The sequence below is a fragment of the Salvelinus fontinalis genome, chromosome 2 (assembly GCF_029448725.1).
Source record: "Salvelinus fontinalis isolate EN_2023a chromosome 2, ASM2944872v1, whole genome shotgun sequence".
NCBI lineage: Eukaryota > Metazoa > Chordata > Actinopteri > Salmoniformes > Salmonidae > Salvelinus > Salvelinus fontinalis.
Genome location: NC_074666.1, coordinates 54,701,096 through 54,845,274, shown reverse-complemented (window position 1 = coordinate 54,845,274; position 144,179 = coordinate 54,701,096). Strand labels below are relative to the sequence as shown.

Below are 144,179 nucleotides of genomic sequence, written 5' to 3'. Positions count from 1 at the left end.
ATTAATGGTCTCCTCACTGTTGAGAATTACAGGCAGAGACTTATCCATCAAGGAGGCATCTGATTGGCCCCAAATTTATTCTGCAGCATGTCCATGACCCCAAACATACAGTGAAGTCATTAAGAACTATCTTCAGCGTAAAGAAGAACAAGAAATCCTGGAAGTGATGGTATGGCCCCCACAGAGCCCTGATCTCAACATCATCAAGTCTGTCTTCTGTTCACTCACTTTGCATTTTGTTAATTGATAAATATAATCTCTTAACATGTCTATTTTTGAAAGCATTCTTTACAGAATTTTGTCACACCTGCCTAAAACCTTTGCACAGTTCTGTATACGTTCCTTCATTATTTTCCCCTAACCATACCACCCTTCCCCTAATTGGAGTAAACTAATGGACAACACTTACTGTATGTAGGGTTCTACTTCCAGTTTATACTGTATACATTTTACAATGTATTTTACAATAGTTATCTTTTGTTTTTAATCCCATCCTTCAGCTACCTTCAACCCCTCCCATCCATCTCTGTAAACCATCCAGTTTGATTTCTATTTGCCATATATTTTTAACTGTGCTGTTTCACAAAAGTTCTGAACCTATATACATTTTACGATCACAGTATATTTTACATTAGTTATCTTGTTTTTAGTCCCACCCTTCAGCTCCACTCAACCCCTCCAGGTAAATGGTGCAATTCTTCAGCCATTCCTGGACCTGCGACCAAAACCAAGCTACTTATGGACAGTACCAGAACAAATTATCGGATGATTCTGTAGTATCGGAACTGTGAGTCGGGAAGCAGTTGCAGGTGAAATGTTGAATAAAACCACACCAGTAACTAGACAATACTAACTGGTGAGAAAACATAAGGGAGTGACATATAAAGGGGAGGAAATGATAAAGGTAATGAAGTCCAGGTGTGAATCATAATGATTAACAGGTGTGCGCAATGATAAATCCCAGGACCGGTGGTTAGTATTCTGGCGACATCATATGTTGGAGGGGAGGAGCAGATGTGCCAGTAATCCCCCCGACGCACGGCCCCAGCCGCAGGACGACGCCGACCAAAGGGACGACCCCGAGGACGAGGAGTGTGTCGGTCCGGGCGGCAAAGGTGGAAATCACGGATGATGTTGGGGTCCAGAATGTTGTCACGATCGTGTGGAGGAGAGACGGACCAACACGCAGCATGAGGAAAATAAGCCATCTTCATTTATTTGATGACGAAGGCAAAACGAAACAAAAACACTTACACACTAAACAAAACAAGAAAACGATCGTGAAGCTATGAACGAAGTGCACACACAGGCTACAACGTATAACATAGACAATTACCCACATCAAACGAAAGCCCATGGCTACCCTAAATATGGCTCCCAATCAGAGACAACAGAAATCAGCTGTCTCTAATTGGGAACCCATTCAGGTAACCATAGACTCTCCTAGACAACTACACCAACATAGACACAGCTAGACACATGCACTCAACACAAACCCATACACTACACCCAACAAACATTCCCCATGTCACACCCTGACCTAACTAAAATAATAAAGAAAACAAATAATACTAAGGCCAGGGCGTGACAAATGTCCTCCACGGGAACCCAACACTGTACGCTGGAGGGGTGGAGCAGGAGAAGATGTGACAGATTCTATCTCTTCGCAGCCAAATCTGCAGTGCTGGGTTGTAACCTCCATATATATAACATTCTATTGGTTTTAAGAATTTTATATAATTTAAAATATATATATGTTTTGAATCTGGTGTCGTTTTGCTTATCAGTTCATAAATCAAGGTTTATCTATTGATCTTGTTGCACTCAGGTTTCAAATTGGTTTAAAATTATCTAAGTTTAGTCTTCATTTTAAACCTAGATTCATGTTATTAAGCCTGTTGCTCAATTTCTTTAATTGAATATAAACTTAGATTGGAGATTAATTCTGAACAGCCACTTGAGGTGGTTTAACTGATAAAAGGGCAGCATATCTACTACGGAGAGACCAAAACAGCAGAGTTCCTCAGTGAACAATTAGACAGGTTGAATGCTGTTGACTTTTATGATAATGATGAGTTTTCAAGGAGATCGCGCTTCTCAAAGGACTCTGTGATGCAACTGGAAAGAAAGGTTGGACCAACCATTAAGCATGGGAGTGAAATGAATGCGGCTGTACCACCACTACTTCAGGTCCTACGTTTCTACACAACTGGATGTTTCAAGATGGTGAATGTTGAATGTTTCAAGATGACTCCACAACTCAACCATCTGCTGGAGTGTTCAATGCTGGTCTGAAGAATCTGTACATAAGGTTCAATCCTACAGAGGAAACCGCATCTGGATTTTACAGGAAAGCTAGATTCTCAGGTGTACTAGAAGCCATAGACTGTATACATGTTCTTATTCCAAACCTGGTGGAAAGAATGGAGAACTGTTCCATAATCGGAAAGGTTACTGCTCCAGCAACGTGCAGGCTGCCTGTGTTGACAAAGGTCGGCTCACCAACATCGTAGCTATATGGCCAGGATCCACCCATGACAGCAGAATCTTTGACAATTGTCGTCTGTGTGCAATGTTGAAAAGGGGCGTATATGAAGGCCACCTACTAGGTGACAATGGATATGCCTGTCATGGGTACCTTATGACTCCTCTTTTAAACACCCAGATACCTGAAGAGAGAGAATACAACACCTTTCATATCCTGGCAAGAGGTCTCATAGACAGAGTTTCTGGAGTATGGAAAAATAGATTCCTGTGCCTACAGGAGGGGCTCCGAGCGCAAGAAGATGGACACTACACTGACAATCATTATTGCAGTGGCTGTTCTGTATTATGTTGGCAAGAGACAAGGATACAAGTTACCTGAGGAGAATGGAAAAGATGGCCAGGTTCAACATGCTGCCAAAATAAAATGGGAATGCTGTGAGGAAAACCTTAACTGAGAACCATTTTGCAGCCTAAGGTGTGTATACTGTAACATTGGTAACATGTAAAAAGCAATATTATATTTAATAGGCACATGCAATTCCTAATCTGTATTAAAATGTATTATTAAGACATTGTTATTCTCAGTACGTACAGGGTGGATCTGGAGGCACCAGAACACAAGAGTGGGAACATGACTGGGGGACACCAAATTGCTTGGGAAAGCATTGTTTTAATAAATAATTGTTGAAATAAAAAAAAAGATTAGCGTTCTTTACACAGTGAGCTCAGTAGCTCTTTTTGTAAATTCAGGACCTCAATCTCCACTAGATGTTTCTCTCTCTTTCCAGCTCCTAAACATCAATATGAACTAGGTTCATGTCAGTTCCGGGGGCGTTTGCTTGGCCTCTGGTGTTTTTGCTGCTGGTGTCATAGCTGGTGCAAAATGCAGTTACTGCTGTTTCTCCATGGCACAGCTGGGTCGAGTTGTCCGTCGTCATCAAAAGGGGTTAAGGAGAGGGGCAAACTGCTGGGGAATCATCTCGCATATCTTCTGGGAGAGAGGATCAATTCCTTTGGATGGAGGCCTCCTCCGGTCTGAAATAGCCCCCGCTTCTCCTCTGCTGCATCCTTTTTGGCTTTCGCTTTTACGTTTTTCCAGCACACCTTCTGATTTGTGTCCCGCTTCTCTTTACTCCCTGTTGATCCATTAAATTGGTTGCATAAAACAGCCCAAGTGTCTTCATTATTTTTGACTGTGGTGTTGTCTGTCTTTTTATCCTCCAGTACGTTACTTTTATCATCCAGTATGTTTATAATCTAGCAGTTAACGTTTAAATGATCATGCCCGAGAAGCCGGTGTTTGGAAGATATATTGGCACGGGTGTTGTTAGGCCCGAGACGAAGTGCCAATATATCCTCCAAACACCGGCTTTGTTGGCATTATCCCTTTTATATGGGTTATTCTACAAATACACATTGTACAAACACACACACATTCTACACACACACATTCTATACACACACACACACACACACACACACACACACACACACACACACACACACACAACCTACTACTCTGTTTATTATATATCCTGATTGCCTAGTCACTTTTAACCTTACCCACAGGTACATTCAATTACTTCAACTACGTCATACCCCTGCACATTGACTCGATACTCTTTGTACTCTTTGTAAATAGCCTCGTTAATGTTTTTATGGTGTTACTATGTCCTTTTTTAATTTCACAAATATTTGTCTGACTTTTTCACTCTGCACTGTTGGGAATGGGCTCGTATAAGTAAGCATTTCACTGTAAAGTCTACACCTGTTGTATTCGGCGCATGTGACCAATACATTGTATTTGATCCGCATTATTCCGCATAATAGCTCATATCTCTGTTAAGGTCTTATTCAGGATAAGTTGTTTACATGCACCTTTGATAACCCGCTCAAGAGTATCCCTTTAAACATGAATAAACAAAATATTCCTAATTTGGCCAGGGACGGCGGAACTTAGATATTTTTAGATGTTTTTCTGTTTATAATTTCCAACATTTGGTAGCTATTTGTTAGTCAATGTGTCTATAATTAGATACATGCAGCTTCTCTTCTGTCATTACTTGATGCTCTAGAATAATAAATAAAGTCTTCGCTTACCAGAAAATGTCATAAATAGATAGAATGAATGCATAATCAACATCTAGTTGACACCGGTTTTGTCTTTCATTTTTGCTTCTCTCCTGGAGCGAATATGTTTTGGGACCTTCCAAATGACATCAGTTTGTTGATCGATTTTAATAAAATGAAAAGCTGTGAAAACGATCCAACATGTTTCTGATAGTATTTAAGTTAATCTTGGATGTATATTTTATGTGGTTGAAAGTGAAATACTGTCAGCTTTTATGTCGCAGAAAAAAATTGCACGTTTTGGCTACACAACACGGTCCCTAAACGCACATTCTCATTTTCTCAAGATGAAAGAAATAAAACATATTTCTCCACTCCTGTTCTCAAGACAAAATGAACATATGGTCTATCATTTTACTGCGAAGAACATTTACTTCTGCAGGAGTTAATATTATAATAGGCTACAAATGAGGCCTACAGTCAGTGTCCAGACTTCAGTTACTATTCCAACTATTACTGTTCCAATCTGAACGTCAAAGGTCATACTCCGCAAAACTGAGTTTGCGCAGACCGTGAAAAACAGCAAACAGGATAAAATGTTTACCTGACACAGTATTCCTAATAAGATTAGCATATTCAAGCCATTTTATTCAGTTTTTCCAAAACGGGATTGGCGCTTCTTCGTATTATTGTAAAAGGGATATGATGTTTATATACATCAAATCAAAAACAGAATACTTGAGTATTCCGAATAATTAACAGTATATTGGTGTGCATGTAAACAGTGGTCAGTGTCTATACAGGTGTCACAAGACATTATTTTAATACCGATGGGCTAGGTCACGCCATGGTTAGCATCTACATTAAAAAAAGTCACTTGATGCAATATACAGTATACAATGAGAAAGGGCTTTGTAGTTTCTGGAGTACACTTAACTGGGTCCTATTCAAATGTATGATGGTTTAAACTATGTACGACACCAAGCAAGTTTCCCCCTTTTTTCTACATAAAAGTATATCTCCAGTATGTACATTAGAAACATTAGTATAATTTTGGGTTAATTATTGGACATTACTTTAAAAGGTTTAGTGTGTAAAAAATATTAAATTCATGTAAATCAGGTTTTAGAATTGGGTGTGTGGGACCTCTGTTACCTGTACATCCATTACCAAAATTCAACAAAAATGTTGAGTGCAGTCTGAGTGGTGTTGAAAATGAGTGTGGTTATAGGGAGAGGAAGAAAGCCCAGATTGGAGAAAAGGCCTGGAAGATAAAAGATGCAGAGGGGCAAGGCCACAAGTTAACAGAGTCACACTCCCACTATATAAATGGGCATATCAGGGCCAAATCTTAATGCTATATATGTATTTACTGAATGTACTGTAGTTGGAGGACTCCTGATATCTCCAGGAGTGATAAGTATATTTTTTGTCTTTATCGATTGTTGTCTAGCACTGTCTTTTTGCTAGCTAGGGCCATCTACTTTAAGTGCTGCTTGTCTTCCCAGTATCCTACTTGGTATGTGAACTGTTTACTGCTATTAACTTGCAGATGATTGTTGATTTATCAACCAGGATTAAGGGGCAGGGCAATCTGTGACTGTTGTTGTCGTAATCAGTGGCTGTATTGGAGGGGGAGTGGTTTTTCCTCTCTTAGGCCAGTGTTGTTGGCAGGGGGGGTGCGCCGGGCTTTCAACTTACTCTTTCTTTGAAGTTATAATAGCACAAGGCTATTTTGAAATTGGGTAGTGCATCATCAGTATTCATCTTGTCATGACAGTCATTGCATACCTTACAAAGCTAGATGAATCATCCAAGATGGCGTAGCAGTGCAGACGTGGTTTGTCGTCCTCTCGTGTACTTTTTTTTGTATATATTTAAATGTATTTTCAATCTCTTTTCTATTTTTAAATCAAAAATACCTTCCGGTAACCCGCCTCACCCAATGTGACACGTATCCGTTCTATTTTTAGACCTTATAGCCAGAACCTCCATCAGTAGCTAGTCCGCTAATTAGCTACTAGCTATTTAGCCATTGTTAGCCACTGCTAGAGGCCTTTCTATCTGCACAGACACCAGCCGTTTATTTTTATCCTGGATAATACTTGCCAGCATCGGACTGTTTTCTCCACTACATCGCCGGATTCTTGCCGTAAACCCTGGACTATTACTCCTGATCATCACAGCTAGCTAGCTGCCACCGAGTGACCCAGCCCCGAAGCTAGCCCTGAGCCAGGCCCACCTCCCGGCCTACTCTGTGATCACCCGGCTACTCAGCCGATGCCTTCCGGACTCTACCCCAACACGGCTAGAATCCACCACTCCGCCGGATCCTTGCCGTAAGCTCTGGACCTGTGCATCGGATCATTGCTGCTACCGAGTGGCTACGGTGGCTAACGCCCCTGCCCCGAAGCTATCACCAGTTAGCCGCGAGCCAAGCGCATCTCCTGGCTAGCAAACAAAATTACTACAACTACAATTACCTCTTTCGCCATCTGGTCTGAACCCTTTGTCGACACGGCGCCCCGCCCTACCACCACGACTGGTCCGCCGTCTTATCTCCATCTGCTGTGCCCTCAATCGGAGCCGGACATCGGAGCAGAGGCTTCTACTTACCGCGGCCTACTAACTTTAAACGGCGTGTCTCCTGCGCTCTAGCGTAGTAACAACTACTCCGCGGCTTCCCTGTTCCATCTATTGCTGTTCACTGGACCCTATGATCACTTGGCTACATAGCTGATGCCTGCTGGACTGTTCATTAATCATGGTACTGCATTTTGTTTATTTTTTTGGTTATCTGTCGAACCCAACTCAGGCCCTGTGTGTAGTTAACTGACCCTCTTTGCCCATTCATCGCAATTCTACCTGTTGTTGTTGTCTTAGCTGATTAGCTGTTGTTGTCTTACCCGTTGTTGCCTTAGCTAGCTCTCCCAATCAACACCTGTGATTGCTTAATGCTTCGCTTTATGTCTCTCTCAAATGTCAATATGCCTTGCACACTGTTGTTTAGGATAGTTATTATTGTCTTAGTTTACTGCGGAGCCCCTAGTCCCACTCAACATGCCTCAAATACCTCCTTTGTCTCACCTCCCACACATGTGATGATCTCACCCAGCATAACTAGCCCGTCCAGAGATGTAGCCTCTCTTATCATCACTCGGTGCTTGGGTTTACCTCCACTGTACCCGCACCCCACCATACCCCTGTCTGTCCATTATGCCCTGAATCTATTCTACCACGCCCAGAAATCTGCTCCTTTTATTCTCTGTCCCCAACGCACTAGACAACCAGTTTTGATAGCCTTTAGCCATACCCTCATCCTACTCCTCCTCTGTTCCTCGGATGATGTGGTTAATCCAGGTTAACCCAGGCCCTGCGTGTCCCCAGGCACTCTCATTTGTTGACTTCTGTAACCGAAAAAGCCTTGGTTTCATGCCTGTTAACATCAGAAGCCTCCTCCTTAAGTTTGTTTTTACTCACTGCTTTAGTACACTCCGCCAACCCTGATGTCCTTGCCGTGTCTGAATCCTGGCTAAGGAAGGCCACTAAAAATTATGAGATTTCCATCCCCAACTACAACATTTTCCGTCAAGATAGAACTGCCAAAGGGGGAGGCGATGCAATCTACTGTAGAGATAGCCTGCAAATTTCTATCATACTTTCCTTTTCAAACGATCACCCCTCATCACTGTCAAACACTCCCTAAAACACTTCTGCGAGCAGACCTTTCTAATCGACCTGGCCTGGTATCCTGGAAGGACATTGACCTCATCCCGTCAGTCGAGGATGCCTGGTCGTTCTTTAACAGTAATTTTCTCACCATCTTAAATAAGCATGCCCCTTTCAAAAAATGTAGAACTAAGAACAGATATAGCCCTTGGTTCACTCCAGACCTAACTGGCCTCGACCAACACAAAAATATCCTGTGGCGGACTGCACTAGCATCGAATAGTCCCCGCGATATGCAACTTTTCATGGAAATCAGGAACAAGTACAATTAATCAGTCGGGAAAGGAAAGGCTAGCTTTTTCAAACAGAAAATGTGCAATCCGTAGCTCTAACTCCAAAAAGTTTTGGGACACTGTAAAGTCCATGGAGAATAAGAGCACCTCTTCCCAGCTGCCCACTGCACTGAGGCTAGGTAACACTGTCACCACCGATAAATCCACAATAATTGAGAATTCCAATAAGCATTTCTCTACGGCTGGCCATGCTTCCTCCTGGCTACCCCAACCCCGGCCAACAGCACCGCACCCCCCGCAGCTACTTGCCCAAGCCTCCCCAGCTTCTCCTTCACCCAAATCCAGATAGCAGATGTTCTGAAAGAGCTGCAAAACCTGGACCCGTACAAATCAGCTGGGCTAGACAATCTGGACTCTCTCTTTCTAAAATGATCCGCCGCCATTGTTGCAACCCCTATTACCAGTCTGTTCAACCTCTCTTTTGTATCGTCCGAGATCCCTAAAGATTGGAAAGCTGCCGCGGTCATCCCCCTCTTCAAAGGGGGTGACACTCTAGACCCAAACTGTTATAGTACCTTCTCCGCTGTGCAATCCGGTTTCCGAGCTGGTCATGGGTGCACCTCAGCCACACTCAAGGTACTAAACGATATCATAACCAAAAGTACTGTTCGGCCGTCTTCATGGACCTGGACTAGGCTTTAGACTCTGTCAATCACTGTATCCTTATCGGCAGACTCAACAGCCTTGGTTTCTCAAATGACTGCCTTGCCTGGTTTCACCAACTACTTCTCAGACAGAGTTCAGTGTGTCAAATCGGAGGGCCTGTTGTCCGGACCTCTGGCAGTCTCTATGGGGGTACCACAGGGTTAAATTCTCGGGCCGACTCTATTCTCTGTATATATCAACAATGTCACTCTTGCTGCAGGTGATTCCCTGATCCACCTCTACGCAGACGACACCATTCTGTATACATCTGGCCCTTCTTTGGACACTGTGTTAACTAACCTCCAAACGAGTTTCAATGCCATTCAACACGCCTTCTGTTGCCTCCAACTGCTCTTAAATGCTAATAAAACTAAATGCATGCTTTTCGACCATTCGCTGCCCGCACACACCCGCCGGACTAGCATCATTACTCTGGACGGTTCTGACTTAGAATATGTGGACAACTACAACTGGCTAGACTGTAAACTCTCCTTCCAGACTCATATTAAACATCTCCAATCCAAAATTACATCTAGAATCGGCTTCCTATTTTGCAACAAAGCCTCCTTCACTCACGCCGCCAAACATACCCTCGTAAAACTGACTATCCTACCGATCCTCGACTTCGGCGATGTCATCTACAAAATAGCTTCCAATACTCTACTCAGAAAACTGGATGCAGTCTATCACAGTGCCATCCGTTTTGTCACCAAAGCTACTAGTACCACCCGCCACTGCGACCTGTATGCTCTAGTCAGCTGGCCCTCGCTAGACCCACTGGCTCCAAGTCGTCTATAAGTCTATGCTAGGTAATGCTCCGCCCTATCTCAGCTCACTAGTCACGATAACAACACCCACCCGTAGCATGCGCTCCAGCAGGTATATCTCACTGGTCGTCCCCAAAGCCAACACCTCCTTTGGCCGCCTTTCCTTCCAGTTCTCTGCTGCCAATGACTGGAACGAATTGTAAAAATCGCTGAAGCTGGAGACTTATATTTCCCTCACTAACTTTAAACATCAGCTATCTGAGCAGCTAACCGATTGCTGCAGCTGTACATAGCCCATCTGTAAATAGCCCACCCAATCTATCTACCTCATCCCCATATTGTTTTTATTTACTTTTCTACTCTTTTGCACACCAGTATTTCTACTTGCACATCATCATCTGCTCATCTATCACTCGTGTTAATTTGCTAAACTGTAATTACTTCGCGACTATGGCCTATTTATTGCCTCACCTCCTCACGCCATTTGCACACACTGTATATAGACTTTTTTTTTTTATTGTGCTATTGACTGTACGCTTGTTTATTCCATGTGTAACTCTGTGTTGTTTTTTGTGTCGCACTGCTTTGCTTTATCTTGGCCAGGTCGCATGTGTAAATGAGAACTTGTTCTCAACTAGCTTACCTGGTTAAATAACGGTGAAATAAATTAAAATTAAAAAAATTGTCAGAAATGTCCAAAACAACTGGGCCATGTTTTTTAGCTAGGTTATTTAGCCCATATATTTTGTTATAGTCAATCAAATATCACAAGAATACACATTAGACATGGCAAAATGTATAGAATTGCAACATTTTCTCTACACCCCATGACAAAATGTGTAGAATAGCAGGAAATAAGCTTTAAACCTGCAACATTTTCTCTCCGCCAACAATAGGGCTGTGAAACAGTTTGTGTCATGAACAGTGCTTGTGCCCATAGAAAATAGATGTGGCGCGCAGACACATGCAAGGAGGACATGGTGTGTTTCCCAATGCTGGAAGGGGTTCTGAGTAAAAAGTTTGGGAACCCCTGTCCTTGGCAATCAGCAATTAGTACCGGGAGGTGTGCTCTTCACCTTTGCAAGGCAATTATCAATTAGTACCAGTACTTCAGTCTCCCCTGTTTTCTCAGCGGTAGCTGTAAGCAGCAGTCTAGTCATGAAACTAAGACCGTCACCGAAACAAAGTCTGTTCTCCTCGGCCTTCTACCACTCTCATTTGAGTATCTTACCTAGTTATTTTCTGATGATCTCATTTTGCTCTTTGTAGCTTTGGTAACTGCACTATACATACAAAAGTATGTGGGCATGTGTGGGTATGTGGATTCGGCTATTTCAGCCACACCCGTTGCTGACAGGTGTATAAATTCGAGCACACAGTCATGCAATCTTTATAGACAAACTTTGGCAGTAGAACTGCCTTACTGAAAAGCTCAGTGACTTCCGTGTGGCACCATCATAAGATGGCACCTTCCCAACAAGTCAGTTCGTCAAGTTTCTGCCCTGCTAGAGCTTCCAGGGTCAACTGTGAAGTGTAAACGCCTAGGAGCAACAATGCCTCAGCCGCGAAGTGGTAGGCCACACAAGCTCACATAATGGGACTGCCAAGTGCTGAAACTCGCATCACTTAAAAATAATCTGTCCTTGGTTGCAACACTCACTACCGAGTTCCAAATTGCCTCTGGAAGCAACTTCAACACAATAACTGTTTGTCGGGAGCTTCATGAAATGGGTTTCCATGAACGAGCAGCCTAAGATCACCATGCGTAATGCCAAGCGTCGTCTGGAGTGATGTAAAGCTTGCCGACATTGGACTCTGGAGCAATGGAAATGGGTTCTCTGGAGTGTTGAGTCGGGCTTCACCATCTGCTAGTCCGATGGACGAATCTGGGTTTGGCGGATGCCAGGAGAACGCTACCTGCCCCACCAGTTTGGTGGAGGAGGAATAATGGTCTGGGACTGTTTTTCATGTTTCGGCCTAGGCACCTTAGTTCCAGTGAAGAGAAATCTTAATGCTACAGCATACAATGACATTCTAGACGATTATTTGCTTCCAACTTTGTGGCAACAGTTTGGGGAAGGCCCTTTCCTGTTTCAGCATGACAATGCCCCCGTGCACAAAGCGAGGTCCATACAGAATGGTTTGTCTAGATCGATGTGGAAGAACTTGACTGGCCTGCACAGAGCCCTGACCTCAACCCCATCGAACACCTTTGGAATTAATTGGAACGCCAACTGCGAGCCAAGCCTAATTGCCAACATCAGTGCCCGACCTCACTAATGCTCTTGTGGCTGAATGGAAGCAAGTCCCCGCAGCAATGTTCCAACATATAGTGGAAAGCCTTTCCAGAAAAGTGGAGGCTGTTATAGCAGAAAAGGGGGAACCAACTTCCTGTTAATGCCCATGATTTTGGAATGAGATGTTCGACGAGCAGGTGTCCACATACTTTTGGTCATGTAGTGAATCTGTGTGCTTTCTATCCCAGTTTGCTCTTCTCCCTGTTGGCTTTGCAGACGCTTGGCTGCAACCCTTCTAAGTTAGTGTACCCTGCGCTCACAACTCATGTGGAATTCCTGGTGTCTGGCAGCGTTTGGAACTGCCGATATGCTGTCAATAATGTTGAATTTATCTCAGCGTTTGCTGCCCTTCAGTCCCTTGACCTTTTGGCCCCAAAGGAGACATGGATCACCTCAGAGAACACTGCTACTCCAGCCGTTCTCTCTTCATCTGACTACATTTTCTCTCATAGTCCAATAGCATCTGGTCATCGTGGTGGTGGCACTGGGCTAGTCATCTCTCCTAAGTGGAGATTTTCTCTTTTCTCCCTCTCTCACCTGCCCATCTCTTCATTAAAATGTCCATGCTGTCACTGTCACTTGTCCACTCAAGCTTAAAATTGTTGTCATTTATCGCCCACCAGGTGCCCTTAGAGAGTTCCTCAATGAGCTTGACACCGTGTATTTTTTTATTTTTTTTTATTTTACCGTTATTTTACCAGGTAAGTTGACTGAGAACACGTTCTCATTTGCAGCAACGATCTGGGGAATAGTTACAGGGGAGAGGAGGGGGATGAATGAGCCAATTGTAAACTGGGGATTATTAGGTGACCATGATGGTTTGAGGGCCAGATTGGGAATTTAGCCAGGACACCGGGGTTAACACCCCTACTCTTACGATAAGTGCCATGGGATCTTTAATGACCTCAGAGAGTCAGGACACCCGTTTAACGTCCCATCCGAAAGACGGCACCCTACACAGGGCAGTGTCCCCAATCACTGCCCTGGGGCATTGGGATATTTTTTTTAGACCAGAGGAAAGAGTGCCTCCTACTGGCCCTCCAACACCACTTCCAGCAGCATCTGGTCTCCCATCCAGGGACTGACCAGGACCAACCCTGCTTAGCTTCAGAAGCAAGCCAGCAGTGGTATGCAGGGTGGTATGCTGCTGGCTATCACATATTAAGGTTTGACCCAGATGCAGACAGTGTTGAAGAAACAAAAGTGTATTCTTTAAACAGGGGCTGGCAAACGACAGATCACCCCCACCCCACCCCACCCCCACAGGAGGGCAGCTCCTGCTCAGCCCAGTCCAAGCTCTTCTCTGTTCTGGCACTCCAATTGTGGAACCAGCTTTCCCCTGAAGCTAGGACAGCAGAGACCTGCCCATCTTCTGAAAACATCTGAAGCCCTACCTCTTCAAAGACTATTATAAATAATTCCACCCCCCCCCCCCCCCCCCCCCCCCCCCCCCTCCTCATTGTGACACCGTTACTGCGTGACCTTGACCTGATGCGTGTGAGGAATAGTTATAGGAATAGAGACAGGAATAGATAGAGGTGAGAGAGGTAAAAGGTGGGGAACAGGGAAATGATTGCATGGCCGGTTCCCTCCATCTGAATGGAAATCAGAATGAAATCCAGAATGCCAAGGGTTCTTGTGATGCAACAGGTAGGGGAATACATATCTAGTTTGGGCCATAAAGTGACATTTCTTGCAAGTGTTTTTTCTTGCAATGGGACACAGAGGTGAAATCAAGTTGAAAGTATTAATATCATACTTGTCATGTTTGTAAATGAGGGTGACGCGCGTGAGTTAGTGGCAGAACAAGAGGGATATCTCATAGAACGGCAGCAAAAACGTGATGTGACTCTTGGCATTCAGGCCAAAGAGTTCAATCTTGGTTTCATCAGGCCAGAGAATCTTGTTTCTCACGATCTGAGAGTCCTTTAGGTGCCTTTTGGCAAACTCCAAGTGGGCTGTCATTAACAGAAAAAGGCTGTAACGTAATTTTTTGGGGAAAAAGTCAAGGGGTCTGATTACTTTCCGAATGGATTGTATATCAATGAGCATTAGCATTCTAGCTAACAACTGCTGCATCCAAAAGAGTTACTTTGCAAAGATCACAACCAAATATAATCTTAGTGACTGTTCAAGTAAGAATCAAAACATCATTGTAAACGTATGAGAACCCCCAAAAAAGTGATTTTGTTTAGAAGTAATAATAACTTAAATCTAGGCTATGTTGAATGGTCGCAGATGGCAATGGCTTTCTTACTGCCGCCAAGAGTCACGTGCGTGATGTCAGTGTGTCGTGTACTGGAAAAGGGTAGAACAGAGATTCCTTGTCACAGTCACCTCTGCCCAGAGGTGGCAGGTGTTTTGAAACTACAAAGTGGGGACTAACACTGAAATACCTGACCTTTCAATGCAATTTACATCTTTTCAGTTCAGTTTTATGTCCGCATTTGGTCCATAATCTTGTTTTTAAACTGCTTTAGTATCCTTTTCACTCCCCTGGCCTCCAGTCTGGAAGCTAGACATAATTAAATATAGTTATTTTTTTGTCTCTTCACAGATTAATATGAGATCTCTGAATGCCACCTCACAATACCAGTGTATGCCAACTTGAGCCATGGTTCTCTTGATGGAACCTTTCCAACTCAGTAAAACATATCTAGCCAATAATAGAGTAGCAGTTGTAATGAATACAATGGGAGACAGAGAGCTGGTTTAAAGCGCAGGGCGCAGCAGGTGTTTGTTTGTAAAGGACCATAGGAGGAGGCAGGTAGCTGGGTCCAGCGGCAGGCAGAAGGTCATACACAGGGGGTCCAAAAAGGCAACAGTACAGGCAGGGAAAAGGCTAATAACGTAGTCCGGGAGATCAGGCAAGAGGTCGATGACAGGAAATCCAGTAGGCAAAAGTACGGGCAGGGAATAGGCAAAAAGGCGTCGTTAGTGAGGATGGCCAAAACTATTACACACAAGAGGACTAATACAGGGAAAAAACAGAGCTCCGAATAGAAATGTGTATCAAAACAAACAACACCTCACAATGATGGGGTGCAAAGAACTGAACGAAATAGTGTGTGTAAATGACATACAGGTGTGTGAACAACAGGTGATCAGAATTCAGGTGATTGGGATCTGGAGAGTGAGCTGCATTCATGGGATCTATTTGTTTGAGATTGTGAGTTGGAAGCATTTAATTACGTTGGTGACCAGAACTTCTTTGTGATATCTGGCCAATATTATCACGGCTAAAGGCTGTGTCCAGGCACTCCGCTATCACGCCCTGACCTGAGATATCTGTTTTCTTTATATTTTGGTTAGGTCAGGGTGTGACTAGGGTGGATATGCTAGTTTTTGTATTGTCTAGGGGTTTTGTATTGTGTAGGGTCTTTGTATGTCTAGGGTTTTGTAGGTCTAGGTATTTGTATGTTTATGGTGGCCTGATATGGTTCCCAATCAGAGACAGCTGTTTATCGTTGTCTCTGATTGGGGATCATATTTAGGTAGCCATTTCCCTTTGGTGTTTGTGGGTTCTTATTCTATGTTTAGTTGCCTGTCTGCACTATTCATATAGCTTCACGTTTGTGTTGTTGTTTTTGTTAGTTTGTTCAGTGTTCTTTCTTTAATAAAAGAAGAATGTACACATACAACGCTGCACCTTGGTCCGATTCATATAACGAACGTGACATCCGCGTTGCATCGTGCTCATGAACAGCCCTTAGAGTTGGTATATTGGCCATATACCACATCCCCTCGGGCCTTATTACTTAATTATTCAATGTCTCTTTCACTTTGGTATAGATGGGTACACAGCTAATCATTTGATTAACGATTACTCAATTACAGCGTGTCCCCTGTCTTGTGGTCTGCATGTCAGTGTATACGTTGGTACACATTACCAGCTGACACCCGTAATTGAGGAGAGTGGTGGCGGTGAGACGCCCAGGGGTCCGTCTCAGGGAGAGAGGACTTGCTGTCAGTCTGAGTAGAAGTTGCTTTGACCTCTCGTGGGACTCCCTTGAATTAGATAGGAAAAAGTAGCCTGAAATCCATCACAATTTGTCAAATTGAGTCCTTAATGCAATCCTTCCACTCCGATAGAGCGGCCCTCAGGGGTATAGCAGGCTGGACTTTAGCAGGGCTGAGCCTCCGCACAAAACAAGTGAGCAAATTAGCAATGAATAAATCATTTGGCAGTGCCATTTAGAGGAAGGAGAGACGGGCCAAAGATCAGAGGAATCAGTGGTGATTAGTTTCTAGAGTTTAAGATTAGTTTGTATTGCACTAAATGTGCTCATTTGCTTCACCTGTTCAAGATGTTCCTTGGGCCGTTTGGCCGTGACCCCGTGTCACAGCTTCTCTCGTTCTCCGCCGCCAGAGTTGATTTGATTTAGCGCTCCTTCATGAGGGCAATTATTCTTCAGGACAAGTTCAATATTTGACTCCAACCATTGTTGTGTTCGAGACCACCTAAAGCGAGACCGAGTCTAGACCAAAACCAGATTGGGGGGGGGGGGGGGTTGCAAGACTGAGTCAAGACCGAGACCAAAAAAACGAGTCCAATTCAAGACCACAATTGTAATTTTGTCAAATCACCACCATAATAAGAGTTCAAAATGTCCTGTATTGCTGTGTTCATATTTCAGAAGAACATATGGATTCTTTAGACATTCAGAATGGTTAAAAAATCCATGCTGTGGGCAAATAGAGCCCCTCTACAAATTACTACTAACCCAAACACAGTGGGGAACAATGAGGGCCTTCTAGGGTTTATAAAATAATAATATTATTTTTAATGAAATTCTGATTTAATCTCGTCAGTTTTTGTTGGAAAGGAAAAGGTTAGCACTGAAGAGAAAAAAAATGATCCAATCAGGATATTTCGTTGGTGGTCTCTGGGGAGATAAATCTAGCTAGTTAAGTCAACCATTGGCTAAGCCATCAGAAGCTAGACAGAAGGCATCAGCCATTCACTGTATTAGGGCAAGATTTGGAGTGGCAGTGGAATCAACCAATCACATTTTGACTTGTAATGGGTGGGACCGTTATTACAAAAAACTTATGGAAACTGGTTACTGCCCAGTAGTTTTCCCATGGTCTAGCTAGCTATCTTTTGTTGTAGGCTAGCAGGTGTTATTGAAGAGGATGTTGCTAATTTGTTAGCTTCTCCAATTTTAAGAATAACTTTCAACAAGAAGTTAACCTTTTACTACAGTGGGCTAAATCGGGGTCACAGAGTTTCTTGGTAGTCTTAAGTAAATCTACCTTGAAACAAAATATACACCGCATACGCATGGTTATGGGCTTAAAATAAACACACCTGTACCATGTCAGATATAAAGTTGAAATGTATTAAATTTGGAGTTTGCATCCCAATATTACAATTTATAAACAACACAGTAGACTGAATGTTGGTCATTGACTCCAGGAAAGGGTTGTTTCAAATGATCATCATCTGGTGAGTGCAACTGTGTTTTTAATTGGAGCTCGCTTGCTGTTGTTAGACATCTCTTTGAAAATAAGTGTGTGAAACATTGTGGCTTTTAAACTTTAGGTCACCGGTTACTTTGTGTACTAAAGGTGAAATATTTTTTGCAATGGGAAGTAATGGTTTTGATTGGTAAATGCTTAGCCTAATGGTTGTGTTTTTGTATTCTTATGATTGGGACCTACTGGCTTACTATGTCAGAGTGAATGGACTGCTTATCCTTTAACATCATTGTGTGTGTGACTGCTGTCTTTCCATCGTGCCCAGAGAAGCCGATATACTCAAATTCTTCCAGAAATGTTTTCCTATGGTTTTTCTTTCTTTCCCTTTCCTATACATTTTTCAGATTTCACTCTAAAAAAACATGTCTTTCTAGAAAAACAAAAATACATTTAATGATTGGGTGGGACTGGCAGGGCCTGGCTACCCATGCCTATACAATGAGTCATCATAATACTGCATTAAATGAACATTATCCTAGGGGCGTTGGCAGACACAATGTAAGTAACTTCATTTATGTCCCCCCAATTTCCCTGAATACCTTTGTTAATCCTACAGCTATTGGATGCAGTAATCATGAGCCTATGAACCAGTTACACTGTTAGCACTGAGACGGTGTGCCCTAGTAGGAAGACCACTTTGTGCAGCTCACCCTGCACTATCAAGTATTCTTCTGATAAGCTTCCCAGTAAAGCATTAGAAATAATCAAGCAACCCAGAAAAGTGTTAAAATAGCCCATATTAACAAATGCAGCCTGAGAAACAAGATCATGAAATCAATAACTTGCTTGTAACAGATGCCATTGTCACGCACTGACCTGAGATATCTCTGTTTTCTTTATATTTTGGTTAGGTCAGGGTGTGACTAGGGTGGGTACGTTTGTTTTTGTATTGTCTAGGGTTATTGTATGTCTAGGGTTTTTGTAGGTCTAGGTGATTTGTATGTATATGGTGGCCTGATATGGTTCCCAATCAGAGGCAGCTGTTTATCGTTGTCTCTGATTGGGGATCATATTTAGGTAGCCATTTTCCCTTTGGTGTTCGTCGGTTCTTGTCTATGTGTAGTTTCCTGTCAGCACTTGTTTTGTATTGCTTCACGTGTTGTTTTGTTATTTTGGTTAGTTTGTTCAGTGTTCATTCTTATTATAATAAAGAATGTACGTATACCACGCTGCGCCTTGGTCCGATTCATACGACGAACGTGACAGACATTCATATTCTGACACTCTGAAACACACTTAAATAATACCTTTGATGATATAGTGGTAGCAATACATGGTTATAACACTTACAGAAAAGACAGAAATGCCAATGGGGGCGGTGTTGCGGTCTATATAAAGAACCACATTACTGTTAAGCTTAGAGAGGATCTCATACTTTTGAAGTAATATGGCTACAGGTTCATCTGCCTCACCTACGGCCCATTCTAGTTGGAAGCTGCTATAGACCACCAAGTGCTAACAGTCAGTATCTGGATAATATGGGTGAAATGCTTGATAACGTATGTGATATCAGCAGAGAAGTATATTTTCTGGGTGATTTAAATATTGACTGGCTCTCATCAAGCTGCCCACTCAAGAAAAAACTTTCTACCTGGTTCAGGTTGTCAGTCAACCCACCAGGGTATTTACAAACAGCACAGGAATGAAATCATCAACATGTATTGATCACATCTTTACTAACGCTGCAGATATTTGCTTTAAAGCAGTATCCAAATCCATAGGATGTAGTGAACATAATACAATAGCCATGTCTAGGAAAACCTAAGTTCCAAAGGCTGGGCCTAATATAGTGTATAAGAGGTCATACAATACGTTTTGTAGTGATTCATATGTTGATTATGTAAATATTTTCTGGTCTGTGGTGTGTAATCAATCAATCAATCAAATGTATTTATAAAGCCCTTCTTACATCAGCTGATATCTCAAAGTGCTGTACAGAAACCCAGCCTAAAACCCCAAACAGCAAGCAATGTAGATGTAGAAGCATGGTGGCTAGGAAAAACTCCCTAGAAAGGCCAGAACCTAGGAAGAAACCTAAAGAGGAACCAGGCTCTGAGGGGTGGCCTGTCTTCTGGCTGTGCCGGGTGGAGATTATAACAGAACATGGCCAAGATATTTAAACTTTCATAGATGACCAGCAGAGTCAGATAATAATAATCACAGTGGTTGTAGAAGGTGCAGCAGGTCAGCACCTCAGGAGTAAATGTCAGTTGGCTTTTCATAGCCGATTATTCAGAGTTAGAGATAGAAGGTGCCGTAGCAAGATAGTGTCCAAAACAGCAGGTCCAGGAAAAGGAAGCACGTTCAGTGAACAGGTCAGGGTTCCATAGCTACAGGCAGAACAGTTGAAACTGGAGCAGCAGCATGACCAGGTGGACTGGGGACAGCAAGGAGTCATCAGACCAGGTAGTCCTGAGGCATGGTCCTAGGGCTCAGGTCCTCTGAGAGAAGAGAGAGAGAAGGAGAGAGAGAATTAGAGGGAGCATACTTACATGAGAAATACTCCAGATATAACAGACTGACCCTAGCCCCCTGACACAAACTATTGCAGCATAAATACTGGAGGCTGAGACAGGAGGGGTAGGGAGACACTGTGTAATGAGGAGCAACCGGACACTGCACTTGACACATTTATGAAATTGCTTATTCCAGTTACTAATACGCACAAACCCATTAAGAAAATGACTGTAGAAACTGGTAAATTGATGAGGAATTTAAAAAATGTACGGTTGAGAGGGATGCGGCAAAAGGTATGGTAAATAAGTCTGGCAGCCCAACTGATTGGCAACATACTGCAAATTAAGAAATCATGTGACTGAACTAAGTAAAAAGAAACTATACTATGAAACAATGATAAATTATATAATGAATGATAGTAAAAAGCTTTAGAGCACCTTAAATGACATTTTTGGGAAAAAAGCCAACTCGGCTCCATCAGTCATTGAATCAGATGGCTCATTTATCACAAAACCCACTGACATTGCCAACTACTTTAATTACTTTTTCATTGGCAAGAAAAACAAACTTAGGGATGACATGCCAGCAACAGACGCTGACACTACACATCCAAGTATGACCAAATTATGAAAGACAAGAATTGTACTTTTGAATTCCGCAAAGTCAGTGTCGAAGAGGTGCCACCGGGGTCTGACAATCTGGATGGAAAATGACGGAGGATAATAGCAGACGGTATTGCCACTCCTATTTGCCACATCTTCAATTTAAGCATACTAGAAAGTGTGTGCCCTCAGGCCTGGAGGGAAGCAGAAGTCATTCTGCTACCCAAGAACAGTAAAGCCCCCTTTACTGGCTCAAATAGCCGACCAAACAGTCTGTTACCAACCCTTAGTAAACTTCTGGAAGAAATTGTGTTTGACCAGATACAATGCTATTTCACAGAAAACAAATTGACACCAGACTTTCAGCATGCATATAGGGAAGGAATCTCAACAAGCACGGCACTTACACAAATGACTGATGATTGGCTGAGAGAAATTGATGATAAAATGATTGTGTCGGCTGTCTTGTTAGACTTCAGTGAAGCTTTTAACATTATCGATCATAGTCTGCTGCTGGAAAAATGTATGTGTTATGGCTTTACACCCCATGCTATAATGTGGATAAAGAGTTACTTGTCTTTCAGAACACAGACGGTGTTCTTTAATGGAAGCATCTCAAACATAATCCAGGTAGAAGCAGGAATTCCTCAGGGTAGCTGTTTAGACCCCTTGCTTTTTTCAATCTTTACTAACGACATGCCACTGGCTTTGAGTAAGGACAGTGTGTCTATGTATGCGGATGACTCAACACTATACACGTCAACTACTACAGCAACTGAAATGAATGAAACACTTAACAAAGAGCTGCAGTTAGTTTTGGAATGGGTAGCAAGGAATAAGTTAGTCCTAAATATTTGCAAAACTAAAAGCATTGTATTTAGGACTAATCATTCACTAAACCCTAAACCTCAACTACATCTTGTAATGAATAATGTGGAAATTGAGCAAGTTGCGGTGACTAAACTGCTTGGAGTAACCCTGGATTGTAAACTACCATGGTCAAAACATATTGATACAACAGTAGCTAAAATGGGGAGAAGTCTGTCCATAATAAAGCGCTGCTCTGCCTGTTTGGGAAAGGCGTGCGGCTAGCGGGACACCTCAACAACATCCGGGGAAATTGCTGAGCGCCAAATTCAATTGAAATACTATAAATATTTAACTTTCATAAAATCACAAGTGTAATATATCAAAATAAAGCTTAACTTGTTGTTAACCCAGCTGCTGTGTCGGACCTTCAGATGGTAGCGGTCCTGCTGCTGGGTTGTTGCCCTCCTACGGCCTCCTCCACGTCTCCTGATGTACTGGCCTGTTTCCTGGTAGCGCCTCCATGCTCTGGACACTACGCTGACAGACACAGCAAACATTCTTGCCACAGCTCACATTGATGTGCCATCCTAGATGAGCTGCACTACCTGAGCCACTTGTGTGGGTTGTAGACTCCGTCTCATGCTACCACTAGAGTGAAAGCACCGCCAGCATTCAAAAGTGACCAAAACATCAGCCAGGAAGCATAGGAACTGAGAAGTGGTCTGTGGTCACCACCTGCAGAACCACTCCTTTATTGCTAATTGCCTATAATTTCCACCTTTTGTCTATTCCATTTGCACAACAGCATGTGACATTTATTGTCAATCAGTGTTGCTTCCTAAGTGGACAGTTTGATTTCACAGAAGTGTGATTGACTTGGAGTTACATTGTGTTGTTTAAGTGTTCCCTTTATTTTTTTGAGCAGTGTATATAGTACAGTGCAAATTGCAATATGTATTAGACCTAGATATTATGTGTACAGTGCATTCGGAAAGTATTCAGACCCCTTGACTTTTTCCACATTGATACGTTACAGCCTTATTTCTAAATTTGATCAAAATTGTTTTTTCCTCGTCAATCTACACACAATACCCCATAACAACGAAGCAAAAACAGGTTTTTATAAATGTTTGCAAATGTATAAAAAATATCAAACTGAAATATAAGTATATATATAAGTATTCAGACCCTTTACTCAGTACTTTGTTGAAGCACCTTTGGTAGCGATTAGAGCCTTGAGTGTTCTTGGGTATGACGCTACAATCTTAACACATGTATTTGGGGAGTTTTTCCCATTCTTCTCTGCAGATCCTCTCAAGCTCTGTCAGGTTGGCTGGGTAGCGTCGCTGCACAGCTGTTTTCAGGTCTCTCCAGAGAGGTTCGATCGGGTTCAAGTCCGGGCTCTGGCTGGGCCACTCAAGGACATTCAGAGAAGGTGAACCTTCGCCACAGTCTGAGGTCTGAGCGCTCTGCAGCAGATTTTCATCAAGGATCTCTCTGTACTTTGCTCCGTTCATCTTTTCCTCAGTCCTGACTTCTCCCTGTCCCTGAAAAACATCCACACAGAATGATGCTGCCTCCACCATGTTTCATCGTAGGGATGGCGCCAGGTTTTCTCCAGATGTGACTTGGCATTCAGGCCAAATAGTTAAATATTGGTTTCTGTCAGAGTGACCATCGAGTTCTTGGTTACCTCCCTGAACAAGGCCCTTATCCCCCCGATTGCTCAGTTTGGCCGGCCGGCCAGCTCTAGGAAGAATCTTGGTGATTCCAAACTTCTTCCATTTAAAACTTCACTAGGGTTGGGGGCAGCATTCGGAATTTTGGATGAAAAGCGTGCCCAAATTAAACTGCCTCCTACTCAGGCTCAGAAGATAGGATTTGCATATAATTAGTAGATTTGGATAGAAAACACTCTAAAGTTTCCAAAACGGTTAAAATAATGTCTGTGAGTATAACATAACTGATATGGCAGGCGAAAACCCGAGGAAAATCCAACTAGGAAGTACTATTATTTTGAAAGGCTGTTTTTCTATTGAAAGCCTATCCACCATACAAAGATTTAGGACCCAGTTCACGAGCTCTGTGGCTTCCTCTACATGTGGCCAGTCTTTAGGCATTGTTTCAGGCTTTTACTCTTTAAAATGAGGGAGATACAGCACTTTCAATCAGTGGCCAGTGGAAATTTCCATTCAGCAGCCATGCGCCCTGATCGGGAACGTGCCTTTCTTGATTCTCCTTTCCTATTGACAAAGCTTTTGTCCGGTTGAAATATTATTGATTATTTATGACAAAAACAACCGGAGGATTGATTTTAAACATCGTTTGGCATGTTTCTACTAACTTTTATTGTACTTTTTAAAAACGTTTTGTCTGGAATTTGTGCACGCGCCTTTTACTAATGGATTACTGGACAAAATGCGCAAAGAAAAAGGAGGTATTTGGTCATAAAGAGGGACATTATCGAACAAAACAAACATTTATTGTCTAACATGGAGACCTGGGAGTGCCACCAGATGAAGATTGTCAAAGGTAAGTGATTCATTTTAATGCTATTTCTGACTTTTGTGACACTCTCCTTGGCTGGAAAATGGCTGTATGGGTTTCTGTGGCTAGGTGCAGACCTAACATAATCGCAAAGTGTGCTTTCGCCGTAAAGCGTTTTTGAAATCTGACAGCGGTTGCATTAAGGAGAAGTTTATCTATATTTCCATGAATAACACTTGTATCGTTTATCAATGTTTATGATGAGTATTTCTGTAATTTGATGTGGCGCTCTGCACTTTCACCGGATGTTTGTTTGAGACAATGCATTTCTGACCATAACGCGCCAATGTAAAATGAGATTTTTGGATATAAATATGAACTTTATGGAACAAAACATACATGTGTAACATGAAGTCCTATGAGTGCCATCTGATGAAGATCATCAAAGGTTAGTGATTAATTTGTATCTATATTTCTGCTTTTTGTGACTCCTCTCTTTGGCTGGAAAAATGGCTGGATGGTTTTCTGTGACTAGGTGCTGACCCAACATAATTGCATGGTGTGCTTTCGCAGTAAAGCCTTTTTGAAATCGGACACTGTGGTTCGATTTACAAGAAGTTTATCTTTAAAATGGTGGAAAATACTTGTATGTTTGAGGAATTTTAATTATGGGATTTCTGTTGTTTTGAATTTGGCGCCCTGCAATTTCACTGGCTGTTGTCGAGGTGGGACGCTGGAAAAATGTGAATACTTACTTACTTGTACCAGAGAGGTTAAGAATGATGGAGGCCACTTTGCTCTTGGGGATCTTCATTACTGCATAATTATTTTGGTACCCTTCACCAGATCTGTTCCTTGACACAATCTTGTCTCGGAGCTCTACGGACAATTCCTTCCACTTCATGACTTGGCTTTTGCTCTGACATGCACTGTCAACTGTGGGACCTTATATAGACATGTGTGTGCCTTTCCAAATCATGTCCAATCCATTGAGTTTACCACAGGTTGACTCCAATCAAGTTGTGGGAACATCTCAAGGATGATCAATGGAAACATGATGTAACTGAGCTCAATTTCGAGTCACAGATGAAAGGGTTTGAATACTTATGTAAATAAGGTATTTCTGTGTTTTATTTTTAATACACTTGAAAACATTCTATAAACCTGTTTTTGCTTTGTCATTACTGGGTATTGTGTGTAGATTTATGAGAAAAAAAAAATATTGTATACATTTTAGAATAAGGCTGTAAACTAACAAAATGTGGAAAGATGGAAGGAGTCTGAATATTTTCCGAATACACTGTATCGATTTTTATGTAGGTGATGTGTGACGTTATAAAATGTATGTATTGACAAATAATGTTCTGTACTATGTATTATGTCATGTTTCATGTGGGCCTCAGGAAGAGTAGCTGATGCTTTTGCAGCGGCTAATGGGGATCCTAATAAATACCAAATACCAAATGAATCAATAGATCATGCATATGATCTCATTCAACACATACATATTTCATCTGATTAGGGTTGAATGGCGGGGATCCGGTTACCGAGATTATAGTGATTTAATGCCCAAAGCCACTCCCTAAATAGCTGCGAGAAACCGGTAAATTATAATAAATTATTTATATGAACAGTATGGCATGACATGGAACACTTAAATTATATGTGACATCTATATATGGCTTTTCTACTGTCTGTGCATGATGAATCAATGCTCAGGGTTTGGACAGACAGCCCATCTCAGTATGGAGCGCAGTTCACGATGCATGTAGACCTACATATCATCTCATGGTAACTTTTTTTCTTGTGACTGGTTGGCCTGAATTTGATGCAGCATAGCCTATGCTACAGTAATATAAAGACCGAATGCGTGTCTAGTTTACCCATCTGCCTCTGGCTTTTGGGGGTCACCTTGTTAATTTATTGCAATATATATATATTTTTGCAGCTGCAGAGTTTTAAAACAGCCCATCACACGAATATCGTTGCTATAAATCACTGCACTTGCGAGCACTCTCTCGCAGTCTCTCTCTTTCCATCAATTCCATTTAAATTGCATGCAAAATAGATAATCCTGTTCTAGATTGATATATAGCCCTATACAGTGCATTCATAAAGTATTCAGATCCCTTGACATTTTCCACGTTTTGTTACGTTGCAGCCTTATTTTAAAATGTATTAAATTGATGAGGGGGAAAAACAATCTACACACAATACCCCATAATGACAAAGCAAAAACAGGATTTTTTAAATTTTTGCAAATTTTTGAAATAAAAAAAATACAGAAATATCACATTTACATAAGTATTCACATCCTTTACGCAGTACTTTGTTGAAGTATTTATGGCAGCGATTACAGCATCGAGTCTTCTTGGGTATGACCCCAGTTGGTGGTCCTGAGCACTCTGGAGCAGGTTTTCATCAAGGATTTTTTCTATACTTTACTCCGTTCATCTTTCCCTCAATCCTGACTTGTCTCCCAGTCCCTGCCACTGAAAAACATTCCCACAGCATGTTGCTGCCACCACCATGCTTCACCGTAGGGATGGTGCCAGGTTTCCTCTAGACGTGATGCTTGGCATTCAGGCCAAAGAGATCTTTGTTTCATCAGAACAGAGAATCTCATGGTCTGAGAGTCCTTTAGGTGCCTTTTGGATAACTCCAAGCAGACTGTTATGTGCCTGAGTACTGAGTAGTATCCTCCTGCTGGCCACTCTACCATAAATGCCTGATTTGTGAAGTGCCTCAGAGATGGTTGTCCTTCTGGAAGCTTCAGAGGAACTGGAGCTCTGTCAGAGTGACCATCGGGTTCTTGGTCACCTCCCTGACCAAGGCCCTTCTCCCCCGATTACTCAGTTTGGCCGGGCGGCCAGCTCTAGAAAGAGTCTTGGTGGTTCCAAACTTCTTCCATTTAAGAATGATGGAGGCCACTGTGTTCTTGGGGACCTTCAATGCTGCAGAAATGTTTGTTTCCCTTTCGCAGATCTGTGCCTTGACACAATCCTGTTGCAGAGCTCTACGGACAATTCCTTCGACCTCATGGTTTGGTTTTTGCTCTGACATGCACTGTCAACTGTGGGACCTTATGTAGACAGGTGTGCGCCTTTCCAAATCATGTCCAATCAAATGAGTTTACCACAGGTGGACTCCAATCAAGTGGTAGAAACATCTCAAGGATTATCAATGGAAACAGGATGCACCTGAACTCAATTTCGAGTCTCATAGCAATGGGTCTGAATACTAATGTAAAGGTATGTCTGTTTTAAAAAAAATAAATGTGCAAAAAAAAATCCAAAAACCTGTTTTCGCTTTGTCATTATTAGGTATTGTGTGTCTGAATAGTCTGAATTGTTCCCGAATGCACTGTATATAGATATCCTAGCCTACCGCTTTCAGGTAATACTGTACATTCAATGCAGTATTAGCCTTATATTTAGCTAATCAATGATGGGTTATGCATTATAAGCTTCTAACTTATAGCCTATGTCTTTTGGGAAATGCGCAAGCACCTGTGCTCCGCTGGCCTCTCTCCTTAAAAAAACGCTCCTTGTCTCTTGGAGTTCGACGCAGGAAAAGCAAGACTAGAATAGCCCTGCTGGACATTCATTTTTTTCTCTCAAATGTCTTATACCAGTAGACTATTTGCTGAGTGTTATGTACAGCAGCCAATAGAACTCATAGGTAGTTTGAACGATGGCGGTAGACTATAGCAGTTATTTATTCACACCCATGATGACCATTCAATCTTCGCGAAGAGAAGTGAATGCCCTCTGCATCTACTTCTAGTCTTGTATTATTCAAGGACGTCAATAGAAAGATGAAGATAAGGACAACGAAATGTATTTCCTGTAACTGTTGAAAGCAAGGAAGAAATGAAGCAAAAATAGAGAGCGAAAGAAGAGGTAGGCTAATAACATTAGGGGGAATATTATGAAAGGTATATATCAGCCTACCAATTATACAAATAGGCCCTATTATATTTCGTCATTAAAATCAAATTTGCTAGCCTATACTTGAAACTTTGTGCTGTGCCGCATGTGCTGCACCTGAATTGCATGTTCTATTCTGCTTTATCATGGTTTGAACGATGTGCATAATTCCAGTCCATAGAGTACATTGCAGTGTAATACAGTAGAGTACAGTAATACAGTTCACACTCAAAATGTTAGTCTACTGGAGCTAGTTTCATTCATTTCCCCAAGAGAGTATATAGCTAGCTACATCTATGGGCTTTTATGTTTTTATGTTGCGCGTAATATACAGTAGCCAATATCATATTGCCCATGTATTGGATAACAACGGCACAATCGTTTCAGGTTTTTTGGGCCTGGGCTCATTGTTAATGTAGTGCTCTTAAAATGTATTTAATACATGACTCATCAGGCTCAAATCAAATCCAGACATATTTATATGCTTTATAATGCTTTTTAATGAACCTTCCGGTTTTGACAGGAAATATCGCCTTACCCAGGAGAAAATGATTTATTCTCGGGATGGACATTTGTAAAATACTGGAAAATATTCAACCCTAAACCCTAAAGGTTTGAGGCATTTCGTTCCTGAATATCAAAACTTTCATAGTCTCTTGAATTGTATTATAAAGTATTGGGAATTATAGTAAATACAGATTTGAGAAGGAAATGGTTTAATGCCCAGAAATCTATGAACATTCTCCAGAGTGACAATTATCATAATCTGTAAACACCAAGCATTCAATCCAATAAGCATATACTGTGCAGTGTGTAGAGAGGACAATAACCTGTTTTGTGTTTATTGGCATCAGTCAGGGTTAGATGTGCCTTTATTGCTTTCGTTGCCAAACACACACACCCACGCAAGCAACCAGGCACACATGCATACACACACATCACTCTCTCCTCTACCAATGTAGACCATTATCTCTAAGCGACTCATCCATTTTCAATCTGCTGCCCTTCTCCGTACAGTAATCGGGAGCTGCAGCTGCTTCCCTATCACCATCTCTTTTCAAACTCGCCTGCCATTCAAAGATAAATTAGAGAGGCGCCCGACACGATGTTGTTTGGCATCTCATCGTGTACCCAATCCCTAATTCTGCTCCAGCTTCTAAAGATGAGAACCTTCTGGGCTGCATGGCACTGGGCAAACCAGCAGGATTCACATAGAATGGATCAGGGCATGTCCAAAAGCCATGCCTACCAAAAGTGAGGGATACGGACTGGAGTCAGCTATGCGCAAATTATTTTCCCACATTGTTTACTTTGGAAACAGTTGCAATTTCACACTACAGAGAAAGTTAAATGAGCTATGCATTTAAATGAATCATGTTCTTCTGTAACATACAGCCATTTTACTTATCTCACATCCAAGGCTTATCTCACATTATAAACAACATTATTCTTTCCCCCTCATTTGGGGTTCAGACTGTGTTTGTTGAAATAATCTGGCTGTATGGTGGATCGTGTTTCCATAACATAACATTAGGTATGCAGTGCAGAGCTACAGTACAACCGTACCAATTATACTAACATTTTGGAAATTAATTAGGCTATACTCCCTACATTTGTCTGATCTTGTTTTGCAAGTTCTCCAAAGTTCTCGACTTGAGAGTGTGTCGACTAAATCTGACATCTTTTTTTTAAAGAACTCTAATCCCGGAAATTTTATTCATTGGTAACATTACAGTGATTGGTCACTGCTTGGGTCAAGGCTGGTATGTTTCAAGAATCACTGGCATGATTGGAAACTACTGTAACGAATCTGTCTGGGACATTATCACCCTCTATAGAAGTAATTGTTTAATCTAGCATAGGTGACGATTCACAAACAGCCTGACTTGGATCCGGTAATGTTTTTGACAGTGAAGTATGTTCTTGAGGCTCCATCTAATGGAATAGGAACTGAGAGAGAGACTGCCAGACAGTATTGCACTGATTAAAAATAAATCAAATTCTTACATCATGCATGCCACGTGGGCTGTTTTGAGACGGTATGAGTAATGAAGAGTGCTGAAGTCTGCTCTCTGCATAATACATTATGAATGGACTATATAGAGTTATGAGCACATCTAGCTATAATGGATCATAATGAAGGTGCTGCCAAACTTTTTGTAATATCCAGCCTTGGTTACCTAGTGTCAGACTCAGACTGTACTGCTATGGTGGTGGATGTTTTAGAGTTAGATGGATGACCATATTTCACCCGGTTCAGTGATTTATAAAGGGACAACAGATGCACTGGTATTTCAAAAATGTACGTAGCTTTGATGTCTGACCTAATGACATCACCGGGCCCTCCCACTGTACTAACAACACAGTGCCTTAAAGGAAAAGTCCTATTCAGAAAATGATAACATCCCTCAACTTATTTCCTCTGGTAGACGGAATAGTGTTCAGTGAAAGAAAATTGCAGTCTGACACAGTACACATTTTACTTTGACAAAGTCTGTGGTACCTCTGAGGTGCACCCTCATTCCCCACACACTCAAATTCAGAACACTGTGTCACTAGTTTGAGAATTAGGTCATGGTAGTCCAAAACTCTGTTCTGTTCCACTTGCTCCAAAGGACATTGGATTAACTGTAAATACAGATTTGCCTTATCATGGCCAGAAATGAACTCATTCAATTGGACAATGCAGGAACACTAACTTTAAGTGGTGTGAGAAATGACTTTGAAGTTAACTTGAGTAATAGAAATAAGTTGAACTGAAGTTAAAAGTCCTCCAGTACATCCAATATTTGTACCATCAACCTTCTTTAAAGTAGTAATCCCGATATATGCTTTCTTGTTGATTGGGCCATATTTGGATCCTGACAGGACTTTTTCATTTTTTCCCCCATTAGATTTTAACTGTAAGCTATTTATGCGGTTCTCAAAACGCTCACTGTGAGATTAAAAGTTTGAATTTCTTTGTGACCATTTGTAAAAAAGTGAAGCTAGCGTTCTGCAGTTTGAACACATCCCCTGGTGTAGCCACCTCTGTCCTCGACATACAAACTAGGAGACAGACAGCTGAGTTTTTGTTGCTCTTTCATGGCAAAATGTACCCTTTGTTTTGAGAGACGGAACCAAAACCTGGGCTCTTTAGTATTCTACAGGGGTGAGTCTTTCTCACAAGTGAGGAGCATATACTCCTTCTAAGTTGCTGCATCATGACCCCTTTATTTTTAGATATTTATATATATATATGTATAAGGATAAACAATGAGGCGGAATGCAAATGGGTATTCAAAAGCAGTCACACTAGTTCCTCAGGCACAACAGCATAGCACAACAGAACAGTTGTTTTTGCTCAAAGCACCTCAGTCAGGTAGTGTAAGAGCCTGTGCTTAAGCTGCAGTAGCTACATTGTTCCTCTAACCAACTTAGACAGTATCAAAATACAATGGACAGATTGTTCTCTAGATAAGATCCACCTGGAATCTGACTGAACATTACAGGGTTTGTTTATGCAACAGATGTCTACATGTTGATTAACCCTCTAGAGTCGATGTCTGCACCCCACGGAAATCTAATTAGCAAAATAAAAAAAATCCCCATAAAAATCTGTCAGTTTAAGCTAGAGATATGTCTCAATCCACCGCATCCGCCGATGTCGCACTTCCGTATCTGTGGTGTAAGGTGGCAGAGCTAGAGTGGTGTTTGTCAGACCATGAGACATCCTGAAAATTGGCCTTCTCACAAAATCATCTGTAGCGTTCGAACGGTTTGGCCTACAAACTAAAAGACGAGACTCTCACGAACACGATGTTGTTCTCCGTTTTGCTCTACAACTCCCACAGGCACCTTGGGACTCGTCTGATTATATTATAGAGAGCTTGAGGCGAAAATCAATTAAATCTATAATTCATCATTGGTTCCCAAAATAGCATCCGATAATCTAGTAGTGGGTAACCTGGCTGTTACCTAAAGCAAAGTGTGACTTCTTTATGAGATGCTTCAGTACATTTCATGCAATCTGTGCTAAATCTGTTTGTATTTGGGTAATGTGTTTAGCTATAAAGCTGTTTGGGTAATCCACAGTGGCTGGCTGTAGAATAACGATTAATCTTATCAAGCAAAGATGGTCACTTGGAAAGAACATCGTATGCGTGTGTGTTACGTGAATTATGTATGTTCATAAACTGAACTTCAATTAAACTGCTCAGTCTGCAACCCAGAATTTGTAAGATACTGGTTGAAATGAAAACAGACAGAGTCCCAGCTACAATAGCCAAAATGTTTATTCACGAGAACGTTCTCAAGTCCACAATACAAAGACATCCATTTTATAGCGGCGCACATACTTCCACACAAACAGTAGATATCATACGCACATACATACACACGAACAGTAGGTATCCTATGCACATACCGTATCACTACCCAGCCGACAAGGATTAGGGAGACCGTGAGAAGCACTCCCTGTCCTCCCTCAAGATTAGGGAGTACTCACTGCCCTCTCCCAAATCTCTCAGAGGCCCCTAGCAAGGTCGGCACCGAATTTTGCTCAGACAGTCTGTGTTTAAGATACTATAAAGATATATTGTACAGATATATAATTTTACTGACTAAACCTAAACAAAACCATCAGATAATAAATGTATGATTCTAATCAATTTCATACAGTTATAAGGTTTCAGAGTGGAATTATTTCATCATTATCTTTCAACATTTAAATTACTTTAACAGTGTGCATGAGCGCTGATATGTTGTTATGCCAAGAAACAAGTCTAAATCTAGCTAATTAATAGCAGATACGATTAATGCCCAGGGGTGTGTTTCATAGCCAGGCCCCAGCTGGCCCTCTCACACAGCGCTCAAGTATAAAGGCTTTTGTCTTGATTAAAGATTGTGTTGACCCTGTCCCTGGCATATGCCTGTAAGACAATGGTGTGGTCACGTTTTGAAATGTATCTATGCAAATACATTATGATTGGCTGTGTCATGACGTTGGCCTGGGGGTAGGTTTATGACAGTCATAAATAACCCCCCCCCCCCCCCCCTCCTCTCCCTACTCTACTGATGTGACATTAGAAAGCCCCTTTGGTTAACATAGAGATTCTGGGAACATCAGAAGTTGGGGGGAAATGAACTATATTCTGGTAATCCGACCAACTGAACATATGCGGTGGTACGTAAGGTATATTATGTCAGTTCGGTTGCCCTCTGACACATTCTCATCAATGATAGAATGACATAAACTCTACTGTGGAAAGTCTAAACATCAGAGGTATCGGATTCACATGGAATTGTTGTTTAATTCAAATGTTTGAATATGAAATTATTAAATGTAATTTTAGCTTCCAAATGAGAGATTTGGGTTTTCATTAGTTTGGGCCTCTGCTCAACCAGTGGCCCGCCCCTGTGAAGAGACATGGGTTATAAACTTTTCAGACACACCCCTCTCCCTCCACTATATAAGCCATTGACGAAGATTTAACCTTCTGTTCCGAGGATATGAGGGTGACGATCCATGTCAGAATGGTTCAGGTAATAACAACAGAACGAAACCAACCTCAGCATGAGCTTTGGTTGCGCTGGTATGAACTTTGAAATCTTATTCACAACAGAAGTGATGCCTCCTAGCCGTTGAGTTAGCAACAGCTGCTATAAATGCAGGGTAGGAAGGACAGTCAGAGTATCCCGTCTACTACACAACAACGTTACTACAACGTATCCAGTGACCACCAGAGACATTCTTCAAAGGACAGAGGACTCGGTTTGGCAACACGGTCTTCCATCTACCACCAACCTACTGAAGCGCAGCTCAGAGTAAATATTTATTGCATTTTCCTTTTCCAAATGGGCGGTAATTTAGAATGCATAAGATACTGTATTTACGATAGCACAGCTTCGCCTCTGTTCCACTCTCGCTCTTTCACTCAAACCCAGCCCCTTTTCCTTTGTGTAACAAGCTGTCATATCTGTTCCTGTTTTATAGAATAGCATGTCATAACACTTAATCCGGCATAGCCAAAGACATGACAGCTGTATGTTAAACAGATTTAAATGTCTATATTGTCAGCACACAAAAGCGCATTGTAATACTAAATGTTATACCAGGTGGTGTCAGATGAAGGCCTTAAAAATGGTCAGAGTCTCCAGCCACCCAAGTCATAGACTGTTCTCTCTGCTACCACACGGCAAGCGGTACCGGAGCATCAAGTCTGGGACCAAAAGGCTCCTGAACAGCTTCTAGCCCAAATCATAAGACTGCTGAACAGTTAATCAGATGGCTATTTGCAATGACCCCCAGTTTTTGTTGTTGCACGGACTCTCTTGCAATGTCTCTGCACACTCACTGGACTCTATCTACAGACTCACACATACTACACTGACACTCCAACACACACACTGTAACGGTTTTGATTTGAGGTTATTGTTTGTAGGGGTGCCAGGTAGGTTGTGCCTACCAGAGAAAATATAGATTTCTCCTTTTTGTTTGGGAGGGAATGAGTACCGTCTGGTCCGTAAATTATACACTGAAACACTATATTATTCAATTACTGCACCCACACTGCTCGCGCGCGTCAATGAGCATCTGCGTTGCCAAGGGCTAAAAGTCCGTTCTATTTGTGACGCAGATCGCGCTGCAAGTCCTGCGTCTCCCATCTCCTCATTGGTTTATAGAAGCAGGTACCCACGTGCCATCTCCTCATTGGTTACTTCTACTGCCTCAGAAACCCGGATCCGGGAGCACGCCCCACCTCCCCCACCAGTAAAAAAGCTGAATAGCATAGCTAGCATAGAGTCACAATTAAATAGTAGCATCTAAATATCATTCAATCACAAGTCCAAGACACCAAATGAAAGATACAGATATTGTGATTCAAGCCATCATCTCTGATTTTTAAAATGTTTTACAGGGAAGACACATAATGTAAATCTATTAGCTAACCACGTTAGCAAAAATCACCATTTTTCTTTGTCCACCATTTTTTCTCTCCACCAGTAGCTATCACCAATTCGGCCAAATAAAGATATTGATAGCCACTAACCAAGAAAAAACCTCATCAGATGACAGTCTGATAACATATTTATGGTATAGGATAGGTTTTGTTAGAGAAATGTGCATATTTCATGTATAAATCGTAGTTTACAATTGCACCCACCATCACAACTCGACTAGAAAAAATACAGAGAGCAACGTGTATTACCTAATTACTAATCATAAAACATTTCTTAAAAATACACAGCGTACACTAATTGAAAGACACAGATCCTGTGAATCCAGACAATATTTCAGATTTTCTAAGTGTCTTACAGCGAAAACACAATAAATCGTTATATTACCATAGCACATGTGCAAACATTACCCCAGCATTGCTTCACGGCAAAAAGAGCGATAGCATTATCACCACCAAAATGTATTAATTTTTTCACTAACCTTCTCAGAATTCTTCAGATGACACTCATGTAACATCGTATTACAACATACATATAGAGTTTGTTCGAAAATGTGCATATTTAGCCACCAAAATCGTGGTTAGAGAAAAGTAGCCAAGCTGGTCAGAAAATGTCGGGCGCCATATTAGACAGTGATCTAGTCTTATACATAAATACTCATAAACTTGACTAAAAAATACAGGGTGGACAGCGATTGATAGACAATTTAATTCTTAATGCAATCGCTGAATTACATTTTTTAAATTATCCTTACTTTTCAATACAGGTTGCGCCAAGCGAAGCTACACCAAACAAAATGGCGGCATAAGCGTTTAACATTTTTCGACAGAAACACGATTTATCATCACAAATAGTTCTTACTATGAGCTGTTCTTCCATCAGAATCTTGGGCAATGAATCCTTTCTCCGGTCTAATCGTATTTTGGTCGAAAGATGTCCTTTTGTCCCGTCGAAATGGCCACTAACGTTCACCATGCACTCAAAGTGTCCAGCTCCTCAAAGTGAATCACACAGAAATGACATAAAATTGCCCTAAACGGATATAAATTGCTATAAAACGGTTCAAATTAACTACCTTATGATGTTTTTAACACCTATAACGAGTAAAAACATGACCGGAGAAATATTACTGGCTAAACAACAGCTTGGAAGGAAGCAAGTCCGATGTCCATCGTGCGTCAGGCGCAGAGACGAAAAGAAATGTACTTCCGGTCTTTGGTGTTTTATAGAGGCCCTGATTGCGCAATCGACTCCATTCAAAGCGTCACCACGTACTGACATCCAGAGGAAGACGTAGGCAGTGTCTGTTTCTCCATAGCATTTACAGGGACTTTACAACCGACCTGGGAACAGGGGCCAAGATTTCTGAAATCTCACTCCCTGTCATGAAAAGTGCTGTAGAAGGAGTTCTGTTTCACTCAGAGACAAAATTCCAACGGCTATAGAAACTAGAGAGTGTTTTCTATCCAATAATAATAATAATATGCATATTGTACGAGCAAGAATTGAGTAGGAAGCCGTTTAATCTGGAGACCGATTTATGCTAAGTCGAAACAGCACCCCCTATATTCGCAAGAAGTTATACCCACGTGGGTGACTGAAAGACGTACGAGGTCAGTGGCGGTAATGCACCTAATTTATGAAAGTTGGCAATCGCAATATAAAGTCAAGAGAAGAAAAAGCCTAGAAGGAGGAGAGATGACTAGAAACGATGACTAGAAATAGGTCCTCTACGGAGTTTGAGGTAAAATAACAACTCAATGTTTATATCCAAGGACAAATTAGCTAGCAAGTGCAAGCTAGCTAGCTAAATTTCCATAAATGTTCAATGCTTTTCAACCTGTCCCCAAATTAATGTAATTGGTTCAGAGTTTGTTTTGATATTTTAACCAGCGCGTCATGATCGCGTTTGGTATGGGGGGACAAAATACATTTATGCACGATGCCGCACGATGGCGCACGCGCGCAGCCGGTTTGGGGGCCAAACAAAAACGTCACAAAATATTGTCATAATATATGGACGAACTCTTCCGAACTGTTTCAGATGGGAAGCATGCGGACGCCTTAACAGTTCAAGGGTAAATCCATTTGAATTGAATCACTTCTTGAAGGATTTGATCGAAACCTTCCATACATATTTGGCCATTGTAGATGTGCTCAGAAAGTGACTTTTTAGACCAGAATGCAAAAACATTCAAGAGATAAAGGTGCTCAAAGTTTACCTATTTTACATACCCCCATACCATGAGACATTCATGTCTTCATCACTGGAAAAAAACAAAAGGTTGAGATGTATATAATTTAATAGCGTACAAACAGGGTTGTCAAACTGTTTTACAATTTCAATTTTTACCCCCCAAAAAATTCCATTAAAATACTAATTTGTTTAAACCTTAAGCGTGCGTGAATTATCAAAAGATTTGGAAATTCACATAAAAAAATATATATATTCACATATGTTATAGCTTAGACCCTATTTTACATGATCTGACACCCACGCTGCTCTTAAATGCAGGGTGGGTGTCATGATTTGGCTGATAAATGGACTAAAATGGAAATAAAATAGACATGTTGACTTTTAAATGGTACCACAGAGATGGTTAGAGATCCACACATCAGTGAATGTTACCTTGAATTGGAATAGCTGTTGTTTTAAATTATACTGTCAGTCTTCCATAGGAAACCTATTGCAATGTATTTATTTATTAACCTTTATTTAACTAGGCAAGTCAGATAAGAACAAATTCTTATTTACAATGACGGCCTACCCCAGCCAAACCCTAACCCGGACGACACTGGGCCAATTGTACACCGCCCTATGGGACTCCCAATCACGGCCGGTTGTGATACAGCCTGGAATCAAACCAGGGTCTGTAGTGACGCCTCTGGCACTGAGATGCAGTGTCTTAAACCGCTGCGCCACTCGGGAGCCCGAGAAACATAGATAATAGAATAGACATGACCATTTTAAGTTGACATTTGACGATGGGTGGACTGGCGGCCAACTTTGTGGCAGTAATTAGAAGTAAAAATGGCAATTCAATTTAAATGTCAATGGTGCACCAGCTAAGTTGCAGTAGTCTAAATTGCCTTGCCTGATGGATGTTCTATAAAGTCAAAAAGAGAAAGTAAGAAGAAAGAGGCTCAAAAGGTGATGTTAGGAACAGACTACGGAGGCGGAGAAGCCGTCACCTGCTCCTGGTGATCGCCCTGTCAAATGTGCGGTCACTAAAACATAAACAGGATGAGTTACCGGCATGGGCTACATTTCAAGAGGAATTTAGGAGAAGTAATTTAATATGCTTTACAGAAATATGGCTCAAGCAGAACAATATTGATGTGAAAATGGATGGATACACTGTTATTAGAGCAGATCGAGACAAAACAGCGTCACATAAATGAATAGGCGGGGGGCTATGTGTCTTTGTAGATAATACTTGGGCCACGCAGTGTAATGTGACTGAATAAGTGTGCACCAAAGACAATGAGATTCTCGTTGTGTCATTCAGGCCGGTCTGTCTACCACGTGAGTTTGGACAGATTACCATTATTCTGGTCAATGTGTCTGGATCTAACAATAAGGAAGCTGCTGACAGGATTACAGACTGTTTCCATGCTACGCTTTCATGATCAGCTGACCAGACAGTATTTGTGCCTGGGGATTTTAAAATGCTCTCCGTCTCTGCGCACCTCTCCACTCTGCAGCAGTATGTCACCTGTCCAACTCGCTCAACTCAACAGAGCACCCATCGGGAAATCAGACCATAACGCTATCCATCTCCTACCGAGATACAGGCAGCAGGTGAAACGTGAAAAACCCGTAGAGAAATCCATTCAGGTATGGACAGAGGAGAGCAGGGAGGAGCTTAAGGACTGCTTTAACGTCACAGACTGGGAGGTGTACTTTGACTCGTGCAGGGATCCCCACGAGTTGACAGACAGCATCACATCATACATCCAGTTCTGTGAGTATACTGTCATTAACAAACAAACTGTAAGAGTATTTCCCAACAACAAGCCCTGGGTGTCTAAGGACTTAAAAATGTGCCTCAATGAAAGGAAGTTTGCCTTCCTGAAAGGAGAAACTGATGCTGTAAAGGGGAAAGAAAATGAATTCAGGTCAAAAATGTGGAACGCTAAAGGACTTCAAGGATAAAGTGGATTGCTTAATGCAATGATGGGAAGAGAAAGGAAAAGAGAAAACAATACAATTGCAGACTGTTCATCCTTTGTAAATGACCTTAACTGTTTTTATGGAAGATTTGACACTGTCGATTTTAAAGACTAATTTAAACAAATGTGAGGCCATCCCCAAATCCTCTCCTGTCCAGATAACAGAGAAAGAGGTGGCCTCATGCTTGTCACATATTAAGCCACACAAAGCACTGGGCACAGACGGACTACGTGGCAAAGTACTGAAGGTCTGCGCCGACCAGCTCAAGGGAGTCTTCACATGACTGTTTCAGCTCCTGCTGAGCACCCGTACAGTGCCAAACTCCTGGAACGTGTCAACCATTGTACCAGTGCCTAAGAAGTCAGGGACCAAATCACAAAATAACTTTGACATGTGGCACTCACGCCCCCTCTGGCCAAATGCATGGAAAGGGTTGTCAGTAAGCACCTTACCCTGTATATAGCAGATGAACTGGACTGAGGATGCTACCCTGACCTTGGTGAACATGGTGGCTAGTCACCTTCAACATGCAAAAGCATATGCACACATTTTCTTTATTGATTTAAGTTCAGCTTCAAATACAATGCAAATACACCCACTGCTGAACCGACTACCGGACCTGAATGTCAATGGAGGCCTCGCAGGTTGGATAGAGGACTTTTTAACTGACCGCCCACAGAGGGTCCTCATGAATGGGGCCCTCTCTGATGAACTGACCCTGAACACAGGGTTGTCCCAGGGGTGTGTCCTTTCACCGTTGCTGTTCTCTATCTACACTAATGAGATGAAGGCCCAAGGAAACAATGTGAGCCTTTTCAAGTACGCGGATGACGTGGCTCTGGTGGGACTCTTTTTTAAAAGATGCTATGTCAGATAGGGACAGCTATTTTAAACAGATCAACAACCTTCCGGAATGGTGCCGCTCAAGTGCCCTCCACATCAACGCGGAAAAGACAAAGGCGCTGATCATCAATGGCAACAACTTGCCAGTGTCCCAACCACTCTATCTGAATGACCAACCGGTGGAGGTGGTTGAGTGTTCCAAATACCTAGGGACACAAATAACAAGCTGAGTTTTATAGAGAATGCAGACGTGTATTTCTTAAAAAGCAAGCCAGCGCCTGTTTATAATCAGGAAATTGAAGGGGGTTTGGGGTCAGCCAGGATGTTCTGGAGGGGGTGTACAGCAGGTTGATGGAGAGCATCCTCACGTTCAATATGACAGTCTGGTATGGTAATCTGAGCGTGAGGAGCAAAAGCAAACTGAGTAGAATAGTAAACACAGCCAGCAAAGTAATTGGTAGGCACATTTGAGCAGTCTGTTCGACAAGGCAACTGAAAATAAGGCAATGGCTGTCGTTGCTCATGGCCAAGAAGAATGTGTTCAAACATCAATTAGTTCCTTGTGCTGTTGTAATGCTAAATGTAACATAAATTGTATCTGTATATGTACTTACCTATCCAGTGCAGTTGGGACAGTGATCAGTTGTGAGTGAATGTATCAATGTCCTCTATGTTTTTAGTGTATGCAGTATGATGGACTGACTGGTCTAAATGTGTGTGATGTGAGAATGTGTGTGTATGTGATCCTTTTAATGTAAGGTGATGCCAAAGGAAAATGTCCATCCTGGATGGACAATAAAAGTGTTATTCTATTCTATGGGTCCATTCTACTAATTGTATTTATATATTATTGAAAAGACGCCCACCCTGTATTCAAGAGCATGTTGTGTCTCAACCAATGCCGGGAACAACACAAAAACCTCAGATCATGTAAAGTAGGGTCTAAGCTACAACATGGAGAAAAAAAGTTATTTTCCAATTTTTTGATGATGTTAATCGTAAAAAAAATTATGAATTTTATTCAATATATATTTTTCTGTCAATTATAAAATAGTTTGACAACCCTGTAAGCTTTTAAACAATATCAAACTCAACCGTTTATCTTTTGATGACACGGACGTCTCATGGTATGGTGGGGTATGCAAAATAGGTCAACTTTGATCACCTCTTATGTCCTGAATGTTTTGGCATTCAGCTCCAAAAAGTCATTTCTGACCACTTATTCCATGGGCCAACATGTATGGAAAGTTTTGTTTAAATCAAAAGAGAGGCTGTCAAAAAGTGATTGAATTCATATGGTTTCACCCTCAATTAATTAGTCAGGGAGTTATGTAGTAGGGTTCTTTATTGCAGCTGGAGTTGACTGTGCTTTAAATTATACGGCTTTAAACTATCCATAAGAATGCCATATGTGTCACGACTTCCACCGAAGTTGGCTCCCCTGTCTGTTCGGGCGGTGCTCGGCGGTCGTCATCACCGGCCTACTAGCCGCCACCCATTCCTTTTTCGTTGTCTGTTGGTTGTGTCTTATTAGTTTCACCTGTGTCCTGTTGTATGTGTTTGATGAGCTTCCTTATTTATAGTATGTGTCCCCGCCCTTGTTTTGTGCGGGATTGTTTTGTGTTACGTGTGTTGTTAAGGTAGAGGTGTTTATGTTCTGGACCTGCACCCTGTGTTTTGGGTGGTCCAATTTATTTAACCGCGCCCTGTGTTTGGGCTTGTGGTTTTTTGTGTGCCATATTAGAGTGCACTTTTTCCCTGTGGAACTCTCTGCGCCTGATTCCTTCCTCACCCGCCTAGACCCGCGTGACAATATGTTCTAAAATAAGCTACCTTACCAGTATTCATTCATGAGCGATAAATACTGTACGTGGCTGCGTCTTTGTTGTAGCCAAAATATACTTTTCCATAGAGGGCCAGATGGTCCACTGTATCATTAGACTTTGTCTGTGCTGATACCTCTATCCAAGGCCGGCGACAAAAATAGATACTTGCACACCACTCCCACAGTTCCTTGTTCCAGAGCTCTGCTCTGACTTCAAAACAGAGAACAAACTTGCAAACTGTAGTTTGAGCAACCCAAGGACACGGTATGCGAAGCCTTTAAAAACGGTTCTCAAAGACTGTTTGTACTGTATAGGAAGTTTAAAGGTGAAGGGTACTAGTAAGATAATGTGGATGGCTGAAACATTTATATTAAACATATATGATGAGTCATGAAAAAAATCAATTCGCATAAAATCCCATGCTACAGTATCAAAGGACATTTCAAAATATACTGGGAGAAAAAACGAATATCTGATATCTAGCAAAAAAGGAAAACATTTACAATTGTACTGCCTAAGGTGGATGAAAAGAGGATTGCATCATAAAACCACAGTGGGACTTTGCAGAAATAACCTCCAAATATGAACATATCTATGAAAGGAAATTACACTCGTCCTCCCAGTTTATTCCGTAGCTGGAGGTATTTTCAAATTAAACATTGTTCGGCGGTGGCAGAAGTGGAGCTATTTTGAGCTCTTATGAACAGTCACAGGGAGTCAGAGAAAAGGCTCACATGTCTGTGTGTTTTATTTTTTTACAGCTCTCCCTATATGGGATAGAGGCACAAATAAATGTCTGGCAAACTGGGTTAATCATCTGTTAAAATGGGATTTATCTCTGTGGTGAAATCATCAGCGAGGACAAAAGCACTCCATTATTGTACCTCCATCTGTCTTGCCAGGTGTGACACAGAATGGGGTTCTACTAATACTCTCACTTGAAACATTTTGCAAAAGGACTTGAAAGTTGATCATTTTATTCTGATTTGATCATTTTAAATCACAGATTGGATAGATGTTGACCACAGATTGCACATGTTTTTAATGAGCATTTTGCTTGGACATTGTCTTTGGGTATTTTCTTCATTGGTGTGGCCCTGGAGGTATCATGACACAAAGCGAGACCCAGATGCAGACACAGGAGGCAGATGGTTGGAGTGTTACAATATTTATTAATCCAATATGGGAGGGCAAGATAATGGTCGTGGACAGGCAAAAGGGTCAAAACCAGTTTAGAGTCCAAAAGGTTCCAAAGGGCAGGCAGAATCAAGGTCAGGGCAGGCAGGATGATCAGGCGGGCGGGAAAGAATTCCAGACTTAGGCAGGGGTCAAAACCGGGAAGAATAGCAAAAAGAGAATAGCAAAAGGAGTACGGGAAAAACACACTGGTTGACTTGATTAACATACAAGACGAACTGCCACAGAGAGACAGGAAACACGGGGATAAATACACTGGGAAAAATAAGCGACACCTGGAGGGGGTGGAGAAAATCACAGGAACAGGTGAAACAGATCAGGGCGTGACAGGAGGGTTGTCCATGTCTGTGAACTGGTTTTCAGGGAGAGGTGCTCTCAGAGAGCAATTGGTGTCATGATGAATGCATCGTCTTGGGGCTGGGTTGCTGGCGCGTGCTGTGTTTTGAGGATGTACCGGCTGTGGACTGATGGGTAGGGTGCCAATTGAAGATGGTTTTTGAGTAAAATGCGCCTTTAGCTATTCACCGCTATGAAACATGTTTCTATGCTCTTTGCACTGCTTTAAACTTCCATTAATTGTTATCTTATATGTTGTGATGTGTTGAGGCTCATGTATGTGTAACTATATGTATGCTCCTCTCTTGGCCAGGGCTCACTTGAAAAATAGATGTACATCTCAATGTGACTTCACTGGTTAAATAAAGAATAAATACTATTTAAAATATACAAAACCCGAAATGGTAAATGAGTTGCATTAACGTGTATAAACTTTATACAGATATTGGATCAAAACGTGTTGTTGGTAATTTTATCTTTAGGTCATACTTGTAATCATCATTACGATTGTATTACTTTGTGATTGTCCTGCTGAAATGCCATATGGTAGACATGATTGCAAACTGCTGGCCATCATGTATAAACTGGGCATGAGGTCACACTGAAGTTGTGGAAAAGATCAAATGGTACATCACTGTACATTCTATATATATGGTCATGGTATTTGGTATGGAATTTATAGAATCAGATTGCTGGAACTTTGGTAGAAAGAAAGAGAACACAGGTAGTTGACTGACTGGGTGTTGGTGAGAAACATGACATAACACATTAATAGAGAATAACAGCTCAAGGACATGACTACATACAGTTGAAGTCGGAAGATTACATACACATTTGCCAAATACATTTAAACTCAGTTTTTCACAAGTCCTGACATTTAATCCTAATAAAAATTCCCAGTCTTATGTCAGTTAGGATCACCACTTTATTTTATGAAAGTGAAATGTCAGAATAATAGTAGAGAATGATTTATACCAGCTTTAATTTCTTTCATCACATTCCCAGTGGGTCAGAAGTTTACATACACTCAATTATTATTTGGTAACATTGCCTTTGAATTGTTTCACTTGAGGAAAATGTTTAGGGTAGCCTTCCACAAGGTTCCCACAATAAGTTGGGTGAATTTTGACCCATTCTTCCTGACAGAGCTGGTGTAACTGAGTCAGATTTGTAGGCCTCATTGCTGGCACATGCGTTTTCAGTTCTGCCCACACATTTTCTATAGGATTGAGGTCAGGGCTTTGTGATGGCCACTCCCATAGAAGGCCCCTGGTGACATGTCTGGTAGGGTAAGTGCGTGTGTCAGTACTGTGTGTAAGTTGACTATGTAAACAATTTGGAGTTTTCAACACATTAATGTTTCTTATAAAAACGTTAAGTGATGCAGTCAGTCTCTACTCTATTTTTAGCCAAGAGAGACTGTCATGCATAGTTTTGATATTCACCCTCTGATTAAAGTGATGAGCAACAGGTGCCACTCTGTTCTGGGTCAGCTGCAGGTCCTTCTTACTAGGTCCTTCTTTGCAGCACCTGACCACCTGCAATAATCACGATAAGATAAAACTAGAGACTGGGCAGTTCCACGGTGACGTATTTACACTTTGACTCCGATTTTTCGCTTTAAAATGTATGCCAAACAAAAAACGCTGATTTCAAAGTCTAACAAATAATACAACACAAGGACTACGTTGAACAATTTACACAGAACATTTCAGAAAAACACATTTACTTGAAGGACGCCGCATGATGGTCCCAATGGAACGTTCTTTGGGGAACGTTTTTCTAGTTCCCGGTTTGTCCCCAAAGATGTTTTTAGGATGTTTTTGGGACGTTGTGTCATGGTCCCTTGGAGGTATTGTGTAGTTCCCAGTTTGCCCAGGGGACATCCACAAGGAAGTTTTTAGGATGTTGTGTCATGGTCCCCTGAAGCTCCCCTGATTGTCCCAGTTGTCCCAAACCATTATAAGTAAAGTAACATAATGATATCAGGGTTTTAAGGTAAGTTGTACTCTGTTCAGCTAAAATACTGTAAAAATCTTTAATCAATGACAATATGATTACATTTGATTACATACAGACTTTTAAATATGATCTCACCTGGGATTAGAACTCATAACCTCTGGATTTGGGGTATACTGTATGAATAAACATACACAATGTAAATGTACATTGCCTTCGGAAAGTATTCAGACCCCTTGACTTTTTCCACATTTGGTTACATTACAGCCTTATTATGAAATAAAAAATGTTCCCAAGCAATCTACACACAATACCAAATAATGACAAAGGTATAACTGGTTTTTAGAATTTGTTTGCAAATGTATTACAACTTTGAACAGAAATTCCTTATTTAAATAAGTATTCAGACCCCTTGCATCTTGTTTCCATTGATCATCCTTGAGATGTTTCTACAACTTGATTGGAGTTCACCTGTGGTAAATTAAATTGATTGGACATGATTTGGAAAGGAGCACACCTGTCTATATAAGGTCCCACAGTTGACAGTACATGTCAGAGCAAAAACCAAGACATGAGGTTGAAGGAATTGTCCGTAGAGCTCCGAGACAGGATTGTGTCAAGAAACAGATCTGGTGAAGGGTACCAAAATATTTCTGCAGCATTGAAGATCACCAAGAATACAGTGGACTCCATCATTCTTCAATGGAAGAAGTTTGGAACCACCAAGACTCTTCCTAGAGCTGGTTGCCCGGCAAAACTGAGCAATCGGGGAGAAGGGCCTTAGTCAGAGAGGTGACCAAGAACCCGATGTTCACTCTGACAGAGCTCTCGAGTTGCTCTATGGAGATGGGTGAACCTTCCAAAATAACAACCATCTCTGCAGCACTCAACTAATCAGGCCTTTATGGTTGAGTGGCCAGACGAAAGCCACTCCTCAGTAAAAGCAACATGACAACCGGCTTGGAGTTTGCCAAAAGAAGAAGACGTCAGACCATGAGAAATAATATTCTCTGGTCTGATGAAACCACGATTGAACTCTTTGGCCTGAATACCAAGTCAGGATCGAGAGAAAGATGAACGGAGCAAAGTACAGAGAGATCCTTGATGAAAACCTGCTCCAGAGTGCTCAGGACCTCATACTGGAGGAAAAGGTTCACCTTCCAAAAGGACAACAACCCTAAGCACACACCCAAGACAATGCAGGAGTGACTTTGGGACAAGTCTCTGAATGCCCTTGAGTGGCCCAGTCAGAGACCGGACTTGAACCCGATTGAGCCTCTCTGGAGAGACCTGAAAATAGCTTTGCAGCGAAGCTCCCCATCGAACCTGACAGAGCTTGAGAGGCACCAGAGAGAAGAATGGGAGAAACTCCACAAATACATTATACTATCCAAACCATAATTAAATTGCTGGATAAAGCTTTAAAAGAGATTCTTGAATTCTTGGAGAGGTTCAATTGAGCCATTTATAGAGACTGTAGCAGTGTGGGAGTTTTGATAATGTGAAGCAACGAGATAAGCAACGAGATCCATCTTTTGGTCTTTGAAAACAAATCACATATGAGAATGTAAAAAGAGGAGGCCATCTTACCTTTATGGAATCCTTCTTTTATTTATTGTGATAAAAAAAATATGATTCCATAAAGGAAGATGGCCTCCTCTTTTTCTATTCTCATATGTGATTTGTTTTCAAAGACCTAAAGATGGATCTCGTTGCTTCACATGATCAGTTTCGGTTCCAAACTGTCTCTTAAATGTCCTTGTCTAGGTGGAAGCACTTACATCTGAATAAACACAGATAAATCCCACACCTTTTAAAGAGGTTAGAATCAATTCAAGTTATTTTATTATGGGGCAATGATATATGTGCAACATCTTGTCTGCGTTTACACAGGCACCTCAATTCAGATTTTTATTTATTTTTTGTATTAATTAGTGTTTTGACCAATTCTATCAGATCTTTTCACATCAGAATTGGGCTGCCTCTGTTAACATAGCCCTTGTGACATGAAAACTAATACAGTGAATAAAAAAAAGCAATTATTTATTGAAAATAAAAAACGCTTGGACCATAAAATGAGTTTTTTCTCAGTCTATAACAGATTCCTAGACATGCATCTTAAAACCATTCGGGTAGGTTTGTTTTTGTGCCAATCATGGAACTAGACCCTTGGTGATTTGGTTCGATAACGAAGTAGACCGTTGAAAAGTAAATGATGTATTTTCCTAATAAGAGAGTGCCCTTGGCCAGTGACCCTGGTCTGCAGCTTGAAGAATGGATGTTCATTTAATCTTTCCTGCTCTAATCTCTCTCACCTGGCGGACACCTCTGCTCTGAGCTGTGGCGCTCTGTAAGTGCTTCCACGCTCCTCTCTGTAATCAGTGTTAGGCTGCAATGCTGGCTCTCTTTTTTTTGTCCTGCCCACGTGGAGACAAATTGCTGTCTATTCTTCCTCCTTCCCCAGAGTAGTGCATTTTAAGACTGTCTTTTTTTTCATCCTTCTATTCTCTACTCCTTTGGGCATGCCAGGTATATAATGTCTAGTATGCTGTGGACCGTTAAGGATGTTCTATGAGGTTTGATGGCCCCAAGGGTTGTTTTTGTGCATGGGCTTTACTCTTTTCTCTGTTTCTTACATCCAGAACTCACTACTCAACTTTTAGATTATCTTCTTCATTTTTTATTCTGATACTCCAATGATTTGGAGTGCGTGTGCCAGCTACTATGAAACTGTCTTTTTTTCTCCTCACATTTTTTGCTTCTTAAAAATCTAAAATGTATTATAAATGTGCTCTCATTGCATGGCACATACATTTTGAACACTAAATAATGACAGAAATCCTTTGCATATCCACTTCCTCAGGTGTCATGTTAATGAGAATCCACCATTAACCAGATGGAATGTTATACCAACATTGGTCACACAGTATTTGGATAGTCCACCTGTAGATGCGGAGGTTACGGTTAGGGTAAGTTTTAGAATAAGAGTTAGGGTAAGGGTTGGAGTTAGGGCCAGGGCTAAGGTTAGGTTAAGGGTTAAAGTTAGGGTTAGTAGATGGATAGTTGAAATGTTACTGATAGTCTGTAGAGCATCTACAGATGGACTATATACAGTGGGGAGAACAAGTATTTGATACACTGCCGATTTTGCAGGTTTTCCTACTTACAAAGCATGTAGAGGTCTGTAATTTTTATCATAGGTACACTTCAACTGTGAGAGACGGAAAAAAATCCAGAAAATCACATTGTATGATTTTTAAGTAATTAATTAGCATTTTATTGCATGACATAAGTATTTGATCACCTACCAACCAGTAAGAATTTCAGCTCTCACAGACCTGTTACTTTTTCTTTAAGAAGCCCTTCTGTTCTCCACTCATTACCTGTATTAACTGCACCTGTTTGAACTCGTTACTTGTATAAAAGACACCTGTCCACACACTCAATCAAACAGTGTTTGTCAAACTCCAACCTCTCCACAATGGCCAAGACCAGAGAGCTGTGTAAGAACATTAGGGATAAAATTGTAGACCTGCACACGGCTGGGATGGGCTACAGGACAATAGGCAAGCAGCTTGGTGAGAAGGCAACAACTGTTGGTGCAATTATTAGAAAATGCAAGAAGTTCAAGATGACAGTCAATCACCCTCGGTCTGGGGCTCCATGCAAGATCTCACCTCGTGGGGCATCAATGATCATGAGGAAGGTGAGGGATCAGCCCAGAACTACACGGCAGGACCTGGTCAATGACCTGAAGAGAGCTGGGACCACAGTCTCAAAGAAAACCATTAGTAAAACACTACGCCGTCATGGATTAAAATCCTGCAGCGCACGCAAGGTCTCCTGCTCAAGCCAGCACATGTCCAGGCCCGTCTGAAGTTTGCCAATGACCATCTGGATGATCCAGAGGAGGAATGGGAGAAGATCATGTGGTCTGATGAAACAAAAATAGAGCGTTTTGGTCTAAACTCCACTCGCCGTGTTTGGAGGAGTACAACCCCAAGAGCACCATCCCAACCGTGAAGCATGGAGGTGGAAACATCGTTCTTTGGGGATGCTTTTCTGCAAAGGGGACAGGACGACTGCACCATATTGAGGGGAGGATGGATGGGGCCATGTATCGCGAGATCTTGGCCAACAACCTCCTTCCCTCAGTAAGAGCATTGGAGATGGGTCGTGGCTGGGTCTTCCAGCATGACAACGACCTGAAACACACAGCCAGGGCAACTAAGGAGTGGCTCTGTAAGAAGCATTTCAAGGTCCTGGAGTGGCCTAGCCAGTCTCCAGACCTGAACCCAATAGAAAATCTTTGGAGGGAGCTGAAAGTCCGTATTGCCCAGCGACATCCCCGAAACCTGAAGGATCTGGAGAAGGTCTTTATCGGAGGAGTGGGCCAAAATCCCTGCTGCAGTGTGTGCAAACCTGGTCAAGAACTACAGGAAACGTACGATCTCGGTAATTGCAAACAAAGGTTTCTGTACCAAATATTAAGTTCTGCTTTTCTGATGTATGAAATACTTATGTCATGCAATAAAATGCAAATTAATTACTTAAAAATCATACAATGTGATTTTCTGGATTTTTGTTTTAGATTCCGTCTCTCACAGTTGAAGTGTACCTATGATAAAAATTACAGACCTCTACATGCTTTGTAAGTAGGAAAACCTGCAAAATCAGCAGTGTATAAAAATACTTGTTCTCCCCACTGTACATAAAGTGTTGCCCAAACATATCACACCCCAACAACCCCACTTAGATGGACTGGTCAGAATGTACATTCAGCACAAACACATTAAGCAACAGGCACATTTCTCATGCGTTTACACAGCAGCCGTGCATGGTGTCAGTTCAATGTTCTTATCGCTTTCTTATGGAAAATTTGTTCACACCGTTTAAATTTAAGAGGGGATTTTGCACAAGGCTACTGAGGCATTTGACGTTCCATTCTCAGGGGTTTGGGGGAGGGGGTGGGGTATTTAACACTGTAAATATTCAACCATGATTCACTAATATTGTCACTTGTTGTTCTTTATAGGACTTCTCCCAGGAATCCATTCAGCTTTTCTTCCTTGGACTAACAGGATGCTCAAGGCATGAATCAATTGCTATTACATTGCCAAATGGCTCTGGAGAGACACACTATGTCTACATTTCCTCTGCTATTTGGGTAGTTTAGACAGAATTGTGGGAACCTGTGGAAGATATTGAGTTTGCTACTTACTGACCCAGGCTAATACATGGAGCTGCTAGGAAGTCATTATAGAGTAGAAGTCCATTATGGTATCCTGTCCATGAAAGTGAAATGGCCAATGTCTGGGTTTGGAATAAAGTGAGAGCATGATACAATGTGGAATTATTTTCAATTGCCTTCAGTATATTTATTGAACGTCTCTCACGAGCTAGAAGTCATGTCTACCTGGGGATTGAGCTGTTTTGTTAACGCTACAAAAGGGAACATTGACTTGAGCCTCCAAATGCAGAGCTGCAAAGACAAAGTAAAACTGAAAACAAATCGGCTTCCAACTACAACTGTACACACATCATTTATGCAAATCAGTAGCTTTTTTGCTTTGATTTACTAAGCTTTTCTAAATATTGCTTTTTCATTGGCATTATATTGAGAACAAAGGATGGCTGGATGGAACATGTGAAAAAGCTGAATAACACTATATAACCCTGAGGCTCCAAAACCCATGCATTTCAAGAACGTTGCGAAAATCGCTGCTTTTGCAGATGCCACAACTGGTTTTGTATGTGATGCCTTGGTAAGTAGAAATTGGCTACCAAGACTTCAGAGAACACACTACAATGCTCTGAAGAATTTATTCGCCCAGAATGCAAAGCTTTATCAAGTTCCCCTCTGCTCGGACTGTGTATAACAATAAAGAAAGGTCTCGCTCGCTTACCCCTTCTCTCCTCAGCCATGTGCAGATGGCATACATATGCTTCCCTACCCTCCTAGACAATAACCAGGAGACACATATTCAGCAGGCACTAACACAGGACTGTAGCCTACTCCTGGTTCCATTCAGACATTGTGCTCTAAAACATGCCAATCATTCAGAATCTTGACTGTCAGTTTAGTTTTTAGGATCCTTACACAATACCAAGCATGCTACAGTTACTGTACGTGTGGCTTTTTAAGAATGGAGTGACAGAAGCACAGTGTGCCTGAGGAAAGTACTTCCTAAATATTTGTCCTGGTCATCTTAGTGGATAGTAAAGGTTGTAGTATGTTGAGAATGGTTGGCAGTGACAGCCATTCAACAGTGTTGAGGGAAGGATTGCTTCTTCTGCGGCTGACAATAGAATGATCAAAACCGATCATCTGATTGCTGCACAAGAATGACTGCTTTCTTCCGTTCTGCTGAAAAATAGATAATGTTGCATCCTTATTTGGGAGATGGTGCTGACAGTCCCACGGTCTCCGGGCCCATCCCTTTGAGACACAAGCGACACACAAAGCACATTCCACTGCAATGAAGAATTGTTATGTTCAACACAACAGTTGAGAGGGACATGAAAAGACGTTTCACAGTCGCTCACCGGCTATTCGCTTTTGAAATCAGTTAATTATCTGCAGATCTTGGGGGATCAACATCTCACAAAAATAGCAGATTCCTGTTCATATGCTGCCAGAAAACAAAGACTTGTTTTAATTGTGTTTTGGCGAGGTTGTGGTGTGATGTGGAGTGTTACAGGGAGAGCTCCTCTTCACAAGATAAACATATTTAAAGCTCACCTACCATCCCACACACCTGAGAACTCTTGTCTTTTATCAATCATATTCTCTTTACACACTGAAATGTAATGTTGAGTTTTTGTGATCGACTTGGGTTGAGATCAATACCATTTACTTTAACTGTATGGTAGGTTCTGTCACGCCCTGACCTTAGATCCTTTTTATGTCTCTATTTTGGTTTGGTCAGGGCGTGAGTTGGGGTGGGCATTCTATGTTTTGTGTTTCTATGATTTTCTATTTCTATGTTTTGGCCGGGTATGGTTCTCAATCAGGGACAGCTGTCTATCGTTGTCTCTGATTGGGAACCATCTTAGGTAGCCTTTTTCCCACCTGTCTTTGTGGGAAGTTGACTTTGTTTAGGGCACGTAGCCGTTGAGCTTCACGATTTGGTTTTGTAGTGTTAATTGTTTTTGTTCGGCGTCTTGTTTAATAAAGGAACATGTACCCTACCATGCTGCACCATGGTCCTCATCTTTCAACAGCCGTGACAGGTACCTGTATTTTGCCGCGGTTTGGTTTTTGTCAGAGCAGATGGTCGGGGGACCGGAAAATAATCTATTTGGAACACAGTGTTCCCCCATTCCCTCATACGCCAAACTACTGCAATCCAATTTAAAAAACCCTCCTCCAACATTCAACACCAACACACTTCACTGAATACTAAACCCACTCAATAGTCTGTCACACCCTGATCTGTTACACCTGTCTTTGTGCTTGCCTCCACCCCCTCCAGGTGTCACCCATCTGCCCCATTGTTTTCCTGTTACCACACTCCAAGTGCCCTCGCTTCATCCCTGTAAACTGTCTCGTCATTGTTGGTAATCAAGCCCACTACTGCTGTGTTGTCTGCAAACTTGATGATTGAGTTGGAGGCGTGCGTGGCCACGCAGTCATGGGTGAACAGGGATTACAGGAGGGGGCTGAGCACTCACCCTTGTTGGGCCCCAGTTTTGAGGGTCAGCGAAGTGGAGATGTTGTTTCCTGTCTTCACCACCTGGGGCGGCCCGTCAGAAAGTCCAGGACCCAATTGCGCAGGGCAGGGTTAAGACCCAGGGCCTCCAGCTTAATGATGAGCTTGGAGGGTACTTTGGTGTTGAATGCCGAGCTGTAGTCAATGAACAGCATTCTTACATAGGTATTCTTCTTGTCCAGATGGGATAGGGCAGTGTGCAGTGTGATGGCGATTGCATCGTCTGTTGGGGCGGTATGCAAACTGAAGTGGGTCTAGGGTGGCAGGTAAGGTCATTGACTGGTCTTTCCAAGCACTCCATGATGACAGAAATGAGTGCTATGGGGCGGTAGTGATTTCGTTCAGTTATCTTTGCCTTCTTGGGTACAGGAACAATGGTGGCCATCTTGGAGCATGTGGGGACAGCAGACTGGGATAGGGAGCAATTGATTATGTCTGTAAACACACCAGCCAGCTGGTCTGCGCATGCTCTGAGGATGCGGCTAGGGATGCCTTCTGGGCCAGCATAATTGCGAAGGTTAACACGTTTAAATGTCTTACTCACGTCGGCCACGGAGAAGGGGGGGGGGGGGGGCACAGGCCTTGTTAGCGGGCAGCAACGGTGGCACTGTATTATCCTCAAAGTGGGCAAAGAAGGTGTTTAGTTTGTTTGGAAGCGAGATGTGGCTGGGTTTTTTTGTAGTCTGTGATTTCCTGTAGACCCTGCCACATACGTTGTCAGGTCTTACCAGCGTGCTTTCCAATCTTCCTGTTTCTCAAGTTCTGTTTCCTAGTTTTTCCCGATTCTGACCATTCTGCCTGCCCTGACCCCGAGCCTGCCTGCCGTCCTGTACCTGCCTGACTCTGATTTGATCACAAACCTCTGCCTGTCCTCGACCTGTCCTTTGCCTGCCCTGTGTTAATAATAAATTATCTGAGAACTGTACTATAGGGGCGGCAGGTAGCCTAGTGGTTAGAGCGTTGGGCCAGTAACCGAAAGGTTGCTAGATCGAGCTGACAAGGTAAACATCTGTCATTGTGCCCCTGAACAAAGCAGTTAACCCACTGTTCCTAGGCCGTCATTGAAAATAAGAATTTGTTCTTAACTGACTTGCTTAGTTAAACAAACACACAAACTATCTGCATCCCATTTCTGTATCTGGATCATGTTGTGAAAAGTCTTAAATTGAGTTACTCTCACTCTGAATATTTGATAAAAATCTCCTCACAACTCAAGAAGAAATCCAACCAACAGGTCATTGTACAGAATGCATTTTTTTATTCGATGTAATTGTACATTTCCAAAATTCCTTTTCTTGTATCCAAAGACGTTTATTCATAAAATCATACACTTGTGGAGAAATATCAGCAAACACAATCCACGCTTTTGTGCTTATCTTTTTTGCAAATCTTTTTGGGGTAATTATTTCAGTTTTGACATTTTCACAATAACAGATTAAATTATCTGCAATAATTCATATAGTAACATGCACACGTTCTGGACCTTTTTTAATCAAAACAACAATCTTTGTTTATACAGTTGAAGTCAGAAGTTTACATACACCTTAGCCAAATACATTTAAACTCAGTTTTCACAATTCCTGATATTTAATCCTAATAGAAAAAATCCCTGTTTTAGGTCAGTTAGGATCACCACTTTATTTTATGAATGTGAAATGTCAGAAAGTAGCAGAGAATGATTTATTTCAGCTTTTATTTCTTTAATCGCATTCCCAGTGGATCAGAAGTTAAAATACACTCTATTAGTATTTGGTAGCATTGCCTTTAAATTGTTTAATTTGGGTCAAACGTTTTGGGTAGGCTTCCACAATAAGTTGCTTGATTTTTGGCCACTTCCTCCTGACAGAGCTTGTGTAACTGAGTCAGGGTTGGAGGCCTCCTTGCTCGCATACGCTTTTTTAGTTCCAGCCCACACATTTTCTATAGGATTGAGGTCAGGGCTTTGTGATGGCCACTCCAATACCTTGACTTTGTTGTCCTTAAGCCATTTTGCCACAACTGTGGAAGTATGCTTGGGATCATTGTCCATTTGGAAGACTCATTTGCAACCAAGCTTTAACTTCCTGTCTGATGTTTTGAGATGTTGCTTCAATATATCCACACAATTTTCTTGCCTCATGATGCCATTTATTTTGTGAAGTGCACCAGTCCCTCCTGCAGCAAAGCACCCCCATAACATGATGCTGCCAGCCCCATGCTTCACTGTTGGGATGGTGTTCTTCGGCTTGCAAGCATCCCCCTTTTTCCTCCAATCATAACGATGGTCATTATGGACAAGCAGTTCTCTTTTTGTTTCATCAGACATTTCTCCAAAAAGTACGATCTTTGTCCCCATGTGCAGTTGCAAAGCATAGACTTTTATTACGGTTTTGGAGAAGTGGCTTCCTTGCTGAGCGGCCATTCAGGTTATGTCGATACAGGACTTGTTTTACTGTGGATATAGATACTTTTGTACCTGTTTCCTCCAGCATCTTCACAAGGTCCTTTGCTGTTGTCCTGGGATTGATTTGCACTTTTCGCACCATAGTACGTTCATCTCTAGGAGACAGTATGTGTCTCCTTCCTGAGCGGTATGACGGCTGCGTGGTCCCGTGGTGTTCATACTTGCGTACTATTGTTTGTACAGATGAATGTGGTGCCTTCAGGCGTTTCATCCCAAGGATGTGGAGGTTTACAATTGTTTTTTTGAGGTCTTGGCTGATTTATTTTCATTTTCCAATGATGTCAAGCAAAGAGGCACTGAATTTGAAGGTAGGCCTTGAAATACACCCACAGGTACACCTCCAAATGACTCAAATGATGTCAATTAGCCTATCAGAAGCTTCTAAAGCCATGACTAATTTTCTGGAATTTTCCAAGCTGTTTAAAAGCACAGTCAACTTAGTGTAAGTAAACTTCTGACCCACTGGAATTGTGATACAGTGAATTATAAGTGAATTAATCTGTCTGTTAACAATTGTTGGAAAAATGACTTGTGTCATGCACAAAGTAGATGTCCAAACCAACTTGCCAAAACTATAGTTTGTTAACAAGAAATTTGTGGAGTGGTTGAAAAATGAGTTTTAATGACTCCAACCTAAATGTATGTAAACTTCAGACTTCAACTGTATGTACTGGTGTATCATGGCTGCTCCCTTCTATTGTGGTTTTCTTCATGGATCACACATTCAAAAGGGCTTGTAATAAGAAAAAAATTACAGGACTTGCATTCACTTACAAGCGCTCTGTAACTGGGTATAACTATCTAGCAAACAAAGGAGTCAGACAGAATGCTCTAACTGAAATAGTAAATCACACACTTTAATCTCCTCTTTCTCGGAATACATATTATTTTTTATGTAAAACAGATCCATACTCATTTGCATTCATATCAACATTGATTCATCAGACTGTAGCATAGAAGTTATACAGTTGTCAAGTTCTGAATATAATTTAGATTTTTTGGGGAGGGGGGGGACTGACAAGGGTCTGTATCTGATCATTAATGAATTATTCAACTATATTCAAATAAAATGATCTTTGATGTATGATCTATGATTTATCTATGTGGCTATATAGTGTCTGTGCGTTTAGTGAATATGTACAGCTTTATCTTTTACAAATATTTTCTTGTTATGTACAATATAATTCACCCAACATTGTGCAAAAAAGCTCCAATCTACATTTGAAGGCCACCGTGTGTCTTTTATTCTACTATGCTCTTTTTCAGAACTTGTAAACTAGAGTATTTACTAAGACTGACTTTTTTTGTACTGGGTGTTAGTAAGGTGATAGGAAACAATATGAGATCAACTCAAAGGATAATGGTGTTAAAAAAAAAAATTTGAACAAAAACTGCACTCAGATCCACACTATCAGTTCAGTGACTCCAGTTGTAACCAATATGTACAGTATTCAGTATTATGAACACACAATGGAAATTATCCCATATTTACACATCTGAAAAATGGGCAGTATTTGCTATTGCATCTCCATCGTACAACCATCTTTGTTCAGTGTTTAACATGCTGAGTAATCCTCTTTATGGGCTCAGCTGTTGTAGATGTAATACAAAACCACCCTGCAGGCTTTCCTTGAACAGGGCTACTGATGTGAGCCAATCGTGTGTGTTCATGTTTCATACATGCTGGCTTTGTTCACTGCTTTACTGTGAGGTTTTTTTGTTCACTGCATCATCGGTTATATTTAGCTATGCACAGGCCAATTTGAGACACCTCCCACTATGATTCTATAGGTATAATGAAAATAACAACATTAACATCAGTCTACTGTACTGCTTAGACTATCAATCAGTTCTCACAGGGATGAGAATGTATTTACACCTTGTTGATGGATGTCATTATTTACATATGCAATATGCAGGTTGACGTTTATTGTCATGAATCTTGCCCTGTAGGCAGAACTGAACGATTTCCGCAAGAAGGGCCTGCTGCAAAGTCAAAATTGGCTATATCATAAAAATTCATGAAAACAAACATGAGCTTTTTGGTCTTAATTTAAGGTTAGGATTAGGCAGTACAGTTAGTAGTGTGGTTTAATTTAGGGTTATGGTTAGGTTTAAAATCAGATTTCATGACTTTGTGGCTGTGTCAGCTAGTGACCACTCTGCAGAGCTGCCTCCAGGGCAAGATTATTGACAATAAATGCACACCTGCATAAAATATAATACATTTTTGGGTTACTTAGAATTTAATATCTTTGTGTGATAAGTTATATGTAGCTATCCTTTTATACAGATGTAATTGACAAGATAAAATACTTTGGAATGAAAAATAAATATTATGAAATACAGTATGTAGGTAAAAAAAAATCCTATATGAATGACTGAATAAATAAATGGGGGCAACCATTTTGTGAGTGTTTTAACTGCCAAGCCTCTGTTTGTATATCGCACTAAACAGTACCACTGAATAACTGAATAGTAGTCCAAATGCATGGCTTGTACATGGGCATTATTTAAGAAAACAATAATCTCTTGTATAGGAAATCAACAACTATATTTTAGATTTGTGCTGAGTTTGTCATTATAATTTATCGATCCCTACATAGTGATTCTGTAACATACATACAATGGGCAGTGCAGGGACAACTAAAACGATCTTAATAAATAGTCGTATACATGGGTATTATTTTCTTTACAATGGTGCTTTGAAAATGTGATTGTATCCAAGACCTATGTCATTGAATGTTCTATGAGCAGATGTATTGAAAATTTTTCAGGATATCCAAAACATCCTAATATTTATATATTTCTTAATTCCATTCTTTTACTTTTAGATTTGTGTGTACTGTTGGGAATTGTGAGAACCTACTGCACTTTTGGAGCTAGGAAAACAAGCATTTCGCTACACCCACAATAACATCTGCTAAATATGTCTATGTGACCAATAACATTTGATTTGATAGATCCAATTCCTTTCACATCATAGTGCTTTATACAAACAGACAAAGTCAAGTATAAAGTGTGGACATTATAACTAGTGGACATTAATGTATGCTCAACTGTTGACATGCTGTTTAAATATCTATATTTTATTCAGGTTTAAGAAACAAGAGCGGAGCTTTGACCTTTGAAGCCAGGGCTAGAGTGGAAGAATATCTAATAGAGTTGTCATTCACTAAGGGTGCTGAAGTGAGTGTACCACTTCTGATATACAGCAAGTGCTCATTAGCTCAACATCATCTTGTATAGCTTGCTGATGCACATCATGGGCCAATTGCAACCATCAAAAACTGCCAGATTATCGCCAGCTGATCTCTCGTTAAAACATCAATATGTGCTAAAATCACCCGCACAGCTGATCTCAATTGCAACCAACATTGGCCAGCGATTTACCGCTCCCTAGCGTTGATTTTTTAAATGTTGTATCTTGATTGCAGCCAAAATGTTCGCCTTTGGTTGGTATTATCATCGGAAAAATGTAGTTTTATTTTATGAGCAGACTAAGGCCGATGTATCTATTTGACAGTCATTTCATACAACTGAAATAAAGTATTTCCTTGTTAACCACCTTTTTTCCAAAATATATATCAGACAAAAAATTGAAAATTATACCTGCTTGCTCTAATTGTGTAACTATAGTACATCATCTATTTTCCTTTCTTTTTCGGCATGTTCTCTGTGAAGTAGGCAACGGGAGTTTTGTAACTTTTTTCACCTTGGCCTAGTGCTAACGTGCGTAACTGACTGACATCTGGAATCAATCTATTTTTTTTATTTTCCTAGCTATAGTTATTGGATTTTTCCTGACTCTTATCATCGGATGGGCCCTAGCCATCAATCAGTAAGTCTCTGCTCTTTTGATCTGCGGTTTTAGTTGCGTTGTGTTAGTTGCGTTTTAACTGGTCTCCGGTAGTTGAGCTCTAGCTTACTGACCATACCTGTGCTGGTTAGGTAGGCTGGCTAGGCTAATAGCTAACGTTATTAGCTGGCTGGATATCTTGCTAGCTAAGATAACTGCATATACCTAACATTCTTTGATATGGTTAGATGGCATGATGTATTTCCAAAACTTTGGTTTACTTTAATGAAGCTGTAAGCTGGGTGTTGATAGCAACTGACTGACTCATTCAGTGCTAACGTAATTTGCAAAGTGTGTTAGTTATGTAACAGGAGGACTTGGACTCACTGTCATCCTGTGTCATCAGTCATAATCTTAAATGTAACATTCCCAAAATAATTACATTATTCTGGAAATTATTAGTGCATGTCTGTGCTTACTGCTTTGTTACATAATGAACTTGACAACAACACTCCCCCGCCCCCCATGTACTTTGATCCTCACCAAGGCATGTAAGGATACAGAAAACAAACAATATTTAGATGTGGTATTCAGTGAAACCAAGAGCAGCGTGTATTCATCAATAACCTACAAGTCTCATCAATATCTGCAGGGATGTCACCAACCATGTCTATTTGTCTTGTCCATGTACCCCAGCACCTAATCATCAATATCTATTGACCACAATGGAAACAAATACGATAGAAAACATCAATCTGTCATGGAATGTTGAGCAATGCTATCCTGTCTGTTCTCCTGTGCACTCATGTCACACATTCATTGTTGAAATAAGCCCCTGATCTATCTATGTGTGTGTGTTTGTATGTGTGTGTGTGAACACCGGCTGTAACTGTAGTTAACCCTTTGGGAAAAGCACTTGCACAGGACTACGTTCCTCTTTTGTCATTGGTGTTTCTTTGTGTTTGACTTCAATCTCATTAAAACAAACCCATCCTTCATCACCCCTTAAGGAACACCTTCATCTGTATCCCTTCCCATTTCCATCTGAAAGCTGTTTTGATATACAGTATCTTTCGGTGTTTTTCAAATTCCCCAACTGAAAAAAAAGCCCATACTTCCTCTGGAGTTGCCTGCGTTCCTGAAAGTGTTGAAATCAAAGAAGCTATTCATCCCGTCCGCTCTGGCAGCAGGTATTTTTAGAAAGTGCATTATCGGGACAGCATGAATCATTTATCATTCTGATACACAGGTATCTTCGATTTCTGTGCCATCTGCATGCAAAAATCAGCAGTGTGTGTAGAACAATCTCTCAAACAGCAATTGTGCTCTTTAGTGCTTTCAAAAGATTGTGGATAAAACTGTGCAGTCAGATACACCCTTTGAGCGTACAGGAAGCAGTTGGTGAAGAAAGAGATGTCTTTTGTCCATTGCCATTATTCCATTGAGAACAGTCATCCAGAACCTAAAGCATAAGACATACAGTAGACACTGAGGCAGTGGCGATGAGCATCAATACATACATACATACATACATACATACATACATACATACGCACATACAGTTGCGGCCAAATATATTGGCACCCGTGGACCTTTCTTAAATAATTCTAAAATAAGTTGTTGGATTTTCAACACCACAGAACCAATTTTATTTTTGTAAACTTAAGTTTACAATTTTAAATGAGAAAATATAGACAAATGGCATGGACAAAATGATTGGCATCCTGGAGCTAGTACTTGGTTGCAAAGCCTTTGATCAAGAAAGCTGTAGACAAACACTTTTTGTAGCCGTCATTGAGCTTGCTGCAACTCTCTCCTGGCAATTTTGCCCACTTTTCAGAAGCAAACTGCTGTAGATCTTACATTTTTGAGGGGTGGCCTCCACCAATTGCTGTTTTCATATCTCACCATAGGTTTTCAATGTGACTTAGATTTGGACTCTTCGCTGGCTACTCCAGAACAGTCCAGCATCTCTTCTTGAACCATTCCTGGGTGATTTTTGATGTGTGTTTGGGGTCGTTGTCCTGCTGGAAGATCCACAACCTTCAATGGGGACCCAGTTTGGACTCCAAATCACCTGATCATCTGAAGATTTATTGATGCCTTGCGCATAACAAGGACTCCAGTATTAGAGGCAGCAAAGGAACCCCACAGCATTATCAAACTTCCCCCATATTTGATTGTAGGGGAGGGTCTTTCATTGAATTCTTAATTTTGTCATCAGTAAATACAGTGCTCATCTGTTTTGCTAAAGAGCTCACATTTTGTTTCATTGGTCCACAGAACATTTCCCCCAGGATTTAGGCTTGTTTAGGTAGTTATTTTTAAAAGTTCAACAGGCTTTTTTTGTGTCTCCTTCAGCAGTGGGGTCTTCCTACGTTTACCAATGACTAAATGAAGCATATAAGGAAAATAACACCCACCTTACAATCAAACATGGGGCAGGTTCGATAATGCTGCGGGTTACTTTGCTGCCTCTGGGGACCGTGAATGTGTGCAAGACATTATGAAATCAGCAGATTATCAAGGTGTTTTGGAGCACAACGTTCAACCCAGTGTCAAAAAACGTTGCAAGTAGAAAGTCGCAGCAAGCCCATTTATGGCTACAAGAAGCATTTGTTGGCAGCTATCTTGGCCAAAGAGTGTGCAACGAAGTAGTAGCTCAAGGGTGCCAATAAATGTACATTTAAATTGTAAGTTAAGTAACTTAAGTTCTGCAATGTTGAAAACCCAATAACAAGGTGTGGAGAAACCAAACGTTTATTTGAGAAGAAATAGGGAATTAAGTAAATCAAGTAAATTGCAAGGGTGCCAATACGTACATACAGTTAGCTAAACAGTCATGGTTTTATGCTTGTGTTTTTTTGCTGTCTCTGTGATGCCTAAGTGTTTTAACTGGATCCCTCTCAGACACGGTACTTCCTCAGTAGATCTGCCTGCCACATGTACTTCCTCTCCGGGAAGCGCTCGGGGATCTTGATCTTGCGGAAGTCCTGGATGCACTTCTCCAGCTCCTCCTCAATGGTCATCTTCTCCTTGGCCGGCCTCTTCTTGCAGGTGCTGGTATCTCGGGAGCTGGCAGTGAGTGTTCGGAGGAGATCACTCTTCCTGCGCTGCTCCGACTGCTGCAGCATCTGCACCGGGCCCTTCTTCTGCGGCCGGTCCAGGGTCTGGACATGGACGTGGGACTGCTGGCTGACCGGCCCACAGATAACGGTGCCGTGGGGTGAGCTGGCCTCTGACTGGCTCTCGGAGCTTGAGGTGGAGAGCTCGTTGAAGGAGGTGCCGCTCTCGCCCTCTCCCTTGTGGGTCTTGCAGCAGCAGTCGCAGGGCGGGGAAGACCACCGAGAGGTGCCACCTGGAACACAGAGGGAATAGACGGTCAGATGGGGTCTAACAACACAATAACACGGTCAGTTTGGCAATGATAATATGAATTATTCTTTTAAAAACTAAATGGAGTCACCTAAAAGATGGCGTTTCTCCATGTTTAAACAAACACACACCACAAAACAAGTAAAGTACTCTCTGACACAATAGAGTGAAGTTGCAGTACAATAGATGAATTGGATGGTCTATGAACTGTGTTGCTTGAATCCTCTGGTGTGTTTGAACCAGGCAGCGCATTCACCAGCCCCAGACTGGACAGTGCTTTGTAAACTTCCTTTGACATTTGGCTATTGTTAACATGCAACTTTGTGTGTGCTTAAACTGTAAAATGTTTCTTTCTCTCAAGGAAAATTATGTTACGTAACAAATTGCTATGCATAGGCTGGTTGCAGTAGAACAGCATTTTCAGCTGTAGCGTTTAGGGCCAAGGACAAGAATGCATTGAGAAATCACATCTCATAGAGCTGTAAACCTAGGCTTATTTATTTTTCATGGTTACTTGTTAAATAATTTAATAAAGAGGGATCTATTGCCTATGAATTTATTTCACATTTAGCAAGAAGGCATTGCCTCTTGAAACACGTTTGCTTTGCACACATTTTCTTTTCATGAAGTTCAATGCTACAGTTTCTTTTTATGTAAAGCACAACATTTTACATCAATAAATAGCATGTACTTACAAATATCCAATTTAGATAGTTTGTTTGAATCTATAACTCTACAGTGGGCTAAATGGATTTACTTATTAGCATTGCAAAAATCTATTTATCCTCCCTATGATGTCCCTCTGATGTCGTTTTCCAACACTCAGTGTCATCTATCAGTGTCGTCTATGCTGCACACAGTGCGGCACACAGTCAAGTACTACCGCTGTGAAATCAGCCTGCCATCAAAGATTGTGACATAAATGGAGCATGGAGCCACTCCACCAGCTACCCAGGCAATCTATGGCTGCCTCCCAATTGTGCACTCTAAAGGGAATACGGTGTCATTTGGGACGCCGCCTCTAATTACCACTACCATCCCAATACAACTTTCCCTACTCAGTCAAGGACTGTGAATACTGGGCCGACAACTGACATGGGGGACGGGGTCCATCTTTTGTGTTTATGTACCAGGGAAGGAAACATAATTCATTTGTGTCACTCAGCATGAAAAGGGATCTTTGATTGATGAGCTGGTGCCTCAATACATAATTGGTTCTGAAAATTGGGCCCTGACTCTACAGAACGGCTAAATCTGTCACTAGGCACTTTTTTGGGGTCCAAATAAAATTAACAGGATACTCCAAAGCAGTGCTGATGGTGCGTATTAGACTTGGTTGTGGGGACAGTAGTTCGGATCTGTACTGCTATTATTTCCCTCCTATCTGTCAGGTAAATACCCTGATGTTGACAGATACCTTCTACACCTTATATTTAAGACACATCGCATGGTTCTACACACTCCACATTCACATCTGTAATTATCACATGTATGTCTACGATGAGTGTTTACAATGGGAATGAGTGACGACCTGAGAAATATTACCGTCTTTTGTGTGATAACGATCTATACTTCATCTACACTTAAAAGGTAAAGACAGAATTGTAACATTCCCAGATGTTTCCGCTCGTTACACCATTCACTTCCAGTCCCAGAAGTTTAGTAGAAAGCATATTAGTGACTGGGACTCTGACTGCTCTATTCAATTCAGAAACCACTGGAACTGATCCTTTAATTATTTGTTATAGCTTCCCCTGAGGCCTGCAATAGGATGTAGTGTGGAGTTATTATTATATCTGACAACACAACCTGCAATCCATTATCCACAGCTAATTGTGGGGGAAATCATTTGAACTTGACATCCATTTCTGTACATAGCATATTTTCCCACTCTCCCTGTTAATCTGTCACTGTTTAATATCTCTACAGTCAACAGGGGTGTCCTCGACACACTGATGTACTGTATAAACTTACCAACTTTAGTAGGCAACACGTGATACTGTGCTGTAGTCAGATCCACAGTGGACACATCACTCATGAACCGGGATTTCAATCTGCACAAATACATAGCAGGAAAGGACCTATAGATTGGCTGTGCCTAGCCTATACTGTAAAACCTGGGGGTGGGAGAAAGGCTTGTGGGCCAGAGTCTCTCTCTGTGTCAATACCCCCCCCCCCCCCCCCCCCCCCTCCATAATTCTATGTTCAGACCCATGCTGGGTTCAGGGCTGTGGGACTGTGGGGATGGAGGCTGTGGTAGGAGCTGGTTTATGTGATCTCCTATGTTGTCACTGGCACTTGCTCTGAGGCTGTGTTTGTCCTTCCCCAGTCCACACGTTCCCTTCCTCTCCTCCCCGCTAGACTCCCTAAGCCCGGAGCCATTCATCTCAGAGGGGACCTCCACAGCCGCAGTTATCAGAACCCACAAAATGAGCTGCCTCCCCTCTTCAGACAGCCACCCTCCTCTTCCCCCACCGTCACACAGCTCTCCTCCTTGCTTGGCACTAAGCGTCTCGATCAATCCAATCCACCACCACCTCGCCTACCCGTGCTGCTCTGCACGCCACACATCTGTCTCCTCTCTGTCTCCCCATCCACCCATCCATCTTCAGGCCGCTTTCCAACCGTATCAACACATCAGCGATTCGGTGGAGGTGTGTGAACGATTGCCCCCTGATTGATTTCTGTCATAAAGCTCTGTGACGTGTAGAGGGTATTCAGGGAAGCAAATAACCACTCTTTTTGTCATTTGTTAAGGTTTGGCACATCAAAGCAACTGACATGCATATTGTTAATAGGCTATGACAATGAATTTAATGCTGGAAACAGTGGGTGAGTCTGGATTTGCCAAGTACAGGCTGTACAAGCTACTAAGCCTCAAGGTGTGTACTTTAATCATTGAGAACAATGGGTATATATTGTAGAACACAAGACAAATACCTTTAAACGTTTCAACAGTACCAGTACGCAATACTCATCTGCAATTTGAGAGAGATGTTAGAATGAAAATTTCTGCTGACAAATTAATATTCAAATTGTATATTTTCAAGAAAATATTGGGGGTGTGAGGGACAATTGCATAATTGGCATAACTGAAATGGAGGATGAGGCATCCTATATTATATTCCTTTCTGTCTGCAACCTAATAAAAATAAATAAAAAAAGTATTAATCACATGCTTCCTAAACAACAGGGGTAGACTACACCGCTCGCGTCGCGTGCGCGAGCGTTGCAAAATAAATTTTGACATACATGTTATTCAATTGTGCCGTGGCGGAGATCTTTGTGGGCTATACTCGGCCTTGTCTCAGGATGGTAAGTTGGTGGATGAAGATATCCCTCTAGTGGTGTGGGGGCTGTGCTTTGGCAAAGTGGGTGGGGTTATATCCTGCCTGTTTGGCCCTGTCCAGGGGTATCATCGGATGGGGCCACAGTGTCTCCTGACCCCTCCTGTCTCAGCCTCCAGTATTTATGCTGCAGTAGTTTATGTGTCGGGGGCTAGGGTCAGTTTGTTATATCTGGAGTACTTCTCCTGTCTTATCCGGTGTCCTGTGTGAATTTAAGTATGCTCTCTCTAATTCTCTCTTTCTCTCTTTATTTCTTTCTCTCTCTCGGAGGACCTGAGACCTAGTACCATGCCTCAGAACTACCTGGCATGATGACTCCTTGCTGTCCCCAGTCCACCTGGCTGTGCTGCTGCTCCAGTTTCAACTGTTCTGCCAGCGGCTATGGAACCCTGACCTGTTCACCGGGCGTGCTACCTGTCCCAGACCTGCTGTTTTCAACACTATAGAGAGCAGGAGCGTTAGAGATACTCTAAATGATCGGCTATGAAAAGCCAACTGACATTTACTCCTGAGGTGCTGACTTGCTTTACCCTTGTCAACAACTGTGATTATTATTATTTGACCATGCTGGTCATTTATGAACATTTGAACATCTTGGCAATGTTCTGTTATAATCTCCACCCGGCACAGCCAGAAGAGGACTGGCCACCCATCATAGCCTGGTTCTTCTCTAGGTTTCTTCCTAGGTTTTGGCCTTTCTAGGGAATTTTTCCTAGCCACCGTGCTTCTACACCTGCATTGCTTGCTGTTTGGGGTTTGAGGCTGGGTTTCTGTACAGCACTTTGAGATATCAGCTGATGTAAGAAGGGCTATATAAATACATTTGATTTGATTTGAATTATTGCACCCACACTGCACGCGTGCGCTAACGAGCGTCTCCATTGCCAAGGGCTTAAAATAGTTCGTTTTCTGACTCAGATTGCGCTGCAAGTAATGCCTATCCCATCTCCTCATTGGTTTATAGAAGCAGGTACCGACGTGCCATCTCCTCATTGGTTACACCCACGTGGGTGACTGAAAGAAGAACGAGGTCAGTGGCGGTAATGCACCTAATTTATGAAAGCTGCCAATCGCAATTTAATTCCAAGATGGAGTAGCAGTCAGACGTCTTTGTCCTCGTCTTGTCATGTCCCGTGTATATATCTCTTCATATATTTTTCTTTGCATATCTTTTATATATTTTTCTAAACCTCAACTTCAAAATACTCGCCTGCAATCCGCCTCACCCAATGTGCTTGGACCTGATTTTTTCTAAAGTATTTTTCTTTACTTTTGACCCGGAACCCCAACAGAAGCTAGCCAGCTAACTAGCCACTAGGTAGTAGCTGCTAGCGGTCATCAGCTAACCTTTAGCTCAGAAAACTCTCGCCAGTTTGCACAATGTGATTCAAACCAGAGCATACCGGACTTATTTTCTCTCCATATCCCCGGATTCCTACCCCAAGCTCTGAACCTTTTCACCTGGATCATCGCAGCTAGCTAGCTGCAATCCGAGTGGCTACTCCTGGCTAACGTCTCTGTCCTGAAGCAAGCACTAATTAGCCTGGAGCTAGCACATGCTAGGCCCATCTCCCGGCTAGCTGAAGAGGTCCATCAGCCACTCCTTGGGCTACAATACCTATTTTTCCAATTGGCCTGGACCACTTTTACTGCGTGTACGGAGCCCCGCCGATCCTTCACGACTAGACTACTGACGTAATCTGCCCGAGGGGTTTCTTCAACTGGCTCCTACGTCGCGACATCCCCTACATGCCCATCCCCTAGCCTGCTAGCCGTGGCCCGCTAGCTGTCTAGAGCATATCGGACAGTTAGCTGAATAGGTCCATCGGCCAATTTCTTGGGCCACTATACCTATTTTGCCAATTGGCCTGGACCCCTTTACTACACGGAACCCTACTAATCCATCACTACTGGTCTGCCAACGTAACCGTACGAGGAGGCTCCACACGAGGAAGCTACAATAGACTTCTTCCGTCGCGACGTCCCTCTAAGGCCTTTCTGCTAGCCCCGGCCCACTAGCTGTCTGAATCGCTGTGTCTCCAGCCAGCCTAACTACTCACTAGACCTCTATGATCACTCGGCTGCACATGCCTCTCACTAATGTCAATATGCCTTTTCCATTGCTGTTCTGGTTAGTGATTATTGTCTTATTTCACTGTAGCGCCTTTAGCCCTGCTCAATATGCCTTAGCTAACACGTTAGTTCCACCTCCCACACATTCGGTGATGCAATCTGTTTTCCGAGCTGGTCATGGGTGCACCTCAGCCATGCTCAAGGTCTTAAACGATATCATACCCGCCATCGATAAGAGACAATACTGTGCAGCTATGTTCATCAACCTGGCCAAAGCTTTCGACTCTGTCAATCACCACATTCTTATCGGCAGACTCAACAGCCTTGGTTTCTCAAATGACTCCACCTCTACGCAGACGACACCATCCTGTATACTTCTGGCCCTTCTTGGGCACTGTGTTAACTAACCTCCAGACGAGCTTCAAAGCCAGACTCTCCTTCCGTAGCCTCCAAATGCTCTTAAATGGAAGTAAAACTAAATGCATGCTCTTCAACCGATCGCTGCCCGCACCTGCCCGCCGGACTAGCATCACCACTCTGGAGTGCAATAGAGGTTGCATCATTTGTGGATCTGTTGGGGCAGTACGCGAATTGGAGTGGGTCCAGGGTGTTTGGGATGATGGTGTTGATCTGAGCCATGACCAGCCTTTCAAAGCATTTCATGGCTACAGATGTGAGTGCTACGGGGTTATTATCATTTATACAGGTTACTTTGGCGTTCTTGGGCACAGGGACTATGGTGGTTTGGTTGAAACATGTAGGTATTACAGACTGGGTCAGGGAGAGGTTGAAAATGTCAGTAAAGAAACTTGCACAGCTGAAAACTGTTGTGCTGATTTAAGAAGAGTTCCTCTGTCCAGTGTCTGTGTTATTTTGCCCATCTTAATATTTTATTTTAATTGGCCAGTCTGAAACATGGCTTTTTCTTTGCAACTCTGCCTAGAAGGCCAGCATCCCGGAGTCGCCTCTTCATTATTGACGTTGAGACTTGTGTTTTGTGGGTACTATATAATGAAGCTGCCAGTTGAGGACTTGTGAGGCATCTGTTTCTCAAACTAGACACTCTAATGTACTTGTCCTCTTGCTCTGTTGTGCACCGGGGCCTCCCACTCCTCTTTATATTCTGGTTAGAGACACTTTGCGCTGTTCTGTGAAGGGAGTAGTACACAGCGTTGTACGAGATCTTCAGATTCTTGGCAATTTCTCGCATGGAAGAGCCTTCATTTCTCAGAACAATAGACTGATGAGTTTCAGAAGAAAGGTCTTGGTTTCTGGCCATTTTGAGCCTGTAATCGAACCCACAAATGCTGATGCTCCAGATACTCAACTAGTTTAAAGGAGGCCAGTTTTATTGCTTCTTTAATCCGAACATCAGCTTTCAGCTGTGCTGACATAATTGCAAAAGGGTTTTCTAATGATGAATTAGCCTTTTAAAATTATAAACTTGGATTAGCTAACACAATGTGCCATTGGAACACAGGAGTAATGGTTGCTGATAATGGGCCTCTGTACGCCTATATAGATATTCCATAAAATAATCTGCCGTTTCCAGCTACAATAGTAATTTACAACATTAACAATATCTACCTTTGTCACGTTCCTGACCTGTTTTCTGGTGTTTTTTATGTGTGTGATGGTCAGGGCGTGAGTTTTGGGTGGGCAGTCTATGTTTTCCGTTTCTATGTTGGTTTTGGGTTGCCTGGTATGGCTCTTGATTAGAGGCAGGTGTTTTGCGTTTTCCTCTAATTGAGAGTCATATTAAGGTAGGGTGTTCTCACTGTTTGTTTGTGGGTGATTGTTACCTGTCACTGTGTCTGTGTTTGTTGCACCACACGGTACTGTCTCGTTCGTTCGGTCGTTCCTGTTTATGTGTTCCTCGTTTCATGTAAGTTCATAGTTTAGGTCTGTCTAGTTCGTTTTGTTGTTTTGTAAAATTATTCAAGTGTTCTTCGTGTGTTTAGTTTCGTCTTGTTAAATAAAGTTCATTATGTATTCACAACCCGCTGCGCCTTGGTCAACTCACTCACCGAAAGAGAGCCGTTACAGAATCACCCACCAAACCCAGATCAAGCAGCGTGGCAACAGGCAACGGCGGCAGCAGCAGCAGCAGCGGGAGCTAGCAAGGCAGAGTGGCTGGAAGCCAGAGAGGCTCCCCCAAAAATGTATTGGGGGGGGGGGGGGGGGGCACACGGGGAGTATGGCTGGGTCAAGTGGGAGATTTGAGCCAGTTCCCCGTGCTTACCAGAAGGAGCAGTGGGCTAAATTGAGGTACGAGTCGGAGAATGTGGAGGAGTTATTGGACAGATTGGAGGAAAGTGAAAGGATGGGAGATTATGAGACATTTGATGAGTTGTTGGTGATATTGGGGGAGAGCGAAGAGAGAGAGATGTTGGTTTGGCGTAGCATACACGGTACTCGCCCTGAGGTGTGTGATTACCGTGGAGAGCGGGAGTACGGGCAGACACCGAGTTATGCGGAAGAGCGCACGGTGTCTCCTGTACGCGTGCTTAGCCCAGTGCGGGCTATTCCACCTTGCCGCACTGGGAGGGCTAGGTTGGGCATCGAACTGGATGTCATGAAGCCAGCCCAACGTATCTGGCCTCCAGTACGTCTCCTCGGGCCGGCGTACATGGCACCAGCCTTACAGGTGGTGTCCCCGGTTCGCTTGCATAGCCCAGTGCGGGTTTTTCCACCTCGCCGCACTGGCAGGGCTACGGGGACCATTCAACCTGGTAGGGTTGGAGAGGCTCGGTGCTCAAGAGCGCGTGTCCTCCTTCACGGTCCGGTATATCCGGCGCCACCTTCCCGTCCCAGCCCAGTACCACCAGTGCCTACACCACGCACCAGGCTTCCAGTGCATCTCCAGAGCCCTGTTCCTCCTCCCCGCACTCGCCCTGAGGTGCGTGCCCTCAGCCCGGTACCTCCAGTTCCGGCACCACGCACTAAGCCATCTGTGCGTCTCCAGAGCCCTGTACGCACTGTTCCTTCTCCCCGCACTCGCCCTGAGGTGCGTGCCCTCAGCCCAGTACCTCCAGTTCCGGTACCACGCACCAGGCCTATAGTGCGCTTCGAGAGGTCAGTGTGCCCTGTCCCTGCTCCCCGCACTAGCCTTGAAGTGCGTGCCGTCATCCCGGTACCTCCAGTTCCGGCACCACGCACCAGGCCTACTGTGCGCCTCAGCAGGGCAGAGTCGGCCGTCTGCCCAACGCCTTCTGCACTGCCTGTCTGCCCAGCTCCGTCTGAGCCATCTGTCTGCCCAGCGCCGTCTGAGCCATCTGTCTGCCCAGCGCCGTCTGAGCCATCTGTCTGCCCAGCGCCGTCTGAGCCATCTGTCTGCCCAGCGCCGTCTGAGCCATCTGTCTGCCCAGCGCCGTCTGAGCCATCTGTCTGCCCAGCGCCGTCTGAGCCATCTGTCTGCCCAGCGCCGTCTGAGCCATCTGTCTGCCCAGCGCCGTCTGAGCCATCTGTCTGCCCAGCGCCGTCTGAGCCATCTGTCTACCCAGCGCCGTCTGAGCCATCTGTCTGCCCAGCGCCGTCTGAGCCATCTGTCTGCCCAGCGCCGTCTGAGCCATCTGTCTGCCCAGCGCCTTCTGAGCCATCTGTCTGCCCAGCGCCTTCTGAGCCATCCGTCTGCCACGAGCCATTAGAGCCGCCCGTCTGTCCCGAGCCATTAGAGCCGTCCGTCAGTCAGGAGCTGCCAGAGCCGCCAGCCAGTCAGGAGCCGCCAGAGCCGCCAGCCAGTCAGGAGCCGCCAGAGCCGCCAGCCAGTCAGGAGCCGCCAGAGCCGCCAGCCAATCAGGAGCCGCCAGAGCCGCCGGCCAGTCAGGAGCCGCCAGAGCCGCCAGCCAGTCAGGAGCCGCCAGAGCCGCCAGCCAGTCAGGAGCCGCCAGAGCCGCCAGCCAGTCAGGAGCCGCCAGAGACGCCAGCCAGTCAGGAGCTGCCAGAGACGCCAGCCAGTCAGGAGCTGCCAGAGACGCCAGCCAGTCAGGAGCTGCCAGAGACGCCAGCCAGTCAGGAGCTGCCAGAGTTGCCCTCCGGTCATGAGCTGCCCTACGGTCATGAGCTGCCCTACAGTCATGAGCTGCCCTACAGTCATGAGCTGCCCTACAGTCATGAGCTGCCCTACAGTCATGAGCTGCCCTGCAGTCATGAGCTGCCCTGCAGTCATGAGCTGCCCTACAGTCATGAGCTGCCTTACAGTCATGAGCTGCCCTACAGTCATGAGCTGCCCTACAGTCATGAGCTGCCCTACAGTCATGAGCTGCCCTACAGTCATGAGCTGCCCTACAGTCATGAGCTGCCACTCAGTCATGAGCTGCCACTCAGTCATGAGCTGCCACTCAGTCCGGAGCTGCCACTCAGTCCGGAGCTGCCCCTCAGCCCGGACCTGCCAGTCCCTCAGCCCGGACCTGCCAGAGTCCCTCAGCCCGGACCTGCCAGAGTCCCTCAGCCCGGACCTGCCAGAGTCCCTCAGCCCGGACCTGCCAGAGTCCCTCAGCCCGGACCTGCCAGAGTCCCTCAGCCCGGACCTGCCAGAGTCCCTCAGCCCGGACCTGCCAGAGTCCCTCAGCCCGGACCTGCCAGAGTCCCTCAGCCAGGACCTGCCCCTTATCCCGGTGCTGCCCCTTATCCCGGTGCTGCCCCTTATCCCGGTGCTGCCCCTTCATTTAGGTGGTTTTAGTTGGAGGGTGGTCATTGGGAGGGGGATACAGAAGCGGGGAGTGACTATGGTGGTGTGGGGACAGCGTCCGGAGCCTGAGCCACCACCGTGGTCAGATGCCCACCCAGACCCTCCCCTGGACTTTGTGCTGGTGCGCCCGGCGTTCGCACCTTGAGGGGGGGGTTCTGTCACGTTCCTGACCTGTTTTCTGGTGTTTTTTATGTGTGTGATCGTCAGGGCGTGAGTTTTGGGTGGGCAGTCTATGTTTTCCGTTTCTATGTTGGTTTTGGGTTGCCTGGTATGGCTCTTGATTAGAGGCAGGTGTTTTGCGTTTTCCTCTAATTGAGAGTCAGCTTAAGGTAGGGTGTTCTCACTGTTTGTTTGTGGGTGATTGTTACCTGTCTCTGTGTTTGTGTTCTGCACCAGATAGGTCTGTATCGGTTTTGCACATTTGTTATTTTGTAGGTTGTTTGTAGTATTTCACTTGTGTTTGTATTAAACATGTTTAACACTAGCCGCGCTGCATTTTGGTCCTCTCCTTCACCCCTGGAAGAAAACCTTTACAACCTTGTATTTCTGAACAATTTGAAGTTATTTTATTTTGCATTTCTTTCAAAAACAAGGAAATGTCTAAGTGACCCCAAACTTTTGAACGGTAGTGTATATTATCCATGTCCTTGTTCAGGATATTACAGCTCTCAGGTCCCATTGATAGGATAGTCTCAAACGGAGCTCGTTCAGTTTATTCTCCAGTGATTTTATGTTTGCCAATAGAACGGAGGGTAGAGGCATGTACTCACCGACGTAGGTGTTCACACGTTGGCCTCTCTTTATCTTTTCCGTGTCTCTGGGATTAGGGCCAGGCCCGGGGTATGTATGTCCTGCCCCTCCATAAAGGTTAGTGATCGCTGTTCTTTCAGGCATAGGAAACAATGGCGGAAACATTATGCACCAAAAAAAGTTAAGATCAGCGCAAAAACCAAACAAAATCGCATAATTGGTCAGGAACCCGTAAAACAGCTGCTATCCAATGCAGCACCATTACTTCTTCACTGTGGAACAGTTTAAATGTACGTCTTCGACTGCAATCCTTTTACATCTCTCCCTGTTCCTCTGTCTTTTATAGCTGTTTGTGCGAGCGTGTGTGAGCGCACACTAGAGTGTGTGTGTGTGTGTGTGTGTGTGTGTGTTTGTGTCCCTGTACTTCCTTGTGAAAATGTTTTCTTTCTTTTCATTTAGCAGGGCGTTATACAGTATCTTGGCTCAAAGTGACACTACTTGGTGACAGGTCTCAGCAAGACACTTTTCACATCCCATTTGTGCAGCAGCAGTGTGTGTAGCAGCCCTATATGCAGGACCTCGGCCTGCTGTGCTCTCCTCGTCACTAAGCTCTTTATTAGGTACATCTAGTATTTCCAGGCCATTGAAAAAGGCATTTTAAAATGTAGTTTTCAGGCTCCTAACCTCGTTTCCAGTGACCAAGTCTAGATAAATGAACAGGACTAATTAGTGTCTGACATACTACTGAGCTACGAAGTCATTTAAACACAGCTTTATGTGTTCTTGGGCGATCAGGTCAAACTCCTGGGAGCAGAATCAGATAGTCTCAGTATGTTTATCATTTCCTCCCATATGGAGCATCTTTAGTCACTTTAAGTACTGGCATGCTCAACTCTATAGTTTGTAATCAAGTCTTCGGGTGCAGGCTTCAAAACACAGTGCATTCGGAAGGTATTCAGGCCCCTTGACTTTTTCAACATTTTTCAACATCAGTTACAGCCTTATTCTAAAATTGATTAAATATGTTTTTACTCACTAATTTATGCACAATATCCCATAATGACAAAGCGAAAACGTGTTTTAAGATTCATGAAGCTGGTTGAGAGAATGCCAAGAGTATTCAAAGCTGTCAAGGCAAAGGGTGGCTACTTTGAAGAATCTCAAATCAACACTTTTTTGGTTACTACATGATTGTGTAGTTATGTGTTATTTCATAGTTTTGATGTCTTCACTATTATTTGACAATGTAGAAAATAGTAAAAAAGAAAGAAAAACCCTCGAATGAGAAGGTGTGTCCAAACTTTTGACTGGTACTGCACATATATATATATAAAAAAAAAAAACGACTCAATCTCTGCCCAGACTGGCAAAAGTAGCCGAAAGGGGTGTTTAGCATCCCCAGTGGCTCTGGCTCCTGACCTATTTAGTGTTTATATGCTGTTTAATATGACATGTAGCCTATTTGAAAGGATGTTCACTTCAGCACTTCACTTTTTTATGTCTATTCAAATAATTTTCATCCAAATTCATATGGTTTGGTTTCAATACTTACAAACCAAATAGTAGGTCCAGGTAGGCACAAAACTAGATGGGTGTTGGTCAAATTGTGATTTTAATGAATGGAGCGAACCTGGAGCTGCAGTTGTTATTCCTTAGAGATTAATTTTTAGCAGAGCAGTTGGAAAGGATAAGGAGCACTGGAGTGGTGTGCAAGCGATTTCCAACCGCTCAACTCCGCTCACGTGCTCTGGTTGTCAACGTTTTACTAACGATATGATACCCGGCCAAGTATCACAAGAAAGGGAGAATCAGTGACCTAGCGTCCTGTTCGCCGCGTTCCCCAGACACTTGTTCTCTCTTCTAAACGTTCTGTGCATGTGCTACGCGAAAACCTGTCACTGAAATTCACACTTCTACTCAATACAACACATTGAATTTAATTTCACACTGTTCAGTGTATAATAGAACACTGCGTAGCATGGCCTATTTACTCATATTTGCAAAGGCCTGCCAGTGATTTGACTGGAGGAATGGGGGGAAGGAATATACATGCATAATGATCTGCATGTCAATGTGGCAGTAAGAGGAAAACACTGCGTAAAACCTTCTTTAATCTTCAGTTAACCCAGACACACACTTCCCCTCCCTTCCTAAAACAACCTCTCTGAATCCCTCTCTCTCTCATAAGCACACACACCACTCTCTCTCTCCCACAAACGCGCATGTACACACACTGCTCCCAAGTTTTAAAACGTTAGGCACCAAACAGGAATTTAAGGAGCTCCAGAAATAAATAGATGTTTGATATAGTTTAGGCTTGCATTGGGCCTATATGAATCCCATCTTTGAAGCACATCTAATTAGTAGCAGACCCCTTTCCTTTCTTCCTGTGCCAATCAAATTTGCCTACACCTACTAAACTGTCAAGTTACCAGTTTGTTAGCTAGCTAGGCAGCACGACTGAACAACGTTGTTTGTTATCAAACCAAATCAAACCAGGGTTTGTTTTAAAACGGCCCGCAACATGTTTTGTGAAATGTTATAAAATGCGCCTGAATCCTGATAGAAATAAAAAAGATAATACATTAAGTGAGAGGAGTTGGGAGGTTGGAAATCCCGCTCGTGGCACTTCACGTCCTTTCCAATGGCTACACTGAAAACTGCTCCCCACTCACAGGAAAATGAACTGCTGCTCCAAATGAGCTCCATTCATTAAAATCACCATTTAACCAACACCCATCTATTTTTGTGACCTACCATTTGGTTTTGAAGGATTGAAACCAAACCATATGATTTGAATGAAAGTATTTTAATAAACAACATGAATAGGTGACTTAAGAAGCGCTCGTCATTTCAAATAGACTACATGCCGTATTAAAACTCATATACACACTAAATAGGTCAGCAGAAGGAACGAAAATGAATTATTTAGGCTATATTATTAGCCTATCATTTCAAGGCCTACAAAGAAATACATTGTGAAGCATTTGCGAATGTGACACACTAGGCTGGCGGGAACATTAAGTTCTCAGCAGTTAAACAAAATTCCGTTGTATTAAATCATTATAGTCTATAAATTGGGTATGTAGGCTGTGACTTTTTTTAGTTTTTTTTTAAATGAAACAAAAAATGCATCATTAGGCTATAGTGCCCTTGAATTCACTTTTAGAAACACGAGTTTGGCCAGTCTGTGGCTTCATTGTAACAGTCCTGACCTGTTTTATGTTGTTTTTTATGTGTTTATGGTCAGGGCATGTGTTTTGGGTGGGCAGTCTATGTTATCTGTTTCTATGTTGGTTTCGGTGTGCCTGGTATGGCTCTTGATTAGAGGCAGGTGGTTTGCATTTTCCTCTAATCAAGAGTCATATTTAGGTAGGGCATTATCACTGTGTGTTTGTGGGTGATTGTCTCCTGTGATGTCTTCGTGTCGTTGTCGATGTTTTTTCACATTTGGAGCTGTTTTGCTGTTCGTTCGTTTTGATGTTCGTTCCTGTTCGTAAGTTTACGTTTGTCCATGTAAGTTTATGTTCAGGTTCCGTTGTACGTCGTTTTGTTATTTTGTAGTTTGTTGAAAGTGTTTTGTTTAGTTTTTCGTGTTGCCATCTGCATCGTTGTCATATGTAAAATAAAGATGGCATATTTCCCTAACTCCGCATTTTGGTCCGAAGATCCTTCTCTCCTCACCTCTTCCGAGGATGAGGAGAGCGACAGCTCTAACAGAATCACCCACCAAAATACAGAGACCAAGCGGTATGGGAATGCTCGACGGAGCAATAAGGATTTCTGGACTTGGGAGGAGATATTGGACGGTAGAGGACCTTGGGCTCAACCAGGGGATTATCGCCGTCCTAAGGAGGAGAAGAGGGCAGCCACAGCCCAGGAGCGCTGGTATGAGGAGGCAGCGCGACGACGCGGTTGGGAGCCCGTGAGTAAGACCCAAAAATTTCTTGGGGGGGGGCACACGAGGAGTGTGGTAAAGCCGGGTAGGATACCCGAGCCAACTCCCCGTGCTTACCGTGGAGGTAGAAGGCGTCGTACTGGTAAGACACCGTGTTATGCGGTAAAGCGCACGGTGTCCCCAGTACGCGTGCTTAGCCCAGTGCGGGCTATTCCACCTTGCCGCACTGGGAGGGCTAGGTTGGGCATCGAGCCGGGTGCCATGAAGCCGGCCCAACGTAGCTGGTCTCCAGTACGTCTCCTCGGGCCGGTGTACATGGCACCAGCCTTACAGGTGGTGTCCCCGGTTCGCCTGCATAGCCCAGTGCGGGCTATTCCACCTCGCCGCACTGGCAGGGCTACGGGGTTCATTCAACCTGGTAGGGTTGGGGAGGCTCGGTGCTCAAGAGCACGTGTCCTCCTTCACGGTCCGGTATATCCGGTGCCACCTCCATGTACCAGTCCTCCGGTGGCAGCCCCCCGTACCAGGCTGTCTCTCCGGGTTCTCTCTCCTGCTGTTTCCTCCTCTCCAGCGCAGCCGGTGCCTAGACCACGCACCAGGCTGTCTCTCCTTCTCCTCCCTACAGAGCTATCTGTCTCCCCAGCGCCATCTGAGCCATCCGTCTCCCCAGCGCCATCTGAGCCATCCGTCTCCCCAGCGCCATCTGAGCCATCCGTCTCTCCAGCGCCATCTGAGCCATCCGTCTCCCCAGCGCCGTCTGAGCCATCCGTCTGCCATGAGCCTGCAAAGCCGCCCGTCTGCCATGAGCCTGCAAAGCCGCCCGTCTGCCATGAGCCTACAGAGCCATCCGCCAGACAGGAGCCGCTAGAGCCGTCAGCCAGACAGGAGCCGCTAGAGCCGTCAGCCAGACAGGATCTGCCAGAGCCGCCAACCAGACAGGATCTGCCAGAGCCGCCAACCAGACAGGATCTGCCAGAGCCGCCAACCAGACAGGATCTGCCAGAGCCGCCAACCAGACAGGATCTGCCAGAGCCGCCAACCAGACAGGATCTGCCAGAGCCGCCAGCGAGCCATGAGCAGCCAGAGCCGTCAGAGAGCCATGAGCAGCCAGAGCCGTCAAAGAGCCATGAGCAGCCAGAGCCGTCAAAGAGCCATGAGCAGCCAGAGCCGTCAAAGAGCCATGAGCAGCCAGAGCCGTCAGAGAGCCATGAGCGTCGAGAGCCGTCAGAGCGCCATGAGCGTCGAGAGCCGTCAGCCTGCCATGAGCGTCGAGAGCCGTCAGCCTGCCATGAGCGTCGAGAGCCGTCAGCCTGCCATGAGCGTAGAGAGCCGTCAGCCAGCATGGACCTGCCAGAGCCGTCCAAACAGGACCTGCCAGAGTCCTTCAGCCGGGATCTGCCCCTTGTCCCGGTGTTGCCCCTTGTCCCGGTGCTGCCCCTTGTCCCGGTGCTGCCCCTTGTCCCGGTGCTGCCCCTTGTCCCGGTGCTGCCCCTTGTCCCGGTGCTGCCCCTTGTCCCGGTGCTGCCCCTTGTCCCGGTGCTGCCCCTTGTCCCAGTGATGGTCCTTATCCTGGTGCTGCCCCTTGTTCTGGTGCTGCCCCTTGTCCCGGTGCTACCCCTTGTCCCGGTGCTGCCCCTTGTCCTGGTGCTAGCTGTTTATTTAGGGGAAGGTAGTGTTAGGGTGGGCATTAGAAGGGGTAGAAAGAAGAGGGGAGTGACTATGGTGGTATGGGGACAGCGTCCTGAGCCGGAACCACCACCGTGGTCAACTGCCCACCCGGACCCTCCCCTGGACTTTGTGCTTGTGCGCCCGGCGTGCGCATCTTGAGGGGGGGGTACTGTAACAGTCCTGACCTGTTTTATGTTGTTTTTTATGTGTTTATGGTCAGGGCATGTGTTTTGGGTGGGCAGTCTATGTTATCTGTTTCTATGTTGGTTTCGGTGTGCCTGGTATGGCTCTTGATTAGAGGCAGGTGGTTTGCATTTTCCTCTAATCAAGAGTCATATTTAGGTAGGGCATTATCACTGTGTGTTTGTGGGTGATTGTCTCCTGTGATGTCTTCGTGTCGTTGTCGATGTTTTTTCACATTTGGAGCTGTTTTGCTGTTCGTTCGTTTTGATGTTCGTTCCTGTTCGTAAGTTTACGTTTGTCCATGTAAGTTTATGTTCAGGTTCCGTTGTACGTCGTTTTGTTATTTTGTAGTTTGTTGAAAGTGTTTTGTTTAGTTTTTCGTGTTGCCATCTGCATCGTTGTCATATGTAAAATAAAGATGGCATATTTCCCTAACTCCGCATTTTGGTCCGAAGATCCTTCTCTCCTCACCTCTTCCGAGGATGAGGAGAGCGACAGCTCTAACATTCATCTCCGATATGTGTCATATTTCTTTTACCTTTTAGGCTAGAGAGAAGCCTTTTTCTTTGCTGTAAAGCTGCATGCCTGTCGTGCTCCTGCTCCATTTTCCCTCTCTGACACTCAGCGGCTGCATGACAGTGGCCTTGCAAAGTCTACTCAGACTGGCCTCTGCTCTTGGTTATAACAGGCGATGAAATTATACAATGTATCAACATTGTTCGCTCTGCTCCAATGTAACACATGTACAAATCTAACAACAGAAGACTCATCAGGGTCTGCATCCCTGCTCACCATCATGGATAAATTATATAAAAAAACTGATGGAGGAATAGATGCGCAGACTGAGAGAAGCAGGTGAGTGAAGGCTGGTAGGGAATGCTGAGAGAAGCAGGTGAGTGAGGGCTAGTAGGGGATGTGGAGAGAAGCAGGTGAGTGAGCGCTGGTAGGGGAGGCGGAGAGAAGCAGGTGAGTGAGCGCTGGTAGGGGGGGCAGAGAGAAGCAGGTGAGTGAACCTTGGTAGGGGATGCTGAGAGAAGCAGGTGAGTGAGCGCTGGTAGGGGGGAGGGCGGAGAGAAGCAGGTGAGTGAGCCTTGGTAGGGGATGCTAAGAGAAGCAGGTGAGTGAGGGCTGGTAAGGGATGCTGGGAGAGGAAGGTGAGTGAGGGCTGGTAGGAGATGCATCTGGTTGATTACAGCTGCCACACGTGATATGAGCATGAAAGTGAAGTGGATATTATTGGACGTGTGCATTCAAGAGACCAGTAGCTGTTCCTTAAATTCAACTGAATTTATAAACATTTTTTATAAAAGGCGCCAGCAGATTCTTTAGATCAAGGGCTGAAAAATGTGGTAGTATCACGTGAAACAGTACTACGGTAATCTAAAATGTTGATATCATACCTATCATGACGTATTAATGAAATACCCACCCGGACTATTTACATTGACCCCCCCCATTTGTTTTCTACACTGCTGCTACTCGCTGTTTATTATCTATGCATAGGCACTTCACCCCTACCTAAATGTACAAATGACCTTGACTAACCTGTACCCCCGCACATTGTGTCGGTACCGGTGCCCCCTGTATATATCCTCATTATTGTTATTTTATTGTCTTACTTTTTATTTTTTTAAAGTCTTCAGTTTATTAAGAAAATATTTTCTTAACTCTATTTCTTGAACTGCCTTGTTGGTTAAGGGCTTGTAAGTAAGCATTTCACGTTAAGGTCTACACCTGTTGTATTCGGCGCATGTGACAAATAAAATGTTATTTGAATTTGATTTGGTACCGTGATATTACCGTGGTACCAGTATACCGTGCAACACTATTTTGCAATGCCATTTAAGAGTAAGTAGAACAGAAATGTCCCACTATAAGGCTCTGCAGACATCACACTACTTCAGTAGATCCAAGATGGTGTAGCATCTTGGATCGGTTCTGACTTAGAATATGTAGACGTACAGTCTGGTTAGACTGTAAACTCTCCTTCCAGACTCACATTAAGCATCTCCAATCCAAAATTAAATCTAGAATTGGCTTCCTATTTCGCAACAAAGCCTCCTTCACTCATTCTGCCGAACATACCCTCGTAAAACTGACTATCCTACCGATTCTTGACTTCGGCGAAGTCATTTACAAAATAGCTTCCAACACTCTACTCAACAAACTGGATGCAGTCTATCACAGTGCCATCCATTTTGTCACCAAAGCCCCATATACTACCCACCACTGCGACCTGCATGCTTTCGTTGGCTGGCCCTCACTACATATTCGTCGCCAAACCCACTGGCTCCAGGTCATCTACAAGTCTTTTCTAGTTAAAGCCCCACCTTATCTCAGCTCACTGGTCACCATAGCAACACCCATGCGCTCCAGCAGGTATATTTCACTGGTCATCCCCAAAGCCAACACTTCCTTGGGCCGCCTTTCCTTCCAGTTCTCTGATGCCAATGACTGGAACGAATTGCAAAAATAACTGAAGCTGGATTCTTATATCTCCCTCTCTAACTTTAAGCATCAGCTGTCAGAACAGCTTACCGATCACTGTACATGTACACAGCCTATCTGTAAATAGCACACCCAACTACCTCATCCCCATATTGCTATTTATCCTTTTGATCTTTTGCACCACAGTATCTCTACTTGCACATCATCATCTGCACATCTATCACTCCAGTGTTAATGCTAAATTGCAAGTATTTCACCTCATGGCTTATTTATTGCCTTACCTGCCTACTCTTCTAAATTTGCAAACACTGTACATAGATTTTTCTATTGTGCTATTGAATGTACATTTGTTTATGTGTAACTCTGTGTTGTTTTTTCTGCACTGCTTTGCTTTATCTTGGCCATGTCGCAGTTGTAAATGAGAACTTGTTCTCAACTGGCCTACCTGGTTAAATAAAGGTGAAATAATATATTTATATATTTTTTTTTAAGCATGAGAATGTGTCATAATAATTCTGATCTTTTTCTTGTTCAGTTGTGGGTCTGAGCTAAATACAGCTCTCGGCCACTGAAGACAGTCTGCATTAGTCTTTGAAGTGACACCTAAATCAATGGCAGTCCTGTGGGTCACACTTTATTTGGATAGTCCTAATTTTACATCTGTAGATGCTCTACAGATGGGCGTACTATATGTTGATAAGCAACTGCTTGCTAAGGTTACAATTAGGGTTAGGTTTAGAATAATGGTTAGTTAGGGTAAGGGTTGCAATAAGTTTAGGGTTAGGATAAGGGTTAAGGTTAGGGCTAGGGTTAGGGTTAGTAGATAGTCAGTTGAAATGGTACTAATAGTCTGTAGATAGTCTGTAGAACATCTACAGATGGACTATCCAAATAAAGTGTTACCGTCCTGTGAAATCAAAACGTTTTATATTAAAAGACCAGGCAGGATTTGTGGGATAATTGTCACATCATGTTTTCACAGCGTACTACAAATTGAATCAATACTTCAATGACCACTACTAGTATGAATCCGGAAATACCTAAACTACAGTATCCAATGGGTGTTTTACATGTCAATTCCAAATCTTCTAGTTGTTTTATTTGCTGTTATATGATGATTGTTAGTCTCACATACTATTTCTTCGGCAGCTGTAGACCAAATACTGTTACTGTTTGCAGACAAACACGCTCCAACACACTGAACTCAGATTATTTATTATTAACCGATGATCTCTATGCAAACATCCCATATTCTGCTAACAGCATTACCATTATCATGCCCCATCTGAGTCCTTTCTGGACACTCTCTCTCACTCTCCATTTCCCTTTCCCTCCACCTCACCCTCATTTGTGTTCCTCTCCCGCTGTCCACCAGAGATGAGAGAGCAAACATATTGGCATGGCCATGCTGACTTCATTATCTGTCTTGCTGCAGGAGCAAAGTGTTGATGCTGCATTCAAGGCAAAGTAGCCCAGGCGGCTGATAGATGTAGAAGCCAGATAAAGGATGTGACAGGTGGGGATGCTGAGCTCCAGGACACAAATAATGAGCAAAATTAGCACTCCTTCCTCTCTCCCTCAGCAAACAAATGGCCGCCTAACGCATGGCCAACATTTCCCAAACAGAAACCAACGTCTTTTGTGACAGTTGATATAAAAGTAAGAAAGGCTCAGGTCCTTTTTTTAAAGGGATAGCAGATTGATGGGAGTCAGATTAATATGCTGTATCAGACGTAAATCCCTTTATCCTGTCACCGCTGGCTCGGCGGCCCTGCCTGCCGCTCAGATCTATGCTTGGAGATGCTTATCTTAAAGGGTATGTGAAGGAGGGAACAGGGGAAATGTGTGTCCAGCAGCATCACTCACACCCCTTCAGGGAGGGGAGGCATCTCTCTCTGGCTGCTGATGGATCTGTTCCCAACACTGGCTCTAAGCTCTGAGAGGCCTAGTGGATTCTTAGACTTGGCACTACACTCTTTAAACAAACTGTTTATTCCCATTGACAGGTGTGTGTGTGTGTGTGTGTGTGTGTGTGTGTGTGTGTGTGTGTGTGTGTGTGTGTGTGTGTGTGTGTGTGTGTGTGTGTGTGTGTGTGTGTGTGTGTGTGTGTGTGTGTGTGTGTGTGTGCATAAATATCTCTAAACAGGGTGAACTAGGGGAGCAAGTAGTCCCTATGTCGCTCTACTTATGTGTCTCTCAATCAACCTTCTGTCTTCTGTAGATAGTCTGACCAGGCTCTGGGTTGCAAACAGCCTCATATTTGGCAGTTTTCAGTAGAGCAGTAACCTACATATTGCATTACTACAGTGCTGTAGGCTAGAAGTTTTTGTTGCACACTTCCTGGCACTTATAAAATGGGTTACATTTTTCTGTGACTGCATCTATGGATTCATCACTTTTGTTTATACCAATGCTGCTGTTTCTTCCCAGCAGTTGCTTATAAAATAAATTAAGTATGGATTTTGCATCTGGTCATGCCAGCTCGCTGAGACTAAAATGTCACACCCTGACAATACGCAGCCAAGTATGATTCCAGTGCATAAACAAGGTGACATACAGTGAGGTCCAAAAGTATTTAGACAGTGACATTTTTTTATGATTTGGCTCTGTACTCCAGTACTTTTGACAATACAATGACTATGGAGTTAAAGTGCAGACTGGCAGCTTTAATTTGAAGGTATTTTCACTCATATCGGGTGAACCGTTTAGAAATGACAGATTTTTTTGTACATAGTCCCTCCATTGTAGGGAACCAAAAGTATTTGGACAAATTCACTTATATGTGTATTAAATTAGCCAAAAGTTTAGTATTTGGTCATATATTCCTAGCACGCAATGATTACATCAAGCTTGTTGATATTTATGCCTCTGTAACTTTCTCATTCATCATTATTCACAATATATTCATGATTATCCGTAATCATGTTAGCATCCACATTAATGTGGGAGTGTTTAGAAACATATTCAATTCTTATTGACAATAAAAGTGACTCCAAAATAACACAATACATTACTTGTCCTTCATTTCTATTGGGCACAAAATAATCTAAAACACAATCAAAATAAACTGCAAATGCCTCCAACAAATCTGTAGAGTCACAAGCTTGATGTAGTCATTGCGTGCTAGGAATATGCGACCAAATACTAAACTTTTGATTACTTTAATACACACAAGTGAATTTGTCCAAATACTTTTGGTTCCCTAAAATGAAGGGAGTACATACAAAAAATAGCATCAAAATAAAGCTGACAGTCTGCACTTTAACCTCATAGTCATTGTATAATTTCAAATCCAAAGTGCTGGAGTACGGCGCAAAAATAAAAATAAATGTGTCACTGTCCCAATACTTTTGGACCTCACTGCATATAAAGCCTGCCTGTGGATAAATATGATAACGTGGCTTAATATAATGCTGTAATGCCAGTCTATTCTCACCACGCAGGCCAAACGCAGGCCTTGAAATTCAAAGGCAGGTAGAAACAGTCCGGGAATCAATGGAGACGTTCCCAGGGGTTTCATTATGACTGCTACTGTGAAGGCTGGGGAAAGGAAATGGCTTTGAGGATATGGGACACAAACGCCGGAGCAGGCTTCCAAATATGCCAGAACTATGCTAATTCGAGTTGCAATTAAGCCATGCGTTTGCCAGCTCATCAAATGTGACTTAGAGACGTTTGTGCATATGCTAGCTCACCACAACTTAAGGAGAGCGAGAGCTTCAATGAGCCCGGCGACATCAATGTGATTTCATTCAGAGGTGGTACGCTACAGTAGCTAATTGAATTCTCACTTTTTACACAGCCATGTGTTCTTGGCGAACTAAATGGCATTACGTTTGATTTGTGAGTCAGCTTGGCTTACAGCTCTGAGCCCTGCGTGTGGTGGGTCATTATGTACGACAGCTTTGGCTCGTTGTGACTTTCTGACTCCCCAGACGTTTCACACATCTGCTGCGTGTCAGGGCTCTAGGAGTGGGGCTGTGGCTCTCACACACTGCATTTAGCTCCATTCAGCACACTACATGAGGCCTCCTCCTACACATATTAGTCATATCAAAGCCAATAAATACTACATATAAGGGAAGGAACATGTTTCTCACAACATCAGGGAAGCTTCTTGATCTGGAAGCTTTATGCCTAATAACAGATAAATATCTTGATAAAATAGACCCTTAATGAAAAACACTGTTACATTTTTGTAGGGATTCTGAGGGGTTCAAAGGTCAGCCCCCATGACAGACACAAACACCAACATAAATATGTAGTCATGGTTACGGCAAAGCATATACACTCCCCTCCATATGTATTTGGACAGAGAAGCTAACATTTCAAATTTGTCTCTGAACTCCAGCATTTTGGATATGAGATCAAATGTTTCATGAGGCGACAAACAATGCCATCTTATATTTGAGGGTATTTTCATACATATCTGTTTTAACGTTTGGAAATGAAAGCATGCAGTCCCCCCATAAAATAAGGGTTAAATAAAAATACAATTTCAAGAAGTCATATAATTATTTGGACAAATTCGCTTATGGTGTATTAAAGTAGTCAAAAGTTTAGTATTTGGTACCATATTCATAGCACACAATGACTACATCAAGCTTTTGGCTCTACAAACTTGTTGGTCTGCATTTGCAGTTTTGGTTGTGTTTCAGATTATGTTTTGCTCAATAGTAACTAAATGGTGAATTATGTATTGTGTCATTTTGGAGTCTAATTTATTGTAAATGACAATATAATATGTGTCTGAACACTTCTACATGAATGTGGATGCTACCATGATTACGGATAATTGTGAATGAATCATTAATAATAACCCCCAAAATCATGACTATAGATCATACCCCCCAACACATGTTAACCTCCCATGTTATTGTTAATGGTGAGAGGTTGGCATGTTTTGTTGTAGCCTCTGAACGGCATCTCACTCATCATTATTCATGATTCATTCATGATTTTCTTAATCATGGTATTCAGTTGCTATTGGGCAAAACATCATCTAAAACACAACCAAAACAAACTGCAAATGCATCCAAAGAGTTTGTAGAGTCCCAAGCTTGATGTACATATGTAGGATCTTCATTTGAGCCAGTAGGACAAAAATCCTGCAGCAACAGGAAATGTGGATTATAAGGAATCAACATCATAATACACTATGTAACTACACAATAATAACTGTAGTAACAACATAGTAGTTGCTTAGGTGCTCCTGGTTAATTACACGGTAATAAGGTTGTAGCGCTATCAGTTATTACACAAGTGGAACAAGGAATGTGTAATTACATATCCACTTCACTCCACATGTAATTACTGATGTTCTTACACATTTTCTTGTTCCACTATGTAACTATTTTGTAATTACACATTTAAAGCTCACCTGTGAATTACCATGTTAATAACTTGAACCAAAATCGGTGCAACTACCATTGAATCCACATGTAATACCAGGGTTGAAATAAACTTTGACAACTTTGAAACACTATAAGTGAATTTGTCCAAATTCTTATGCCTACTTCAAATGGGGGTGACTATATACATAAAGTGCTTTCATTTCTAAACAGTAAAACACATATATATGAAACCCTCGGATAAAAGATGACATTTTGTACTGTCGCCTCATATAAAAAAAGTGTATCTCAAATTCAAAATGCTGGAGTATAGAGGCCAAAAAAACTATTTACCTTCACTGTCCAAATAAATATTTAGGGTAGTGTACCTATCTGCCCCCTACAGCTGGAGCAAACACAGTAGAGAGTTTAGTGGCTCCTGCAATGTGCTTAGATGCATCTGCCAGCTTTCCTCAGGCAGGCCTCAAAACCATAGAAACACTATACCATCCTGGCCCAGTAGGACTGGCAATGCCAAATTCCCTCTACCACGAAAGAGAACATGTAAATTGCGAGTTTATGGCAGCTCACATGTGCCAGGTGCAAAACAAGACAGTCATTAACCTAATTGCTGCTTTGTGTTTCTGCGAAGGCTCGTGTTGAAATTGCACGCACAGCTGGCAGAAAGCTTGATAAAAACCTTCGGTAAAAAAATTGTTTTGTTGACTACCTCCATAGTGAATGTATTGGTGCATGATTGACTAGCCCTCCGGTTCAGTTTATGATTTTCAAGGCAGACGCACCTCTGTCATAAATGCACGGAATGACTGGCAGCCAGAGACGAATGGCTAAGAGCAGATGCCTCTTCCCTTTAGTGGTGTTTAAACACAATGGGTCTTTACAGGGACCGGAGTGGAGCCCCGCTCTTTATTCAGCCAGATGTTGACTTCTATTCAGCATTCTGGGCCTTGGTCAGCCATCACTCTGCTCTCTCTCTCACCCTCGCTCACTCTCGCTCTCTCTCTCTCTCTCTCTCTCGCGCTCTCTCTCTCTCTGTCCAGGCAGGTCCCCTGTGTATCCGGCCTGGAGGGGCAAATCTTTAATCTCCTAATTGGCAAATAGTCAATGACATTACCTGAATGATGGGCGAGGGAATCAAAAGAGGCAGGCAAATGCTAAAAGGTGTGTAATGCTCCGTTCTGCCACTGGGAAACAATGAAAGGAGTCATCCTTTTTAGGGGAGCAATCAAATACAGCATTGTTTCATTTGTCGTCGTTAATACATTGAAAACATAGAATTTCTCAGACTTGGACGTGGACTTGGATATTTCCAATTCCTTCCATAATCTACCAACACAGCAATGATCAATCCAACAGCCTTCCATCAATATCATTTTTAAATGATCAATTTTCCTTTCATTCAATGACATAACTGTTTCATTGCAGGTTTTAATGGATATTGATGTAAATGGAGGAAAAATCATGTTGAGAGAAAAGACAGACGGTGCCCATTTAGCAAAATGAAAAAGGCAACAATTAATAATTTAACATCCACAGACATTTTATTTCTATTTCAAGGCCTCCCTAACGTACAGTGCAGAGGCATCCTTTTCCAAATATGACTGGGTTCAGGAATGAATACAGTAAGTCTTCATCATTGTGGTTCACTAATGAGAATTTGAGAAGTTGATGAAAAAATTGCTGACAATCCACTCTGAGAATGCCTATAATTCATTTGAGAAAAATCGATCTAAAATTTATCAAAGTAATTTTTGATAGATGCACAATTGCATATGATCGCCATAATGTGAATGGTATTACTCAGTTGAAATAGCAGTTGACTCAGAACGCACATCTTCTTGGATCATTGTGTCTTGTAAATGCTTAGATGGTATATACACTGAATGTACAAAACATTAGGAACACCTTCATAATATTGAGATGCACCCCCTTTTTCCCTCAGAACAGCCTCAATTCGTCATGCCATGAACTCTACACGGTGTTGAAAGCATTCCACGGGGCTGCTGGCCCATGTTGACTCCAATGCTTGCAACAGTTGTGTCAAGTTGGCTGGATGTCCTTTGGGTGGTGGACCATTCGTGATACACAGGGGAAACTGTTGAGCGTGAAACCCATTATTGGTGCAGTTCTTGACACACTCAAACCGGTGCGGCTGGCACCTACTACCATACCCCATTCAAAGGTACTTAAATATTTTGTCTTGTCCATTCAAGTCTCAAGGCTTAAAAATCATTATTTAATCGGGCTCCTACCCTTCATCTACACTGAATGAAGTGGATTTAACAAGTGACAGCAACAAGGGATCATAGCTTTCACCTGGATTCAACTGGTCAGTCAATGTCACGGAAAGTGCTGGTGTTCCTAATGTTTTGTTCATTCAGTGTATTAGAAACAGCCCACACATAATGAATATACTGTCATTAAAACATCACTTGACAGAAGGTCATTATAGATCTGTTTTAATGTCCTGAATAAATTATTTGACCATGAGTAAATGTCATCGGCCCAGTACACATTGCCAAGATCATCACTCTACACTAGTCATTTTTGGGACAACAAGCTACGAAGCCAATATAGCTCTGATGAAGATGATGGATGTTGTCTAGTTCTTCACTGTAAACCTCAACATAGATCTGTGAGGCTGACGTTATGTTGTGGTTTTGCCTTCTGACATTTACAACCTTTTTCCATTAAAAGCCCAAAAGTGCAGGATCCACGAAATGTCAAAAATGACATGAAAATAAATTGAGGGACAAGAGGTTTCCCTGTGAATTGAAAATATCGTTTTTTTCCCAACCTTATTTACAAAACAAGATATTGAGCCAGACACTATCAGGAAATGAAAGTGACACTGCTGAGCCTTTCATAACACTTCTGTCACATACGTTGACAAACAGGCCGCATGGAGAGAAAAAAATACATATTCATGGATTGACATTAGTGCCTATTCACCTGTAAGAATATAATACCTCAAATGTGTAAGTCTGCACAAACCATTTCAATAACAGTAAAATGTTGAATGAATCCAAGCACACGCGTACAAACAGCATTAACTAAACAGTAATAATAAACTAAAAGTACAGAATGAAAAACGAGAGCATCCTATTCACGAAAGAACATCTCCAAGTTAGCGAGCAGACACCCTGAATTTGGTGGTCTTTATCTTCAGCTCAACTAAACTGTGAATAGTCCTAAAAATAGTGTATCCTAATCCACCAATTAGTGTCTAGTCAGTGGGGTGGCCTCCAAGGCCCTCATAGGTAGTATATTGCTCGATTTTCCACCAAACTTCTCACAGCAGAATTCATTAGCATGTGAAGCACAGAGCCAATTATTTGGCATTAGAGTGTCTGACTAAAGGGCTTACCTACAGTACAAGACCTTGTTATTCACACTTGGATCAACCCAAACATAATTATAAACTTAACACTTTTAAATTATTCTCTTCATGTTCTTCATGATGCCAATGTTAGAATAACAAAAATGGAATTGAGAGCTGACCTGAAAGAAGAGGGGTTGTGAATCAACAGGGTTTAAGTCAGTCTAGGAGCAGTTGGCGGGCATCGGTTGCTTGCCGGGTCCTTCCAGACAGATAGATGGAATAGCTTACGGCAGGACAGTCAAGCAGGCACTATGATGACATTGATGGACAGGTAGATATTGCCTCCTAATCTCTCTCTCTCTCTCTCTCTCTCTCTCTCTCTCTCTCTCTCTCTCTCTCTCTCTCTCTCTCTCTCTCTCTCACAGACACACACACACACACACACACACACACACACACACACACACACACACACACACACACACAAGCATGTGTCTGTGCAGCGCGCACATACACACCCACACACACACACAGATTTACATCATCTTTCTCCTGTATCAAACACCTCAGCTCAGTCTGAAGGAGACACTGAAAGGCCAGTACACACATAAAGATCAAATTAGTGTACTTTAAAACTAGTCTCTAGTAGTACAATGGAAAAGAAGAATAGTCATTTTAAATGTCCTACCCTTTTTACACATTCACCTATTCATTTTTTGGTAGTCAAAGATGTTTCTCCTTTCACTGCTGTTGTTGTGGATTTTGCTGTGTTGTTGGGGTGACCTGATTCAGAGTGTGACCTGGTTCTGTAAATGAGAATCTTCTTCCCTAACCAGACAGCATGGAATAGAAATTAGCTTGAAAAGAGGAAAGTAACGCTGCTGCAGTCCTCAAGGCTCCATGCAGTCGGCTGTCTGGGGAGAGGGACGTGGGCTGAAACAAAGAAGGAAAATAGACTATCACAGGGACTCTCTGAAGTCCTTTGTGCATCTGAAGGAGAGATGAAATGGATGTGAGCACTCTTGTCTCCTGGAGGGCATGATGAAAGCATATTCTTCCCTGGCTGTTCATTTAGTTCGGGTTTTGTTTGGGGTCAGATTGTGTGGGTAGCTTGGGAAGATGTTAATAAAATGCTTCAGTGCATTCTTTCCATTTGTCTTTGTTTCTCAACGCAGTGCAACTCCTGCCTTCATCCTCAAGCGTACCAAACAAATAATGTGAGAGTCACAGGTCAGTTATACCATTGGGTAGTGAATTTACTTGAATTCACTTATCAAGATGGCTGGTTAGACCAAGGTTGTTTGACAGTATTAGTAGTCCGCTGTTGAAAAGAGACTGCATGTACAGCATTACTATTATTATTATTATTATTAACTTCATACATGTTGTACTTGCCTGCCCTAACTGCAGCCCTGCTAAAAGCACTGTACTATTTTTGTGCATGACATGATGTAACATTTCCTCACAGACATTCCTTACAATTCCTTGCACAATATAAGACACAGCTAATTAGTATGGAGCTAATCATTTAAAGTAAAAATTTCAGCTAATTTACCACCTGATTTACCACCTGACGTCAGGCCCTCATACCACCCTCATGGAGTCTGTTTCTGACCGTTTGAGCAGACACATGCACATTTGTGGCCTGCTGGAGGTCATTTTGCAGGGCTCTGGCAGTGCTCCTCCTTGCACAAAGGCGGAGGTAGCGGTCCTGCTGTTGGGTTGTTGCCCTCCACCGGCTCCTCCATGTCTCCTGATGTACTGGCCTGTCTCCTGGTAGCGCCTCCATGCTCTGGACACTACGCTGACAGACACAGCAAACCTTCTTGCCACAGCTCGCATTGATGTGCCATCCTGGATGAGCTGCACTACCTGAGCCACTTGTGTGGGTTGTAGACTCCGTCTCATGCTACCACTAGAGTGAGAGCACCGCCAGCATTCAAAAGTGACCAAAACATCAGCCAGGAAGCATAGGAACTGAGAAGTGGTCTGTGGTCACCACCTGCAGAATCACTCCTTTATTGGGGGTGTCTTGCTAATTGCCTATAATTTCCACCTTTTGTCTATTCTATTTGCACAACAGCATGTGAAATTTATTGTCAATCTGTGTTGCTTCCTAAGTGGACAGTTTGACTTCACAGAAGTGAGATTGACTTGGAGTTACATTGTGTTGTTTAAGTGTTCCCTTTATTTTTTTGAGCAGTGTATATTTCCACACTATGAGGTTGGAATATTATTGTGAAAATGCCCTTTCAGCGTAAGAACGGTTTGAAAAGAACGGCATACATTTTTGCCTGTTTTGGTGGGATGGAGTTTTGGCCTTCCATGGTGATATCACCATGAGGTAATTTAGTTAATAGACCAATAAGAAAGAGAGTTCCAAACGTAACAGATACTTTTCAGTTTTACCCTCCCAACTCAGACCACTCCCAGACAGTCTTAAAAAAAAAGAAGCTAAAAAGCTATTTTTGTTTCTGTATGACATTTTTTATATTGAAAACTATCACACTAAGGTACCTAATTGTTACACAGAAATTTTATTGGACCTTTAACAAAAGGCACATGTCAATAGGTGGTCCAGGTAAGTAGGGGGGCTTTCCTCTTCTGTTCTCTATTGTTCCTCAAGCAAGTGGGGAGGCTGATGACATCACAAATCACCATCAGACCAACTCCTTGAATGCCCTACTTCCTGTGTCATTGTGTCTAAAAAAAAACAACACTATTTTACTGCATTAATACTTGGGATATCGCTTTTTAACAGCAAAAGTTTTTTTTAAATCACTGGAGTACATCTTTTAAGATTAATGAACAGGAATTAAATGACTGCTTAAAGTTGACTGATGTACTTGGCTTATCAAAGATGCAATTTGCCAGTTCTCTTCAATGTAAGAATCAGAATGGCATGATCATTTTATTCTCCCTGGACAAATTGATCATGTCTACAATCATTGTAATCAGGCTCTCACAGGCCTTTCTGCTGGGACTCTTTCAATCTGAATTGATGGCTTGGATTGTCTGGCAGATTCGATTGCCAGCTAGGCATGTGGCTGTGTCTCTTTAATGTGCATTGGGGTGACAGGATGAGAGCTTGGCTTTGACATCAAAGAGTAGATGAGCACATCCTTATCCAAGCTGTGTGCTTCAGAGGAATTTCCCCAGCCTCCAAATTGTGATATTCATTGTGTTATTATTCCCTGTCTCCATCCACTGTAAAAACGATGAAAGGTTAACACCTTCCCATGCAAAACTGGGGCACCGAGCAACATGCCTCTCGGCTTTTCATTTATTTGACCAAGCCCAACACTCCAGCCACAGAAGAGACGTGAGTCAACCACCACCGCTCTGAAGTGAGACGTGTTCTTCCTCTGTGGCTCTGTCTGTGTGAAGTGTGTTCTCATATTTATGGTGGCAGGCACTGGAGCAGCCCCATTCATTCACCATGGAGACCATCAGTCCTCTGACCTGCTGAAGTTAATGAGGCATAGGACCCCCGTATTGTACTGCACCCTCCCTATCTCCCTAGCACTGCCTCCCCCTCCGTCCCTTGTACCGTACCGCACCGCACCCCTCCCTCTCTTCCCAACCATCTCCCCCTCCAGCCACTCTGACTCACCCCATTGCAGCCGCTCTTCCTCCTTCTCCCTCTCCCTCTCCTCACGTATTCATGACTCTGCCGAGGAAGATCACCCATTCAGAAGAAACTATGAATCATATCATACAGGGTTATGATGGCTGTTGAAATATGGTCTCGCTTTAATTTTCCCGCCGTACTGACAATCAAGTCCAGTATTGATTTCGTTTTAACCTCTGACAAACCTGAATGGCGATGCGAAAGTTGCTAACCCAACATTCTAGTTAAACATAGAACAGTTTACTCACAACCACATTGTTATCTTGGCGTGTGTAAATGGCCAAATTTGTACTTGCTATAAGCAGATTATTGGAGTAGGATCAGTAAAAATTATTACAAGCTAATACCACGGTGGTAAACTTGTATCACCCGAGAGACTGAGCTGAGGTTGTACGGTGGAGACGTCATAGGAGACGGTTTCTGACCCGAGCGTGCTCCCATCTGAAGGCTGTCACAGACCTGGGGATTTCTCCCACTACATCTCTACTGTAACATCAGCTCGTCCACCACCGCCCACACCAACAGCAGGGAAATGGATAGGTAGCTGATAAATTACAGCCACTCTTCGCCTGTCTGCCCAACGGGTTACAGATGGAGAAACAGAAGGGGGAGAGAGAGCGCCAGAGAAAGACAATGGCAGAGTTTCAGAGCAGAAAATAAAAACACAGAAAGATTGGAGAGAGCAGCAAGTCGGTGGTGCCAAACGAGGGCATGTCTATATGTATAATTACCCCCATTACCATCATTACTCTTGTATTCAAATTAACCAGCTTTCACTCTACCAGCTAGAAATGGCCCAAAATAGCTTTGAATTTTAAATTATACATTGTGATGGAAATAGATGAAACACTACCACACCCCCATTCTTCTCGTCTTCTCAACACAGATTCTTTCCCTCCAGAGCACATTCTCTCGTTGGTCGTTCCCCTCTATCTTTCTGAGCACCGTGTCAGCTGAAGGGACGGGGGCCATCTTGACAGGCCCATATTAACTCCAATAAGAGTGGGCCATTCCCGTTTTTGTTTATGTGCTTTGCCTCCGCCTCCGCAATTACCGCAGAGTGCCTTTCAAAAAACACTTTCATTAGGAATGCAAATAGCGTCGGCAGAGACGAGCCCTGCAGCTAGTTGATCGTTTTTTTCTATTCACATCGGTCTGAGAGCCACCGATAGTGAGTACTATAGACAGGAAGGCCTTAACACGCCACTGTGAAATATGGTTCATTTACACTCAGGAGTTGCCTGAAAGGCAATGGATGGATATGATTATGTCCCAGGCTGGGAAGGAGGCAATGGGGAGTACACCAATCTATTTTTTTTTTTTTTTTTTTTTTACTTTGATCTCATGGAGAAATGAAAATGCTAACATTGTTTATCTACCTTTACATTCCTTGGAGCCATGAATGTGCACTAAAAAAACAACATCCATCATGCAATTATGCTCCTCACAAAGGGTAATTGCGGATAATCACCAGGGTCACATTGAGTTAATGTTCATATTCTAATGAGCAAAGGGCTCCACATCAGGCAGCTGTGATGAGTGTACGGAATTGAAATGATCAGCCAATAGAAAGACGAGTACTGCAATGATTCATTACTTACCGATTGAATGTAAACCTATGTAATACTCCTTATTTGCATTCCAATAAAGTGGCTAAAAACACAACAAACGGTGCCACCGACCTTTTTAGTTGCACAGGGCTTATAGAAAGTCAGAGCCATTCATCAGTGGCTCATTCGGGCTGCGATCAATGTGCTCGACATTTTATGAAAAGTAATGAACAATCCCTCTCTAAAATGGTTTGGTGTGAAATAACTACCACTAGTAATGGTGCCATTTTCCGAGGTGGATGAGAGGGAGGGAGAGCACTCGGGATGAAGTTATCGACTGCCTAAGCCTTAGAAAACCTGACACTGTGATCCCTTCCCCCAGAGTCATCCTCTTGCTTACCTTTCAACAAGTGCTCTGCTAGCTACTACAGCCATGGAATACCATGGCCTAGGACCCATCTTGGTGCATTTCCATGCAGGATTTAACCCAGTTTTTTTACCCAAAAGGCTCAGACTTTTCTGTTTCCGTCTACGCGAGCTGGCACATGTATCTTACTGGGCCATGGACCTGCTCTCACTTGGGGCCAAAATGGCCACTGGTACTTTTCAGCTGGCATTTACATAACAGTGGCTAACTGTGGACTTTAATACCTTCTCATAAAGCAACTGTTTTAATTATGGTTATCGCTTCTGCTCTTCACAAGTCCTCAGTGTCAGCCCTGGTTATGGAAATACAATTTCTCTAGTATAACATAAGGCTGTATATACTAGTGTAACACCGGTGTTACAGTCAAAAAGCAGCAGGCAGTCAAAAAGTGAGAGTATCCTCTTAAACGGGTAATGATCCTGCCAGGTCCTGATGGAAAGCCCTGTGGGAGGTATCACTGGGCTGGGCTAGGGTCGCTGGGTGTGTGTGGTGGTGGATATCACACACCTGCTAGTATGAGGGCAGTAAATGATGCAGTCTTTCCTGCTCTGTTGAATTAGGAAAGTGTACCCTCAGTTGGGTTCCTTGTCATGGAGATTCAGGGAAGAGAGGGTTAATGGGGCGGCAGGTAGCCTAGTGGTTAGAGCTTTGGACTAGTAACCGAAAGGTTGCAAGATCAAATCCCCAAGCTGAAAAGGTAAAAATCTCTCGTTCTGCCCCTGAACAAAGCAGTTAACTCACTGTTCCTAGGCCGTTGTTGAAAATAAGAATTTGTTCTTAACTGTCTTGCCTAGTTAAATAAAGGTAAAATAAAAACAATGGGGAGAGGATTACTTTTAAAGCACTTGACCTGCTTAAATTATTTCTTTCTGCTGGTCCATTCAAATGGCTACCGGACTAGAGAAAACACAGACCTACAAATTTGCATCTATTTCATTAAAAGTAGTGTTTTCTGATAATCAAATTGCATTTCAGCAACTAACAGTTTTCCAATAGTGAAAACAGGACAAAATTCAGATTTGGACAGCGTACAGAAGAAACACAATACCTTCAGCTCTAACCCCATGTCACGCATACTGTTCCCCCTGTGTCCCCTACTGATTCTCCCCCCTGAACGGAAAGATGCTGAATCCTTCAAGATGCATTAGCATGTAAACCATTTCTCCTCTACCTGCTGTCAAAATGGGCACATCGCGCTCCCTGGAGAAATACCAGGAGATAGCATCAATGCCAAGTCTTCCCTCATTAGAAACAGCCTGGACAAGGTTCCACTGACCAAGCCAGATGCACGGGGACCCACTGAAACAGCGGAACTTGCATGAGTATGTGTCTGACATTTTGACTCGTGTATTTTGTATGCAGAGGGACCGGAGGGAGACAGAGACAGCCTGCAGTTCCCCTTTTTTCTCTTTTGTTTGTGCTATTCAGAGTGACTGTTCAGATAAAACTAGGAGGCTGGAGCTGATGCTGGGGCTTGTCATGCAGAGGCACGCAGCCTTGGAGCCCATGGGTGAGACTCAACCTCAATGTGCCAAAGAGCCACTGCATGGTGTGCCAGCCAGTCAGTCAATCCTGTGATGGCTGAGGGTCTAAGCTGTTGAGGTTTACCATTTCCAGCAGCATATCCTGTCCTACTACTGTGACAGCTGCAAGCAGCTCCTATTCCTTCCTCCTCTGCCCCCATATGACCTCGGAGGTCTCACGAGTCTATCAAGATGCCTGTCCTTTTACAACTGCCAGAGACTATCAGCAACAAATGAAAACCCTGCTTATTATTTCTATCAGAGCTGGAACACTCCTTTGTTTGTATCAGCATAGTATCTGGTCTGAAGTGCAGGAGGGCAGGGAGGGCATTGGAGCCTGACAGTGAGGGCTGAGAGCTGGCTCAGGGCTGGCTGAGTGGGTTCATGGGTCAGAGGAAAACAAATCCATCATTTTGCTGAGCTGCAGGCTAGGACTGGGGGAATAGGCTATACGGACACACCTGGTTCCCAAATTGATGATGTATGTCGCGCAGCTGAGAGTCGAGTGTGGAGACGATTCGTTCAGGCAGTCATCCTGATTAGCCCCTTCCCAGACCCAGCTAGTTTATCCTGGCTAGATTCAACAACAGCAGCATGGCTAGTTGAAACTTGTAAAATAAAGTGATGTTTATTTTGATGGGCGAGGGGAAGAATAACTTGCAGTATTGGTCACCATCTGGATTTGGCCACAATCTCTCAACTACCTCGTACCCTTGCACATGACCTCTGTATTGGTACTCCTTATATATAGCCTTGTTATTGTTATTTTATTGTGTTACTATTTCCTTTTTTATTTAGTAAATATTTGTCTTACTTTTGAACTCTGAATTGTTGGAAATGGGCTTGTAAGTAGGCATTTCACAGTAAAGTCTACACTTGTTATATTCGGCGCATGTGGATTCTGAACACTCCGTAGTCCCACTTTTGGCAGACAAGTTTCAAATTCTCAGGGAAGTTTCTAGCCACAAGCATAAACTAGCTAGTTGGGAAGGGCTCATCAGGACGACTGACTGAACCGAATCCGTTCATCTCCACTCGACTCTCGCTGCGCAACAAACGTAATCAATTTGGGCACCGGGCATGTCCATATATCTTCTACCAGGGCTGGCATTCTGAACATTAGAGCACAGTGGCTATGACATATTATGACTGTATCTTTTAAGGGTCTGTGAGGTTTATAGCACCACATCAAAACCAAGGCTCCTTGATGAGAATTAGCATATGGATCTAACCAAGTAGTGATTAAATGCAATAATCCATCCAGAAAACCATCCAGAAAGTAAACATATATCAAAACAATCAGCAAGATACTGAGTATATTTCAATGTTAAGCAGACTTCATCATTTGATCTTGAGTATGACCTACCTCACAATAAAATACTTCCAACTTCCAGTCATCCAATATTACAAACAGCTTGCCGTATAATTCAAAAACAACCGAATGCTGACTCATTTAAGTGTTCACACTTTTAGAACGTACTGAGTGTTCTTGTGACACTGCTAACCAGGCATAGAGGCCTGCTTCAAGTATATGCCAACCCAATATGGATCCCGGATCACGGTGCAATATATAGCCTGTCCCCAGTGACTGGCCTAATGTAGGTCCAGCAGCTTTTAGCTAATATAACAGCTAAGTGCTAGAGACCCAGACGGCTGATGCTCCTCTCTCTCTCTCTCTCTCTCTCTCTCTCTCTCTCTCTCTCTCTCTCTCTCTCCTCTCTCTCTCTCTCTTCTCTCTCGCTCTCTCTCTATCTCTCTCTCCTCTCTCTCTCTCTCTCTCTCCTCTCTCTCTCTCTCCTCTCTCTCTCTCTCTCTCTCTCTCTCTCTCTCTCTCTCTCTCTCTCTCTCTCTCTCTCTCTCTCTCTCTCTCTCTCCTCTCCTCTCTCTCTCTCTCTCTCTCTCTCTCTCTCTCTCTCTCTCTCTCTCTCTCTCTCTCTCTCTCTCTCTCTCTCTCTCTCAAAACCTCTGAAGGCAGAGAGAGAGAGAACAGAGCAGCAGGTGTCTGAGAGACGTACTGCAGAGAAGATATAATCACATTCATATTGAATGTGTAGGAATTAGAAGCTAGCCAAAACACCCCAAAGCCAACACAACACAAAGCAGACTGGCACTGAAACTTCCACTCAAACTCTTTGGATCTAATTTAAGATCCTGACAATGTTGGTTATGAGCTCAAGCAACCAGTGCATTAAATGCTGATGAGATTATTCCATTATTTATCATAATGTTAAGAGGTTAACTGATATTCCAATTCAGTTACTTAAGTGATAATGCCCTCGAAGCCAGTGGTTGGAGGATATATTTGCATGGGTGTTGTTTGGCCCTAGATATCCACCTAACTCCAGCTTCGAGGGCATTATCAATTTTATACAACGGGTTATCAACATATTCAAATAATGTATAACGACGTGCGCTGAGAGTTGGGAAGCAAGTTCAGGGAGTGAGTATAAACGGAACATAATACACAACAGAAACTCGAACAGCCACCAGACATGAAAAGAAATAGAAACAATGAAGCCTGGGGAAGGACCAAGGGAGTGACATTACACTCAGCAAGAAAAGAAACGTCCCTTTTTCAGGACCCTGTCTTTCAAAGATAATTCGTAAAATCCAATAACTTCACAGATCTATATTGTAAAGGGTTTAAAATATGTTTCCCATGCTTGTTCAATGAACCATAAACAATTAATGAACATGCACTTGTGGAACGGTCGTTAAGATACTAACAGCTTACAGACGGTAGGCAATTAAGGTCACAGTTATGAAAACTTAGGACGCTAAAGAGGCCTTTCTACTGACTCTNAGGGCATTATCAATTTTATACAACGGGTTATCAACATATTCAAATAATGTATAACGACGTGCGCTGAGAGTTGGGAAGCAAGTTCAGGGAGTGAGTATAAACGGAACATAATACAAAACAAGAAACTCGAACAGCACACAGACATGAAAAAGAAATAGAAACAATGAAGCCTGGGGAAGGAACCAAAGGGAGTGACATAAACTCAGCAAGAAAAGAAACGTCCCTTTTTCAGGACCCTGTCTTTCAAAGATAATTCGTAAAAATCCAAATAACTTCACAGATCTATATTGTAAAGGGTTTAAAATATGTTTCCCATGCTTGTTCAATGAACCATAAACAATTAATGAACATGCACTTGTGGAACGGTCGTTAAGATACTAACAGCTTACAGACGGTAGGCAATTAAGGTCACAGTTATGAAAACTTAGGACGCTAAAGAGGCCTTTCTACTGACTCTGAAAAACACCAAAAGAAAGATACCTAGGGTTCCTGCTCATCTGCGTGAACATGCCACATCTGCATGTGGACTGCAGATGTGTCCAGGGCAATAAATTGCAATGTCTGTACTGTGAGACACATAAGACAGCACTACAGGGAGACAGGACGGTCAGCTGATCGTCCTCGTAGTGGCAGACCACGTGTAACAACACCTGCACAGGATCGGTACATCCGAACATTACACCTGCGGGACAGGAACAGGATGGCAACAACAAGTACCGGAGTTACACCAGGAACGCACAATCCCTCCATCAGTGCTCAGACTGTCCGCAATAGGCTGAGAGAAGCTGGACTGAGGGCTTGTAGGCCTGTTGTAAGGCAGGTCCTCACCAGACATCCCCGGCAACAACGTCACCTGTGGGCACAAACCCACCATCGCTGGACCAGACAGGACTGGCAAAAAGTGCTCATCACTGACGAGTCGCGGTTTTGTCTCATCAGGGGTGATGGTCGGATTCGCTTTTATCGTTGAAGGAATGAGCGTTACACCGAGGCCTGTACTCTGGAGCGGGATCGATTTGGAGGAGGGTCCGTCATGGTCTGGGGTGGTGTATCACAGCACCATCGTACTGAGCTTGTTGTCATTGCAGGCAATCTCAAGGCTGTGCGTTACAGGGAAGACATCCTCCTCCCTCATGTGCTACCCTTCCTGCAGGCTCATCCTGACATGACCCTCCAGCATGACAATGCCACCTGCCATACTGCTCGTTCTGTGCATGATTTCTTGCGAGACAGGAATGTCAGTGTTCTGCCATGGCCAGCGAAGAGCCCGGATCTCAATCCCAGTGAGCCATTCCCCCCAGAAATGTCCGGGAACTTGCAGGTGCCTTGGTGGAAGAGTGGGGTAACATCTCACAGCAAGAACTGGCAAATCTGGTGCAGTCCATAAGGAGAAGATGTACTTCAGTACTTAATGCAGCTGGTGGCCACACGAGATATTGACTGTTACTTTTGATTTTGATCCCCCTTTTGTTCAGGGGCACATTAATCAATTTCTGTTAGTCACATGTCTGTTGAACTTGTTCAGTTTATATCTCAGTTGTTGAATCTTGTTATGTTCATACAAATATTTACACATGTTAAGTTTGCTGAAAATAAACGCAAATGACAGTAAGAGGATGTTATTTTTTGCTGAGTTTATATAAGGAAGATAATCAGGGAAGTGATGGAGTGATGGTGCGTGTAACGATAGTGACAGGCGTGCGCCATAATGAGCAGCCTGGTGACCTAGATGTCGGAGAGGGAGCACACGTGACATAATGATTTACATATTTTCATTAAAACGTTATTTTGATGAATTTATTTATTCATACTATTTCATACATAGATATATAGTCCCAACAAATATATAGAGTTACTGCCCAAGCCAGCTGGTCGTTCGTTCTATCGGTTCGGTTGCCAGAGAAGCGACCCAGTCGTTAAGTATTTTTGCTCAGTCGTTTGTTCTAAATGTTCCGTTGCCATGATGGCTAGCAAGGTTCTTATCCCTTGTTTGCTAGCTAGCCAACTTTGGCTAACACAGTCACGTCAAACATAATATATAATGTATTGTAAAGCTTGTATGAGAAGAGCGACAGCATAGTTGTAAATGCATTGTGGAATTAGATGGTAGGATGGGAATAGCCTATAGGAATAGCCTCATGAATATAATGATAAACTAACTACAAACCACAGAGTCATTGGTGGTTAGTATATATAGTCAGCTACATACTGTCAATAAAGGAAGAGTTGGGGTACATGAATAAACATTCAGACCCCTTGACTTTTTCCACATTTTGTTACGTTACAGCTTCTAAAATGTATTAAGTATTTATTTCCCTCATCAATCTACACAATACCCTATGACAAAACTCAAGGCTGAATTTCTGCCAAAGGTGCTTCAACAAAGTACTGAGTACAAGCGTCTAAATACTTATGTTAATGTGAAATTTCAGTTGTTTTTTTATATACACTACTGTTCAAAAGTTTGGGGTCACTTAGAAATGTCCTTGTTTTTGAAAGAAAAGCAAATCTGTCCATTCCAATAACATCAAATTGATCAGAAATATAGCGTAGACATTGTTAATGTTGTACTGTAGTTTTCTCTGTATTATGGAGGCTTAAGCCCTATTCGGACAGGATACGTTTTAATGGGAGAGCTCAGGTAATGTAATTATGAATACAAGCGCAAATCACCACATGCATAACTCTAGTCGAATTTGCCATCAGTCATTTTTACTTGGCAGGAAGGTTATTATCTCAGCCCTAAAAACCTACAGTTTTTCGGCAAAGTCCCAGGTGATAATACTTATCCCTTGCGAATCGTCATTCCGTTTAACAGGTGCTGAACCCAGTTTGGGTAAGAACAATTATCTGTTTTGTCACATATCAACTTTTCTAGTCCCATACGTCTCTTTTAAAAGAAAGTGGACGATATCGTCCCAATGAATTGATAAATTGCCAAATACGTCAGTTAACTACATTTCGGCATAGGTTACAGTTCATGGTTAAATTTTAATATTCATTATTATTTTGACTTTATCCGAACTGAAGGCCATTTGTCCAATATTAGGCTATCCCTAGAAATTTGAAATATCTTCATGCCTAGAAGAGCCTCCAGGCTTCCGTCATAACGGTAAATGTTGAATGAGGGAAAAAATGAATTACAGAGGCAGTTTGATTAAACTAATCCTGTCCAAATCGTCCACTGGAAAAACGGACATGCTGGGTTATAATTACATAACTGACGTTCTATAGTAATACTAGTCCCACGAGAATATGGCTTTAGTTGACTGTTTATGCAAAGTCTAAATTGGAGAAAAGCAGAGGTTTTAGTAAGGAGGGGATGGTGTGAGTGGCCATGTACGAATATCCATACTTTATATCATACATACACACACACGTTGCTTGTGTGTTTTCCATATCACGGGCTGTACTTGTTTCAGGAGGCAGGGTGCGGGCTGTATTTGCGAACCTACTGTAGCTTATAGCAAACCGTTTGTAAATTCCTGTCAAGAAGAGAGACACGGAAGCCCAGTTAGCGTAGCTACCCTGTAGTTTCAAATGGAGGTCGCTAATGAAGGGGTTTCAATGCTCCAGGAGCTGTAGCTATTTTTGCTCTATTCCAGGACAATGTGGACCGTCCGGACTTTCAATGTAGCCTTTTTGCTCGCAGAGGACTACAGAGACGAAGTGGCTACTCTTAGCAAACAAGTAGCGAACTTACTTAAGCTACTGGGGAATCCATGTCCGCCTTCTACTCCAGTAGCTGCACACCACTCTGACCTGATGGGAGTGTCGCCATCGTGTCGTCTCTCCATAACCGACAGGCCGGTGCTCTGCAGGGAGCCCTCCCCAAAGGAGTAGTAAGATGATTCTGGATGACTTAGTGGATGTTCCTATTCTTGACCCTGCATCCAGCCATGGAGGCACGTCACTTGCCGTGGAAGTCGGAAGCAGTGACCTTTTGCAATTGGGGCATCCTTGGCGGTGGTAAGCCCAGACTAGATACAGACATCAAACAGCTTTGCCGCCCTGGATCCAGAGGTTCTGGCGACATCATCCCTGGGGGCTTCTGCTTCGAGATCGGACCCTGAGGTACACTACATCACCAAAGAATGTGGGGACCTGCTCGTCCAACATCTCATTCCAAAATCATGCAGATTAATATGAAGTTCGTCCCCTTTTGCTGCTATAACTGCCTCCACTCTTCTGGGAAGGCTTTCTACTAGATTAGATTTTTTCCCCCACTAGAATTGTCATGCTGAAACAGGAAAGGGCCTTCCCCAAACTGTTGCCACAAAGTTGGAAGCACAGAATCGTGAATGTAACTGCATGCTGTAGCATGGAACTAAGGGGCCTAGTCCAAACCATGAAAACAGCCCCAGACCATTATTCCTCCTCCACCAAACTTTACAGTTGGCACTATGCATTCGTGCAAGTAGCGTCTCTTGGCATCCGCCAAACCCACATTTTTCCGTCGGACTGGCAGATGGTGAAGAGTGATTCATCACTCCAGAAAACGCATTTCCACTGTTCCAGAGTCCAATAGCGGCGAGGTTTACACCATTCCAGCTGACGCTTGACATTGTGCATGGTGATCTTAGATTTGTGTGCGGCTGCTCGGCCATGGAAACCCATTTCATGAAGCTCCGGACAAACAGTTCCTGTGCTGATGTTGCTTCCAGGGGCAGTTTGAAACTCGGTAATGAGTCTTTTTAACCGAGGACAGATATTTACGTGCTACGTGCTTCAGCAGTCGGCGGTCCCGTTCTGTGAGCTTGTGTGCCCTATCACGTTGCAGCTGAGCTGTTGTTGCTCCTAGATGTTTCCACATCTCAATAACAGCATTTACAGTTGATCGGGGTGGCATCCTATGACGGTACCATGTTAAAAGTCACTGAGCTCTTCAGTAAGGTTATTCTACTGCCAATGTTTGTCTATGGAGATTGCATGGCTGTGTTCTCAGTGTTATACACCTGTAAACAATGGGTATGGCTAAAATACCCGAATCCACTATTTGAATGAGTGTCCACATGGTGAATGAGGCTTCATTGGTTATGGGAAGCCAGAACCGGGTGCCAAGAGTTGCGGGCTTGCGAGAGTTCGCCTTTTGCAGGTCCTCGACGGGTCTCCCAAATCATGCAAGGCATGGGAATGGGAGGATTTCTTCTTCCATCTCGCCGGCTGTTGTCTTAGGCAGCTCTATGGTAAGAAACCTCTCGTTTTCTGGAGCAAAAACCCTGTGCTACACCGGGGCTCGAGTACAGGATATTACTAGGCTGCTCCCCACCGATGTACGTCAGCATACAGAGATTGATGCTGTTGTAGTCCATGTGGGATTCAATGACATTAGGAATGGTAGCTCGGAACAGCTGAAACAGCTGAACGGTCTCTGCTGGATACCAAAAAAACGTCCTAGCATTTCTGGCCCTGTGGTAGTGCACAGTTTTGTCACACCTGCTCCCGCTCTCCCTCTCTGGCGCTCGAGGGTGCCAGACTGCTTATCATTACGGACACCTGTCCACTTCGTTACGCGCACCTGCGCCTCATTGGACCCACCTGAACTCTATCATTATTTGATTGCCTCCCCTTTATCTGTCTGTTTCCTTTGTTTGTTCCCTGTGTCTGCATTGAAGTCGTTACCTTGTCCCCTGTCCAGACGCTGTTCCTGTCCTGTTTCATGTCTGTAGTTTAATAAATTTTCTCCCTGTACCTGCTTCCTGTCTCCAGCATTGATCCTCACAGTATTAGCAGACTACTAGCAAATCACAACTGGCTATGTGAATACTGCAGCTCCTTGAGTGTAACTTTTGTAGACAACGTTGACACCTTTTGGAAGCAGAGAACGCTCTATAAGGAGGTTGGTATCCAACCTAATCATTTGGATGCCTGGATCCTGTCCAAATACTACAAGGCAGTGCTGAGGCAATGACTGATCAAAACAAGCTTGTCAAAGGTATTTACTCTTATTAAACTGCAGCAATATCATTCCGCCACAGTTTCCCATGTTGATAGGGGTATTGTAAATTGTAATTCTGTGCCTGTTAATGTAATTTCCATTGATAGCTCTGTTAGCTCCCGTAAGGAACCCACTGTTATCTCCACCTATGCTATTAATAGTTTATATCAAGCTATAATTTTGTTACATGTGCTCATACCCCTACAAAAAATGATTAGTTGTTGCAAACTTCCTGCACGTTTTGGGCAAATTTTTTGTAAACTAAATAGTGTGCCACAAAATGTTGTCAAAAGCAAACGTTTGCCATTAGTGGTGAATCTGCGGCAACCCCCTTTGGCAACAATAATATTTATTGCCACTAGTGGCAAACAGTTTGCTAGAGATATTTTCTGGCAGACAATTCTTTCAGGATTCAATTTGAATCTGTCGCAAACCTCTAACTGTTGGAAAATGGAAACCAAGATATCTAGCTATCTACCTACCAAAGTTGTCTAATTTATTCCTTCAACTTCCTAATAAACTTTAACATTTTATTAGCTAAAGGATGCCTAGCAATGTCATGCAAGGATGCCTAGCAATGTCATGTTTTATGGGAGATGGATACCCTCCCCTACATGTGGTGTTGGAAGAGGCTGTACTGGGAGGAGGATACATCAACACCCTGGAAACATGTTTGACTTTTTTTGAGTGATAACCTTGAAAACGATACACTCCTTTAAGGTAAGTAAATGCATGTACTGTATTATTCTCATAAATGTAGCCCATATATTCATTCTTCATAACAATTAGATCTTTCATTACTTTAAACTGGTAGCTAGCTCATCTTGATCATGTTGTTCCTCATCTCTTTCTAGAAGCAATCAGTTACAAGGCAAAAATACAGATTGAGGCCTTCAATCAAACTGAGGACAGAGAAATGTGTGCACCAGACAGGTCAAGGCTTCTTGCATGCATGGCTTTCAGATATAAGTTACACTCTATAAAATGTTGGGTTGTTTGGAAGACTCAAATGCTGGGTTGCAGGCATTGGGTTAATATTTGGGTTGTTTTCTGTAAATACAGCAAGGTTGGGTTGTTGGTGTTGGGTTATTAAGGTTGGGCTATGGATATTTGACCCAGCCAGTGGGTTAATTCTCCCGCCACCAGCTTGTGAAGTCCACCAGAATACAGTACTTGCAAGTATTCTAGTTCTAGCTAGTGCAACTAAGTGACTGACAGTGGAAAACAGCTAATGTTATTTAGACAGACTAAGGGTGTTTTGGCTGACTGAAAACCAAGTAAGTAACAAACGTTTCGAATGATGAATTTGATGGTCTGTCACAGTGACTAATTCAGGTGAAATAGGTTGTCTTATCACAATAAGGTAGCTAGCTAACGTTAGCCTTGCGACAATGCTCCCGACGCGAGCTTACTGAAATAATGTTACGGAATATAACTAATTGTTTTGTCTACGTTTGTCTAGCTAGTTAACTATGACTTTACTAAAGTTAGCTAGCTAGCTACCTTAGCTAGCTGAGTCTGACACCTCTTCTGGACTGTCTCGGACATTGTTTCACTCGTTAGCTACATTAGCTAAGTTAGCTGGCTAGCTAAGTTACCATAGCTAGATTTGACTTATTCTCCAATTGGGTTAGTTTAACCAAGCTATTTGGCAACCTTATTTCATGCTTGTATGGTGATTGAGGATAGATGCAAACGTTAGAGTTTACCTTAAATTTGATGTAGCCAAGTTAGTTTAGCTAGTTAGTTAGCTACAGTTGAAGTCAGAAGTTTACATACATTTTAGCCAAATACATATAATCTCAGTTTTCACAATTCCTGACATTTATTCCAAGTAAACATTCCCTGTTTTAGGTCTGTTAGGATCACCACTTTATTTTAAGAATGTGAAATGTCAGAATAATAGTAGAGAGAATCATTTATTTCAGCTTTTATTTCTTTCATCACATTCCCAGTGGGTCAGATGTTTACATACACTCAATTAATATTTGGTAGCATTGCCTTTAAACTGTTTAACTTGGGTCAAATGGGTCGGGTAGCCTTCTACAAGCTTCCCACAATAAGTTGGGTGAATTTTGGCCCATTCCTCCAGACCGAGCTGGTTTAACTGAGTTACGTTTGTAGGCCTCCTTCCTCACACACGCTTTTTCAGTTCTGCCCACAACATTTCTATAGGATTGAGGTCAGGGCTTTGTGATGGCCACTCCAATACATTGACTTTGTTGTCCTTAAGCCATTTTGCCACAACTTTGAAAGTATGCTTGGGGTCATTGTTCATTAGGAAGATCCATTTGCGACCAAGCTTTAACTTCCTGACTGATGTCTTGAGATGTTGCTTCAATATATCCACACAATTTTCCTGCCTTATGATGCTATCTATTTTGAAGTGCACCAGTCCCTCCTGCATCAAAGCACCCCCACAACATGATGCTGCCGCCCCCGTGCTTCACGGTTGGGATGGTGTTCTTTAGCTTGCAAGCTTTCCCCTTTTTCCTCCAAACATAATAATGGTCATTATGGCGAAACAGTTATTTTTCTTTCATCAGACCAGAGGACATTTCTCCAAAAAGTACGATCTTTGTCCCCATGTGCAGTTGCAAACCGTAGTCTGGCTTTTTTATGGCGGCTTTGGAGCAGTGGCTTCTTCCTTGCTGAGCGGCCTTTCAGGTTATGTCGATATAGGACTCGTTTTACTGTGGATATAGGTACTTTTGTACCTGTTTCCTCCAGTATCTTCACAAGGTCCTTTGCTGTTGTTCTGGGATTGATTTGCACTTTTCACACCAAAGTACGTTCATCTCTAGGAGACAGACCGCGTCTCCTTCCTGAGCGGTATGACGGCTGTGTGGTCCCATGGTGTTTATACTTGCATACGTTTGTTTGTACAGATAAACGTGGTACCTTCAGGCGTTTGGAAATTGCTCCCAAGGATGAACCAGACTTGTGGAGGTTTACAATTCTTTTTCTGAGGTCTTGGCTCATTTCTTTTGATTTTCCAAGGTGTCAGGCAAAGAGACACTGAGTTTGAAGGTAGGCCTTGAATTACATCCACAGTTACACCTCCAATTGACTCAATTGATGTCAATAGCCTATCAGAAGCTTCTAAAGCCATGGCATAATGTTCTGGAATCTTCCAAGCTGTTTAAAGGCACAATCAACTTAGTGTATGTAAACTTCTGACCCACTGGAATTGTGATACAGTGAAATATACTGTCTGTAAAAAATTGTTGGAAAAATGACTTGTGTCATGCACAAAGTAGATCTGCTAACCGACTTGCCAAAACTATAGTTATTTAACAAGACATTTGTGGAGTGGTTGAAAAACGAGTTTTAATGACTCCAACCTAAGTGTATGTAAACTTCTGATTTCAACTGTATGCTTCTAACATATCTTTATTTCTGTACATAAATGCAGAGGTCAAGGCCAATAAATGGACAGCTTTGTAAAGATATGCTGAATGAGTGGAACCTGGCCTCTTTGATACCAAAGTTTAAGGGTAAGTAAAACTGAGAAATGTCTTTGTGAGAGTGGGGACACCTTTGGGGGGGACACAGATTTTCATTGACCCTGCGTAAAACAGCATCTACGTCTTCCACATGGTCATCGATAACCAATAGTACACCCTTAATGGGAACTTGAAAGACTCCACTTCAACAGAGACTCTTAGAACCATGCAGCCACTTTGCGACTAGATACAGTACATTACAGCTACCATAGATGGTCTGGCCTTGACAGTACTTGCTTTATTGGTCATTTGCACAGATATTCTGTCACAGTGACCAAATACACACACAACACACACATCACAGGCTGGGAGCAGCTCATGTGCACTTAGGGGTAAAGTGCCTTTCTCAAGGTCACAACAGCAATAGGTAGTATACAGAGATATTGTAGCTGGTAACCTTCTGGCTGATGGATCACTCCCTGCGTGTTCCCCCGCAAGCAGCTCGGGGGGTTGAATATCGTCCTTTCTAATCTCTAAACTACTGCCGCCCATATTCATTTAGCTTTTTCCTCACTCCCTTGCCTTTGTTCAAACAATTGACCTGGCTTATCAACCCTTCCCTCAACGTATTCAATTCAGAAAATGTGGATGAAACTATATCTTAAAATCTACCCCCTAGCGGTTAAGCCTAGTGGTTAAGAGCGTTGGGCCAGTAACTGATTGGTCGCTGGTTCTAATCCCGAGCCAGCAGTGGAAAAAACTGCCGTTCTGCCCTTGAGGAAGTCAGTTAACCCCCAACAACAAAGCTAGAAGCACAAGCATTGCGCTACACCCGCAATAACATCTGCTAATCACGTGTGACCAATACAATTTGATTAGATTTTAACTGCTCCCCGGGTGCCAAAAATGTGGATGTCGAGAAAGGCAGCCCCACGCACCTCTCTGATTCAGAGGGTTTGGGTTAAATGTGAAAAACACATTCCGGTGTAATGCATTCAGTTGTGCAACTGATTAGGTACTCCCTTTTACTCTCACTTTTGCAGCGGAAGAGCTGCACCAAGAAACACTCTTCCTTCTGGATGACTCGACTGTAACCTGAAGTTGAAGAAGAACATAAAAAAGCCTTACAGGCAGTGAGTATTCTGTAAATACCACCTTTTTTATACACGAGGAGAGGTCCTCGAGACACACACGAATACATAGGACTGTGGAGACACCAAGCGACACCCCAAGCTTGAGCAGTAGCCGGGTCTTGCCAGGTACATGTTCAAAGACTTACCCCCAAGCCAAATTGTCAAAGACTCCAGCCACCCCAGTCATATACTGTTCTCTCTACTACCGCATGGCAAGCGTTACCGGAGTGCCAAGTCTAGGACAAAAAGGCTTCTCAACAGTTTTTACCCCCAAGCCATAATACTCCTGAACAGGTAATCAAATGGCTACCCGGACTATTTGCATTGTGTGCCCCCCCAACCCCTCTTTTTACGCTGTTGCTACTCTCTGTTTATCATATATGCATAGTCACTTTAACAATACATTCATGCATATACTACCTCCCCAGTTTACAATTGGCTCATTCATCCCCCTCCTCTCCCCTGTAACTATTCCCCAGGTCGTTGCTGCAAATGAGAACGTGTTCTCAGTCAACTTACCTGGTAAAATAACGGTAAAATAAAAATAAAAAATTGGGCCGACCAACCAGTGCTCCCGTACATTGGCTAACAGGGCTATCTGCATTGTGTCCCACCCACCACCTGCCAACCCCTCTTTTACGCTACTGCTACTCTCTGTTCATCATATATGCATAGTCACTTTAACCATATCTACATGTACATACTACCCCAATCAGCCTGACTAACCGGTGTCTGTATGTAGCCTCGCTACTTTTATAGCCTCGCTACTGTATATAGCCTGTCTTTTTTACTGGTGTTTTATTTCTTTACCTACCTATTGTTCACCTAATACCTTTTTTGCACTATTGGTTAGCCTGTAAGTAAGCATTTCACTGTAAGATCTACACCTGTTGTGTTCGGCGCACGTGACAAATAAACTTTGATTTGATTTGCACTTTCACCACCCTGTGAAGTTCATCATAATTTATTTAATCTGTAGCCTAAAACTGCATGCTTTTCCCGAGTTGTAGTGGGAGGACCACACAACATATCATCCATCATGTGACTCCAAGTTTAATTCGATATGATGGTTATTACTGTATATGAATATTTGCGCATAAAGGAGTTTCCACCACCATTTCTCGCTTAATTAATTTTCACAACACTAAAAGATCCAACAATATTGAACAAACAAATTGTATATAGGCATTTATGAAATTGCACCAGCATTTCAGGTTTCCATCAGCCCAGTCGTGATTTTTTTTCATGTCAGGTAATTCATCCGCATAAAATGGTTGGCTGGAAATGTGGTTAGTGTTGTGTAAATTAACCTATGAACACCAGACACTGCTTGGGGCACTGGATGTGTGCTTCAAGTCCTATTATGTGTTTATCAACTTTCCCACTGTGCCCCAGCGTTGGAATTGCTACAGACCATGGTGTATCAGCTGCCAGGAACAGAATCCCCTGCAGTTAAACTGTTGTGAGCATGTCTTTTTTCCACTGAACAATAGTGGATAAGTATCTGCTCCTGTATTTAGTGTGAAAAGCGACAGGAGGAATCACAGCCCTCCGGCTAATGTGTTCGTGTGAATTAATAGATTAATGGATGGATGAGCCATGAATGTCCCATTCCAATGCTAATATGCTCTTAAGGCACTATTTATAGCTCTATCCAATTGATTTGTTTAAAAAAAAAGAAGGAATTATGCATTTGTGACTGCTTTTTGCCTACAGTACGGTAATGTGGCTCCTTTGCCTTTAGTTCAACTACCGAAGCACGTTCTGGTACGCTTTCCTTCTATCACAACAAATTATATTAAAGATAATGGTTACATTTTGGGAGTTGTGAAAAGTACTTTATGAATGAAATACGTTTTTAAGTACTGGAAACGTGCCACATACCATGTCTTTAGTGGAGTGAACTTCAAATCTAATATTTTACACTTGTTCTGTGTAACAATGTTTTAACTGGACCCAAATGTAGACCATTGTATGGCAAAATAGCATGGTGTGCGTGTGTGCTGTCACCTAAGATAGCCGAAGTGTGTCAGTGAATGTGAATAATACAACTTAAAACAGTGTCACAGGCACACATTCTTTGTTTGGTACATCAATTTCAACTGAGGCTTTAGCCTGATGTTAGGACTGTTTGATTCATGACATAATACAAATCAATTCTGATAATGAATCCTATCTTGTGAAATAATACATATTAAACAATAGGGCTTTGTTTCAATGTGGTATTAAAATGTTATATATCCTTGTGCATTCTCTGACGTGATGTACATTATGTTCTGAAATGCAGGCACTAGAAATAAATTATTTGAAATTCAACATTGTATCTTGATTGTGTATGTGGGAGGGGGTGGGAAGGTAGAGAAGTCAAAAATATGCAAGCAAAATTAATGTCACAACCCAACACACTGGGTTGGTTTAACCCAGCAATATAGTCAAATGTATTTGCAAGAAGAGGAGACTGAGTTACAGAGGCTGCAGATCAGGGTGCCATGTGAGAATTTGTTGGCGAGTGGGCAACCCGCCTCTACCATCCGTCTTATTGGCCAACGTGCAATGGAGAATAAACTGGATAAGCTCGGGTCAAGACTATCCTACCAAAGGGACATTAAAAGCAGTAATATCTTATGTTTCCTGAGTCGTGGCTGAACGACAACATGGATAATGTACAGTTGTCTTGGTTTTCCGTGCATTGGCAAGACAGAACAGCTACCTCCGGCAAGACAAGGGGTGGTGGTCTGTGCCTATTTCTCAATAACAGCTGGTGCACAATGTCTAATACTAAGGAAGTCTCCAGGTTTTGCTCGCCTGAGGTAGAGTACCTACCAAGAGTTTTCATCTATATTTTTCATGGCTGTCTATTTACCACCACATACCGATGCTGTATAAAGACATAAGCAAACAAGAACATGCTCATCCAGTAGTTGCGCTCCTAGTGGCAGGGGACTTTTGTGCAGGAAAACTTAAACCCATTGTACCTCATGTCTACCAGTATGTCACATGTGCAACCAGAGGGGAAAAAAATCTCTAGACCACCTTTACTCCACACACAGAGACGCGTACAAAGCTCTCCCTCGCGATTCAAATAAGCAAAGTTGATCATAATTCTATCGTCCTGATTCCTGCTTACAAGCAAAATACTAAGGCAGGAAGTACCAGTGACTCACTCAGTACAGAAGTGTTCAGATGATGTGAATGCTAAAATACAGGACTGTTTTGCTAGCACAGTGGAATATGTTCGGGGATTCTTCCAATGGCATTGAGGAGTTGACCACATCATTCACCAGCTTCATCAAAAAGTACATTGATAAAATTGTCCCCACAGTGACCGTACGTACAGTACCAGGCAAAAGTCTGAACACGCCTACTCATTCAAGGGTTTTTCTTTATTTTTACTATTTTCTACATTGTAGAATAATAGTGAAGATATCAAAACTATGAAATAACACGTATGGAATCATACCAAAAAAGTGTTAAACAAATCAACGTATATTTATATTTGAGATTCTTCAAAGTAGCCACCCTTTGCCTTGATGACAGATTTGCACACTCTTGGCATTCTCTCAACCAGCTTCATGAGGTAGTCACCTGGAATGCGTTTCAATTAACAGGTGTGCCTTGTTAAAAGTTAATTTGTGGAATTTATTTCCTTAATGTGTTTAAGCCAATCAGTTGTGTTGTGACAAGGTAGAGTTGGTATACAGAAGATAGTCCTATTTGGTAAAAGACCAAGTGTCAAGTTCTGACCTTAGTTCCTTTTTTATGTCTTTATTTTAGTTTGGTCAGGGTGTGAGTTGGGGTGGGCATTCTATGTTTTTCTATTTTTTATTTTATTTTTTATATTTCTATGTGTTTGGCCTAGTATGGTTCTCAATCAGAGGCAGGAGTCAGTCGTTGTCTCTGATTGGGAGCCATATTTAGGTAGCCTGTTTTCTATTGTGTTTTGTGGGTGATTGTTTCCTGTGTTAGTGTTTGCACCATACGGGACTGTTTCGGTTTTCATTTATTCTCTTGTTCTTTTGTATTTTGTATTCATTCTCGATTAAATTATATTATGGATACGTACCATGCTGCATTATGGTCCTCCTCTCCTTCCACCAACGAAAGCCGTTACACCAAGTCCATATTATGACAAGAACAGCTCAAATAAGCAAAGATAAACGACAGTCCATCATTACTTTACCAACAAACGGGTGTGATCATTCTACAGTGGTCCCTGCAGCGTACGCTCAAACTGGTGTGATTAGAAAATCCAGTTTCGATTGACGCCACAATCAACATTTTGAGCTGGCCACACTTTTTTTTCACACAGTCCTTACAAAGTTAATGTCCAGAATGTGACCAGTTTATTTTTGAATGCAATGTTCAGACATTCACAGAAGTAGCGACAGCATAACAAAATCATCCAAACTGGAAAATGTGGGCTACATTTGTCCTAGCCCTAACTGCGGAAAGATTGACATAACCCAAGCGGTCATATTTGTATAACTCTCGGCTGACAGAAACTACAATATGAATTAGCTAATAGAAATGACTATTTATCATTAATCACATCAAGGGTGAGCTCAGTTTTCCCGAAAGATGAGTGAACCATTACTTCACCTCATTATAACATCTTTGGTCTGACAGACGTTTACGTGACACCCAAAATGCATTGTATGTCAACAAACATGGCACCACACATAACTGGCAAATAGCTTAGCATTAGCTCATTATAATCAGTTCAACATTCAAAAAAGTATTTTACACACATCATAGGTGTCAATTACAATCTATGCAATTATCGGAAGGCATTATTTGTCAGCAGTACTTGAAAACATGTGAATAAAACTGTAAATACATTATGCTCCATACATACATACATACATACATACATACATACATACATACATACTGTATGAAAATTTGACCATAAAGGCCTGATTTGACTCTTCCTAGAGCTGGCCACCTGGCCAAACTGAGCAATCGGGGGAGAAGGGCCTTGGTCAGGGAGATTCCTCTGTAGAGATGGGAGAACCTTCCAGAAGGACGACCATCTCTACATCACTCCACTAATCAGGCCTTTATGGTAGTGTGGCCAGACGGAAGACATTCCTCAGTAAAAGGCACATGACAGCCCACTTGGAGTTTGTCAAAAGGCACCTAAAGGACCCTCAGACCATGAGAAACAAGATTTTCTGGTCTGATGAAACCAAGATTGAACTCTTTGGCCTGAATGCCAAGCATCACGTCTGGAGGAAACCTGACACCATCCCTACAGTGAAGAATTGGTGGTGGCAGCACCATGCTGTGTGGATTTTTTTGCAGGGACTGGGAGACTAGTCAGGATCAAGGCAAAGATGAACAGAGCAAATTATACAGAGATCCTTGATGAAAACCTGCTCCAGAGCGCTCAGGACCTCAGATGAAGGTTCACCTTCCAATAGGACAATGACCCTAAGCACACAGGCAAAACAGCGCAGGAGTGTCTTCGGAACAAGTCTAGGAATGTCCTTGAGTGACCCAACCAGAGCCCGGACTTGAACCCGATCGAACATCTCTGGAGATACCTGAAAATAGCTGTGCAGCAACGCTCCTCATCCAACCTGACAGCGCTTGAAAGTATATGCGGAGATGAATGGGAGAAACTCCCCAAATACAGGTGTGCCAAGCTTGTAGCGTCATACCCAAGAAGAATCAATGCTGTAATCACTGCCAAAGGTGTTTCAACAAAGTACTGAGTAAAGGGCCTGTATACTTATGTAAATTTGATATTTCAGTATTTTTTTATATATTTTTAAATGTATAAAAACCTGTTTTTGTTTGTCATTATCGGGTATTGTGTGTAGATTGAGGGATTAAACAAAAAATATATTTTAGAATAAGGCTGTGACATAACAAAATGTGGAAAAAGTCAAGGGATCTGTATGTTGGGGCCATGATGAAAGTGAAGTGGGACTGGGCCTCCAGGGACATGGGCCTCCAGTCCTGACATTCGGGAAATGGCACGGCTGCGTCTGTGCAGTTTTCAGGAGGCACTTACACAGAGTTGCAGGACTGGGCTCAGACTATGAACCTGAATATGTTTGGCAGCACCAACTTCTATGACATTCAGAATATCTACCTGTTTCCAGTCATAAATGCAGAGAATGGGGAACGAAGGATTGCTATTTTGGCAAGATTGTTCCTGGATCAGGAGGAAATGGTGTTGGGGCACACCTTTCTGGGGATGCACACAGTGACAGTCCGGGCTACAGGTCTCTTATCTTTTTATTGCTATTTAACAATCTTATTTGTGTTAGTATGTGTTTTTTGTCATGTGTTTTCACGGGTCTTGTCTTTTTGTAATTTTTATGGTGATGCTAAGTGATGAAACAATTTCCCAATTTGTGATTAATAAAGTACTACACTCTCTCTATAGCGCCAAATACACCACCTATTCCCTGATTACCGATGACACTAGATATGAATGCTCAATCATTTTGCTATGGATGGCTTTAGCAGCTAGTAGCCTATACTCTTAGAAAAATGGTTACAAAAGTTTTCAGCTGGACAGCTGAAAAAAAGGGTTCTCACAGAGACACATTAGCTACCCAGGTAAACAGAACGTAAGTGAACATTTAGTCTAATCTGGGAACTTTAAATTTTAGGTTGTAGGGAGGTGCTGAGAACATTTTACAATTGTTCCCTGTCCCTGAAAGTTTTCCTGGGAGGTTTTATTAACGTTCTGAGAACGGGAATTAAAGGTTATTTGAAGGTAATGAAATAACGTTCTGAGAACATAACATTCAATAAGACTTTTATTAACACTGCTAGCTACCTTAACTGTTTGATCTGCAAGCACAGATAGGACACATGGACATTCACGTGCTTAGGCATTAATCATGGAAACACATGTATTTTTTATTGTGGCATGGCGTCAGTGACATCCAAACCTATGATGTTCTGTTTTCTATCCATGGAATTAGTCTACTGCACCTCAAGGATGGAGCTAGCATGCCGTGTTTTCTTAACTCATACAAAGCTGTTCATTTTAGTCTATTCAAACAGACACAATTTCAAAGGAAACAGGCACTCATTAAGATCAGGTGTGGCCAATTAGTGGTGCGGCCAACACATCTGATCACGCTTTACAAGATACAGGATAGAGAGAGTTTTGTTGATGTTGAGAATGGAATGTATATATTTTGAAATAATGTTCTTAGCATGTTCTCTGAACATTAAACAAGTGTTCTTGTGCTTTTTATTAATAGTTTTCTTCACGTTTTGAGAACGGAATGTACTGTACGGTTTTAAGTAACATTCTTAAAACGTTCTTTGAACATTGCTAAAGTTTTCTTGTGGTTTTTAAGGAAAGTTTTCTTAACATTCTCCGAACAATTTGAGAACATTACTTTAAATAGAACCGTGAGGAAACCTGTAAAAAACATTATGCTGAAGTACTGAAATTCCCACAAAAGAATGTTGTTTCTTTCTCTGAAAATATTGGAGAGCATGACTTTAAATAGAACCATGAGGAAACCTGCAGGACATGTTAGGCTGAAGTACTGAAATTCTCTGAACTATTTGAGAACATTCCCAAAACATTCCCAAAATTAAAAGTATCCATATTTGAACTTTTAGGAAACTCTCTGTTAAATCATGTGTCAAACACATTCCACAGAGGGCCGAGTGTCTTCAGGTTTTCGCTCCTCCCACTTGATTGATGACTTAAAGTAGTTCATTAGTAAGGAACTCCTCTCACCTTGTTGTCTAGGTCTTAATTGAAAAACAAAACCCAGCAGACACAAGGCCCTCCATGGAATGAGTTTGAAACCCCTGCGTTAAAGTTACGAATGACCAAGAAAATAATGTTTTTTTGTTAAGCTCTTTAAATGTGCTGAGAATGTTCTGAAGCCAACCATCCACAGAAAGTTTTGGAAATGTTGTATGCAAAATAACCATAGGACATCCACGCTCTCACCAAGCTTTAAGAAACATGGTTTTCAGAATGTTATGTGCTAGCTCATTGGTTCGGGGAACAAAGCCTTATTGTCAAACCAAAACTGGTAAAACAGAACTTTTAAAAACTGTTCTGAGAACAGAAGTGAAAATGTTGCCCGTTTTGGGAACATAAAGTTTTAGGTTGCAAAAACCGAAAACATACGTTCGCACAACTTCCAAGAAACCAAATGTGATAGCTGGGATGGCTCTATTGAACAAGGACAGCCGTATCTACTCGCTGCTAGCACGACTACATTAATTGCTACAAAACATGACTCCATTCATTTTAAGATCAGACAGCAGGCTCAATCAACCAATGATGTCATTGGAACTCTCCCGGAAAAACATTTTTAAATACCACTATACCGCTATGTCTGAAACATTGCTCAGCAATCATAATTATGTATGGAGACTGAAAAACATCCCAAATAGTTTCTAGCTGTGAATTGTCCCTTTAACACTAACACATGCAATCATATCCTATCTCTCTTCCAGTAGTTCCAGTATTCTACTGGCTGTGGTGCAGTCAAAGTTATTTTCAACATGATTTGCTGTCAGTGCAATTGCTGCAATGAGGTGAACTTGAGCATCATGAGGGACTGAGAGCTAGAGAGAGTCTGACAGAGAGAAAAATAAAGCCAAAGAACGGCACATCAGACTACAAAAGGTGATTTTTCTCAGAGAGGATTAACTTGTGTTTGCCTTGAGTCATTGGTGACGACTTGCGCCGTTTGCTCTCAGAGCCTCCATTCCTCAAAGTGCATGCAGTCAAAGAACCCGGAGAGATCATCTTTCTCCCTCCACTGCTGCTGCTGATGTGGGAGATTTGCTGCAGAGCTAATTCAGTTACCATGTGCGAGTGCTGCATTATGAAGTGTGCACAGGGGCAGTGCATTTCCTCTGTCCGTGCCTGAGTGCATGTGAACACAGACTAAGGTCCTGCTGATGTGTTTTTAATTCTCTCTCTATCTCTCTCTGAAACCTGAGTGGGCTTTGATGTCTGGAAGACATGCTGGAATCCGTTTGAAGAGTGAATGCAAACTTCCCTAATGGTGTGTGGGTGGAGGAAAGGAAGAGATACTGAAACGATCTCACGAGTTGCCAATAAAAGCATTCAGATCTCGATGTTCGCTGGCTGTTCAATATCAATGGTTGTTAACCCTAAAACTGCGATTCCAAAAGTACCCAATTGACTTCTTATTGTGATGGGCTTCACACAGCTTGTACAGTGAAACAATGAAGCTACTGTATCTTTCCCTCAAAGGAGTGCTCCTGCCCCCTCCCTCCTTAGCTCCAGCTCCTTGTGTATGGAAGGCAGAGTTCATAGAGGAATGGTCTTTACAATGGACATCCCTGCCACTCAAACCTAGTCCTCAGGGCCTACCATCTCTTCTGGAACTGTTTACACTAGAAGCATTGGATAGGACATCTTCATTGAGCAGAAACTGATTTTCAATCCCACCCAGGCCTATAAAGGCCATAGGCCACATCCCCAGATTACTTCACGTGTCCACTTATACACATTTTCATCACAGCCCAGAACAACAACTTAGATTCTCAGTGAGACAGAGAGTATATCATTGTCCTTAGCAAGCACTATTCCACTAGTCTGGCTGATACCAAACTCGAAGTCCTCCTGACTAACATTCAATAAGAATGTCCGGAAAAGGCTATTTTGATGTTGTCTGCACGATGCATTGATAATGAAGGGGGGAGGGTGCTTTTACTGGTTGGTTCTCCTCCATGTCTTTCTCACTCAAACACCCACAGGTACAGCCACACACAGCCCCCTGAGCACCGCTCCTTTCCAATACAACTGTTAGATTTTCAAATCCTAACAACAAGAGGTTTAAACCGCCCAGAGAAAAATACATTTAAGAGAACCAATCAATGTGTCCTCTCAATTTCTGAGCAAATATTGCATCTGCCCAGACCAGTGAGTCACAGCTCTTCCTGGCTGTGTACCATGTGGGTCACGTCAGCCAGGCTACTACTCCACTGCTCATTGTTAGTAGTGTCGTTAAGTCCAGGCGATTGTGGACTCAGGCATTCTCATGCAGTGGAGGGAATTGTATGCTCATTAGCCAAGGCAATGATTTTGCAAACATTTGTCTTCAAATGTACACTTGCATAAAAGAGAACAGTAAGCAGATACGTTTCCGAACAGAATGCTAATACAAATATTCATTGCACTAATGACAGATATCTCCACAAGTCTAGAGCTTACTGTATTCTAACATATTAGCATTACAGAAATAGTAGGCTAGATTAGCACTGGGAAGAGGCCACAAAAGGCACTTCAAAAGGCCACAACATTTGCAATTTCACAGTAACAGACTACGATTTTTTCACTTTAAAAGTATGCCAAGCAAAAAGCAACAAACCATACAACTCGATGCACAATGACTACTTTGAACAATTTCCGTTTTTATTTTTTTCAAAAGCACATTTACTTGAAGAACAGTGCAGAAGCAAACCTTGGTCACAGAATGACAGTAAAATCTCCCACAGTGTTTTATGTGACCACGTTTAAAAAAAAAAAACTCTTAAATATCTACTCCAAATGAAGATTAAAACATGTCTTCAGAAAGAATGGGGTGTCAGCTAGGATATGACACTTTGAGTTTGAGAAAACCTATTTTGAATATTGAACTACAGTATGTGAAGTGGATTAACACCAGGTAACAGAATGATGGTAACAAACTGACATTGTGGGTCCCTGATCTATACTATACAGAAATGCATAATTATGAAAGTAATTCTGTTCATGGTGATATATCCTGAATAGGTACACAAAAGTAGAAACATGTAATATCCTCCTTTGCATTTCACGGTATTATTCTACACACTGAGTACTATTCAAATGAGCTCCGCCCCCCAAACAAGATCAAATTTGGTTGGAAATTGATAAAAAATAAAACAAAAAAGATCACAGATGACAACTGGTTTGATGCATATTGTAAAATTATAAGGAAAAAAATTAGAACACTATCCAACCAAAAGCACAGAGACCCAAATAATGGTGAATTACGCCTTCATTACTGTGAGACTTTAAAACTCTATAAACGTACACTCAGAACCAAAAAAGCACAGTACAACAGAAAGCAGCTGACGCTAATTGAGGAGTCCATAAACACAAACAACTTCTGGCAAAATTGGAAAAAAACAAAACAAATCTGAACAAGAGGAATTAGCGATACAAAATGGTGACATATGGACAACCCATTTTAAAACACTCTACAACACCGTTCAAATTGACACAAACGCAGAACTACGCCAAATTCATGAGAAGTTGAATGGATTAGAAAAAGATATAAAGGACAATCAAAATCCACTCCCCAATTACTGACCAGGAGCTCTATAAGAAACTTCAGGCTCTCAAATTTAAAAAGGCATGCGGACCTGATGGCATCCTAAATGATGCTCAAACTCACTAGTGCAAAATTTAAATTGGCTATATTAAAACTGTTTAATTTGATCCTGAGTGTAGGTTATTTCCCTGACATCTGGAATCAAGGACTCATAACCCCAATCTTTAAAAACGGAGACAAATTTGACCCTAACAATTACAAAGGCATTTGTGTGAACAGTAACCTGGGGAAGGTTTTCTGTAGTATTATAAATGTAAGAGTTCTAAACTTCCTTAATAAGCACAATGTCTTGAGTAAAAGCCAAATTGGATTTATACCAAAACATCGCATAACTGATCATATTTACACCCGACACACCCTGATAGATAAACATGTCCACCAAAATAATACCAAAATATACGCTTGCTTTATCGACTTCCAAAAAACATTTGATTCTATTTGGCATACAGGACTGTTCTACAAAGTTATTGAAAGTGGTGTAGGGGGTAAAACATATGACATAATTAAATCAATGTATACTGGCAATACGTGCAACATTAAAATTGACAAGAAAATAACAGAATTCTTTAACCAGGGGCGGGGCCTTCATTAGGGTTGTAATCTGAGCCCTGCACTCTTCAATATTTACATCAACGAATTGGCCACTATTCTAGAAAAATCCTCAGCCCCTGGTGTTAGTCTCCATAATTCAGAGGTTAAATGCCTACTCTTCGCAGATTACCTATGCCTGCTGTCACCCACAGCACATGGCCTACAGCAGAGCCTGGACCTGCTAGAGCAGTACTGCCAGACCTGGGCCCTGGCAGTAAACCCCCAAAAGACTAAAATAATGATTTTCCAGAGAAGATCCAGATCTCAGGGAATTAGACCAAAGTTCTCAATTGGTACAAAATATATAGAGTACTGCACACACTACAATTACTTAGGTTTAAAAATAAGCTCAACTGGACACCTTAATGAGGCAGTGAATGAACTGAGAGAGAAAGCACGCAGGGCATTCTACGCCATTAAAAAGCAAATTCAAATTGAAATACCTATTAAAATTTGGCTAAAACGAATTGAATATGTCATTGAACCAATTGCACTTTATGGCAGCGAGGTGTGGGGTCCACTTGCGAAACAAGATGTCATCAAATGGGACAAACATCCCATTGAAACCCTGCATGCAGAGTTCTGTAAGATTCTCCTACATATCCAGAGGAAAACTACAAACAATGCATGCAGGGCAGAATTAGGCAAAGATCCACTAATAATAAAAACTCAAAAAAGAGCAATTCAGTTTTGGAAACATCTAAAATACAGTGACCCCCTCTCATATCACTACCAAGCCCTGCAATGCCAAGAGCTGAGCAAAGAAAAGAGTCCCCTCATCCAGCTGGTCCTGGGGCTGAGTTCACAAACCTGTTCTACTGAAGCCTCAGGACCTGAAGCCTCAGGACCAGAACATCCAATCAGTCAGGATAAACCAAATTACAACACAGTCAAAACAAAACTATATTGCTTATTGGGAAACACAAGCACAAACACAAAGCAAAATGCAGTGCTATCTGGTCCTAAATCGACAGTACACCGTGGCTAAATATTTGACCATGGTTACTGATCAAAACCTTAGAAAAACCTTGACAAAGTACAGGCTCAGTGAGCACAGCCTTGCCATTGAGATGGGGTAGACACAGGAAAACCTGGCTCCTTGTAGAGGAAAGGCTGTGCAACCACTGCACAATAGCAGAACCTGAGACGGAGCTGCATTTCCTGACAAAATGTCAAAAATATAAAACAATTAGAGAGTGTCATTTCCCCAAATTTGAAACTCTTATTCAAGGTTTCAAAGACCTCTCTGATGAGAGTAGGCTACAAGTCCTGTTGGGGGAGGACGCAGAGAGCTGTGGGTTGGCAGCGCACTACATTGCTACCTGCCATAAGTTGAGGGACAGTGTCTGACAGACCAATCAACCTGCACATGTACTCTACTGTATGTTTATTGTTATTGTATGGTTATTTTGACACTTGGTTACTGTTGACAGAAAGAGAAAGAAAACCGTTATGAGCTGGACATAACAGTATGCCAGTGGAAGGGAGGACAGTAGAAAGTGACCCAATTGTGGTTTGTGACTACTATGAATTTCCATTGTAGTCAATTCGGTTGCAGTCATTCTGTTACCAATTTTCTGGTCATTCTGTTACCAATTTGGTTACAGAATTACACTTTTTAATCACTAATTGGTAGGTCTACCAGTAGGTCTAGGTCTGTTTCTTCCGACAATATTTCTTAAACTTACAGAAGGCAAATCATTTCTTCAAAACTAAATATACATGTTGATATTAGTTGTTAGAGGTCTTTACTTCAATGTTCTTGTGTTTTTATGTATTTCTAATACCTTTTAAGACGTTTTATGCTCTATGCTTTCTAAGACCCCTTTTCCATCTGTTTGTCCAGAAATCAAAGCCTCTGCTTTTCCAAATTTTTAGGTTGAAAATGGTTGAAAGATGTACATATACCTTAATAAAAAATAGACTCTTAGCTTCATTTGACACCAAATGTGATGTGCTCCTCTGAACTTCACATGTTAGTGCTCATGGGGCTTTTTACATGGAAATGCCCCTAACCATTTTTAAGGGAATAAACACACATGATTATATTCAACCAACGTTAATCATAACTGTTATTGTACCTCCCACGGATGACATTTGTTGAATGGATGTTAATGGAAACTTTGGGGGAATAACAGAGACCCATATTCTGTGTGGCACAAAAGACGCAGCAAACCTCAAGGGTACTCAGTGACATTTTGCTTAAAAGAAAGATGGAAATGTTTCTTTTTTTCTTTTTTCATGTTTACAGGTTTCTAATTCATTTATACTGTTTGAGTGGAAAATTGCTTCCACTAAGATTACACTATTGTCTGGATTGACAAGTTTTTTAAGCAATTATATGTTTTGTTCTATTGCCTCCAACGTGATTGAGCATCAGTCACATAGTCATTACATTAAATATTTGTAGTCTTTCACGATAATAATATTTGTTCTTTCTATAGGAAAAGTGTTCTGTTTTCATTTGACAGAAACTTGATGAATTAACTTGTTAAATTCACACAATGAAAACCCAATTAAACACTATATACTGTAAATGTGTACGCTACATGACCAAAAATATGTGGACACCGGCTCGTCAAACATTCTCCTGGCATTTGACAAACTGACTTGTTGGAAAGGTGGCATCATATGACGGTGCCACGTTGAAAGTCATTGAGCTCGTCAGTAAGGCCATTCTACTGTCAATGTTTGTCTATGGAGATTGCATGGCGGTGTGCTAGATTTCACCTATCAGCAATGGGTGTGGCTGAAATAGCCGAAACCACTCATTTAAAGGGGTGTCCACATACTTTTGTATGAAATATAGTGTATTTCAGGCCTACAACTGAGACTGTATTAAAAAAAGGATTTCATTATCTTTAAGTTGATCTATTTCGCAGCCAGGATCTGTGAGAAAATGCGCTTTGATGGTGACAGCAGTACAGTGAGATATCTTCTTAGGCTTCTAGGGGCGAGTTAATACTTACTCTTTATCATTGCATAACATCAAAGAGAGAGTTACATAGGTATGCATGGATGTCCTTGCTGCATGTGTTTTTTTGTCATATAATGGGCTATTTTTATTTATTGATGGTGCGTGGAAAACGCCTTACTCCAAATCAACACGGCGGTTATGGCTTTGTCACAGTGAGGTATATAAGCCTGATTGACAGGCCCTACAAAAGACAACTGAATGTCAATCATGGCATAGTCGCCGTGCGATGGAAGAATAGGAACAGTCCAAAGGGAAACATGCTCTACCAAAACATACCAGCCCTAACTACCAGAGCAGCTTTCTCTCAAGGGTCGGTCTCTGTCGATAAGTTTCAAACGAGCATTGCGTCATTTTCCGAAAATTAATTAAATTGCCAAACTGAATTAAAAGCCCTGGACATATTTAATGCAAGTGCTTTTAATTGTGGTTTGTTAAATTACCGTTGCCTAGCCGCAGTTTCATGTTCTGTGCCAGCGTGTTTGTCACGCCTCGTCACTGGGAGAGGAGAACGATTCCTTATGATAGCTCCTCGACAGGCTAGGGATACGTCCCAAATAGCACCCTATTCCCTACATAGTGCACTACTTTTGGCCAGAGCCCTATGGGCCCTGGTCAAAAGTAGTGCACTATATAGAAAACGATGACATTTGGGATGTGTAGGAGAACAGGGGCATCACAGCCAGTCTTCACACTGTAGTAGACTTCAAAGTGGGTCATAATAGCAAGCTGAGCACGACACAATTATAATTAAAAACACATCTCCTCAATATGCTACCCAAAAATCTTTCCCACTGCATCCCAACAAAATGTAATTTTACCTCAACCACAATAATTCTACAAAAGAGCAGACATTTTGTGTAGCCATCAGCAGAGATATCACAATTTACAATGTCATACTATGTTTTAAACCAAACCTACACTATATATACAAATGTGGACACCCCTTCAAATTAGTGGATTTGGCTATTTCAGCCACACCCGTTGCTGACAGGTGTATAAAATCGAGCACACAGCCATGCAATCTCCATAGACAAACATTGGCAGTAGAATGGCCTTACTGAAGACCTTAGGGACTTTCAACGTGGCACCGTCATAGGACGCCCCCTTTCCAACAAGTCAGTTCGTCAAATGTTTTGCCCTGCTAGAGCTGCCCCGGTCAACTGTAGTACTGTTATTGTGAAGTGGAAACGTCTAGGAGCAACGGCTCAGCCGCAAAGTGGTAGGCCATACAAGCTCACAGAATGGGACAGCCGAATGCTGAAGCGTGTAAAAATTGTCTGTCCTCGGTTGCAACAGTCACTATCAAGTTCCAAATTGCCTCTGGAAGCAACGTCAGCACAAGAACTGTTTGTTTGTAGCTTCATGAAAGCTACACACAAGCAGTGGAAACGCATTCTCTGGAGTGATGAATCACGCTTCACCATCTGGCAGTCCGACAGACAAATCTGGGTTTGGCGGACGCCAGGAGAATGCTACCTGCCGGAATGCATAGTGCCAACTGTAACGTTTGGTAGAGGAGGAATAACGGTCTTGGGCTGTTTTTTATGGTTTGGGCTAGGCCCCTTAGTTCCAGTGAGGGAAATCTTAACGCTACAACATACAATGATATTCTAGACGATTCTGTGCTTCCAACTTTGTGGCAACAGTTTGGGGAAGGACGTTTCCTGTTTCAGCATGACAATGCCCCTGTGCACAAAACGAGGTCCATACAGAAACCTTTTTTCCGAGATCGGTGTGGAAGAACTTGACTGGCTTGCACAGTGCCCTTCAATCCCATCGAACATCTTTGAGATGAATTGCAACGCCGACTGTGAGCCAGGCCAATCGCCCAATGTGTGTGCCCGACCTCACTAACGCTCGTGGCTGAACGGAAGCAAGTCCCCGCAGCAATGTTCCAACATCTAACGGGAAGCCTTCCCAGAAGAGTGGAGACTGTTACAGCAGCAAAGGGGGGGACCAACTCCATATTAATGCCCATGGTTTTGGAATGAAATGTCCGATAAGCAGGTGTCCACGTACTTTTGGTGTATCTGTAATTCAAAGTCTTGCTGATGGAGACTTACGCTCCTGTGGGCAGATTCAGCGTGTAGACCGAAGAATCTGCCAGGACTGGATGGGATGTGTGAGATAACGACCATCGTTAGTTCTGGTTTTGGGGTTTTCGTCACTGTTTATTTGGACATATTATTTGGACATATGGCATTGGGCGAAAGAGGTACTTTAACTGCTTTGCCTCTCGTGCTTCACGTGTGACCCTACACGGATCGGGGGGGTGGGGGAGGCTGAGAATTCCTTTTGCGATGGTGGACACTGTTTTTGCCGGAACTCTCAATTTCTATCACGTATGAATGCAGAAGTTGATCACTCAGCTGACCAGATTACCCAAGATTTTACTTCTGGGTTAACAGAGATTAATGGAGACTGGATGTCATTCTCCATCACACCTCAAGGTCATATTTCTCAAGGGCTCCTGAGTGAAGTATTTCCTTGAGACCAAGGCTATTCTTATAACCACATCACTGAAGTAAAAACACACTTAGGTGTTCTCTCTCGCTCTCTCTCTCTCTCGTTCTATAGCACTGTTTAGATGTGGCCACATCCCTTTTTGTCAATTTAATTTCCCTAGCAGGCTGGCACCCATCCTGCCAGTCAGTCCGTTATGACTAGAAGGTTTCACATGGTGTTTGAAGGACTATAAACTTAAAAACAGATCGATACATGATTTGTCCTTAGAGCAGAAGGGAAAGTAAACATAAGACAAAGGAGAGGCTAAGGGAGGATCGTGAAGGAATGTATCTGCCCCCTGTGGTATTCACTGTTTACTGAATTTCTTTCAAATTGGTTTTCTTGTATCAGGTCCCCCAGAGGGATGGGAGGCTCAGGCAATTTGCCAAGCAGTCTTCCAACCTGTCAGAGGGCCCACTATCGGATGATCAATTGGACTCTAAAGATACCACAAAAGCGAGTGAACTGAAAGGAAATATGAGTTGATAACGCTAGATGAGATTTCTTACTTTTTCCAAACCATGTGATCATTATGATCGACCTAATGCTTGTGTACAAGGGAAGATTCATAGTGAATAAGTTCATGTTTAGAAATATTCAGATCTTATAATATGCAGCGTGACACATGTCCTTCGCATAGGGTTGATTAGGCTGTTGATTGTGGCCTGTGGAATGTTGTCCCACTCCTTTTCAATGGCTGTGCGAAGTGGCTGGACATGGGTGGGAACTGGAACAAGCTGTCGTACACGTCGATCCAGAGCATTTCAAACATAATCAATGGGGAACATGTCTGGTCAGTATGCAGGCCATGGAAAAACTGGGACATTTTCAGTTTCCAGGAAATGTGTACAGATCCTTGCGACATGGGGCTGTGCATTATCATGCTGAAACATGAGGTGATGAGGGCGGATAAATGGCACAACAATGGGCCTCAGGATCACGTCACGGTATTTTTGTGCATTCAAATTGCCATTGATAAAATGCAATTGTGTTCATTGTATGTAGCTTATGCCTGCCCATACAATAACCACCATGGGGCACTCTGTTCACAATGTTGACATTAGCAAACCGCTCGCCCACACAACGCCATACACGGTGTCTGCCATCTGCCCGGTACAGTTGAAACCGGGATTAATCTGTGAAGAGCACACTTCTCCAGCGTGCCAGTAACCATCGAAGGTGAGCCTTTGCCCACTGAAGTCGGTTACGACACTGAACTGCAGTCAGTTCAAGACCCTGGTGAGAACAATGAGCACGCAGATGAGCTTCCTTGAGACGGTTTCTGACAGTTTGTGCAGACATTCTTCAGTTGTGCTAACCCACAGTTTCATCAGTTGTCCGGGTGGCTGGTCTCAGACGATAAACACAGGTGAAGAAGCCGGATGTGGAGGTCCTGGGCTGCCGTGATACCACGTGGTCTGGGGTTGTGAAGCCGGTTGCACATTCTGCAAAATTCTCTAAAACGACATTGGAGGTGGCTTATGGTAGAGAAATTAACATTCAAACTCTAGTGGACATTCCTGCAGTCAGCATGCCAAATGCACATCTGTTGCATTGTGTTGTGTGACAAAACTGCACCTTTTAGAGTGGCCTTTTATTGTCCCCAGCACAAGGTACACCTGTGTAATTATCATGCTGTTTAATCAGCTTCTTGATATGTAAACAAATTTGTGCACATACTTTAAGAGAAATAAGCTTTTTGTGCGTCTGCTGGAAAATTTCAGGGATCTTTTATTTCAGCTCATAAAACACTTTACATGTTGCGTTTATATTTTTGATCAGAAACTATATATAGTATACATATACAGTACCGGGTGAAAACTTTGGACATGCCTACCTATTCAAGGGTTTTTCTTTATTTTTACTATTTTCTACATTGTAGAATAATAGTGAAGACATCAAAACTATGAAATAACACATATGGAATCATGTAGTAACCAAAAAAGTCAAAATATAATCAAAATATATTTTATATTTGAGATTCTTCAAAGTAGCCACCCTTTGCCTTGATGACAGATTTGTCATCAAATCTGTCCTTTGATCTGATGAGTCCAAATTTGATATTTTTGGTTCCAATCGCCCTGTCTTTGTGAGACACAGACTAGGTGAACAGATGATCTCTGCATGTGTGGTTCCCACCGTGAAGCAAGGAGGAGGAGATGTGATGGTGTGGAGGTTCTTTCCTGGTGGCACTGTCAGTGATTTGTTTAGAATTCAAGGCACACTTAACCAACATGGCTACCACAGCATTCTGCAGAGATACGCCATCCCATCTGGTTTGTGCTTAGTGGGACTTAGTGGGACTTTCATTCGTTTTTCAACAGGACAATGACCCAAAACACACCTCCAGGCTGTGTAAGGGCTATTTTACCAAGAAGGAGAGTGATGGAGTGCTGCATCAGATGACCTGGCCTCCACAGTCACCCGACCTCAACCCAATTGAGATCGTTTGGGATGAGTTGGACCACAGAGTGCTGGAAAAGCATCCAACAAGTCTTCAGCATATGTGGGAACTCCTTCAAGACTGTTGAAAAAGCATTCCAGGTGAAGCTGGTTGAGAGAATGTCAATAGTGTGCAAAGCTGCCATCAAGGCAAAGGGTGGCTACTTTGAAGAATCTAAAATACACAATATATATGTATATAAATACTGTTTCTGGTTACTACATGATTCAATATGTGTTGTTTCATAGTTTTGATGTATTTGCTATTATTCTACAATGTAGAAATTGATTAAAACAAAGAAAAACCCTTGAATGAGTAGGTGTGTCCAAACTTTTGACTGGTACTGTACAAAATATTATAAAGCCATGGCAATATTATGTCTCGCTCCTTTCTAGCCACTGCATCCACACAGAAAGCCATGTCAAGATTATATTTCACTCTTTTCTCATTCTGCGGACGTGTCTGTTTTTCTTTCTGATCTGGTTGTTGACCTTTAGCGTCAGGGCTAGGGAGGGCAGCATGTCTTCTGAGTTAACACACCAGGGAATCCCTCTGCCTGCCTGGCGCTGTCATGACCCAAATCATCAGCACACAAGGAGTTGGGTCAGAGGACACTGTGATCCTTTTCCCCTTCCCATTGCAGTAGTGACTTCATGCAATCCAACATCATACTATAAGGAACCAAGATACAGTAAAGAAATGAATTAGCGCGAGCAAGATTCGAAAAAACATTGGTCTTTGGTGTTCATTAACTTAAACAATATGCAAATGTACGCTTCAGGACATAAATTGATTTGGTAAGCTTGCATTACAGAGCAGCATTGGCAATATGGCAGAGTCATAAGAGTATCTGTGTGAAGTAGAAGAGCACCAGTAACTGCTAAGGGGAAAATAATGAGGTAATGAAGCATTGCACTGAGAGGAGAGTAAAAGAACAGCACCCTGGCTCTGTATGCTTCAGTGAAGTAAAATAAAGTCTATGGAAATGCAGCATACTCCAACACTGGAGAGGACACTCGGCCGAGCTATCTATCTGCACAGTATTTTCATCCTCTGAATGCTGCAAAAAGAGCACAAACGCTCCAAAAATCGAGTGGACATTAAACTCCCTTGATTGCTGAGTGCATCTCTTTTGTAGGTCCTAGTCTAGTTAGACAGTGAATGATGCTGCCTGGAAATGAGACAAACCTATTCTGGAACTACTAATGCAGCAGGCTGTGTGGCTGTTAGCATTATGTCTGCCTCTGCAAGCACGAGGAAATTGTTCACCCTCTGTAGGAGTTCAAGGGAAACCAGACATGAGAGGAGGATATGGGGAGGAGCTGTGCACAAAATGCCATTCAATATTGTGTTTTAGACAGGAGGGAAAGCTGAAAACGTAATAATAAAGTTGGCCTTAAGTTGGCCTTCGTGCAGAATAAATCAGGACAATGCTACAGATTAGGACAGATCATTACACTATATGGGTTTAGCACGTCCACTACATGACTAAAAGTATGTGGGCACCGGCTAGTCAAACATCTCTTTCCAAAACCATGGATATTCAAATTGGGTTGGTTCCCTCTTTGTTGCTATAACAGCCTCCACTCTTCTGGGAAGGCTTTCCGGTAGATGTTGGAAATTTGCGGGTTCTCAGCCACAAGAGCGTTAGTGAAAAACCAGCCCCAGACTCTTATTCCTCCTCCACCAAACATTTGAGTTGGCACTATGCATTCGGGCAGGTAGTGTTCTCCTGACATTCGCCAAACCCAAATTAGTCCGTCAGACTGCCAGATGGTGAAGCGTGATTCATCACTCCAGAGAAGTTTCCACTGCTCCAGAGTCCAATGGCTGAGAGATTTGCACCACTCCAACCAATGCTTGGCATTGCGTATGGTGACCTTAGGCTTAGGTCAGGCCATGGAAACCCATTTCACGAAGCTCCCAGCGAACAGTTCTTGTGATGATGTTGCTACAGAGTTTGGAACTCTGTAGTGAGTGTTGCAACCCAGGACAGTCACTTTTGACGCTGTACGCACTTCAGCACTTAGTGCTTGTGTTGCCTACCACTTCGCGGTTGTGCCATTGTTGCTCCTAGACGTTTCCACTTCACAATAACAGTACTTACAGTTGACCAGGGTAGCTCTAGCAGGGCAGACATTTGACGAACTGACTTGTTGAAAAGGTTGCATGTTGAAAGTCACTGAGGTCAACAGTGAGGCCATTCTACTTCCAATGTTTGTCTATGGAGATATATACCTGTCAGCAATGGGTGTGGCTGAAACCTTTGAAGGGTTGTCCACATACTTTTGTATATTTATGTATCCGTTCTTATCTCACTGTTTTACCGTTTTAAAAGCTTAAACAGTGTTGACCATTTCTGTATTGCAGGCTATTTGCTGAGGGTCCAGTGGCCTCATTTATAACCTTTGCGTAAATTTCACACTAAATATCTGCTTGCGCTATTCCTGAAAAATCAGGCGCGAGATTTATAAACTTGCCGCATGCCATACATAGCATGTTTCCCATTATAAATCAGACCTGTCGAAAACTATGCATGCTTGAAAACCCCTCCATTCCCCTTTTATGGTGACAATAATAGCCTTTATTTGTTGTATAATTTGGAAATATTGGCATTAGGCCACAGCATTCAAAAGACAAATTGTTGTTCAATATTTATTTTATCAATAGATTATTGGGTTTAAATGTCCCGCCTTGGTAAAGGCTCTGAGATTAAATAGACAATGATGTCGTGCTCTTATCACACAGCAATAGTGTAGCCTACTCATACTGACAAATATTGTACATAAGCTACATTCAGTTTCTGAATGAGAAAACAATGGCAAATTGTTGTGGACCTGTCAGCAGAACATTTGAATTCAACAATGGTTTATATCGACTTTTCCCCCAACCTAAATATGATGGACTGCCCACAAATTCTGAAACATTGTAGGGCAGGCTACAAAAAAAAGTCAATTACAGTACTCACAGTAGTTACAGTTACATTTCTATTGTGTTTTTGTTCAACTTGACTGTTTATTAAAAATATTATAGTACTACTGATATTGATTACTGCATTGTTGGGAAAGAGAAAGCAAGAAAGGCATTTCACTGTAGGCTACTTGTGCACTTGACAATAAAAACTTGAAACTTGATACATAGGCCTACTCCAATGTAAATTTGAATGTATACCGTCATTATGAATCGCTCGGCCTATGATATTGCAAAGCTCGAACTACTTATAGCCTATCTATTTATTAGGTCCAATTAAATGAGAGATGTGCATGGTAATTTGTTGTATGGCTCCTTTGGGAATATGAACCCATCAAAGACAGAAAAGATGAGGAATATATTCTGCAACGGTTATGAAAATAAAATAGTAAAAAGTTTCATATGTCTAATTCTAAGATTCCTATGTCTAATTAGTTAAGATTTTAAACATAAAACAAATAGATTTTCGCTCTTCTCACTAATGGCAAATGGTTGCATTCTTGTTAATATGTTTTTCCTGTTTTTATTTTTTTATGAATAATCTTTTCATCATATCTCCCATTTAAACAAAATACTTACTGTACTTGCCAGCTTGCAATACAATATTTCCACCACTAGCAGATGAGCATATGCATAGTCTAAAGTTTGCAGGAGGTGAGCACATTCTCAAGTTCACATTTTGTAGTGCCAACTTTTGCTTGATAACTCTTGTACGTATGCAAGGTTTATTACGCGAGAGGCGTAATGGTTAATAAAGGGTAGCTCTGCACTGAAATGTCAGCCTGTAACATCACTAATTGTCTAACATGAGATTCAGGGGTGATGGATTTTGATAATTGTCTGCTCTGTTTGCCTGTTTGCTTCCTCACTCACTCACTCACTCACTCACTCACTCACTCACTCACTCACTCAGGCACTCACTCAGGCACTCACTCACTCAGGCACTCACTCAGTCACTCACTCATTCATTCACTCACTCACTGACTCACTCACTCTCTTTCTTTCCCTCTCTCTCACACACACACACACACACACACACACACACACACACACACACACACACACACACACACACACACACACACACACACACACACACACACACACACACACACACACACACACACACACACACACACACACACACACACACAAACCATACAACACCTTGGAGGTCCACCAACAGAGTTTAACATGCTGATCTCACAATTAGTGGCATACCTCTGTGGCATGTTGGGCATCTTCACATTTACCCAGTGAGACAATTTACCATGGCCCTGCTGACTTCTCATAGTATTGAAATAACAGGTTCTAAAGCCCGTACGTCATTGCCTCCTGAGTCCTGATGCAAACACATGAAATCCAGAGTACATAGGATATGTATCTAAAGGCTCAGTATCTAGCTCTTTGAAGCATGTACGGGGACTTTCAAGGCTGGCACATTTGTGTTATTATTATTTAGGTTACCTTTGTTTTAAAAGGGAAGACATATTGAGGCCTAGGTCTCTTTTTCAAATGTGCACTGCACGATACGACACAACACAAATATACACATTAAATTCCCAATCTGGCCCTCAAACCATCATGGTCACCCAATAATCCCCAGTTTACAATTGGCTCATTCATCCCCCTCATCTCATCCCCCTTAGCTCCCTCTGGAGATGCCTACTGGAGAACTTTTATTTGTATTGCTTTTAAATCTTTTACATTTATTTTTTAAAATCTTAACACTTTGTTCTAGCTAGCTATTTGATTAGGTAGCTATCAAGTAAACACAATGATATAGTAGGTCGTTGCTGCAAATGAGAATGTGTTCTCAGTCAACTTACCTGGTAAAATAACGGTAAAATAAAAAATAAAATAAAAAATACACAAAATATACATATATCCACATTAAAACACAAAACTACAGTCATGGGAAGCACAAGTAAAACATCACAAATCACCTAGAAAAACTGTTACATTCGTCCACAAAATAAGTCCACAATCAATTCTCTAAACTGGCCTAACGGCAGCAGAACATTAAGGTGGAATGTATTTAGAATTTTGTTCCAGCAACACGGTGCTTTAAAACTAAAAGCAGATTTACCTACAGTGTAGCTCGATGGAGACCCTAGGAACCTCAAGAGTTAGCCAATCCTGTGAACAGGTTAGGCAACTCAGCTGTCTATATGTCAACAGCAATGTTAGATAAGATGGGAGTTTATGAAGTAGGGCCTTGTAAACAAAAAGGGAATAATGTAGAGATATATGGGTCTTTAGCGAAGTCCAGCCAACCTTTTGATCCAGGATGCAGTGATGAGTATCAAAACTGTCACCTGTCACCAGTAGCTTACTATGACAAACACGCACAGTGAGACTACAAACCACAATATCTGTCATCCATGGGATTATAAAAAGTAAAGAAGAAATCATATATTTCAGCATGTTCTATACAGCCATAATACCACATGCCTCTGGTCACAGATACACATGAAGCTCAGGTTTCAGGATTAAGGACTGTATTCTTACTAGAATCTGGATCCATTTTAAGAACTACAACTTCTAAAATCCATGTCAACATTCCCACAGGTCATCAAGCTGTAGTATAGAGTGAATTCTTTGCATTTGTTATATACGTAAGACATGGATGTGAAGCTATGCCACAAAGGAAGAACAACCGGGGAAACTTCATTGAGATTCTATTGAAATAAAATACACAATTAAACAATATTATCCTGCCCCAGCCATTGAACAATAAGACGCTGGATCTACAGTATATGCAGCATTTCAGAAAATGTATATTGGTCCCACAAGTGTTACATTTTCAAGATCTCAAGAATCTCTCTCACAGTTGCTTAGTAGGCAGAAATTATTCAACATACCAGAGCGAAGAAAATTGCATATCTAAGTAAACGTGTTTAAGTGAGCGTGGAGCATAATCTCTTTCTGAATGAGGCTCATTTTTCGTTGGTGGGTCCATTGCACTTTTTTTTCTCTAGATTTATGACGAGAGTAACGAGAGTAACTCCTCACTATGCAGAAATCGCTCCACCATTTCCTGGTTGCTAAAATTCTAATAGTTTGCCTAATTTCAGTTTATGTGACAAAACAAGCAAATATAGTGTAGAGAATCATTGTACCGTCTAAACCGCTGTGAAATATATTTTCCATAAACAAAAATATTGTCTTTTCAGCTGTTTGAAGCTGGTGTACTAAACTGAAAGATGCAAAAATGAAATGAGAACGACAGATCTATCACTCATATTTCCATGTGAATTTTGTCAGGTCACCCAAAAAGTTACATATTGCAGCTTTAAATGTGATGGGTATGGGGGTCAGTCAGTATTATAAGGAAAAGTCTCATCATCATGGATATATCCACATTCAAAAGTTTCCTTCTTATGGGTAGCCTCTGGCTAGAGGCTGGTGACATGTACTACCGTGGTTTAAGATTACATTTCTTGCTAAATAAGATTTATCGACTTCATCATTTTCTTTACGGATTAGCACCTACTCCAACCTCAACAGATATTCAATAATGCAATAAGCCAAACATAATCTCCCCAAACTTGTATATATGCAAATTTCCTAGAAATTGTAATTGAGATGATTTAGACTTTTTTTAAACAAATGCTTAAGTTATTTTCCATACCCTGCCCAAGCCTAGTGCCCAGTGTTATGCTATGCATTGCAGCATCAGTGTGCTTGTGAAGAGTCACTCCAGCAGCTCTTTGTGCTATTATCTGCGGCACCACAGAGCACTTACTCCATCACAATAGCAGAAGCATCTGCCATTTCAATCCAGAAAATGGATTGATAAAGAGATGGAAGAAGGTTTTTTTGGACTATGTAATTTCTCCCTCAACAGGTCTTTCTTAGTCAAATGCACAGCAGCTCCAGAGTTCCTAGGACTCCCTTGGGGCCTGGGATTGCAGTCATTAAACAGTTTGGAGAGCAGGTCAAGGAACAGCCAGATAATCCAGTCCATCTTTCCCAGATATCCTTCCTCTCTCCTCTACCCTCCCTCCCTGGTTCTGTCTGAATAATGCAGACTTTGGGATCAGTGGCAGCTCCCCTGACAGACTGGACTGGGAAGCAGCTGCACCTATGAAGCGCAGCCTTTGAGCTGTCACGCCCCATCTCCAGCTAAGCAAATCGGTTTAAACAGGCAAACAGCATTGAGCTCCTTCCCAAAATGTCACACCAAAGTTTTACTGCGAAACACTCAAATGCTTGATGTATTACTTTTTGCAGTTGTTCAAGCTGAAACCGGTGCATGTCTGTTTGTATGGTGCCACTCTGGAAAGGTGCAAAGGCCTTGAATGTGTCGGGTCACACATGGTGCCATGCACCCTTCTTCCCACCTACCGCAACACATTACAGGAGAATTATTAATTTGTGTTTTCTAAGCTAATAGTGTTCTTTGTCACACATGACTTACCATCACCATATGAAAGGGCATTCGCAATGACCAAATTTTCTATAATGTAATAATTTGATGTATTTATTTATTTACAAGGAAGGACCCAGGCAAACGATTTAGAAATTATTATTTTGCACCCAAAAATGATTGCATGATTTACTATGTCTTCGGCATGCAGGTCCCAGCAGTGAGTCCTCCGACTGTCACTGAAAATTATTGATTATCAATCACTCTAACCATGCGACAAATTGGTAAATAAATGTGACTGCCGTGGATAGCAGGCGACGCAGACACCGAGACGGAGCAGTGAGGCCTATAAAAGGCAACTGGTGCGCTCTGCCAGGGGCGACGGGGGAGCAGGAGCGTGCCAGGGAGGCAGAGACGGTGAGCAGACAAACAAGAGGCTGTCACTGACTTCATTGATTCCACTGCGTGCCTTCAACCTTTACAAACTTCCCGTGTGGACTCACAGCTAAATATTGGTTGACGGGATCCGCAAAGCAATGTTATTTCACTGTAAACAAGGAGAGGTCTTTGGAGCATACTCTCATCGACAAATATACATGGTATCGCTAGAATGCGCGTTTGTGTAGTACAGAGACCAGACAGTGTCAAGTGCATGCTACTCATCTGAACTGCATGAGTCATGACACAGGTTTAGCTGTTGTGGAATTGTATCTACTCCTTTTCTGAAGGAATAATCTCTAAATTGTTGCACCTGTTAATCAGGGAACTTAAATATGCTCCCAACATACAGTGCTTATTGGTAATCCAATAGCATCTCCTTGCAAATTCTTCGGGGAAATGACACAGAAGAATCTACAGTATACTGTATATACTTGAGAAAATCGTGTCTCAATATGTTTAATGAGCTCAGAGTGGAATGCTGTCGCAGTATGAGCTTGCTTTGCGTTCTACCTTTTGGCAGGGCCTATGCAGCTAAGGAACACCTCATATACTGTCACCTCCGAGTATATGTGGTATTTTGTTGCACCATACAATATGTTGAGAGCCATTATAAAAACCCATCATCTTACATCTTACCATGCCTCAAAATGAAGGCTTGGAGAGAAATGAAGAGAGGCTGCAGCACACTCAGTATGGAAGATGAATAGCACTTCCCAGGTAGGAGGAGTTTCTGGGAACAAGTGGGTTTAGACCCATGGGGGAATAGAACAGAGCAGTAAAAGTGCAATTAAAAGGAGTTAACTCAAACTAGATTAGTTCTTGAGTGGGCAGACAAACACGTCCTCAACACATACCAGCATTCAAACTACACATTCTGTTGCTCAATTTGTAGTAGGCTATTTTCAGTTGTGTTTTTCATGGAGTGGATTGGAACATACCATTTCCACAGAAGATACACAGTTTGGCAAGCATTGGTCACTGGCACTCACACTCTCATACACAGACAGGGACTGAGTGACTATCTCTGTGCATGCATGATATTGTGTGTGAGTGCGTGTGTGCGCGCGTGCGTGTGCGTGCGTGTGACCACTCTCAGTGCTACTTCAAAAGCAGGATGCTTGGGGAAAACTTGTAAAGCAAGTGTGCCTTCTAGTGGTGACTTGGGAGGACTATTTCACATGGGATGTGTGTAGTTACGCTGGTACCTGGTAGAAACGAAAGTAAAAACGAAAGCAACTTACGATAGAAGATGTATTCAGTGTAACTTGACCAGATCTTGTCCTCTGTGTGTCGATTCACGGAGGACGCTGTGACTGAAGAGTTACAGGCAACCATCTGGAAACCACACTCTGACAGGATGTCAAATGATCTCTCAAGGTGTTTGAACTTCAGGTAAAACCTGGAAGTATATCGATCCGGTGTCCTGTCTGGGTCTCGACTCTCATTCAAGGTCTCCCCAAAAACTTCCTTGGCTAACGCAACTCTCCCACAAATCAAAATCCGCGGGACCCTTCTGAATTTGGCGTCAGTTTGACTCTCTCTGCCCACTGTGCAAGAGCCCCTGTAACCAACTGTAATGAACCCACTTTTTCTGTCCGCCGGGACCAGTGATGACGGCGGACACATCTTGTGGTCGCTGCCATGAGAACCATCTTCAAAATCACTGTGGAAGTATTCGTCTGGACTGTGTTTTAAATCTTCGGGGGTCAATAGTTTGACCATGTCTGGCAACTGGAAGTACTCCGCCTCTTTCCTAAGCCTCCCCTTCTCTGGAAAATGGTCGGGCAGTACAACTTGTTTGTCTCTGAGGAAGTCCAGCACATATCGAAATAAAAATCCATCTCTGTCGATAAAATAGCGTCCCTTAGGGTCTCGCGCCAAGTCGTTAGTGGCATCTTTCTTGGGTGAGAATATTTTTCCCAGCAAGGAATTCGGGGTGCTTACTAACGTTGCATGACGTGTGTAATACACCTGTCCCCCGACATTTAATTCTACAACATCTGGGAAACTATTCTGAACAGATCCTTGGTCTTTGGATGTAGGGTTAGTCCTACAGTTTCCACTCAATGCCATTGTTTCCGTCATGATTGACTAAAAACTCCACCGAATTTTAGATGGAAACGGTAGATTGATGTCCAAACGTTGCTATTTTACTTGGACTAAAACAAGGTATATTTGTGTTTAAAATTTACAATTAAACACACTGAACATAAATTATGAGAATTAGATCTTAGAAAGTCAGTCATTCACCTACCAGTCGCTGCAGTCTTAGAAAAATAGCATAGTGGTGGATGTCCACGAAACCCACCTCAAAAGATAACGAAAAAAACGGTGCTTTGAGACTACAAAAATATATACAGACGCATCAAAGGTGTGTACCACAACAGCGTGCATCAGTTGCTCTGCCTCCATTGCCCATGGGAGAAGAACATTGCCGAGGGAAATGACTGAGGTTCATGAGAACCCTCGCGGCCAAATCACATAGAAACGCTGTCAAACGGAACATGAGCTGCCTTGCTTCTGTTTGCTAGAGCAACATGAATAGCTTATAGATATTCCAATACTCTACATAAATGCACAAATATATCTACAACATATTCAATATAAAAACTCATCACAACAACTTCTAAAGTCCAAAGGGAAAGATATCGTTATCACCGGCGTTTTATCTCTAACTTCCTTTGAACACGAGGACTTGGTCTTGCTGATTAAAAAGGCTGTCTGAAGAGTAACTTCACAGAGGTTGCATCCACTCCACCCCGATGAGTCCTGTAAGTGTGTCCCCCAGTGCTCAGATTGTGCTGTTAGCGGTCGTAGGAACAAATTGTGTCATGGTTGTGGGCGCGCTGAAGGCTGCATAGCTGGAGCTGTCGGAGGAGCTGAAACGATTCTCCCGGTCCCCTCCAAGCAAGGTGGTGCAGCGTAAAAAAACAACGTCTCAGCTGATGTTGCCTCAATGGTGCAGGGATAAACCATAATAGGTAATAAATAATTACATCATCTTAAAGGAATATGCTGAAATATATATATATCATATATTGAAAGCTACCTTTCACCTTTTTTATGTCGACCTATAGGTTAAACTTGTGCAAACTGAAAATTATCCAACAAGATTACGTTTCAACAGCCAACACCCAATCCGAGTGCAATCATGTGTCCATTATCTTAGTCCATAATAGGTTTTTGTGAGTATTTAAAACGGAAGCGATTTCAGGCTCGAAAAGAAATGGACCATGGTGTTGTCAACCATAATAGGCCATTATGATAGAAATAAATACTTAACAGTAGCCCATCAATTTGCTTTGCACTTGACTGGTCTGGTGTGGCAAATAGCTACTGCCTCCACTGTTAACATTCTGATTATGCAACAGCGCCTCTTGCAGTTATGTTCGACGCTCTAAAATAAAAATCATTTCAGGACCACGGACAGCTCCACCAGCTCACAGGCACCTTGCATGCAGCTCTAGCTTGCGGCACGTGCCCATTTTAGCATTCTGTTTGTTGAAACTCAACGTGTTGTAGACTGTCTTAATGTCTCTAAATTTGTTGATACGAGAGTGGAAATAGTTATCTCAGAGATAAGTGTTTGAGGGGAATAAGGCAATTATTGATACAAAAATAATTAGGCCTACTTTTTCACGGACAGGGGTAAATGCGATTGGTTTTATAAGCCAAGACTGCACAGCACAAGTACCCAGCCACGTCATGTTGGGTATAACTCCACAATATGTTCAAGATAACTGCATCTAGGCATCCATTTCATAACAAAAGGTAATACTGCTGCTCCTTTATTAGATATAAGTTCACTCTTTGGATTTGGACTTGGTTGGCCATCCCAGCAGTCATTGTTAATGGGTGTTCATATTGCCCAGTATCCCACAAGAACCTTTTACTGCAGTGGGCTAAATCAGGGTCACACAGAGGGTTTCTTAGTAGTCTTAAAACAAATCTACTTTGAAACAAAAGCATACACCTCACACACATGGTTATGGGCTTTAAAAGGAAGAAACCTGTACCATGTCAGATAAAGTAGTGAAATGTTGTGCTTGCATCCCAATATTACACTTTATATACATCACAGAAGACTGAAATATAACAAAACCGTTTGACATAGAAACACCACATTTTCAGTTTTTATTTGATTTTTTATAATATTGATTATTTATGAAATTATGAAAAAGATGAATAACATCCACCCATGAGGCCACTAGGTCATTTGACTGCAGGAAAGGCCTACTAAAACTGAGAGGAGAGATACTCTCCTCTCATTCTGAGCACTTTCATTTCAGAAGAACCTACCACCAATTTTAATAATTGATGGATTCTTCCCCTTTGGAACTTTCATCAAGTGGTTAAAAACCGCTCCAGTGGTTTACGCTGGATGATACTCGGCTACCTCAAAAGGCCTATACAGTAAATGGAAGAGATGATACAATTGCCCTCTTTAAAAAAAAAGTCCACCCTAAATGTCTGTTTTTCTACTTAATGTTGTCCTGTGGTATTTCTGAAGACCTGCTGCTCCTCAGAGAGTGGGCCTTCCTGAGACCTCTGTGCACTCAGTCAGAAGTAGGCCATGGCTGTAATCATAAATACAACGTCATGTGCTGCTATTTAAAGGGGTATGACCATCTGTAAGGTGTTATACTGTTGGTGTAGTAGGGCTATGGAAGTTTCAAATGAGATACATTGGAAATCAACATTATGCTCTTTTATTTCCATTTCTTGTCTCTCCATGCAGAACTGAAAGGTTATGTTCAATAAGAACTTAGGTAAGTTTACTTAGCAGAATAATCTATCATCATCAGACACCGAGGAGCTGGTCTAGATCTACTTTACCATTGGCTTCCTCTCAAACCACAACCCCTCTATGGAGGGGGCTTAATGGAAGTATATCAGAGAGGCCCCCTACTCACTCACATCTCTCCAGACAGAGCCTATGATGTACGATGACTTGCTCATTCACTTCAGCATGATTTCGGGGAGTGTACTTGCGTGCTTTATGCCCAGATGAATCCCGCTCTGCATTTCATTGCACTGCTTCAGCCACTTGAAGCAGGGGATTGGGGCACCTCAGAACCATGTGGGTGAGCTCTTACAAAAAAGCATCAAAGAAATCATGTGAAAAAAAACATGGTTTTCGGACATGTGTGAACAAATCGCTTTCTTTGTTTTGTGGTCAGACACGTGGTTCAGACAAGTGAAGTTTCACATGTATATTTTTCACATGTGGTTTCCCCTCCTGAAATTTTTTTTCCCCCATATGTGACTTTTTCACACATTTATTTCCTGCATTTGGGCGTTTTGAATGTGGTCACCCTAATTCCACCGGTGGAAACATTGCTACCATAACATTATTTCAACCCCAAATGTGAATCTGCAATTCCACATATGAAAGTGAGATTTCCACAGTTAAGAGTTTTCTTACATGTGAAACTGCTAATTTTATGGGTTTTTATAAAGGGAGATTCAAGAGGAACCGGCTCCTGGGAGGAAAAACTGACTATAGAGCTGAGAAGCAGATAGATGGCAGCATGTCCCTTTTTCAGCACCTATCAGTGAACCTGATAATAGTTATTGGGGGGATTGTGTCTGTGCAATAAGCCAGCTGGTTGTCAGGTTGGTATTACCCTCAGAAAAAAAGGTGAAAATCACACATGAACAAATCCCAATGTGAAGAAGAATAAAAAAAAAAATCTTTTCAAGAGTCAGATA

General features: G+C 42.4%; 1 protein-coding gene across 1 annotated transcript; it reads right to left on the bottom strand.

Moving 5' to 3' along the window:
- Positions 1 to 54,275: 54,275 nt before the first annotated feature.
- LOC129821287 (BTB/POZ domain-containing protein KCTD16-like) lies at positions 54,276 to 141,819 on the bottom strand. The gene is made up of 2 exons (XM_055878786.1): positions 139,709 to 141,819; positions 54,276 to 62,640 (listed from the first exon to the last, which is right to left on the bottom strand). Exons 1-2 carry the CDS (start codon positions 140,550 to 140,552, stop codon positions 62,189 to 62,191), a joined length of 1,296 nt encoding a protein of 431 aa, XP_055734761.1. The 5' UTR covers positions 140,553 to 141,819; the 3' UTR covers positions 54,276 to 62,188.
- Between the last annotated feature and the right edge of the window lie 2,360 nt (positions 141,820 to 144,179).

Bases quoted from the DNA above. Each gene is read 5' to 3' on its own strand.
- LOC129821287 (XM_055878786.1), bottom strand. From the start codon at position 140,552: ATGACGGAAACAATGGCATTGAGTGGAAACTGTAGGACTAACCCTACA. The intron at 62,641-139,708 runs GTAAGTTGCTTT...TCTGTGTTCCAG, and splicing joins CACTGAATACATCTTCTATC to GTGGCACCTCTCGGTGGTCT.